Genomic DNA, 143,574 nt, shown 5'->3' on the forward strand with positions numbered 1-143,574 from the left:
AGGTGGCTCTGGGTAATAATGGCTCCCAAGGCTCTCATGATGAAGTCTAGCAATAAAGATGGGAATAAACCTGAGGATAAAAGTAGAGACCAGGGGATTGGAACCCCAGACGTGCCTACTGGAGCAAGTGCTAGTGGGGTCTGCAGTTCGTTTTTTCATTAGCAGTTGGTACTTGCAAAAATGTCAGTGAAATTGCTATTTCTGGCAGGCAGGTGATAAATGGATTTTTTTTTTTCTGTACTGTTTTACTTTGTTGTGTCTTCTTTTTTTAAACATTTATTAATGTATGTGAGTGCACACACACACACAGAGGTCAGAGGACAGCTTATGGGTTTTCTCCTTCTATCATTTGGGTTCCAGGGCTTGAATTCAGATCTTCAGGCTTAGTAGCAAGCACCTTTACCTCCTAAGCCCCACCTCCCTCTTTTGAGATAGTCTCACATTTTTTTTTTTTTTTTTTTTTTTTTTTGTTTTGTTTTGTTTTGTTTTGTTTTTTTGGTTTTTCGAGACAGGGTTTCTCTGTATAGCCTTGGCTGTCCTGGAACTCACTCGGTAGACCAGGCTGGCCTCGAACTCAGAAGATAGTCTCACATTGTAATTTAGGCTGGCCCTGAACTCGTGGCGATCTTCCTGCCTCTGTTTCTAGGGTATGAAGTCACCACATCTGGCTTCGAGTTTTTAGTCTCTTAAATCATCTGTGTTATTATCATTTATTTACTTAGCTTTCAAAAACAAGCCCTTCAGCTGCTTTTGTGGACAGAGTTCTGAGACTGGGAGTGCTCTAGACATCTCCGTCAATTTGAGTAGAGAGGGGCCTGTGTTGAGCCGACCTTATCATGGAACTGGACGGCTTTGATCCTGAAGACAAAGAGATACTGAGCTGGGACATCAACGACACGAAACTGCCTCAGGTATGTGCTTGCAGGACTGCCCCAGCAAGTGGCTGTGAAGCCTGACGCTTAAGGCCCCCGGGCTCTAAAAGAGAATCTGTCAGATCCTAGCTTAACAACTTCAGAGCTTCAACCGTACAGCTAACTGAGATATTTCAAGGGGAGACATAAGGCCTAGGGTTTGACATCCCAAGAACAGACAGAGCCAAAGAAAGCATTGCTTCCTCCCTTTCAAAGCTGGCCCACTCAGTTCACACACTCAGTACCTGCCAGCGGACTGACTCCTCATAAGGCATAAGACCCCATAGCGCCTTCTCGACCGTAGTACTTTTAACAGTTAACCCTGACACTGGACTCTCTGAATAGTGGGGCCCTTTGAGGTCACAGGCTGCTCTTTCTTGAGGGACTTACAGAACTACCATCTGTGGGCTCATTGTCTGGTCCCTACTCTACCCAGGAGTGTTTCACTTGTCACACTGTCTTTGGGCCCTATGCAAATAGCTGTGGTATATGCGCATGCGCAAGAAAGCGGGCGTGTGGGGAGAGGAAAAAGTCTTACTCAGCAGCCCAAGCTGGCCTTAAATCCCCAAAGGAACTCAACCTTGCTTTGAACTCACAATCCTCTTGTTTCTGCCTCCCAAGTGCTGGAATCACATGCCCAACTAGCAAATAACCTCTGAACTCTAATTTGATGGAAAGCATTAAGACCAAGTTTCTGTGTCTATCACTCCTGTCTCGTCCTCTCTTCCTGGGGTCTAAAGATACTTTTACTGGACATCCGACTATGACTAGTAAGCCTGGAGTCTACTAGTACCAGATACTGAGACAGTTGATCCTCCAGTCTGTCCTGGGCAGGGCAGAGGGGTTGAGGACTCTAGTATCAGCTCATTGGTAATGAGCTCACTGGTAACTTTCTGGGTTCTCATGGTAATGGACACTCTTTTCTGTTTCTCTCTGGTTTCCTTCAATTTCTCCTTGAGTTCTTTGGTGGGTGTGAGAAAGCTGGAAGACAGGAAAATCCACCCATTCGTCACCAAGCCAGGCAAACATCCACTTTCAGGACCTGTGTGGGAAGTTGCTGTTGACTTGTACTGCAATTGCTGCAGCTGTCTTAGGAAAGCCTTAGAGTAAACTTTAATCACTACTGGCTCAGTGGTCCATAGTTCTCCCTATTTTTAATTTCATGCTTGCACCGTCCCCCTCCAGAATGTGAGCTGGTGATAATATTGAGAGCTGAGGTCAGCAGATATGAAGGAGCTTGTAAATGGAGGGCGGGGGGCAGAGCTGCCATGTGTACTGACATACATTTTTCCAGGCGTGGTGGTGCATGCCTATAATACTCCCACTTAGGAAACAGAGAAAGGGAGTGACCACAAGGCTGGCCTTAAAAAGAAAATGAAAACACTCACACACACACACACACACACACACACACACACACACACGCACACATTTTCCTAGTCAAAGGATCATATCATCATATCCCTCATCAGCTCCCTGGAAGGAGGCTCAAGGCCCAAAAGCTCCCATTCCAACATGAGTTTCCAGACTCCAAGGCATTCCTGCATCCTTAGGCCACCACACAGAAAAATCCACCCCGTCAACATGTACACTTTTGCTCTCGAAATAGACCCTTTGCAATTAGGGAGCAGGTAAAGGGTTGTTTACAGAGAAGCTCTCCGGCTGGCAAGACTCAGGAAGATAAACTAAAAACAGAAATATCCTTTAGTACAGTCATTCCTCAAGTGGAAAGTAGCAGGGTTACTCTGGACAGCAATTTTTGATGCAAAGACATTTGTTGACTCCTGAAGATGGTTAGAATTTCGTCCACCTATAGGCAACCCAGAAGAGGCAAATTCACTCCAAAAAACGTTACCCCTAGGGTCAAAATGACAGTATATTTTGTTTGCTTTGTTGTTACTGGGTTTTACTATGTGACCTTGGCTGGCCTAGAACTTGCTATGTAGACAGGATGGCCTTGAACTCTTAAGAGATCTGCCTGCCTCTTCTTACTGAGTGATAGGATTAAAGGTGTGCGTCATCAAACCTGACTTACATTTTTGTTTTGTTTTTAGTAAGTAACATCTTATCTTTTACCAGATTTGCTTAAAATGTCTGAAAAGCTGGGTATAGTGTGGTATTCTTGTGATTCTAGCAGAAGGCCAGCCTTAGCTACACTGTGGTTCTATCACTCAGACTAGACGAGCCCTCGTTTGGTTTGTGAGTATGTTTGATGTCCTTGTTCTATTTGGAGATACTTCATGTAAAGTATTAATAAACTAGCTATGCTGGAAGGTAATTGCTCTATATAAGAGTAGACTATTCTAAGAATGAAAATTAATTTTAATGTAATAACATGATGTAAAATTTGTTTTTTTTTTCTTTTCTTCTTTTTCTTTTTGAGATGGTCTCACACAGTGTAGTCCAGGCTGGCATTGGTATAAAAGCCATCCTTATGGCTCAGCCACCCCGACACTAGAATTACAGACAAAACCCACACTTCCTAGCTCATTCTGTGAATGCTTTGATACCTAATTTGAGAATTCGATTTTATTAGTTTTGTATAACAGTAACATGTAATTTTATGATAGTCTATTAAAACTACAAATAACTAATTAAATTAAAATGAAGGTCATATAAAGAGTGCCCTGTATTTTCATATAGTTTAAAGGGTACTGATTGAATAAATTATAGGATTAAATTATGCAGAGAAGTCATAGAAATATCAATTACATTCCTAATGATGCTACCCAGGAGATATAAAAATACAAATTTGTTATATGTGACATGTTGGAAAACTTAAGGGTGTCCCCTTTCAATTATAAACTTCTTAACCAAGAGCCAAAACAAAGAGTTACTCATGAAAAGTTAGAAATTAAAGTAAACATAGTATCTAAAAAGAAGAAAGTGTTTTATGAAAAGTTAGAAATTAAATTATGGAAGGTTCTAAAAGGAAGGGACCATTTCCTGGGACTTGCTAGCAAGGTTTAGAAGCAGCGTTCTTGATTTTAAAACTACGTGTTCAGTGGCAAATTACCAGGGCTTTCAGAACTGCCTTCCTCTTGCTTCTTTGGTTCTTGGACATTTGAACATCTGGACCCACCACCCCGCCCACTTTAATGTAAAAAGTTGCCAAAGATTCCACTTAACGTCCAGGCAAACGACAGAGTAAATAAGCAACAACCAGGAGAAGAGTTTCATGTATTCACGGCTTCACATGTTCACGTCTCCCATTGGGAGATTCCTCGCACTACGTAACTAATGGAACTACAAAACTAGGGTTGCAGGGGAATAGCCTCAAAGATGTTGAGAAGCACTTCCTCTTATACATCCATGAAGGCTTTGCTTTAGTCAGAACATCAGAGGGACTCTCACCATACACTTCACCCCTCCTGGCTCATGGGATTTGTAGTTCTGACCAGCTAGGGTGGGAGTGGATGGTGGGACTCTCTTATAGAAATCTATGCTTTCCTCTAAATGTCTGCCCTTGTCTCTCCTATCTTGATACCTGTATGTCACATTAGAATAATACAAATCCACCAATCCTTTATAGTTCAAACAATTCAAGGTAAGCATACATTTTAGTGTTTTAATTGTATTTTAAGTATCTCGAAGATAGCCTACTTGCAGCTGGAGGGATAACTCTGAGGCTAGGAGTGCTTGCTGCTCTTGCAGAGGACTGGAGTTCCGTTTCCAGCACCCACACTGGCCACCTGCACTCACGGGCACATACATTCCTCCCTCCACACAAACACACAATCGTGAAATAAAATAAGTAAAGCAAAGCAAAAAATATTCTGCTATGCTCTCCTTTGAGAGAAAGCTGGAGACTAACGATTAGAATTTCAATGAACAGAAAGAAGAGAGAGAAGGTAGATGTTGAGGTTATACAGAGATTCTCACGTGGACACTGAACAATACGAGGCCACAGTGGCCAGGATGCCCAGTAGGAGTGGGAATGATGGAAGCACATTCTCCCTGGCTGCGCCTTCTGGTGGGGAAGGCCTGCTGGTTGACTGCTGGGCTGCAGGGGTGCCTCCAGCAACACGCTCCTTCTAGGTGGAAGTCTAACCGAGGGAATGCTCATCCATCCTGACACGGATGTTTGCCTTCACACATTCCTGGGCTTTGCTAACTAATGTCCTGTGTTGTGCATTCTTGTTGGGAAAGCAAAGGATTAGTACCTTAATTTTTTTTTTTCCTCCTGGTTTTTCCAGAATCTTCTACCATGACCTTTGAGAATCTTCTAAATGAAAACTGTTCATATTTCATATCAGGTCTCTGAGAGTCATGATGATGGTTCTAAGATGGTTCTCATCCTAAGAGCTAGGCATCAGGCCACCTGAAGCATTTGCCACCATTGTAGAGTCTAGGAATATGAACCACACCCAGTGACTTCATTTATTTACAGCCTATAGCTTGCTAGGTGCTATGTGGCAAGCATTTTACATTCATAATATTTAATCCTCAGAATTGAAGTAGAAAAGTCTCTTCACTCCTAGTTCACACGTGCACAAACAGAATAGGAAACAAAGTTAACATATGCCCTGAGGACCTCTTCATGGTACGATTTTTGGTGGTTCAAAACTTAACGTGAAATTTGTTTTCATAACTGCTTTGACAGTGCATGAGTAGCCACCAGGACACAGTACACTGTTAACCAGCCTCTAGAGCTGTCTCTTTTGCTGAATTGGATCTCCAGGCTGACTGAACCACTGCTCTGTTCTTGCACAACCCAGATGCACACATGCAGGGAATAGGGTAGTACCGGGCATCTAATTGCACAGACTCATCCTGAGTCCTCTGCACGCCTGAGCGGTAGAAAAAAACAAGGAAATGGTCCACAGAGGAAAAAGTGTGCTTCCAGACCTCTTTGAACCAGAGCTCTGCATTACCCATCTCTGGGGACTTTGTGCTACCTAATATTAAGCAGTGTGGTATGAGATATCACCTTGCTGTGCTTTTCGTAGTTATTATGTAAGCGCATGGTGAGATTACTTCACTCAACAATTCTTGCTGAGAAAAGGCCATTACTGTTATCACCACAGGCTGCAGGAACAGCAGACTTCCAAAGGGCTAAATTCTATCTCGTCTTAGTGTAGTGACCAGAGCTTGATAGACACAGCAGACACCTTGTCGCTAGTGTGCTGCTGGTGGCTCACACCTTTCACAGGGGTCATCAGAAAATGCAAGTATTTACATTATAATTCATAACAGAGGCAAAATTAATCCATGAAGTAGAAATGAAAATAGCTTTATGGTTGGGGGTGAGGGGGCATCACCGTAACGTGAGAACTGTTTTAAAGAGTTGCAGCATCATGACTTGAGAAGCATTTGCGCCCACAGATGCCACCACTGGGATTAAATTCAGTTAAGGCTTTACCAAAGGCCTTTTGCTCGGTCCCTGTGGCCGGGATATCTCTCACATCTATCAACTCTACAGAGGTAGAGCAGTAGGTACTCTGCGTGAAACTGTAACAAAAATCTTTGTGTTTCTGTCAGAATGTGAAAAGGACTGACTGGTTCCAGGAGTGGCCAGACTCCTACGTGAAACACATCTACAGCTCAGACGACAGGAACGCACAGCGCCACCTGAGCAGCTGGGCGATGCGTAATACCAACAACCACAATTCACGGATCCTCAAGAAATCGTGCCTGGGGGTAGTGGTGTGCAGCAGGGACTGCTCCACAGAGGAAGGCCGCAAGATTTACCTGAGACCCGCCATCTGTGACAAAGCCAGGCAGAAGCAGCAAAGTGAGTGGGGTTTGGGGGCAGCAGCCAGGGAGACTGAGAGTCTGCTTAGATGCTCCAGCCAGAACATGTACCAAGAGCCCAGTCAACCCTCCCACTGGAGTTCAGTGGCAGGCAAGGTATTCTGATAGAGAACTCTCTGAGGAGGAGTCGCCTATCCCCTCGCCCGCCCACCCCCATCTCTGTCTTCAAGACTTGTCATGTGCAGAGCGCCCTCATGAATGTCCCCATTGCTTCAGAAAGAGACTGACTCGTGGAAAGTTCAGGAGAAATTAGTTACGACTTGCTGCCTGGCCCTGAGTCGATCCCAGTGAGCCCATTCTTCAGGAGTAGCACAGCAGGACTTAATTTGTAAACTCAGCTTCGTCCATTCAGATTCACGCCCTAACTACCCATGGAAGCCTTTGCTCTTTTTTTTTTTTTTTTTTTTTTTTTTTTATTATACTCATTGGATTGTGAAATAGATGCTTCCAGCTCCCTGCACCTGACTCAGTTTACCCTCCAGTTACCTTTGTTCTTTCCTAGTCATGTGTCTTCAAAATTTCCTCTCTGTCATTTACGACTTGGTGAAATTTCAGGGGCAATGTTCTCTCTGCTTCAGCCTTGTTACTAATCATAAAACTAAATATGTCTCTATATAAAGAATACTTAATATTTGTAAATAAGTAGGGGAGACTTCTGCTCTACAGAATGCTTTGACCTGTAAAACAATCCCACTTGTCAGACAGCTGTTGACTGTATCCTTGTATGATCCAGCTGGCATTGGTAGACAGAATGCTATAGTCATGGGTAAAACCCAGCAGAAGAAAGTTCCTGCAACTGTGAAGGGTGTCTCTCCACTATCCTGGAATCATGGCTGAAAGCCAGCAGGGCACCCCAGACTCAGAATCAGCCCATGTGGCATAGTCAGTTACATTTCTTTCTTTCTTTCTTTCTGTCTGTCTGTCTGTCTGTCTTCCTTCCTTCCTTCTTTCCTTTTTTTCTTTCTCTCTCTTTCTTTCTCTCTCTTTCTTTCTTTACTACTAATTAATTAATTCTCTTACATTCTGATGGTGAGCCCCTCCCTCCTCTATTCCCAGTCTCACCCTTATAAATCCCTTCTCCCAATCCCCCCTCCCCTTCTCCTCAGAGAAGGGGAAGTCCCCCCCACAGACACCTTGTGTACCAGCCATGCCTAGGACATTCAGTCACAGTAGGTCTAAACTCATCCTCTTCTGTTGAGGCCCAAGAGTTGTTTTTCATTGCTTCTTCTGCAGAGAAAAGCTGTCCTAACTGCAATGGGCCCCTGAAGCTCATTCCTTGTCGAGGTCATGGCGGCTTCCCAGTCACCAACTTCTGGAGGCATGACGGACGCTTCATCTTTTTCCAGGTTGGATTTCAGTTATTTAGTCGGCTTCTCTTTCATGTGGCAGCTGTCTGTCATATTTAACATAAAGGAATTTTATCAGTGGTTTTGGGTACAGGGTACCCACGATACCCTGCCCACCCTCTGGGGGAGCAAATGCCCATATACTCTACTTTACCAGAGGTGAAACACGGGAAACCCAGGAAGGCTGAGTGCCTCCACTCCTGGGGAGGGGTGATGCCTGACTGAGCATGCCTAGACCAGGGCAGATAGCATTCAACCCATAGCCTTCCGCAAACCCCAGCTTGGGTCCCAGTGCTGATTCAGTACTTGCTCTGCACACAAAGACAATTTGATTTCCCCCTCAAAATCCCAGCTTTTGGCAAGATTTGTAAGAAACACTAATGGGGCCTGGATGTAAACAGATGAAGACTGGGCTCTGGTGTCAGACTGTCAGTGGAAGATTGGCAAACCAGCTTCTCAAAGACACGGCCCTGCTCTAAAACATTTGCCAAGCTGTGATGTAGCTGTTCCCACAGAGGCTGAACTCTAGCTACCAGCCACTTAAAAGGCCAGCTCACACAAGTACTAAATGTCTGTGGAAACCCCAGGACCCTACTTACTAAAGGAGATTATCCAAATGGCATCCTTTTTCTAAGCCTCAGGTCCTTATTCTGTAAGCAGGACTGAAAACTAACAGTATGTACGTAAGTGACAATGTAAGGCAGAGATGCAGTGAAAGGGGTGAGCATCACTGACGCACTGTGGGGACACGATAGGAGTCAGAGGCCACATAAGGAAGGGACCTCATAGGACAGGAGGCAGGCAGGAGCACGGGTGGGCTTGGGAAGAGTTTCTGTTGCAGCAGGCAACCTTGCTATAACCCCCAGGGTCACAAGAGAGGACAACCCAGAGAACAAAAGCTACACCTTCTCAAGGGCAATTCAGTTACTAACTTTTGTTTCCTTCTTGCTACTTTGTCTCTCCCAAGTCCAAAGGAGAGCATGATCATCCCAGGCCGGAGACAAAGCTAGAAGCAGAGGCAAGAAGAGCCATGAAGAAAGTGCACATGGCATCCGCCTCCAGCTCCTTACGGATGAGGGGGAGACCAGAAACAAAGGTCAGCTACCCCAGTTATGCTCAAGCTATGGAGCAAGGCTTCACCCTGCAATGGACACAGTAGATGGCCCCAGTCCTTTACTGACTAAGGAAAGCAATCGTTCTGTTCTAGCTGACCCATCTACAAGCAGACATCCAACGGGCAAGCTGAATCTGTGATGTTACTCTTAATTCTTATTCTAATTGAAGCAGGCTTGCAAATACTAGGTATAATCATAGGCTCACCATCCCTACTGCAGGCTTTAAAACAAAAAGCTTGAATTGGTATTTAACTTAGAGTTGCCAGCTCTACATTTTAGTTCAAATAGACTCAGAATTAATCAAAATAATCTTCACAAAATGTTATTGGCCTCATGAGTTTGAAGTTTTGTTTTTGTTTTCAAATTTCCATACATCCTTAGAACAGATTGTTTTCTTAGTGAGTCTAAATAATCAGTTGGTCTAGGGCCATTCTACATTTGTCCAATTTCATCTAAGTCTGTGCTTCTCAACCTTCCTAATGTTGCAACCCTTTAATACAGTTCCTCATGCCGTGGTGACCCCCAACAAGAAAATAATTTCATTGCTACTTCATAACTGTAATTTTGCTACTGTTATGAATTGTAATGTAGATGTCTGATATTCAGGAAATCAGGAATGTGACCCCTTCAAAAGGGTCATGGCCCACAGGTTGAGAACCACTGATCTAACTAATTAGACAGTTGTTAAGCTGGATGATATTTAATGTGGTACCAGCTCTTGGGACATTGAGCTATACCAACACATAGGATCCAGAGTTCGAAGCTAGCCTGGGCTATAGAGTGAAACTGGTTTTTGTTTGTTTGTTTTGCTTTTTGTAGTTTTTGAAAATAATGGCCACCCAGTGGTGGAAGGAACTTTGAGGAAACCCATTGCCTGGTGGCCTCATGATATCAGTTTGTCTGTTTGATGTAATGTTAATTCCCGTAAAGCTCTAAGTATACCTTGTCTAGAAGAAATTGTGATTTAGTCCATCGCAAGGAAGCTTGAGCTCCCAGATCTCCGGGACTGGTCCTCATCAATCATCTCAGCCACTCTCCTTGTGCAGAACCTTTCTCTCCTCCCCCCGCCCCCCAGACTATCCTCTCGTGAGGGGATAAGCTTACGTAAAGAGTAATATAACAGCTACCTAGTAGCTCTTTCTCCTATGACTAACTGTGGAATAACATAGTTACTCCATCTATATCAAGAAATTGAAGTTGACCAGTTTATGTTGTATTCTGTGCAGTTTCCATGAGCTCAAAGAAAAATCTCTAAAGGAGAAAAACAAACACAACAATACCCTGGTCTCTCACACTAAAAACTAGAATAGTCCAGGTCAGGGAGAAGGAAACGTGAGAGGCAGAAATGGGGTTGAGGCAGAAATGTGAGTTGTACCAGGATTAGTACAAATCTTTGAAGCTACAGGGTTTGTCTGTTTTTCTTAAATAGCTTCTTATAAATGCCTCAAAAAGACAGGTATTGATGTCTGAGCATGAGGTATATTAAACACCCAGTGTGTCCACAGAGTGCATCAAGCTCTTTACAGATTAGAAAGTTGTTCTATTCTGTACATTGGAATAGGAAGGAGCCAGGCTCTCCTCTCAGGAGAGGCTGAGCCTGTGCTTTAAGTATGCAAGGAATGAGGGCAGTCTTATTGAGGGATATTTGCGGAATAACTCAGGGGTGCCTGGGGTAGCCATGTGGATTTGCTTAACTTATTAACACGGGTGTTCATTTCCCTTTCTAGGCTCTTCCAGGTGAAATCCCAAGTCAGGGAAGTTTACCTTTAACTTGGTCATTCCAGGAAGGCGTCCAACTGCCCAGCAGTTACAGCGCACCTTTAATAGCTAACACCTCCCAGCAGAACTCCCTGAATGATTGCCTGTCCTTCCCCAAGAGTTACGATTTGGGGGAAACCACTGAGCCGGAAGATCCAACTTCCACCTTAGACTCCACAAAGCTCTCTGAGAGATACAAATTCTCCAGCAGTAGGATCTACAGCAGTGAAGACCAGTTTCAGCCTCCTGTCCCTGGGGTGTACGGAGATTATGATGACCTGCAAGCTTGGAATAAAAATGCTGCCTTAGGGAGAAGTCCTACCGATGACACCTACTATCCATCCTACCCTCTGCCTGTGACCAGCTGGCCCTATGACTACTTTCCCTCTCAGAATTCTTTGGAGCACCTTCCCCAACAGGTTCCATCAGAACCACCTGCAGCCCAACCCAACAGTCATCCCTCGTGGCCCAATCCCGGAGGTGAGCCTTACGAAGAGAAAGTGCCTGTGGATTTCAACAGCTATGTGCCTTCCCTCACGTACCACTCACCTCAGCAGGACCCCTTTCTGCTTACCTATGGCTCTCATTCTCAGCAGCAATATGCAGTGCCTGGCAAGAGCAACAAGTGGAATTTTGACGAAGAGATGGCATGCGTGGGCTTGGATCACTTCAACAACGAGATGCTCCTGAACCTCTGCTCTTTGAGATAACTCAAAGCTCCCCATCCCCTTCTCCCAGTTGTGATTTGTTAAAGGGCTTGGCAGGATTATTTTAGAAGATAGGTTTCAAGGCATAGCCTGAGAGGAATGTCAGGATCAACTGTAACAGACAGTAGACAAGGCCAGTGTGTTTATCCTTAGTAAGGAATAGAAAGTCACCATGCCAGGTGTAATGCACACGCTTCAAATCCCAGCACTCGGGAGACAGAGGCAGTTGGATCTTTGTGAGTTCAAGGCCAGTCTAGTCTACATAGTGAGTTTCAGGAGAGCTAGGACTGTGTAGAAAGACCCTGTCTCAACACCTACCCCCACCAAAATAAAAAAAGAAGAAGAAGAAGAAAAGAAAGAAGATAAAGAAAAAGGGAAAGGAAAAAAAGAAAAGAAATTTTTTTAAAAAGCACTTGGTTTAGGAGCAAAATGGTCTCTGATGCCTCTGTTCAAGTGCTAACTCAGCCCCTCAGCAGGGCTGTCTGGAGGGTCTTATTGTGGCTTATGCCTGTTGATTTAGTATTTCATCTATACCTTTTTGGGAGCTGAAAATGAAGGAACAGAAAGAAGACAGAAGGGTTGTGGACATGTGAAGTTGAATACTTTACCAAAGAAGTGTTTAATACTTTGTTTAGTTTTATTTTTTTTAAATGGGTTTCTAGATCTGTGACTTGTAAAAACAAGAGGCCCGACCTTTTCCTATTTATAAAGAACAGAAAACAAACAGACACAGGATGAGAGTGGGATCCACCGCTCCTTCTTCTCCTCCTGAGTGACTTCCCCTTCCACAAGGGCTAAGATGATGTTCTATTCATTTTTATCCCTTATGGTGTCTCCATGTCAGATTCGTCTGTGAGAACTTGTTTAAAAGTCTCTGTGAAGGGCTGGAGGTGTAGCTCAATGATTGACAGTGTGCTTAAGATGTTGAAGGCCCTGGATTCAATCCTCAGCAACAAAGTTCAACATCAAAGTTTTGTTGGGTACAGCAATGCACACCTGTAATCCCAGAACTCAGGAGGCTGAGGCAGACAGATTGTGAGTTCGAGGTCAGCCCAGGGGACGTAGTGCAACCCTTTCCCAAACAAACTTAGAATATTCTTTGTGGACACTAGGATGCATGGCTACAAGGTAGAACATAAACTCAGTGTGTGGTGCTGATCTGGGCCTCAATACCAAAACCCCAAACAGCTAAATAAGGAACTTCTGTTCCTTAGTTAGCTACTCAGTCCCTGTTTGAACTAGTTTGAACTAGTTTGCAGTAAAGTAGCCCAGCACAAAATCTGGAATGAACCTTGCCATAAGCAAGTGTTTTCAAAATAATCTTTGCCATTTGATTCGTAACTAATGTTTGATACAAGATTCAAAAATAAATGATGTCTCTTGTTGCTCTGCCCCTCTGCAGTACCCAAGTTTCCTTGTCTATTCCATAGATTAATGGCATTTTCTAGAGACATATATATTGTTATACATAAGCTATAAAATATATTGTTTTCTATATGTATTGTGTGTCTGTATGGTGTCATATCTGGTACTGTATCTACTCTGGCTTTTGCCATGTTAGGTTACAATCAAACACTATATACTTTCATATATAGGAGCATATAGGAGCAGCCGGGCGGTGGTGGCGCACGCCTTTAATCCCAGCCCTTGGGAGGCAGAGGCAGGCAGATTTCTGAGTTCGAGGCCAGCCTGGTCTACAGAGTGAGTTCCAGGACAGCCAGGGCTACAAAGAGAAACCCTGTCTCGAAAAAACAAAAACAAAACAAAACAAAACAAAAAAAAAAACATATGGGAGCTGAGTGGCCTCATTTTGCTGAGTGGCACATAGTGATTAATATTATAATCAGATAGTCTCCATTCATAGACATTCACATTGTTTGAATCTAGTAAATGCTTTGGTGTAAATGTAGAAAAACAAATGCTTAATTTACCAGACTTATGCTGCAAACACTTGTATATGCACAGGCAGGCCAGAAACTAGAACTTGTTCAGGAGCTCCCAAGACTGCAGGTCCAATCCCACTCCACCCCACGGCCCTTCCTTCTCAAAACTGATCTCTAGGCTGGCTGTTTGTATCTTTGCTAAGTTTATGTGTGCTTCCACACAACAGTTCAGTTTGTCTTTTGGAGGAAACTAACAAAACAAACCATTTGATGCATTTTAAAGGGTTGTTAAGGAAGCCGGTGAGATGGCTTAGCAGGTAAGGGTACTTGTCACCAGGCCTGATGACTTTAGTCCAATCCTTGGAACCCACATGGAAGAAAGAGAAAAATAACTCTAGCAAGTTATCCTCTGGCCTCTGCCCACTCAGGCTTGTGTGTGTGTGTGCGCATGTTAGGTTACAATCGAACACTAGATACTTACAACATATGTTACAACACACACACACATCGGATATGAAAAGAAATTGTTGAGGTCTAGTCGCCATAAAGAAGGACACAAAAAATCATAGTACATAGCTCAGAACATGAGACAGCCCAGTCAGTCTGCCATGTTGCGAGTGTACATACTTTTGGGGAAACAATACTTTTCAGATTTGACATGGTTTCTTTGACACCTACAGCTGCTTACAAACAATGTTCTTCCAGTGAGGCCTTATTGAAAATCACCTAGGCTGTGGGACGTAGCTATAGACTCGATGGAGTTTCCTACCTAGAAGGAATTCCAATTGCATTGAAAGAAAAGAAGAAGAAGAACCAATAGCTGCTGGTTACTTTCTATTAGTTTGAGATTCTTTTAGGATTTCAAACATTTTCCTCCACTAGACAGAAGCACCCCTTCATCTCAAACATTTTGCTTTAAAAAAAAAAAACCATTATCTTGATATTTATCAAAGCAAGAACATGATTGGCTACCATCTCTTCCACCAAGTCCGATTCCCAACCTTCCCAAAGGCATCTACTTCTAAACACAGATTCCTCACAATCAGTTCTAGACTTCCAAAACATAAGGTCCTACATCTGTGTTTTCATTTTATGTATCTGTGGTATTCTGACTATAGATTAGGGTCAAAGATTTACATAATGGTATCAGTCCTACCTTCATCATCTTAACTGTTTAATGGGTTTTTTTTTTTTTTTTTTAGCCATAGTGTTCTTGATCATTTTGTGTAATGAAACCCAACCAAAACCAAGATATAGAAAACTGCCATTTCCCTGAAAACTTCTGCTGGTGTGGGATTACGGAAGAGGTGGAGAGATAGGTTGGCAGTTAAGAGTATATACTGGCCGGGCAGTGGTGGGGCACGCCTTTAATCCCAGCACTTGGGAGGCAGAGGCAGGTGGATTTCTGAGTTTGAGGCCAGCCTGGTCTACAGAGTGAGCTCCAGGACATCCAGGGCTATACAGAGAAACCCTGTCTCGAAAAACCAAAAAAAAAAAAAAAAAAAAAAAAAAAAAAAAAAAAAAAAAAAAAAAAAAAAAAAGAGTATATACTGCTTTTACAGAAGACCCAAGTTCAAGTCCCAGCACCCATCTCAGATGATTCACAACCTATATAACTCTAGCTCCAGGGGATCTTGTACACACTTCTGGTCTCAGTGGACACCCTCACTTACATGCAGACATACACATAAGACATACACATAATTAAAAGTCCTCTTTTAAACTTGTTAGAATCTCTGTTCCTCCCTGTTCCAGAGACAGTTGCATCTTCTCATGCAGTGACAGCCTGGTCTCTTAGACATGATGGTGAAGGTTGGAGTGAATGGACATGAAGACCATCCCCATCTTCCAGGAGTGAGATTTGGCTAATGTCAGATGGGGTGATGCTGTTTCTGAGTATGCTGTGGAGTCTACTGGTGTCTTCACTGCCATGGAGAAGGCTGGGTGGGGCCAAAGGATCATCATCTCTGCCCCTTCTGCTGATGCCCCCATGTTTGTGATGGATGTGAACCACAGTTGTATGACAACTTGCCCAAGATTTTCAGCATTCCTTCCTGCACCATCAACTGCTTAGCCCCCATAGCCAAGGTCATCCATGACAACTTTGGCATTGTGGAAGGACTCATGACCATGGTCCATGCCATCACTGTCACTCAAAGATTGTGGATGGCCCCTCTGGAAAGCTGTGGTGTAATGGCCATGGGACTGCCCAGAACATCATTTCTGCATCCACTGGTGCTGCCAAGGCTGTGGGCAAGGTCATCCCAGAGCTGCACGGGAAGCTCACTGGAATGGCCTTCTGTGCTCTTACCCCACAAAATGTCAGTGTGGATCTGATATGGTTGGTGTCTTGAGAAAGCTGCCAAGTATGATATCAAGGTGGTGGTGAAGCAGGCATCTGAGGGACCACTAAAAGGCATCCTGGTCTACACACACACACACACAGAGAGAGAGAGAGAGAGAGAGAGAGAGAGAGAGAGAGAGAGAGAGAGAGATACATAGATGCATACAGAAACATGTACACAGATACACAGAGAGACACATATAGATGCATACAGAGATGCACACAAAGACATACAGACACATACACAGATATAAAGAGAAACACATAGATGCATACAGAGATATTTCCACAAAATATATAGACGGACACACACAGAAACACACATAGATGAATACAGACACACAGACATACACACACGCACATAAATAAACAGAGTCAGACACATACATATATGCTTACACACACACACTAAAGCCACATTCACAGAGGCAGCAAGGAAGAGATGAATCTGAAGCTTAACTCCATAAAGAAATGCTTGACATACAGAGCTCACTTGTGTTTTCAGAACATTTATAGTGTTAGTGGCAAATCCATGGTTAGAAAGAAAACTGGAAGTTAGTTGTCTTAGATCCTCTGGGGTTCTCCCTTCCTGTGTTCTACCTCAAAGTGCACACACACACATACACAGATTCACACACTCTCACACACACAAACACAGACACAGATGCACATCCAGACACATACACAGACAAACAGAAAAACACACACAGATACCTGGGCCTCTGCTTCATCTTTTACCCTGAATAGGATAATAACACTTCTGTGCTGACTAGTTTTATATCAAGCTAGAGTTGTCGGGAAGAAGACCCTCAATTGAGAAAATGTGATGGGTTGTAGGTGAGCCTGTAGAACATGTTCATAATTAGTGATTGATGTGGGAAGGCCAGCCCATTGTGGATAGCAGCCACCCTGGGTTCTATGAGAAAGCAGGCTGAGCAAGCCACAGTGAGCAAACCAGTAAACAACACTCCTCCATGGCCTCTGCATCAGCGCCTGCTCTGTTTGAATTCTTGCCTTGGCTTCCTTCAATGGACTGTGATTCAGGAACTGTAAGCCAAATAAATCCCCTCCTCCCCAAGTTGCTGTGGTCATGGTGCTTCATGACCAAATAGTGCCAGCTTCATGACAGCAATGGTGACTTTAACTAAGACAGCTTTCCCTGCATCCTGATCATTTGGGATGGTTCTAGCAGGACAATTTGAGTTACCAAAACCAGGTGCCACTTCTTCAAGGCATCTCATCCTGTTTAGAGGTGATCCTGGCCTCTCCTTACTTGTCTTAATCAGGGTTTGTGTTCCTTCACAAACATCATGACCAAGAAGCAAGTTGGGGAGGAAAGGGTTTATTCAGCTTACGCTTCCACATTGCTGTTCATCACCAAAGGAAGTCAGGACTGGAACTCAAGCAGGTCAGAAAGCAGGAGCTGATGCAGAGGCCATGGAGGGATGTTACTTACTGGCTTGCTTCCCCTGCCTTGCTCAGCTTGCTTTCTTATAGAGCCCAAGACTCCCAGCCTAGGGATGGCACCACCCACAAGGGGCCCTCCCTGCTTGATCACTAACTGAGAAAATGTCTTACAGCTGAATCTCATGGAGGCATTTCCTCAAAGGAGGCTCCTTTCCCTGTAATAACTTCATCTTGTGTCAAGTTGACACAAAAAAACAGCCAGTACAACTGACCCTTTGTCAACTTGATACACAAACACGTCACTATTAAGTCTCAACCCTTGCTTTCTTATTCATCCCCAAGATCTAAATAACTTTAAAAGTTCCACAGTCTTTACAAATTCTTACATATTAAAATTTTAATCCCTTTAAAATCTCCAATCCCTTGAAATTCAAAGTCTTTTTACAGTTCAAAGTCTCTTAACTGTGGGTTCCACTAAAATACTTTCTTCAAGAGGGAAAAATATCAGGGCACAGTCACAATCAAAATTAAACTCTAACCATCCAGTGTCTGGGATCCATTCACGATCTTCTGGGCTCCTCCAAGGGCTTGGGTCACCTCTCCAGCTCTGCCCTTCGTAGTACACAGCTTGTCTTCTAGGCTCCAGCTGCCTGTACTCCACTGCCACTGCTGTTCTTGGTGGTCATCACATGGTACTGGCATCTCCAAAACACTGCTGTCTTCTGCAACTGGACTGCGCTTTCACAAATAGCCTCTCATAGGCTCTTTTCATGGTGCTAAGCTTCAGCTTCTCTGCATGACCCCTTCAGTCCTGGGCCTTCAGCTGCCACTGAGTCTGCACCTTCACCAATGGCCTCTTCTGGTCTCTCACAGTGCCAAGCATCAGCTGCTACCCCTTTATGTTTCAAAACTAGTATCACCTGGGTGACTCATATTACCAAGTCTGGCTGCCTCTGGAACACAGCTTTTCTGTTCTCTCAGGAAACAATTCCCAGAAGATTTCACCTTAACAATGCTCGTCTTTCTTAATCACTGCTAATTTCTTAGCTCCAGTTAACCAGCCTTAATCATCCCAGTAATGCAAAAGAACTACTTTAGTAGTTCTGGTATCTTGTTAATCACAGCTGATTCTTCAACTCCAGCTAACGAAAACCACAGAATCTTCACAATCAAAATAGCAATGTCCCTGATAAGAGTCTTTAATCTTCCTTCTGAAATTTCATAAAAGCCAGGCCTCCATCATTTACACTGTTCTCAACATTATCTTCCAAGCTCCTACAGAACATCCCCCAGAACTCTTAACATTCAGTGGTTCTTCTAGCCCAGCATTCTAAAGTCATTCCACAGTTCTCCCCAAAACATGGTCAGGTTGTCACAGGAATACCCTACTATGCTGGTACCAATTTGTCTTAGTCAGGGTTTCTATTCCTGCACAAACATCATGATCAAGAAGCAAGTTAGGGAGGAAAGGGTTTATTCAGCTTATACTTCCACATTCATCACCAAAGGAAGTCAGGATTGGAACTCAAGCAGATCAGAAAGCAGGAGCTGATGCAGAGGCCATGGAGGGATGTTACTTACTGGCTTGCTTCCCCTGCCTTGCTCAGCTTGCTTTCTTATAGAACCCGGGACTACTAGTCCAGGGATGACACCACCCACCATGGGTTGCCCCCCCCCTTCATCATTAATTGAGAAAATGCCTTACAGCTGGATCTCATGGGGGCATTTCCTCAAGGGAGGCTCCTGTCTCTGAGATAATTCCAGCTTGTGTCAAGTTGACATACATAACCAGCCAGTACACTACTAGTCAGCAGGGCTAGTGTCCCAGCAGGGTGCATGAAGGGTGTGCCCAGACACAGCTCACAGAGTAGGAGCTACAGAGAGACAGCTCACAGAGGCTGGGGCTACAGAGAGACAAAGGGTTGTGTTTTGTTCACAGTGAGCCAAGGATTCCATTTCAGCCCATCTTTCCTCCTTAAAAGGCAAAGCTTTGAAAGAAAGAAAGAAAGAAAGAAAGAAAGAAAGAAAGAAAGAAAGAAAGAAAGAAAAACTGACTATGATACATGTATGGTGCCTAACTGCCATTAGCTTGGGATTTGGTGTTAGTGAGTGGTGAAGACAGGAGGGGCCTCTATGGATAACATATTTATAATTCAGTAGGAGAGAAATGAACTATGAGTTAGCATGTACAGCTTTTCTGTGAGGTTTCCAATATGTGTTTCCTTCCAGGTTACAGTAAAAAGTAAGCAGAGGCAAGCTGCTTCTAGAAGATATCATACACCTTTTCTCATACAGCAGGGATGCTACAACATAAGAGAACAGAGAATGGGCATGCCTGTGCCAACAGAACAAAGGTGAGGAATGGGCAGGTGCCCAGAGGAAACTGCAACTCCTGCCTAAGCAGAGGACCGGAGGGTAAGCTAGAGGTGAAAATGGACCGATAAGTCCATGTAAAACCAGCCCCGATCTAGAATGCAAATCTCACGATTCTGACTTGAGCCAATATATCAAAGGTTGGAGTGTGGCCAGTGCCAGTCAGACCCACTGGTGACCTTCTCCTTTCTTTTAACATGAAGCCAACTTAGGACCATTTTGGAAATGTTACACAACAGTCTACATCCCATCCCCCTTCTCTCCTTTTTATTAAGCTTTTAATCAATTATTTGAGAGTTTTAAATTTCATGCAATGTGTTCGATCCTGTCCAGCTACTCGATGCTTCTCAGTCCCACCCCCACTGACCTACATGCCCAACACTGTGTTCTTTTTCTCTCACACCCTCCAAGGCCAATTTGTGCTGCCCCAATACTCTTCCGTGTGTAGTCTTTCACTGTAGCACTGTCAACTTACAAGAGGCTGCTCGCAGAGAAAACTCCTATTTCCCCAGCACCTAATAACTGTCATTTGCTCCATGGCAAGGGGCAGGACTGTATGACCGAAGCCCCTCTCCATGATGGCATTCAGGGTGTCGTGAGCTTGCACAGGTTTTGTGCATGCTGTCGTAAGCACTGTGAGTTCATGTACAGCTGCCCTGCTGTGTCCACGAGATCTTTTCTCTTAGTCGTCTGCGGCTTCTGGCTATTACAGTCTTTCCACCCCTTCTTCCACAATGATGGCGAGGTTGGAGATATGTGTTCTCTTTAGGGCTTAGAATCCTGTAGTCTTTTGTTCTCTGAACCTTGGCCAGTTGTGGGTTTCTGGGTTAATCACTATCTACTTCAGATACAAGTTTCTCCAGTGATAGTTGGTTGCTGTACTGATTAGTGAGTATAAAGATAAGTCATTGTGATGAGTCAATTTAATAGTATACCCACTGAACAGTAAAATTATAGTAGATTTTCCCCTAGGGCTTATGGCCTGTCTATCCATAGGTTCTTGGTTCAATATTGGTGCCAGGTATGGGTTTCATATGGTGGAGTGAGACTTAAACCCAATTAGAAAGTGGTTGGGTACTCTCATTATGTCCCTGTCACTATTGCATTTCCTGCCAGGACGTTTGTTCTTGTAGCTAGCTTGCAGAGTTCTCAGCTGGGTCTAATTGATTTTTACTTTTCTTCTTTAGTAATACTCATCCGTTAGTTAAGGATCCCTTAGAATGAAGGCATGGAGTTTGAGAAGTGCTGATGTAGCATACGGGACGGTGGCTGTGGTAAATATACGAAAAGTGCCTCAAAGACATCCCTGTCATAATTTCTGCAATGCTGACGTTATCTCCTTTGGACACAGACCCACTAAGTGAACCTGTTTCAGTTTTATGAGTCTGCCAGTTAGCTTTGACTGTCAACTTCACATTACCTGAGAGATCTCACTTGAGGGTGTGTCTGTGAGGGCTTGTCTTGTCAATTGACATAGGACGTCTCAGCCCACTGTTAGCCAGACCATTCCCTAGGCAGGTCGTCCTGGGCTGCATAAGAAAGCTAGTTAAGCCGGGCAGTGGTGTCGCACGCCTTTAATCCCAGCACTTGGGAGGCAGAGGCAGGCGGATTTCTGAGTTCGAGGCCAGCCTGGTCTACAGAGTGAGTTCCAGGATAGCCAGGGCTACACAGAGAAACCCTGTCTTGAAAAAAACAAAAACAAAAACAAAAACAAAAAACAAAAAAAAAAAAAAAAAAAAAAAAAAAAAAAAAAAAAAAAGGAAGCTAGTTAAGCATGAGAGTGAGCCAGCAGGGATTATTCCTGCATAGTTTCTGGTGTACTACTTCCTTGGCTGTGAGTTCCCCCATTCAGAGGTAATGCTACCTAGAGTAGCTATCAGTCTTGCCATTATACTTGGGCTTTGATTTCTGGCCCTGATTTCTCCCGGAGATAGACTGTGACCTGAAAGTGACAGATGAGACAGACCCTTTTCTCCCTTTACTTACCCTTGGTTAGCGTTTTCTCCCAGTGACAGAGTGTAACCAGAACCGTAAAGAGCTTGCATTCTGCCCTTCCTTGTGCTGTACTAACTTACTAGTCCATCAGCTGCTCATCTTGAATTCCTTTCTCCCCACCTCCTCTTGCATTTGATGGTGGGGTTAATTGATTTTAAAAACATTGTCTCACTAGAGAGCCCAGGCTGGCCTTGAACTTGTGAACCTCCCATCTTAGCCTCCTAAATTGAGGATTACAGATAAATGACCCTGATTTATACAGATAAATGAGTCTGAAGACAGCCTTTCAAACTGATGAGATAGTATCTCACTGCATTTCTGCAATGAGTAGTCATAGTGAGAAAAATTTATATACTTTAGGCCATTTTTATTTCTTCTTTTGTTACAGGGTTTATTTGTTTGTTTGTTTTTAAGTGTGCATAGGTGTGTATGTCTGTGTGAGGGTGTCAGGTCTTCTGGAAATGGATGCAGTTACAGAGAGTTGTGAGCTTCCATGTGGGTTCTGGGAATTGAACTGGGCCCTCTGGAAGAGCAGACAGCTCTTAACCACTGAGCCATCTCTCCAGCCCCTTGATTTCCTCTTTTAAACATTGTGGATCAGTTGCTTATTTTCGACATTTTTTTTGAATGCTGTGCATTTTAAGTATATTAATGCCCTGTCAAGTGAATAGTCTGCAACCATTTTCTCCTGATGTGCAGATTACGCCATCACTCCTATTTTCTGGGCCATGGAGAGCTTTTTGGTTTCATTTAATATTGTCATTTTTATGCTTTTGTTTCCTGGGCTATTTCAGGCTCAGTACTAGAAGTCACTGTCTCTAAGAATATCTTGAAGAATCTCCCTAGCACTCCCTTCTAGTAATTCAGAGTTTGAATCCTTACTTCTGGGCTAAATTTTGCAAGGATAAGAGACAAGGGTTAGGTTTTTGTCTTCTGCAGGTGCGTGTCCAATTTTCTCAGCCCTGTTTGCAGAAGGGGCTTCTCCAGTGCAGGCATTGGTCATCTTTGCTGTGAATCAGCTGTGGAGGCTTGTTTCTAGAATCAACATGCTGTTCAACTCTTTGTATATCTGTCTTTACTCCAATATAAAGCTGGTTTTTGTGACTCTGGATCTGTGGTATGTTTCAAGATTGGAGTTGTGAGAGATCCATCTTTTCTCTGTCCAGATTGCTTTGGTGGTTTGGGATTTGAGGGTGGTAGTGGGGTTTCTGTATGATTTTCATATAGTTTTATATAGTTCTGTGAAGAATGGCATTGGGACTCTTGTGGGGATTGTGTGATCTACAGAGTGCTTTGGGAAATGTGGACATTTTGACAACATTAAATCTACTACGCCATGAATGCAGGAGGTTTCTCTATCTTTTTGTGTCTTTCAACTTCTATTTGCCGATTTGTTTTAGTTTTAATTATGTGCATTGTGTCTGTGGCTATGGATATCCACAGAGGACGAGGCTGCTGATCCCCTGGAGCTGGAGTTACAGGCAGTTTTGGGCCAGCTGACCTATGTGCCGGATGTTGGCCTCAGGTCCTCTGCAAGAGTAATAGGTGCTCTTAGCTGCTGAGCCAGCTCTCCAGATCATAGGCCATTTAAAAAATGATTTGGAGGCTTCCCTTTGTTGCTCCCTAAGAGGTTTGAGTACCCAACTCAGGCTTTATTCATCTGTTGATACAACGATTGCTGCACAGATAAAGACATTCTTTTCCTCAAGATCACAGTAGTTTGTGTTCTCTACAACCTGTCACCACCAACCCATCCTTGGATTTTTTAATTATTTTGTTTTATTTTTTTGGTCACACACACACACACACACACACACACACACACAAAAGAGAGAGAGAGAGAAAGAGAGAGAGAGAGAGAGAGAGAGAGAGAGAGAGAGAGAGAGAGAGAGAGAGAGAGGTGGAGTGTCTTCCTTGAGCACTGGCTGACCCTGCACTCACTAGTTCAGATTACCTAGCTACCCAGCTTGCTCTAGGGAGCCTCTGTCTCCTGAAAGCCAGGACTGCAGGCAGACTGCTATGCTTAGTTAACAACTAGGTTCAGGATCTGAACTCTGGTCCTTGTCCTTGTGGGGCAAGCCCTTTACCTGCTGAGCCATCTCCCCAGCCCAAGATACTTAATTTTGACACAATTTAAATCTCTGACCTCCAGGGAATCTTTGGTTTCAAAGAGGAGGTTGGGGGAAACCACTGTATACTATCAAAGGAAGTCTCTTTATGGTAAATCCATCAGTTTTTTTTTTTTTTTTTCCATGCCAACTCCAATCAGGCAATTTTGTTTTGTTCCAGGGTGGGAAGAGGGAAGCAGCTGCTGTTCCCAATGAAGACTTCATTTTAAGGCTAGTCATGTTATGGGGGGAACAGGAGATCAACATCACCAGGAAGAATGGAAATTCCACATAGACAACCACCTCCTTGAAGGCGGTTTCCCCAATTCTTAGTTATTACGTGGCAGAAAAACACTAAATCGAGTTTTAGCTGTTTTTTTTTTGGTTTTTCGAGACAGGGTTTCTCTGTGTAGTCCTGGCTGTCCTGGAACTCACTCTGTAGACCAGGCTGGCCTCGAACTCAGAAATCCACTGCCTCTGCCTCCCAAGTGCTGTCATTTTTTTTAAACCTTGTTTTATTCTAGTTAATTTTTCTGTTGTTGTGAGGAACATGACCAAAAGCATGATGAGTGAGAGTTGCTTTTATCAAGGGAAGCCTAGGCAGGAACTCAAGGCAGGAGCTTGAAGCAGAAACCAAGGAAGAAAGCTGCTGACTGCCTCAGGATGGCACTGCCCACAATGGGCTGGAGCGTCTACATCAGTCAGTAGTCAAGAAAATGTCTGAAAGTACAGTGGAGCCTTTTGTTCTGCCTAGCTGATGTCCACCCTGGCCAGTGCCTGGAGACGGGCTGTTAATGCTGTTGGTCATCTCCGAGGTAAGACTTACACTGCCTGGCTGCCTCCAAGCAGGCTGCCTGTGGGGAGTCTGTCCACTGTGTGGGGTGAGGGTCTGGCTGACAGGACCAGGCCCCTTCCCCAGGACTCACTACAACTGACCTTCACTTGATGATCTCCCCAGCCCAGGATTGCCAGGCTTTCCCATTAAAAAAAAAAAAAAATGGTTATATAAAGTCTTCCAATTCTAAATTGCTAGTTTAGATTTCAAAGAGAAAATCTTCCTAATTGAGCTAAGAAACCAGGGACATGTCTAGACTGTCCCTGGTCCTCCTTTGCAACTCTGCGGAACATGGCCATTGCAAGGGGAACTCTTGTGAACAGATGGTAGCAGCCATGGGAACTAGAGAGAAACATTTGAAGAACAAGACGTGGAGTTCAGTGCAAAGATAGAAGAGTGACGTTAATCGTGGTGAACACACGGGTCTTCGTGGTCTGTGTAGTTCCGGCAGTAGTAACCATGTCTTGTATTCAGTTCTCCAGGTCTGTAATTCTGCAGGCTTAGTTTAATCCAGGTAGCTCTTCTTAATTTGTGGTTTGAAAGACTAGACTACACGCTCATGACTTAAATGTTCCAAGAACTCTGTGTATAACTGTGGTTTTGAACCTTTAAGTGCACACACACACACACAGAGAGAGAGAGAGAGAGAGAGAGAGAGAGAGAGAGAGAGAGAGATAACAATAATAGTAAAAGAAAAAGAAACTACGGAATTGAGAGGTAAGGGGAAGCGGAGGGTAATGGGGAGGTGCTGAAGAAAGGAAACGGAAAGCGGTTTAATTCTTTTTCAATTAGAAACATAAGTTAAGAGGTAGACTTAATTAGGTCTTAATAAAGGTCTATGGATTAATTCTTCTTTAACGTTTTATTGATTCTTTGTGAATTTCACGTCATGCACCCCAATCCCGTCACATTCCTGTCATGTCTGCCCTCTGCCCTTGCAACCTCCCCCACAAAAGAAAAAAAAAAATCTTGTTGTGTCACACAGTAAACCCTTTTGTCCACACGTCTTTACTTGCAAATGTTCATTGCAATGAGTCACTGGTCTGTCTCCAGGCCCCTGGCTTCTCGTACATTGTCAACACTGGTCCTCACCTGGACTCTTATAGCCTGCTGTTGCCTGTGTCGTGGAGATGCTGCAGCTCTGCATCTTCGTGTTCTCTAACAGTTCATAGATGGAGTAGATGTTGGAGTATACCGACTCATAGCCTGGGTGGTAGCTAAGCTAGTCGGCCAGCAAGGTGTGGGCTGCTCTATGCAACCCTTGGATATCAACATGGTCCCAGGCAGCAGCCCAGACCAGGGACATCAGCATGGCCTTTGGTGGTTATATGGGCCATGGACCTCGATGCAGACCCCTTCAAGGCTCTCAGTGGCAACATGGGACTTCACCAAGGCCTCAGGTGGCATCGCAGTCTACTCGCATCAGGCTGTTCCTCTGCACCCTTGAGTCTCTAGTTCTGCCCCTCTTCACAATGCTCACACCACTCTGCTTCTCTTTCTCTCCCACTTCTCCACACCACACTTGTACATCATAGTGGCTCACACATGGGAAGAGCACTCCCAATTGGTTATTCAATACCAAACGGTCAACCCTGAGTGACATTTTACAGACGGAGCAGGTTGTGAGGAGAGGTATATAACAATAATTAACAAAGCAAGGGGCTCATAAATTTGAAAGAGAGCAAGGATGGGTATATGGGAGGTGCTGAGAGGGGAAAGGGAAGGGAAAACGATGTATTATAATCTCAAAAAAATAAAATAGGGCAAGCCATGGTGGTACATGTGTTTACTCTCAGCACTTGGGAGACAGAGGCAGGAGGTTCTCTGTGAGTTCAAGGACAGCCTAGTCTTGAGTTCCAAGACCTTGAGTGAGTTCCAAGAAAGCCAGAGTTACATGGTAAGACCTTGTCTCAATAACAATAATTATATATGTTATATATATTATTTTTTTAAAAATGCATTTCCTCACCACCTCCATGAGAATAGTTAACCAATTAACAATGTCTAAGGCAGTGCTCTCAATCTGTGGGTTGCAACCCCTTTGGGGGTAGCATATCAGATATCCTGCATATCAGATATTTACATTACAATTAATAATAGCAAAATTAGAGCTATGAAGTAGCAATGAAATACTTTTATGGTTGGGGGTCACTACAACATGTGAAGCTATATTAAAGCATTCCAGCATTGGGAAGGTTGAGAATCACTGGAGGTAACTTTTATCTTTGATATTTCATGTTCCTATCATCTGCTGTTACTGCTTCATGCATGCATCTTGCTCCCCCTCTGACTCTATCTGCCCCTTTATCTCCACAGCATGTGATTTATGTGATGCTCAAAGGTTCATTTGTGAAGGAAAACTCCAGAGTCAGCTGCTTGAGCTTGCTGAGCTCCGGCCTGACTCACTGTTTCCCACTTACATATCTGTAAGTTGCCTAGATGAGAATAGGGTTCCCAAGGTTCGGGGTCAGTGATGGCTGAGGCAGTGTTCCTTATGCCACTGCTGGCTATCCCAGGACTATTCATTAAATACTCTCACACTGTTAAAGGCCAGCCACATGTATTTCCTTGAAAGAAACATTTATTTATGATCTTTATTGAACAGTTTCAAACAAATCCAGAACAGGTTTCACATTTTGAGTCTGATGCAAAGACACTAAGTCATGCGGGAATAAATACTATCCAGTGTGCTCCTGACGTGTGTCTGAGGATGCTTAGGCACAAGGCAGTGTACGTGACAGAGCTGCTCAGAAACCTGCTTGAAAACATGATTTAAACTCTACATTATGATTTATTACAACAAAAGTGTTCTTAACAACTTCTAATTTCAAAACAAAGTACCCCAGAAATCACCTATCCTTTTAAATAAAAAAAATAATTTATACTCTTCTTAAAGGAATTCCAACAACTTAAAGTAAGTTCCAACTCCATGTATGTATATATGCATGTGTATATATATATATATATATATACACACACACACACGTATGTATATTTACATATAACTTAGGTATGCTGGCGCGCTATGCTTCTGCTCATGCAGTTGTGACATGCTGGTGAGGCTCTACAGAGGCCTTTCTGAGAACGCAGTGTAACTCCTCACTCTGGCGAAGAACAAGGGGGTGTACATCTTGTCAATCTCAAAAGCACTCACTGCAGTCTCACCAGTTGATCTAGAAACAAAGTGCAAAACACCAGAATGAGAAAGTTCCAATTTGTTTAAAATCTCAGCATGCTTGTACAGTGTGAGTTTAAAGTCTAAACAATGGAAGTACAGTGTATAACATCTAAGAACTTCCTTCAGAAACTATTTTTATTGGCTGCATAATATTATGACCCCTGCTTGTATCATAACTTAATAATTATTCTTTTGGAAATTTAGGTAGTTTCTGATACTCGACAACTAAAATGATGTGTTACTCTTCATTATGATCTTCAACATATTCCTGAGAGAATTCCCAAGTCAAAGACTACAATCTGTAGCCCTTGTTAAACTGTTTCAAAAGAAAGTCCTATCATTACAACAGAACTAATGATTTAGTACTGATCACTAGCAGATGTGTAAGTGTGTGCATGCTGAGGGGTCACCAATCATGCTATCACAGCTGCATTACACCCCCTGAGGAGACATTAACCAAAGCAGCCAAGTGCCCTTCGACTACTACAAAGACTGCAGTCACCAACAGCTGCAGTCAGCACCTGCTCTGAAGCACTGTCCTTCTGAAAAGTGGTTCTCACTTCCTTATGGGGCAAGCACAGACCTGGGCTTCCTTCTCCTGGGTTTTACTCTGGAAACTGTGCATCAGATCCCAGAGTAAATGGAGAAGGGAAGGCCTGGGCTGTGAGGACGCTGCTGTGCTTGGTAGGCAGAGCCTCCACTGAGTACTGAAGTCATCACAGGGTGGGAGTGTGATAGACGTTACCCTGCAGTCAAGACTGCAGAGCAGATTGAGCGCCTGCTTCAAAACTTCCCTCTCAGAACTCTGGATTCAACCTACATGGAGAGCCCAGAACACCAGTCTTCCTTCAAGCTTACCACCTGCTAACTGGCAGTCATGTGACCAGGTGTCTCCCTCCCCTGCTGTTTTCTAGACTCTTTCTTATGTCTGTACTGCTCCCTTTTGATGCCTTTCATTTTAATTACCTAACAAAGAATAGACCAAACAGAATCAGGACATGGGCATCACCTGCCTAACACACTTGGCTTTGATCTACACTGAGTACCATTGTAACAATGGATTACTTTTGTCAGTATAATTTTTAAAATCATTGTATAATTCCCGAGAATGAACCTCCAGCTACAGAGACTCAGCCCTAGGGTGGAGCGCCCCCTTCGCCTCTGAGTGGGTGCGAGCTGTCGGTCAGCCGCCTCACTCCTGTGCATTCTTCACTTTCCTTTCTGAGGTATGGCTGGGCAGGATCGCCAAGGCTCCGGCTCCTCACACAGGCTCCATCTTTGTATCCTTTTGGGGTGGGGGTGGGAGTGTGTGTGTGGGGGTGTTCTTTATAGTCTTACACTGTGGTTGTACTTTCTAAAAGACACTCAAGAATTCCAAACATATTGAGCTTCTCAACCTAGACAGAAAGTCTACTTTTATGCTAGTCTTGGCATTCTTTTTAAGTTTCTTTTAAAGCTGTACATGGTTAGTTTGCCTGCACATGTCTGTACACCACATGTGTGCCCTGTGCCTGTGCTGGGAGAAAGCGTCAGATCCTCGGGACTGGTTCTAGACAGTTGTAGCTAACAAATGGATGCTGGAAATTGAACCTGGGTCCTCTAGAAAATCGACAAGTGGCCTTAACTGTGTGGCGCATTCTTCACTGCATTCACCTACCTGTAAGTGATGTGACAAGAGTGGTGGATCCAGATGAGTTTGTTGAACCTCTGGTGGCCACTGGAGCACAGTTGCAGTCCCACATGGAAGCTGTGATCTGCCTCTTGGACAGGAACACGACGAAAATACCTATATTTATGGTCAAGTGGCTTCTGTGAAAGAAAAGGTTCGTGAGCTAGGATAACTGTTACAGGAAGCCGGGCGGTGGTGGCGCACACCTTTAATCCCAGCACTTGGGAGGCAGAGGCAGGAGGATTCCTGAGTTCGAGGCCACCCTGGTCTACAGAGTGAGTGCCAGGACAGCCAGGACTACACAGAGAAACCCTGTCTCGAAAAAAACAAATTAAAAAAAAAAAAAAAAACTGTTACAGGAAAATATAATGTAAGAGTCACACTGCAAATAACCTAATAGTTACACATTGGAGGTCACCCTGAGTACCACATGGAAATCTATGAGTGTTCAAAGAAGTGGTAGGTAAAAATCCAGGTTTGCTCCCCACCAGCATGGCTACTTCATGTATTAAACACATGGCTAAAGAAATGAAGACCTAGGGAGGTTACCAAGTTAGCTAAAGTTTCCTAGCAGTTTCAAAAATAAAACTTTTTTCTCCTTTGGTGAAGCCTGGAGTGAGGCCTGGCAGCTCACTGCATTTTAAATCCGAGTACTGCCAGAGACAGACAGATCTCTGAGAGTCTGGGGACTGCCAGGTCTACACAGCGAGTTCCAGGCCAGTCAGGTTATACAGTAAGACCTTATCTTCTTTTATATACATTTATATATAAAGTATAGCGTACAGTTCATGTTTGACAACAACAGCAATACAGTCACAGATGAACAGGTATGGTGGATTTCATTCTAACTGTACTTTTGCACTTCGTGAACGCTGTGACTGGTTTCATTATACAAGGATACTGACATGCCACATGGGAACTCCTCAGACAGCTGCTGTACAGCATTCCAGGAACCTATCAGAGGAGGCAGGGAAGCCAGTGCCATGGTGTCACATGACTCACAGATAAAACCCTACACTATCTCACTACATGGCAATAGGAAGAGAGAGGGAACCCATAAAACCCACTACTTATGTGAACAACAGACACATACTTGCTCTAACTACTGCTCAACTGATATGACAGGTATTACTATGTCTCTGAGCCAGAACTAGACAAAAGAATTTAGAGAAAGTTGCAAAAAATATTAGCCCTTCAGTCCACCAAGAATTTAGAGCACCATAGACTATGTTACATATTAGTAATTACATTAAATGGGCATTTACACTTCCTTCACAAAACAGGAGAGGGAATAAAATAAAATGCTTTTTTTCCCCCCAATAAAATGTTCTCTCTGCAAAAGTCTCCTGGCAGAAGAATGGCCTGTACAAGCAGCAGAGGCAGCAGCAGGTCCCCTGGTTAGCAGAGACAGAGGAGTTGGATGTAAGAGATCCAGTACCACATTCCTACATGTAAGGACCCTAGAACCTAGGACCCTGTCTTTTTGGAAAGACAGATACACTGATCTACACAAAAGTCCAGCTATCCTGGCAGAAACGCCAGAGTATGGTTTACTTTTCCCAGCTGAGAATGGGTGGATGAGCGGCTGTGGGGAGAAGGGCTCCAGCTCCACACTGCATACTCACTTCTTCTTTTTTCTTAGTTATCACAGCAAACACTTTGGTCTGATTGTCTGCATCTTGTGACAAGCGGTAATGACCCAGCAGAATTGCATCCGTTCTAAGAAATAATAAACACACTTTAAATCAACCAGTTATACTTATTTGAGCAATCTAGAAAACGGAGTAACAGCACCACTTACTCAACTTGCTTGTAACAGTACTGGGATGAGAATGAGCCTGCACAGGCTATGCAGGAGAGGCTTCCAGAGACTTCCCCCAGCCCGTTACTGGTTTTTATGACATACATTATTAAGCTATAGAAGCACTGTCTTAGGTTAAATATGAAAATGTAGACTAGCTAGAAGGCTGTATAGAAACACTACCTGGTGTTCCTGGTTCTTAAACGGGGGACAATGGATGGAGGTTCCTCAGGGGTCGTCAACATCATCACATGGCCATCAGGAAAGAATCTTATGTATCTATATAAGAAGAAACACCAAACACCATCACACACCATATAAAACAGATCCTTAGTTTGCAGTCTCCACACTTAGTTGTAGCTGTGAAATCCAGACTGAAACACCATCAGCAAAGCATGGATAAGACAGGAAAGCAACCAGGACCAAGCGGTAGTCTACAAAGGAGAGCTAAGGCCCAGAACTCCTTGGGGGTCTGTTGACCTTTCATTTACTCACCAAATGAACATTAAACTTGTCTCTGTTACTAAAGATCTGTGTTTTCCTGGGGCACTAATTAATGCCTGACAAAAGCAAGACCCAATAACTACACACAGTGACTAACACTACCCTACTTATTTCTCAGCCACAGACCCAAGTGTTGAACAAAGGCTGGGACAAGCCTTATATGCTACAACCAGGACAGAGAATAGGGGCTCAGGAGGGTTACTAGGGACTGGAGGGATTATAAAATATATAAAGAACCTTTAAGTTTTTGAGTGTAGTTCCTGTCATAATATTAGATAAAAATACTGAGGACCATTTTGTAGATAAGTCATAAGCAACAGAAAACAGATCAAATAACTAAGATACTTGAGAGAGAATTTTCCACTCACTCAGTTTACAACAGTTGTACCTGTAATATTCCACTTGGTGCCAAGCTCTATAGAAACCATCAAGAGACTGCTCTCCCTGGCGAATATATGTGGTTTTACTGATGTACACTCCTATTAAAAAAAAAAAAAAAAGTTGCTTTGAAGTACACGGACACAACTTAAGTTATAACCACGTACCATATCCTGCTGTTTTTAGTGTTGCTTCCTTCAGCTATGTTCATATGTACTTAAATCCATTACAAAAAATGAAAACTATATTTTATCAAAATTACCATTGTAGATCATGATTTCTCCTGAGTTCTGGAGTCCAACTTACCATCAAACCGAACACGGGGCCGCTCTAAAAACATCTCTCTCCAGGATGGGTATGCGACAAGTTTCATACAGCTTCTGCCCCACACCTTCAAGCAAGCCAGACGCCATATTTCAGGGTCTCTAGGTAAGAAAGCACAGCATCAATAAATATAAAAAGCTAAGTCCTTAGAAGCAAATGAAAATTTTGACTATCATGTATTTCTTATTAATTCAACAATTATTTGCTTGAAACAGCAAGCCACTGTTTCAAGGGGAAGGCAGAGACAAACAGACAAGGTGAAGACCTTCTGTTCACTGGTGAGAAGAGATTCAGGAAGAGTGCTCAGTGCAAAAATCAACCCCCACGGCAGTCAGATAGGAGCAATACTGTTCAAGAAACTGACCCTTTGGACAGGGTGACCACAGGGACAGGGAAGACTATCCTGGCAGCCCCTGGCAGTGTGAAGTTTGGGTTGAAGATGGGATCAGCACAGAGCCGGCATCCCATTGCTGGCCTCTAGCAGGACAGTGCCAGCTTACAAGTGATGCATGCTACTAGAAGCTTTGAGCATGGTTGTGCTTTCAAAAACTAACTGGGAGAGATGGACTAAAGAAAGTCGACAGAGTCTGAGACAAAGTCGATGCACCCAGACAACAGAGGGTGATAAGTGAACAGAAAGCCAACCTAAAGAACCACGGCAGAAAGTATTCTAAACCTGGAAAAAGATAAACATCTCAGAATCAGGAAAATCAAATACAATCAAATCTGACAAAGAGGTAACCCAATGTGCCTAGCTACAACTTCTAACCAGAACTTCTACTACAGGTCAGGGGCCTGGATGACCCATTCTAAACCCTGAAGGAAAAGTAACTGCTAAGCTGCAGAGAGGCCCCTGTCAACTGCCACAGAGAATCCAACAGTGAAAGGAGACCTGTATGCCAGTGCAGCTCAGGGAGAGCTCTCGAGGCTAGCTATGAGTGCCAAAACCACAGCATCATCCACCACTGTCTCTCAGAACCTGGCAAGAACCCTGATACACTTCAAACCTCAAATGTCCCCAAAGGCTATGTGTTTACAACTTGACCCTCAGTTCACAGTGCTGCTGGGAGGGGACAGAATGTTGGGAGGTAGAGGCTACTAGAGTAGTTGAGGCACTGTGGCGTGCCCTAGAAAAGATTAACAGGATGCTGGTTTCTTGTCCTTTCTTCCCAGCTACCCTCAAATCTGCAGTGGTGTGTGCCACACATTCCAAAGCATTACATTTTTACTATAGGCTCCAAACCACCAGAGCCAACTGACCTAAGGCCTTTGACACCATCCACCAAATAACTTTATGTCTATCTCACACATTTTGTTAGTGACAGAGCACGACCACAGGTCCCATCTATACCTGCAGCTCTAGAAACCCAGCTATCAGCACCCCAAATCTGCATAAAAACATACCCTCCCCCCCAAAGAAACTATGAAAGGTCTCTTCCCGGTCCACAACCTTAGTATTGCAGCTAAGGATACAGAAAGCTTTGGCAGTACCAAGCCCATCTTACTCACGCCCTGTAGTTCCAGACTCCACCAGTGCTTGCCCCACACAGCCTAGAACATTCTATCCACATCCTGCAGTTGCAGGACAGCAAATATCAAAAGCACAGTCCCTAGAACCACGAATACTCAGCCCATAGGCTCTAGTGTAGCTACCATATTTGGTATTCCCAAGAATATGAACACCAGCATCACAAACCCAACTCTTATCTACATGCGCCCCACAAAGCCCGTGTGCATGGGACCAAGTTGCTGGACTTGTCCCTTGAGATCTGGTTCCCACAACTCCAGAAAAGTGACCATCAGAGGTCCAAGTCTCAGAGCTACCCAAAATTGTCCCTGACAGAGAAGATGCCTTTTGCATCAAACAACATCTGGGGTTACTGATGCCACTGATGCCACCATCAACTTGGTTTTATCCCATGGGAGCTGGGCAAGACTAGATCCCATTACATAGCTCAAAAACTGGATGCTGACACCAAGGCCCAGGGATTTCCTAAATCTATCCTAAGAGTTGTGACAAGGACCTTTTCAAATCCTATGGTTCAGGGACCATAGCTACAGGCATCATAGCCCTTGGTATTACTTGTGCTTGTTATGAAGAACCTAAGGACAGTCCCCTCAACATCTCATACAATGAAGGCTATGGCAGATACTACCACAAGTCTCAGTGGAGCCTGAGAACACACACGAGCCATTGCAAAGTTGTATAACTGACTTTATCAATCATTGCAGTTTAGACCCTTCAGAGCCCACAACTGTCTGTAACTCCAGCTTCAGGGAATCTGTCATCCTCACACACATATACATGCAGGCAAAATACCAATTCACATGAAATTAAAAAAAAAAAATTTAAATGTTACTTAAAAAAAAAACCCATAATTGATAGATGTGATTTAGTGAAACTGAAAAGTTCTTTATAACAAAGGCAGCAGCGCTCAAGTAACGAGCAGCCGACTGAACAGAAAACGTCTTCAACGGCTACACGTCTGACAAGATCAAAAACTGGTGCAAGAAACTAAACAGCTCTCAAAAGAAACAGCTGCAAGTGTTCTTAACTAACACTGAACCATTTCCCCAGTCCCAAAGTTTCTTCTTTAATAATCATTCATTTTTTGATATATTAAGTTTCTCTCCTGAAATTTCACTTTTTTTGTTTGTTTGTTTGTTTTTTGTTTTTTGAGACAGGGTTTCTCTATGTAGCCCTGGCTGTCCTAGAACTCACTCTGTAGACCAGGCTGGCCTCCAACTCAGAAATCTGCCTGCCTCGACTCCCAAGTGCTGGGATTAAAGGCGTGCGCCACCACTGCCCGGCACACATTTCACCTTTTTAGAATCAAACTGTCACTTCTCCCACATATAATTAATGGAGTGATATTGAGATTTACCACATTTGAAGGGTTGGCAGCAATCCAGTAACTATTCGATGGTTTGTGCAGCAGACTAACACACAGAATTATTAAAAGCCTAAGCTTTAAATAATTCAAGTAGTTTACATAAAATTCTAGATTCTAAATGGTATTGGGCTATTTTGGAAATAATGCAACTGAATTTTAAGAACTACAGTTATAAAAAATTCTAGATGCTAAAGATTCACTGTTTTATATAAGAAACCTATGGAGGAACAGTTGCAAATGATTTCACACTGAACTGTAACATTTTTAAAGCATACAACAGTTTATTTAAGGAGTCAAAACAAAACTCCAGTAAATCTAAAGTTAAATCATTAACGCCTCATGGGTTCAGAGCTACTACACGAACACTGAGGATGTATTCGTTCTGCCATATCAACTGAACCCTCATGGGAGCTGTGGAGGCAGTCAGTGTGCCTGTATCTGCCTGGCCGTGTGCTATACCCTGGGAATCTAGCACATTCTAACCTTTAAGTGCTGTTATTTCAGAAAAATCACATTAAGTACAGCTTTGCAAATTTTCTATTTAAGCTTTTACTCAGAACATCAAGTTTTTGGGTTTGTTTGTTGTTTGTTTTTTGTCAAAGTTCACTTTTACTTCACTGTCTGAGTCATAACATCCAGTACCTGGCACAGATATAGAATCCTCTGCACACCAGTGATAGCTGCTCTAATGATCTGAGGTCCAAGTCACTTGACACCACCCACCGGAAGATGTACATCAGCACCTCCATAGGCAGAACTGCAACAGAAAATCATCTTCAGTGACTTCCCTTATTCTTAGTGCATGTGTGTATCCGAGAAATCTGTCACTATAGCCCCAGACAGCTCAGAGACACAGAGTGCATTAACTAGCCAGCAGCAACAACAACACTTTTCACATAGAGTTAATGCTAAAGAATAATTTTCCCCTGGATAATTATTTTATCACCAAGATATATTAAAATAAATATAAAAATAAATATAAATAAAAATAAATAAATATAAAAAATGATGTGACGCTTATATTTAACACTAAAGCTATTTTTATTTAAGAATATTTTAAACAGTCCCCCCCATAAGCAAGCAGTACTTAATATACAAACATGTTAACTCGTGAACACTTAGCCTCATCAGGACCACTGTGCACTCCGGCTGATGTGCACAATGGCACCAGTGTTCCTCCAGCTTCCAAAGGAATTCACTGAAAAAAGTATGGTGTCCCAAACATCTGCATGCCCAAATCTGTTGTTTCAAATTCTGAAAAGCATAGATTTATATCTATAGCTATTTCTATTATAATTAGAGCACCATCATCTAGGTCACTAATCACCTGACTTCACCCCGAGGTTCAAGGGTTTCTGAGTGACAACAGCCAAGGAGCCACACCTGATATGTGAGTCTGGCTGGTCTCAAGCTCAGGCTGACAGAGTTTGAGCACAGACTCCTGCAACGTGAGCTGCTGCTGGAAGTACGACAGGAGATCGGCCATCTTGCTGGCGTCCTCGTTATCTTCAATGCTGCAACCAAGAGGGAAGGAGAAAACTGAATGCATCAGGCCATTGGAGCAGACAGCACCTTCAAAACTGCTTTAGAAAGACAACCTAAAAAACCAACTTTCTTATTACTTTTAAAAGATGTGTTAATGTGTGCCCTGCCTTGTTGCAAAGTTCATACTAAGTTTTCCAAATGAAAACATTATGGTCATTATCCAAACAAAAAGTTAGGATTTTTAGGCTCAGGTGCTGAGATTTAATTAGTTTATTTGTGGTGAATTTATGAGTTATCAAAAAAAAAAAATAAGTAATTTGAAAATTTTGTCTAAGTTCTTTAGTGAACTTTTTTAGTGTAGGTGTTTGACTGTTAGTATGTGCACCAGAGGGCATCAGATTCCTCTGGAACTGAGGCTACAGTTTTGAGCTGCCATGTGGGTGTTGGGAATTGAACTCTGGTCTTCTGAAAGAACAGCCTATGCTCTTAACTACTTTGTATCTCTCCAGCCTGTATTTAGTGATCCAATCCCTTCTTACTGTATGAAAATAAAATATAAGATGCCATTTGAGTTGCTAAGTTTTCTAATAAAAACTCCCTTAATTTGTCATGCTACCATAAAGACTAAAATATCAAACTTGAATAAGCCTTAGAATCCACAAATCATCTACAGATATTTACAGTTGCAAGGTTCTTTCAGCTTTCCATTTTTGAGAAAGTTAACCTTAAAGTTGATCAGTTATGAAAAGACTTGCGTGAGGATTGAATTAGGAAAACAGGAAGGACATTTCACAATGCAGAAAGCAGATATGGTTGGGCTTAGATAAACACAATGGCCCATCTACCAAAACCTCAACACAGACAGGCAGTGGCGGCACACACCTTTAGTCCCAACACTCAAGAGACAGAGGCAGGCAGATCTCTGAGTTTGAGGCCAGCCTGTCTACAGAACAGCCAGGGCTACACAGGGAAACCCTGTGTCAAAAACAAAACAAAAAAGCCTTCCAAACCAACAAAAAAATCAAACAAACAAACACACACTTCAACAGGGGTGAAACTGTCACCAAAACAGAATCCTCAGGACTTCCCAGATCTGGTATACGGCAATACAAACTTGACAGATATGACAATACAAACCTAACTGATCTGGTAATACAAACTTAAAAGATTTGTTAACACAAACCTAACAGATCTGATAACACAAACTTGACAGATCTAGCAATACAAATTTGACTGAATCCTTAAGTACCCCCCATAACATCTGAGTTTCTATACATTTTTTTTTTCTTAAAAGCACCTAGCAAAAATGTATAAAACTGACTAAGATCCATGTCTAGGTAACTAAGCCCAAATGACTCATGAAGTATGAACTACTTCACACTGTTCAATCTAATTTGGTGAACATGGCGCTAAGACCAAACCCTGGGCTTTGAGCGTGCTGGGCAAGGAGTCTGCTAACAGAGCTACATTCTTAGCCCTGGGATGCTCACTGTAAACCCAACACTTCCTCCTGGGCACAAACAGCTTTCTTTTTCAGGCCATCAAGTTGGGCTTTGGAGAGAAATTAGGCCAAAACAATTTATAACTGTCTTTGAAATATACTCTTCATCTTATTTCAGTTGAAGCCATCGCTGCTCCGTCATGACTCGAAGGGAAGTGCTGTCGGTTACAGTGAAACACGGTTTCTCTCAGTGCTTGTTTATGCTTTGCACCCACACCTAGGCAGTGCTACCTTAGAGATTTGATAATGCTAGTTCTAGATACACGGGGAGAATGAAATCACCATAGCTTAGCCTTTTCCTAACAAGATGCCTTTCTGAAAGGTCAAACAGATTCAAACACAAAGACTAGTATAATGAAGTGCTGCAGACCCGCCACTCGACTTCGAACATTAGGAACATATTTGACAACTAGTGTAACGACATTTTAGTGCTTTCTACTTCAAATAGATTTCAAAACGCTGAAATGTATTCTTTAATTTACTCTTTTCAATAAGCATCAATTTAATTTTACAAACTTCCATCACCTTGTTTGTTATATGTATTTAAAATGCAAATCTTAGAACATCTCTAAGTAAGTAAGTCTACTTATAAATACGGACACATTAAACACGACAGAATAGCGCCACCATCTTAGCAGGGTAAGAGTTAGAACAGCAAAGTGCTTAACGTACAAACTTTACACATCACTGTCTGTCAAGTTAGATACGCACTAGCTGCTCCCGACGCCGTCGCCATCTGGAGACCGGGCATAAGTGATCTTGAACTCAATGTCAGGTACTAGCTGCATAGCCCTGCGGTAGAACTTGATGGCTACAAGAAGAGACAAAGCTAATTAGGTATGGCCACACATTTCTCTCACTTACTTTGACTGCACTTAACTGTGGCTGGTAGACTTTATGAACAGCTGAATACTTCAAACATGCAAACATGCATACTGAACAAAGGTATCTCCAAATCATGCTGCTCAGGTACCTGCCCTCTCAAAACTAATAGGTTACAGAGACGTAAGATGTGATTTGTTTGTTTGTGTTGTTGTTGTTTGGGGGATGGGGGGTGGTTTTTGTTTGGTTTGGCTTGCTTTTTACGGACAGGGTTTCTCTGTATAACAGACCTGGCTATCCTGGAACTCACTCTGTTGACCAGGCTAACTTTGAACTCACAGAAATCCACCTGCCTCTGCCTCCCGAGTGCTGGTATTAAAGGTGTGTGCTACTGCTGCCACCCAACCAATTTGCTACATTCTGTCATGTTTTCTGCATCCTCTGCATCCTGAGCAGACTACCATACACTGACTTCATGTGGCAACCTCACAAACTAATGCAGACTTACACAAGGGACTTGACCAGTTAAGACACTTAAAATATGGATAGAAACAGCAGTAGAAGCAACTTCCAAATAAATACAGTAACTTCAAATAATGTTATTTTCCATGTGTTTTCAAAGGACTCAATCTCAAACATTTTCTCATGCTTTTTCCAACATTTCAATGACTAAAATTAACTACCAAAACCAAACCAAAACAACAACAAGAAAACCTTACTATCGGTTTACGGAGTACCACCACTCTGTTCATGTGTATATTATCTACCGCACTCCTCGCTGGAGGCAGAACCTAGATCATGGACTGCACAGGACAGGAAAGGACTCCACCACAAATGCATTTCTATCAGGTTTACAGAACCAGAAGCTGAAGCATCTGCCTTTGTTAAAACTTAAAGTCAGGCTTAGAAAGGGGGCCTAGGTATTCTCTGATTTCATCTTTTGTCTTTCATTCATCTGAAATATTTTCACATGTGAAAAGAACACAACATGATATTTATTAACGAATCACTAATATAAAACTAAATACAGAGAATGTGTCTTACTCATCCTACAAATATGATAAAACTGCCCTGCAATGTATTTTGTAAACTAACTATATACAGCTTATTTATTTTAATTAATTATTTTTGTGAGAGCAGGTCTTTACTATGTAACCCTAGCTGGCCTTAGAAATCATTATGTCAAACAGGTTGGCCTCAAACCTGAAAGGATCTCCCAGTCTCAGGCATACACTACTTTAAAAATTATTTCAAGCAGGAGGAGAAAAATGTCCTATACCAAATAAATTCCAGTACAAAAAAAAAAAAAAGAAAGAAATATTGATCACTAACAAAGAGTTGCAGTTGAGAAGAGGAGCTTACCTTCATAGAGAGCTCCATTTTGTTCTTCCTCCACTGCCTTCAGGAAGAGTTCTCGAGCCTGTGAAATGAGACGGTGAAAGAAAAACCTTTGAAAATCTGTTCAGTAAGTGGACAAGCCACAATCCCAGCCCTGGAGAGGCAGAGGCAGCAGGATCAGGAATTCAAGGTCATCCTTACGGGAGGGCAGCATGGGTTTCATGAAACTGTATACGAAAGTAAGTAAATAAAAGTAAGTTATAGCAGAAAGGGCATTCTTAAATGGTGCTGTAGAAATTGTACATCCAAAGCAAAACATTGGAATTTGACCTAAGTCCCACAGCTTACATAAACATAACTCAAAAATAAGTTAAGAACTCAAAAGCAAAATGCAAAACTATAAAACTTCAGGAAAACTGAAAAAATCTTGGGGACCTAGATGGCTCTTAGGTGTGAGCCATGAAAGGGAAGGTTTTTACAACATTTGCTGGACATGATGGTGACAGCCCCCATGTAAGAGAAAGATCAGATGAAATGGCAGGCGTCAGGCAAGCAGCTAGATGTGGGGTACTTCCAGTGTGAACAGCTACAAACGCTCCTGATACGGTAATGGCCGACCGATATAACATGACATGCTATAGTTCAAAATGTGAAAACAAACAAACAAACAAACAAACCACCCAACTAAACCTCCCAAAGACAAGGAGCCCAGGCACAGAGTTAGATGGCAAAGGCCTAAGGAGGTGAGGCAGGGAGATCACTGTAAGGACGAGGGCATGCTGGCCAACGCGCTGAGCTCCAGGTCACCCGGACTACAGAATGAGAACCTGTCTCAAGAAAAATAGAATTCTCTAAAAAGGCAAGGACATCTTGCCCCTGCGTTTAGGGCTTCTGCTGTAATTTTTGGACATCCACATTTTTAAGACTAAGTGAAACTTAGGAGGCCACAAATTAATAAACCTTACAGGAAGAGAGTGGGTAATAGTAAAACAGGCTCGTAGTAGTGACTGTGATAAAATGCCAGGACCCAGAAAGTTCCTGTGGGTCATGGTTCCAGAGGTTTGGCATTTGCAGTAGCATGCTGACATAGCAGGAAGCTGCCGGAGATGTGAGCAGGAGGCTCACATCTTTAACAGCAAGCAGGAAGCAGAATGCAAACTTGAAATGGCATGAGTCTTTAAACTCTCAAGGTTCACCTCCAGTGACATAGTTCCTAAGTCTACCCAAACAGTGTCACCAACTAGGGGCCAAGCATTCAAACGCCGGAGACTATAGGGGACACTGCTCATTACATCACAACAAAGCCACAGCAATATTGTCTCCTGAAACACTCAGAAGTACAGGTAAGGTAAGAGCAGGTCAGCAGGAATACTGGTCAGCTGGAATTTCCCGTATCAGAAAAACATTACTTTACTTCCCAAACTACGTCTCCGTCATCAGAACACACTGGTGAGCTTACTATGTGTTAAAAACAGAGTTAAGTTAGTCTGTTAGAGCATTTCAGCACTTACCTTTTCTTCCTTTGCCAGTTCCTGTCTTCCTTTGGTGTCTGCAGCTGCTTTCAGTATAGAGCTTCTTCCTGCTCTGCAAGGCCGAGTTTCTACATTACTGGAACCTACACCTGGGGTAAGTTCAAACATCCACTGAGCTCTGAACATCTGGAGCTGCGCCTGTGATGGAGAATATTTGAGGACCCATCACTAGAAGGCAGTGAAACTCTGGATTGCTTCATCAATGTTTCTGATATCTACTTCACTGTATACTGTTGCAATTCAAAGACCAGAAAATAGTCTCAAGTCTCTCTCTCTGTCTCCCTCTCTTTGTCTTTCTGTCTGTCTGTCTGTCTGTCTCTCTCTCTCTCTCTCTCTCTCTCTCTCTCTCTGTGTGTGTGTGTGTGTGTATGTGTGTGTGCCTGTCTCTCTCTCCCCCTCCCCCTTCCCTTCTCCTTCTCCCTCTCCCTCTCAAACCAAATACGTTATGAACATACTTTTAAAACATCATCTTCTGAGGCAGGCAGATCTCTGAATTAGAGACCAATCTGCCCTACAGAGTGAGTTCCAGGACAGCCAGGGCTACACAGAGAAACCCTGTCTCAAAATCCAAACAAACAAATAAAAACAAGAACAACAGAAAAAAAGGTTTTTTTTTTTTTTCCTGCTTAAAAAGTTTTCTGCTTAAAACTTTAAAGAATGAATACTAGACAAAAGTAAGTCTGTCCATATAGTAAAAAGCCTAAAGATACTAGAAAACTAAAATTTAATTAGATTTGAGATTATAAGCCCTGATGTAGAGGCAGAATTTATATGTTAACATATGTACACATCTAGTAGATATTACAAAGCTATAAAAACTTCTATAGATCAGGCAAAGTCTTTCTTTTAATAAACATTCTCTACTCCAAAAGGGAAATCCTTTTAAACACAGATCATTTAAATATAAAACACAGAACAGGTCAAGCAGGGTAGACTACTTTTAAGGAAGAAATTGTTACCCCAACTTCTGAAAACAGTCAAACCATCACCCCATGTGGGTCCTGCCTCAGCAGGATCACACTGCCTCCCTGCTCCCCACCCCAAGGACCTGTCTTTTGAGGAGGGGAGTCCATCCTCAGAACCCCCATAGGACCAGCTCAGGCGGTCCATTAAGACAGCCGGCAGGGCAGCCAGCCAGGCTTCTTCCTTTGCTGTCTCTCCCATCCACCTCCCAAGGCCTTGACAAAGTGCCTTTCAAAAAGAGTCCCGAAGAGTCATCTCTGCTTCTCTGCCTTCTTCCCAAGGAACTCAAACCAGTGTACTTCTGAAATAGAGGGTCACTGCTAGCAGAATCTCAGATATTATTTCTCGGTAACTTTCTAGAAAGGTATCTTATAGATGTCTTAACAATATTCTGCACAGTGCTCTGCTTCCCAGTCTTCCAATGTGTTACATTCATGTCTGACCTGCAAAATCTTTAGCTGCATCCATTCTAATAAATGACATGCACCAAGGAAGCAAGCATTATATAGCTCATAAGTTCAATAATTAGCTTAATTGCAGTAATTTTTGAGTTTAATACATATAGACTTATCCTCTCACTTCCCTGTTATCTCCTTAGATTTAATTTTCTGGTTAACTGCTATATCAAAAGGGAGTGTACACTTTTAGTTTTGATCCACATTGCTCGTGTATCCTCCAGAAATATAATGGTTGTCTATAATCTCAAGTGTAACTCGTGTTTTCACAGTCCAGACAAAAATGGACATTATTCAATAAATTATTAATTCATTGAGTTATGGCTAAATTTTTAATGAGACTTATTACCTCTTCAAATATTTAACAACCATTCATATTTTTCCATTAACTGTCTGTTCACCTCTCTGCCTTGTATTCCTCTAATTTATGCACATAATTTATACACTGAGGATTCTAACCCTCTGGTCACAGTTGTTCTAGCTATTTCTCTCAACTTTATGGTGCCTTTTGTTATAAACAGGCTTTAAACTTTCAAATGATCAAATCTCCAACTTGTTCATTAATAGTTAGGTGTTCTAAGTCATGCTTACATATTACTTTTAATACTTTACACCTACATTCTGGGACCAAAACAACAGTTCAGGAGAGTAAAATCACCTGCTGCCAAGCCTAATTACCTGACCTGAGACCTATGTGCTAGGAGAGAAATGTCTCCCAGCAACTGTCCTCTGACCTCCCCACAGGCATTGTGGCACATGAGTATACAAACACACACAGGTAAACAAATGTAAAAATATTAAAATATATAGAGAATTTCATATTTTTACAGAAAAAATATGGTTTAAGCATGTTATAAGAAATATCATGGGCTGGAGAGATGGATCAGCAGTTAAGAACACTCACTGCTCTTCCAGAGGTCTGAGTTCAATTCCCAGCAACCACATGGTGGCTCACAACCATCTGTAATGGGATTTAATGCCCTCTTCTGGTGTGTCTGAAGGCAGCTACAGTGTACTTATATAAATAAAATAAATAAATAACTCTTTAAAAAAAGAATATCAAAGTCCAAACTAGGCCATAATGGTGCATGCCTTTAATTCCAGCACTCAGAGGCAAAAGGCAAGGTTTTACAGAGTGAGTTCCAAGACTGCCAAGGCCCTGCCTCAAAAGAACAAAAAACAATCAAAAAACATAAACCAAACAAAAACAGCAACAAAAAAACACAGACAAAAGAATATGTAAGCAGCTAAATTCCATGCAAATAAGAGCTGACAAAAGCTCCCAATTGTGACCACCTTCTACTTATGGGACAAGAATTCAATACAGAACTGAAGACACGTGCCTGCAGGTCTCTCTCAGCTGGACTCTCATTTCCTTCATCGCCTACTCTGACAGCATCAGAATGACAATCTTCTTCCGCTTCTGCCTGAGAAGAACAAACCAGAACAGCATCAGAAACTGGTAAACACTAGTTTCCCTCTGTGGTCTTCTCAGTCAGCTGTTAACTAATGCCACACCTTTGAGTTTGTGGAACCCACTTTGAATATCAAAGCCGCACAAAGTTCAAGTTATGAAGGCTGAGATGTCAATGAAATACAATTCCTTCTTTCTGGATATCTACTTTGGTTAAGTTTAAATAATACCAATAAAAAGAAAATTCGCGCCTTAACTTTTATAATACTGTAGAATCAATTCTGCACTTCTAGGTGACCCTGGCTCGGTTCCCAGCACCCTCATGGTGGCATACAATCAGCTGCCTCCAATTCCAGTGGATCCAACATCTATTTTTCTGGCCTCAGTGGTCATGATATCTCAGTCAGGCATGGTATTCCATGCTTTTAATTTCCACACTCTGGAGAGAGAGGCAGGCCACATCTGAGTTCAAGGCCAGCCAGGTCTACATAGTGAGTTCCAAGTGCAGAAATATAGTGAAACCTTGTCTTAAGGAAAGAAAGGAGAAAGGGGGGGAGGGGGAAGACAAAGAGAAAATCAGCCCTTCTCCTTTTCCCTATTTAAATGCTGAGGACTGGAGTCCAGAGCCTCGTACATGGTAAACCAGTGGCTCTAACAGAGCCACTGAGCTGCAGCCAAACTCACCTCTTCTATTTCTATTATAAACCCAACCCTTTACACTGGAGTGGCTTAAAGTGGAATAAAGGTGGACTGACTAGTATGCAGCTTTGGGCTTAATAAATGTCTCCATTTACTATTACCACTGTATCCCTTTAGTCTCAGTGAATTAAGTAACTAGAATGAGTCCGTAGGAAGATCAACTGTTGCCTAGCTCAGTCTGTTAGCTAATAACTTATCAGCAAGGGGAAGCTTGCTCAACACTCAGCATGATCAGTCCTACACAGAAGTGTGGCAACGAGGGAAATGATCCTGACGCTTAGCTAGGAATAATAACAAATGGATTTTATTGCCTCTGGTCTCTACACACATGTGCAGAAAGGTACATGTACAGTTTCATACACACATGTACCTGCGCACACACAGGGAAACACATATACATACCACTGTCATCCCCACCCCACCCCCAAAGCTAAAAAAACAATTCCAAAGACAGTAGACAGGACCTTTTATATTAGCAAATTTTGGCTGTAAGTTATTTCCAGGGAAGAGGTCTATTTCTAGGTCTTATCACCACAGATCTTTGAGCACGGCAACCACACAGTTGTACCACGTAAACAAGCTCTACTCAGACCTTATCTCTGGCAACCAGACTCAAGCAGGGGCCTGTAAAACTTGACTAGTCGGTACAGAGTAAAATCATTGGTGCTCTGTAAACTTACTCCAGTGAAGACACAAATGAAAGAAGCATTTGTTCTATGTCGGGAGTCTGGGTTTGGGCAAAGGGCAAGGGCTTGGACAGCTGTTCCCCAAAGGATCCCCGTGTAAAGAGATCCTCGGCTGGCACTCCTGGATGTTGAAAGAACCTGAAGGATCTGGCCTAACAGGAGGGTAACAGTTCCTACTATGATGTGCTGTTTCGTCAGAGGTTCAAAGTAAGGGGACCACTTGGACCAGCTGATCCTCCAGATCATGAGCCAAAATGAACTGTTTCTAAATGATCTCAGGTATTCTGTTGTAATAAGAAACTGATCTACCAGGAAATACGAGAGGGACCTTGAAATGCATGGATGTCACTGAGAAGTATACTTCTCTCGAGAGTCTAACTTATCACTACAAATCCTAAAGATAGCTAATGAGAGAGGACCCGAGTCCCACAGAGTATGTTTTTAGAAAGACAGGCTTCTTGCTGTTGTCGGGCAGTCAGACTAAGCGAACCTGATCTGAAGAGCTTCCCCTGCTCTGGTCAGTTGGCGATGCTTAATGCGCTGCTTGCTATTCTGGACCTAGATTGACATCTTCCTCACTTCGCTGCATCTACTTCAACATTCAGGTAAGGGATCAAGTCAGCAGCATTTTCCATTGTCTTTTGTGTTATCTTACAAATGCATTCGTATTGAAATTACTTGCCTCTCTCAGTAGAAAGAGTATATTGAAGGCAGAGAACACATCTTGGTCGCAGTTGGTACCTTTAATACCAAATACACCACGTGATTAAAATGCCAGCCTCACTAGTTTTTGTTGGTTGAAACAAGGTCTCATTCTATGTAGCCTAGGATGGACTGAAACTCACTACATAACCCAGGCTGGTCTTGAATTTGCAGTGATTTTCCTGCCTCAGACTCCTGAGTGCTAGGAGGAATGTGTGAACCACTACACTGTGATCTTCTTTTCTTTGGAGAGACATCTGTGAGCTGGAGAGATGGTTCAGCAGTTGAGGACTGGATAGTCTTCCAGGGGACCTCAGTTAGGTTCCCAGCATTCATGCACATAATAGCACCAAAGGATTGGAATTCTCATCTGGCCTCTGTGGAAACCTGCACATACATGGCATGGTGTCTTAGTTAGGGTCACCATTGCTGTGATGAAACACCATGACCCAAAGCAACTTGGGGAGGAAAGGGTTTATTCGGCTCACACTTCTACATCACTGTTCATCGCTGAAGGAAGTCAGGACAGGAACTCAAACAGGGCAGGATCCTGGAGGCAGGAGCTGATGCAGAGGCCAGGGAGGGATGCTGCTTACTGACTTGTTCCTGCATGGCTTGCTCAGCCAGCTTTCTCATAGAACCCAGGGCTGCCTGCCGAGGAATGGTACCACTCGCAATGGGCGGGGCCCTCCACCAATCAATCATTAAGAAAATGCATCACAGGCTTGACTACGGCATCTTTCGGAGGCACTTTCTCAGTTAGGTTCCTTCCTCTCAGGTGACTCTAGCCTGTATCAGGTTGACATAAGACTATCTAGCACACACACTTTAAAACATTAATTTAAGGAGAGAGAGAGAGAGAGAGAGAGAGAGAGAGAGAGAGAGAGAGAGAGATCCGTAAAGAGAATTGGTGATTTCTGGGTCATCTTTTCAGATGTGACATCTGTGATTAAAAGTTTATCACAGATCACAGTTCGGTGATACTGAAGATCTGGTACTGTATCAAAATCCACACCATGCCAGGCTAATAAGAGGCTCAAAAAATTCCTATCTCAGAACAGAATCCATTGTTAATCTTGATTTTGACAGTAGGAACTGGGATTTTACTACATTTGGTTGATTTCAGTGACACTTGAAATAAGCAGTACTTTCATTGTTGAAAATTACTCAAGCATCACCATATAGTTTAGTGGGTTGTTTCGTCACAGATGAGATTAAATAAACATAAAGGTCAAGGGCTTAATCCTGGTCAGAGGATTACTTCTGAAAGTTTAGAAGAATAATCAATTAGTGTGTTTTCTGTGCACCAGACTAGTTGCATAAAATAAACCGTTTCGGCCAATTCACGAAAAAACACGACAGCCACTTGAGTGTTCTGCCAGTCAGGGTATCTTTCATTCTTAAATCATTCAGCCCTAACTGGGGATGAGTTTCTTAAGTCATTGCAGAGCCTACACATTCCGTGCCACAGTCCCGTGAGACCCGAGCTGTCACACATGGAGCTTAAGCGCAGTCTTTCCGTCCGCACATCAGAGAAGCGGCCAGGGCCCTCACTATCACGAAACTAGACAGGAGTCCTTCCAAGCCCAGTTTGCCAGGACCGTCTGCCAATATCCTTCCGGAACCACTGACGCTTTCGGGTGTTCGTCCCAAACCCGGAGCTCCCGAAATCATCTATGGGCCGGGCTGCCAGAACAGGAGCAATCAACAAGTGTCTCCCGCTTGCCAGGGGCACCTCCCTCGTGCAGAAGCCAGGACAGTTCACCTGAGACCCGACTCCCAGCTCGGACAGTCCCGAGCGACCGAAGCGGGCCTTTCCTCGGTTGTCCGTCAAACCCTACCCTCACCTGGGGCCACCTCCCTCTCCGATTGCCCGGCCCTCGCTGCCCTCCCTCCCCAGTTACCATGCTGGCGGGCGGCCGGCCCAGTCTAGGGGCTCCCCGCGCCCGGCTCCCGGAGGGGTGGCGGCTGCCCGGTGTCTACTCCTGCCCGTCTGCTGCAGCGCGGCTTAGCAGAGTTCTCGGTCGGAGAAGCGCACCAGGCAGCGGCAGTAACTGCGGGCCCGGCGTACGGCAGCCATCTTCGCGGGACAGGGGGCTGGAGGCAGGCGCGCTGCGGCGGCCGGGGACTCGAGCTGCGGAGAGGTCGCCGGTCGCCAGCGGAGGCCGAGCACTGAGCGAGGACCGGAGCGTCGGCCCAGCAGGAGACGTCTGGACGCAGCGGCGGAGCTGCCTGCTCTACTGCGGAAACTGCGCCGCCGCGCCGCGCCGCGCATGCGCACTGCCGCCGCCTGCCTGGCTAGTAGCCACCGGTCGCGGGCTAGGGCGAAGGGCCTACTGTGTGCAGCCGTCGGTGTAGCTAAACTGACCCGCCTCACTCAACCCGCCTATTTGTTGCTGAGAACACCCAGACAGGAAGAAGCAGACGTTAGCTCAAAATGTTTGAACCTGAATTTGGAGTAAAGCCCCTGAGTCGATCCTAATTGAACACTAGGAAACAGTACTTTAGGCGCTCTGGGCACTGGGTGCCCTATCAGAATGACAAGAGAGAGCGAAAACTCAACAATCATTGCACCCAACAGACTCTGGACCGAAGAAAACATACGCTCATGTGTGCAGCCGGAGAGTGGTAACAGCCAACGCAAGTCACGTCGAACTACAGATCCCACAATACAACGGGGGAAGGACGTGCCTTTCCAAAGCCTGAAACTCGACTCCTGAAGGAGTGGACACTAAAATGGACGCTGGGATTTGTAGTCAAATGTTCCACGTTGAGCCGGAACTTACACCCACCCACCCCCAACCCGGTGCCACTTCTTACGGTCCAAACATCCGATTCCACGTCAATAGAAGGCACTTGGGTTGCACGTTTTAGAACTTTTTCACCTACGGGCATATGCTGGAAAAACTTGCAGGCTTCCTAGCCTCTGACAGACATTTAGACAACGTTTACTGAGTTTCTGTAGGTCTTAGAACCTAGCAGCCAGGACGCCACATTCACCCGACTTCACAGAATTTAAAATTTTATTGTGCTACTTTATTCTGGAGCTCAGAAGTGAAGTACGTCTTCGGCAAAGACATGGAGGTAAAAGGGAAGGGGTGCAACTTTATTACAGTAAGAAATTGCAAATCCTGTGTATGTTGTTTATTTATTTAGTTTGTATTCCACCGAGTCCAGTTTATGCTGGAATATTGCTTCATCTCTTGGACTTGATTTTGAAGAAATAATCATAATTGCAGTGGGTTGATGAATACACCTGTCGTGACATGTTCAGAAGACAGCATTTCAAAGCACTCTTTCCCATCCTTAGGACTCTTACATTTTCTCCACCCCATCTTCTTTAATGTTCCCGGAGCTGGGGTCTGGGGAGTGGATATAGAGGTTCCATTTAGGGTTGAGCACTCAGTCACCTATTCTCGGCAGGTTTTGTAAATAATGGAATCCACCTCTAGGTGGAGTCGGTCCTTGTCTCCTCCCTTATAGATGAATCTAGAGGAATAGTTAGGGACTTGGCTAAGGGAACATCCCTAGGAAGGTGGAGTCAGTTTAAGATAATGTAATTTTCCATCCCAGAATTTAGGATGGCATTCCCTAGAAGCTACCATGAGGTGTTTAGGCAGACACAGGTAATTTTGTTTTCTAGCCAGAGCCCCAAAATGCGTTTACACTCCCTAACTAATGCTTTGAGCTTCCTTGTTCTCCGAAGTTACCCTTCCGGTCGTGTTCCATACCTGCTCCTCTGCTCCATTCTCTTCCTCCTGGCAGTTTTAGGTTTTACAACTTGCCAGTCCTAGTTTTCCTAGTTCTTGAGGTTCCGCTTGTGTCCAAATTTAAATTATTTTATTAATGAGACTACGAACCCTGGGAGGAAGCTTCTATTTCTTCAGTATGGTAAGATGGCTCTTCGGGGACTCCCCGAGATCTCTTACCTACCTTTTAATTCCTTTCTTTAAGACTTATTTACTTTTATTTCTCTGTGTGTGTGCCTGTGTAAGTTTATGTGCCACCATGAAGTGTGAGGGTACCCCGAAAAGGCCAGAAGGCGTTGGATCACCTGCACCTGGAGTTACAGGTGATTTTGAGCCATTCACATAGATTCTGGGAACCTAAACTGGAGCCCCTGGAGCCCCTGCAAGAGCAATAAGTATTCTTGGCAGCCAAGCCATCTCTCCAGCTCCCTGTCTCTTAATTCCTTAATCAGCAAAGAACAGGAGCCTGTTCCTCCACCCCAGACAGCATCCCTTTGACCAGTTAACTCCGAATTAACCGCTGCCCACTGTAGAAGCTTCTCTGATGAAGGTTGAAAGCAGCACTAATCTCTGTGTATAAACAGATATTTAGAAAGCAGTTTAACAACATCCACTTAGTAAAACAACAGTCATGGGCTTCCTGCATGGGGACTATCACCTCCTATTTCTTCCATAGGGCCATAAACTTTTGACAAGGTTGGAGCAGGTCTTAGAGCCAATGAGAAAGCAGTTGATTTTCCCCATAACTTACATGCTGCTTGCATCCTTGGGCACATGTTGCCTACATCCTAAATGTATTAAAATGTATTAGAACAGCCCCCCTTCTGTGTATGTCTTTATTTGTACACTATTAACTACCTATAGTGTAAGTATTCAATGGATGACAATACGTCAGTAGTTTTCTTTGTTTTTAAAGGAGATTCTAGAATTCAGGTCTTTCAAGGAAAAAAACTTCTCCCAATGGTACCTTTAAAAATAGGTTTTAAATGGAAAAAAAAAGTGATTTGAATTCTACAGATTGGGGCTTGGAAAGATGGCTCAGTGGGTAAGAGCACTGACTGCTCTTCCAGAGAACCTGGGTTCAATTCCCAGCACCCACATGGTAGCTTTCAACTGTCTGTGACTCCAGTACCAGGGGATCTGATACCTTCATACAGCCATACATTGCCAGTGCACATAAAACAACAATGAGTTCTAAACATCAGTTTTCAGATGAAGAATAATTTTACACAGTTTTGGGACTAGTCAATTTCATTGAAAGGGTTGAATGTTTAAGGTAGACTGGCCAGTTAACACATGTTTTCTGTTATTCCAACAAGTTAACGAAGTAGTAAAAGTTAACAAAATAAATATTTATGAGGATAAATTCAATACCTACTTTATTGAAGCACTGTTTGCCTCATAGTGACAAGCCTGTTTTATTAAAGCACAGCGTCAACTCACCACTGCTTATATGTATTTTCGATGGACTCCATCATAACCAGTAGCCTTCATCGCTGGTTTTTATTATCAACATGTATTTACTGGGTCATAATTTCCCAAGGGCCAGAACTTCTAATCTATGCTACTTAGTAACCCAGTGGACCTCTGCCAAAAGCAGACAAAGACAGTTCCTCTGTTTGGAAGGCAGACTGGCTTGAACTGTTAAGTTTGACTAAAACTTAATCATTTTGGTTACTTTAAAAGCTGCCCTTTAATGAGCACTATATGACTTATTAGGCTTCTTATCTTGTGTTCCCTAATGATGGTTTCTGATTTCCATTTGTTATATGGGCTGCCTAGCATATAAGTAAACAAGGAGATAGCTCAAGGTTGGCGGAAGCCTAAGGGAATTTGACTGTCTTGTAGGTTTCTTTAACAGTGGAGCGAAAGGAAGGATCAGAGCTTTGGTAGATTCAGGGGCCAAGAAAACCGCCTTCAGTCCTCAGGATTCAGAAGCAGATGACAAAAGGAAAAGACACGCTGACGAGCGGGGATGACTTGATCTTATTTGTAAAGCCAGCTCTCATGTAGCTCCCCTTGGCTCTTCTGCTTCCACTTTCTCCATAGGGAGGGGCTGCAGGTGTGCATCACTATCTTTGTCAAGCATGACTGGGAAGAGTTAAGCTCAAAAAAAAAAGATACTTAGTATAAAGAGTTTGATATATTGGTCAACATAGTGTTATTTAGAAAGGCGTGGGTCTCCAGACCAGCAGCGTCTGCCCCAGGAACTTCTGGTGTGGGGCCTAACAATTTGTCTTTACTAGCTTTTTGGAGTACCACCCTGTAGAACGATAGAGTCCAGAGGCCAGGTGGTAATTTTTTTTTTTTTCAAAATGCTTCAGAGATGTGTTAAGATGTGTTAAGGTGAAGTCCACAATATTATTTATGTATTTACTTATTTACTTACTTACTTACTTACTTATTTTGGGGAGGTTTGAGACATGGTCTCATTACATAGTTCTGGCTGTCCTAGAAACTCACTATGTAGACCAGGCTGTCCCAGACCTCACATAGATCCACCTGCCTCTGCCACCCAAGTGCTGTGATTAAAGGTGCACACCACCACTCAGGTTTTACAATATAATTTATGATGTGTGTTTGTTCCAGTGCTTCTCTGCCTTCCTAATACAGTTCCTCATGTTGTGTAATTACCACCCTTAAAATTATTGTTGCTGCTACTCCATAACTGTAATTTTGCTACTATTATGAATCGTACTGTAAACATCTGTGTTTTCTGATGGTCTCAGGCCATGTTTGAATCCTCAAAGGGGTTAGCCACGGATTGAGAACCTCTGCAAACAGTGTTCCTACCACTGCATAGAAAGGAGTGTTACATTTTCTTGGTTTCCCACGTGGAAAGCTGTCCATTCAGTCTTTCAAACTTAAGTTGAATAATGCTGAAATTATTTTTCTCTGTGGTTAAATACAGACACCAAAATGTGTGGTTTTAAAACATTGTGTCTGCAGTTCAATCGCATTGATTTACATTCAAGCAGGAAACGTTTTTAAAGAGCTTCCCTTATTTGAGTATACTGGGGTCAACCAGCCTGGTAGTGGCATGTCTGCAACTCCTGAGTGGGCTCAGTGCAGCCCAGGAGCTCAGCGCTGCCCTCTACCGAGCATCCGGGAGATGGCCGTGGTGCAGGGCCGCGTGAGGCCAGCGAGGGGAGCTGCAGGGCAGCTTTTCCAGGGAAAGCGGCTGGTCGTCCCCACTAGAAGCCACTCCGCCTTTTGTTTGTTTTGCTGCCGGAGGCCGCGGAGCGGCGGGTTCCTGCTGGATGCCACGCGCTGCTGGGTGTGGATTTGCCGGGTTCGCCCGCTCGGATCTCACTGCCCTTGCCTGCCGGGCCCGCTCGGGTGCACGCGCCGCCGGGCTGCGATCGCCGCCAGTAAGTGGGGCTGGGGCTGGAGGGCTGCACCGCGACCTGTCGCTGGGTGCTGGGCGGTACCGGCTGACCCGAGCGAACTCACGGCCAAGAAGGCTAGGGACTGCGGCTTCTCGGTGGACCGGCGGCGGTCCTGTGGGTCTCCTTTACCAAGAAAACTCCCGAGCCCCGGGCTCTTGATGGGTGTGTTTACCCTTCAGTCTGAAGAAGCGGAGCACCCTGGCCGACTTGAAACCTCTTGCGGGTGGGTTTGCGGGTGGGTTTGCGAGTGAGGTGGGTGCTGACGACTCGGGATTATCATTCGCCTAACTAGGCCCTTGTCAGTCCCACCCAGGTCTGAGCAACACACTTGCTCGCAACCATTTTACTCCAGGTTTCCTTTTACTCCGATTTCTTTCTTTCCACGCCAACCAGATGTTTGGAGGAGGATGTTGAAAGATTTTGTTTTTCAGAACAACGTTTATGTTTTATTGTTAACCTTTTAAAAGTTTGACACTAGCATTTATGGCTTGTACAGGAAGTAAAATTAATGCATCTTTCTGCAGAGGAATGTATTCATTTTCACTAAGGAATAGCTTTTACTAAGTCTGAGGAGATTCCACCCTGGATTTTGCCCACCTGACTGATCTCTGAGCTATCAACACTATTTTTTGTTTGTTTGTTTTATAATTTTGAACCCAGCACTCTTTGTAATGAGAGGAGTTTGATGGTTAACAGTTTTCATTTCACCCATTTCCTGGTGAGTCAGGGGCTTTGGGGTGTGTCTCAATAATAATGACTGGTGCTTTTGCTTCATATGAAATTTTAAAGCGCTTTAAATCAGTGTAGTCGACATATAAATTATTTGCAAGATCTGTGCCTTGACTCTATGCATAACTGTTACAGTGGCTAATGTATGCTTAAATATGCACATCTGAAGTAGTTCCTGAACAATTTGGTAGATTCTTTAAGGCCCCCCTAAGAACCTAGACTTGGAGAACACTGTAAGTCAGAGTAGAACCCAGGACAGTGTTGGGAGTTTTTAATTTAAAGTGACATCCCGTGTAGCCCCTGCCTCCAAGGTTCCAGTGGCCCCCACAGTCTTCTGATCTTTCCTTTCTGCATTGCCTTAGCCCTTTCTTCAGTCACACTGGTAACTGAGTGGGAAGAGGGCGGCTTCAGTTCTTAATGAGACCAACCAGTTTCCCATAATGGAGGAGTGTGCTGTAGGGTCCATGAAGCCTGCCTTAGCAGGCATCCTTGCCAAGGGAGCTGAGCGTTTATACTAGTCACAAAGAAATCATTTCTCCTACTGAAATTTCCTCCCTATGTGCCATGCACAGTCGTTGACAGGATAAGGAGTTGGCCATCAGGAAAATGGAGCCTTCTTTGCTGACTGTTCACTCACTCTCTCAGAGCCCTTCTCATAGGCTCCCTGTTCTGTTCTCGTTTTCCCTCACAGCTTTCTAAGGTTCCCAATAAAGGTGGGGATTGTTTCAATTTTCAAGCATTTGGATTATCTATAGCCATTTCCCCTTCGTCCTTTGTATCAGTGAGTCACCAAGACCTTTGAAATGAGTTTCATATTGACTCTTCCTTCTGCATCTGATTTAGTTCTTGCCCTTCCCTTCCTGCAGCCTGGGATACTTAGAGCCACCTTGTCGCCAGCCTCCCAGTGAGCCCTTTTGGCATGTTTGCCCTCTCTGTCCTCTTCATCTGTTGCCTGGCTAAATTTTTCACACAGTCACTTTTTGTTCTATCTCCTGGCCTTGGGACCTTTAGTTCATCTATTATGTCAGTTCCACACTAATCCGTCTGACTCTTCAAGGCTATTTATAATGGATCTCATCCTTCACACCTAAATTCTTTGCACTCAGAGTCTTATTGTAGGGGTCAGATTCCTTCCCCCAGATGTCACGATCATCTCACTCTCTTTAGAACCTCTCTTCAGCCTCCACATTCCCCTGTGCTAACAGTACTCATCTCTGGGGGAGGAAATCCTTTTGTGCGTTTGTAAGTACATTCACACGTGTGTGCAGGTGCATGCGCTTGCGTGTGTACATGCGTATGGCTAGAGGTCCACACTGGCTGTCTTCCTCAGTTACTGTCATACATTCGGCTCTGTTAGATGACAAGTGAGACTGTGCCTCGCTCGCTCGCTCGCTCGCTTCAGCTTGTGTGTGGGTGCTGGGGATTTAACTCGGGTCCTGAGGCTTGCACAGCCGATGCTTTGTCAACTCCCAAGGCCCGTGAATCTTTCTGTCGTTACTCATTTCTCTTCTTTTTCCTAAAAGTCTTGAAATGTTTGTTCGCCAGCCTGTCCTTATACTGTTCTCTAATTGGCTTAGGCTATTTTAAGTCTCTTGAGGCCAAGAACTGTATTTTATGGATGGCAATATGTCTTTCTGGTTTCAGAGTGAGGCAGAACTGTGGTTGGCGTTACTCTTTAGTCACATGGCTGTGTCAACAGTGTTACTGTCCTCTTCGAGCCAGTTGTCATGTGAAGTTGGTCTACAGTGCCTGCTTAGTAATGGCCAACCAAGGTGTGCTACTGATTCATTTTGTGGGACCTTGTCAAGTTAAAGATATACCTACCCAATGCATTCATATGCTTATGAAAGATATATGACCATGTATTTTTATCTGTATTTATTTGGTTTGGTTTTTGAGACTGGTGGTTTGAATGAAAATGACCCCCATAGGCTCATAGGCAGTGGCACTATTAGGAGGTGTGGTCTTGTCGGAGTGAGTGTGGCCTTGATGGAGTGAGTGTGGCCTTGATGGAGGGAGTGTGTCCCTGAGAGCAGGCTTTGAGGTTTCAGAAGCTCAAGCCAGGCCAGTATCACTCTTTCTGCTGTAGAACTCTGAGTTACCAGTCCAGCACCATGTGCTTCCCACCATGATTATAATAGTCTAAACCTCTGAACTATAAGCAAGCCCCAGTTAAGTGTTTCCTTTATAAGAGTTGCTGTGATCATGGTGTCTCTTCACAGCAATGAAACCCTAACCAAGACAGAGGCTTGCTCTGCAGCCGGGGCTGGCTATGGACTTATGGTGATCTTCCTGCCTCAGCCTCCCAAGTGTTGGGATTGAAAGTGTGAACCGTTACTCCTAGCTTTGACTCTGTGCATCTATGCAAGACTACTTACCTGGTTTCTGGACAGAATTCTGGGTATAGTGACCATTGTAGTTTCATCTCTGTTGTTGTGACAGAACACATTGACCAAACGCAATTTAGGGAAGGAGGGGTTTATTCTATCTTACAGTTTATATTCCATCATGGAGGGGAGTCAGGCAGGAACTTGAAGCAAAAACCATGCAGGAATGCTGCTTGCTGGCTGGCTTATAACTTATACTTTAGCTTTCTTACGTATCACCTGCTCAGGATATGGTGCCACGTACAGTGGACTGTGTCTTCCTACATCAACAATTCAGACAATCCCCCACAGACCAATCTAGGCAATTCTTCAGTTGAAACTACCATCTAGGTGACTCTGGGCTGTGTCAGGGTGACTGTGAAAGCTAACTAGGGCAGTTTCTGTGCACGCTGATGTATAAATTGAGGACCAGTATCTCATTTGACTGTCCATTCTTCATTAGCATTCTTTGAAGGCCATAGCATTTTTTTTTTACAATTAAATGTAATTAGTTAGTTAATTTTTGAGGTGAGGTCTCATTGTGTAGCCCTGAAACTTGCTATGAGCCAGCCTGGCCTTGAATTCACAGAGATCTACCTGCCTCTGCCTGCCAAGTACTGAGATTAAATTCATGCACTCCCACACCTGGCTCTATGGTATTCTTTTTTTTTTTTTTTTTTTTTTAAAGTCAGGATCTTGGTAGTTCGGGCTGCTCTCATACTCAAGGTAGCATTGCCATAGCCTCCTGAGTGTTGGTATTTCAGGTGTAAGATACCACACCTAACCTGAGCATGACATCCAGAAAAAGGCCTGTCACTAGAGTGTCGACTCTGACCATGGACTTTAGTGTTTATAGACGGTGTGGTTGCCTAAGAAGTGCACAGTGGTATGTGCTGAATGAACTAGACACGTTATTCTGAGATAATAGTGAGACTATGTCCTAACTCATGCCAGTGCATACCTTTGGACTACAGCTCAACTTCCTTATCAAAATACACGCGTTCTGGCCGGGTGTGGTGGCTCACACCTATAATATCAACATTCAAGAAGCTGGGGCATGTGGATTAGTGTGTTTGCGATCAACCTAGAGTACATAATAAGTTCCAGGCCAGCCTGGGCTAGAGTGAGATATACCCCCAACAACCCCTTATCAACCCCCCCCCCCCAACTCATTTTATAAAAAGACTTTGGCAGAGCAAATTGCATTAAAATCTCAGGAAAATATTGTGGGAAGAGAAAAATGCTGCTACCTTTACTTGAAGCCCAGAAAGCAAAAGAAGCAGGTCAGACTGGTCAGAGATGGTAGGTAACTCTTTGTGCTTTGGTACTTTCTCTGCTTACCCCGAGCTGCCGGTCAGTGAGAGGAGCGTCGCCCTATTCGACAGTGCAGGGAAATATTCAGCCCAAGCTGAACCCTTGCAATCCTGTTTCCTTATGAAGTTACTGATGTGTCTCTCAGAATTTGAAAGGTGAACTCTTCATAGGAAGTGTAATTCATGGACTCACTGTACATTGTGTGTTGTTCTGTGAAATTAAGTGTGGGTTCAGGATTAGGAAAATATTCATGAGCCTTTTACCAAGGTTTGTGGGAGCATTTGATGCACCTTCGTAGATGAAAGGCTGTTTGCAGTTTCACATTTAAAAGTATGCCACTCTGGAGATGATAAAGATTTGATGCTGCAAAGGTATGGTGTTGGATGATCTTCAAGTTTACATACAGAAAGAAGACTTTCCGCTTTCCTTGTGTTACTCCCAAAGATGGGAAGAGAAAGACCACCAACCCAAATCACCATGGCCAAATTAATTTAATTGAAGCAAACTTTCTTTATTCATGAACTGCCTACCCCTGAGGTGGGATTTGAGAGGTTCGCATTGGACGTGACAAAATAAGGACTTTTATAGCTCAGGGAAGGGCCTTTTCCAAATGGAGGTTTTGACAAACAAACGGGTAGGGTTACAGAAGCAGCACCTAGCAAAGTGGTCATCATAACAGGTGGTCATAACCTCCTAAAACAAAGGTAGGGTGGCAAGGTGGGAATAATAACTTTTGAAATAAGGACATGGTAGATGATTCCTGGAACAGGCAGTACAGAACGATTTGTAATTAAGGTTGCAGGTGGGGCATAGCTCAATGATTGAGAAAAATATTTCATCATAAACAGGAATGGACCTAGTTGTCTTTTGTAAGATGACTTTCAAGCCCAAGATGGAGGCAGGCTGGTCCATCACTTGCTGTTATACTTGGAATTGAGATCCACCTGAGCATAGCATTTAAATCTATACTAGTTAGCATTCGGGTATATATTTTCATACTTTAAATATTTTCCTATATTTCTAGCTTGTCATTCTCAGTTTTTAAGATGGAATGGCCATGGTAGTGCTTCATATTTTGTTCAATTCTTTCCCTATGGTAGAGGACATAAGTTTATCAGAGAATGATTTCAGATGACACCGAAGGAAAAGAAAACAAGACCTATCGAGAGATGTGTGTTTTTCAAAATAATTGCAAACATTTTAGAAGGACCCATATTTTTGTGGCCAAGTCCTAACATGGTTGACCAGTTCTACCAGAAGGAGGCTGGGAAGAATGGTGATGGAAGTAGCTCATTGATACAGGGAAATCACCTACAATCAGAATGATACCTCAGAGATCTGTAAAGTGCTCATCAACACACCTTTTTGATGGCTATTCTGTGTCCCTCTGACTGCCAGATTCTTAACGCTAGGAACACAGTTATGAGTGTGTTAAGACCTCTAGAGATAGAGTGTGGCCTTGCAAGACAAGTTCTATGGAGAGTGTTTCCATTTACACAGGGATTTCCTGTCTGGGGTTAGGAAACTATACCTGAGGACCAGGTTCTGGCCTCTGCCTGGTTTTCTGAATGAAGTTGCAGTGGGCTGCCATTTGTTTATTTGTTGTCTGCACCCCTTTCCTGTGACACTGTGGAGGCGAGCAATTGTTATGGAGATGTGTAGCCCCTGGAGCCTCAAGTGTGTACTGTTCCTTCTGCAGAAAACTGATCCCTGCTCTGTTTTTATTTTCATACTAAGCCACTGTTTTATCCTTAGTGCATTTTAGTGAAGCATGGTAAATTAAGTTACAACCACTCCTAAGTTAAATGTGTTGTAATTCCAATTTGACAAAGATTTAGAATTACCATGGAAACATACCACCATGTCTATGTTTCCTGAAAAACTTACCAGGGAAGACCCAACCTGGATGTGGGTGGTACCATCCCAAGGCTGCGGTCCCAGACCAATACAAATGAGAAAAGGTGCTGATCACTGTCTGCAGATGCCTTGTGACCAGCCGCCTCCCTCCATCACGAGGTTCCTACTGTGATAGCTGCACCTTAAAACTGAGTCTAAAGGAACACTTCGTTCTTTATGTATTTCTTTAGTTGCTTTAGTGAGGTTTTATCTCAGCAATGAAAATAAAATCACTAATATCAGGGTTAAGATCATGAAACAGTTCCTGGGGTGGAGAAGAAGGCCCAGCAGATAATTGATTTCCTCCTTTCTTGTGCCTCCAGTGTAATGGCTGAAGGCATATTTAATGCACTCCTTTGTCATGGTACAGACAAACCAAGTTCTATCTAAAGAAGGTTCTTCGGGTCTCAGAACTGCTATTCCTAATTCAGGAAAATGTAGCCATCTAAGAGACAAAATGCTCGTAAGGTTTGCTTGCTAAAGCGTATACAGGGGAAGAATCCCCCAGAGAGGGAAATATAAACGACATTTGCTGTTTTTAGGCAGCTTATAAAGAAATCCACAGTATTAAGTTACTCTCGTAAGTTTGTTACACATTTGAACTAGGATACAGAAAGTAATTAGAAACCTGTAATTTTCAGAAGTGCTGTGAGAAGGGTGTCAGGAGCTTGCATATAAGCAAAAGCACATAAGCAGACTCACATGATAAGCAAAAGATCTTAGAAAACCACCGAGGCCAAGGTCAGACGCTCTCCCTGGGAGTCTGGAAAGTCTGAGCGGCTTTGGTCAACCACAGCAGAGAAATCCCTAGTTTGCACCTAAGTGTGTGTGTGTGCGCGTGCGCGCGTGTGCGCATATATCACACACACACACACACACACACACACACACACACACACACACACACGTATTTGTGACATTGATTCCTTAACCATCAAGGTTCTAAAATAAAGAATGGACTGCAGTTCCACTGTCACTGGCCTGTTTTCTAGGCTGTGAATGAACAGGGTGCCTGACGGCAGTCCCTGGTCATAAGCAAATGTCCTGTGAAGCTGAGGAGAAGGATCTGGGGCAGGGCACAGGAAGGTCCAGTGTCACCTCACTAGGAAAGCAGTAACATTCATTTCAAACATTTGCCGGAACTCTTTGAAAGAAAGCCTTTTTCTGTTTAGACAGAGCATTGCTCAAACACCAAAGGCTCCTCGAACAGCATGGAGGGCCTCTCTGAGACTGGAGGCCTAAGAGGCCTGCAGCTCCAACAGCTCTGTGCTGTTCACTCTTCTGCTTCTTCAGAACTTCAGACTGCTTCCGGAGAACTCAAACGAGCCCCTGATCTTTGTTTTGTCCTTGAAGAAAGATGCACTGAGAGGTTTCTGTACCCAAAGAGGTACAGAAAATAAATAGCGAGGTCTAAATTTCACATTTGGGCCAGCCTTTGAGCACCTGCTATGTGCAAAAAGGCACAAAGAACAGAGAGGTGTGGGCTGCATCCCTGCAGAGAACTGTCCCCTGGGTCACTCACCGTGTAGCAGAGGGGCTGCACAGGTGAGGACAGGCTGTGATGATGTCATGAGCAGGGATCCTTAGCTGTGTCTATCCATGGGACAGAACAGGAGGGCTAAAACACATTTGTGAGTTGACCTAGGAAAGACGGGGCAGTTCTCAACTGGGAGCCTTCCCCCAACAAATTACTGTAGTCAGATACCTTGTAACAAAGGCACAAGTAATGAATGCAATACCCATCTGTATTATGCAGCACAAGTGTACACTCACAAACATGGATAACCTCACAACTGTAGAAAAAGATAATAGTTGGCCTTTTGACCAAATTGTAAGGAAACCAACAATCCGAAGCTGCTCTCTGTTGTTAGACTGAAGCCCCAGGGAATCATGGGTAAATGTGATGATAGAGAGGAGCAAGAAACTTGAATTGGAACCTGAACTCCATAGGGTTAGATACTAAGTAGTTTTGTGGTTACTTTTGGTTGTTTTGAAACAGAGTCTCATGTATTTCAGGTTAGTACCCAACTCCTGTGGCCAAGGATGACCTGGAATGTCAGATCTTCCTGCGTCACATTAGTAGTAACAGGATTACAGGCAAGTGCCAGGGTGCTCCGTTTACGAGGTACTGGGGACTGAAGCCAAGCTTGGAAAGCACTCTACCGATGGAAACTCTACATTCCTAGCCCCCATACAGGGATCTTAAAGGCCCAAGGGAAAACTGCACATAAAAATACTCTGAGGCGAAGAGAAGCCTCTGTTTTGGCCAGCTAGTTCTCCAGACATCTCTGAGTCAAAATTTACCAGAGTACATTTTTAGTATATATTTTTTAATTTTTAGTATATTTTTTATGTATGTGAGTACTCTTTGCTGTCTTTAGACACACCAGAAGAGGGCATCAGATCCCATTACAGATGGTTGTGAGCCACCATGTGGTTGCTGGGAATTGGATTCAGGACCTTTGGAAGAACAGTCAGTTCACTTAACCACTGAGCCATCTCTCCAGCCCACTTTGAATATTTCTTATGGTGGCTTTATGTTGTATTTATAGCATGCGTTCTTTCAAAATGGAAACACATGGTGGAAGCAAGCACAGAGTGAACCTCAGGCAAGTACACAGTAACCTGTTCTACATGTCTGTGACTGTAGCCTGCTCAGTCTGTATGACTGTTTGGCTTAGAAATAAAGCGGCCCATGGCTGAAGGCTTGGTTCCCTGCTGGTGGATACAACCATTGGAGCTGGTGGGATCCTGAGGGCTTTGACCTAACCAGTGAATTTTTGATTTCACAACAGCATTGACAGCAGAGGTGATGGGAACCTCTGGGGTGTAGGACAGTGAAAGGACAGCATGGTTTCTGGTCAAGTACCAGTTAAAGATGGCCAGAGACCCAGCAGGTTGGAGACCCCACAGGTTTCCCTGCAAGGGACAGCATGCATTTTGCCATGCTCCCAGACTCCAGGCTCCTGACAGGAGGCCAAAGACCTCCATCAATGTCTTTCAGGCATGTAGGACATGCCCCTACACAGGTAGAGGTTGTGACTACAGGCCCTGAAGCCTCAAGACAGATCTCCATATTAATGAGATACCTAAAGGCCAGGGAGCATAGCTGATTAAGCATTCCTTCCTAGACCCCCCTCCTTGCAAAAGGTATTTAACCTCAGGCCTGTCCTGAGAATACTGGGGTATAGTTTCATCCATTTTCCGCCATGGCAATAAACATTTTAAGACCATGGACTATCTTTCTTCTTTGGGATCCACCGTGGGGAACTGTGGAGAAGGTTTTCAACTACCAAGCCGCCACCTAATCTTTCACCAACAATTTCTCTACATTACAGCCATGGAAACGCAGGGAGCCCCACACTGGGGGTTGGTCCTAGTTGGAGGACATAGATCACTGAGGGTGTGTCCTCTAGGATGTATCTTGTCCCAAGCCCATTGTGTCTCTGTCTACGTTCTGTCAGCCATGAGCACAGCTTTGCTCTCAATGAGCGTGTTCATCCTCTGGTTGAAGGATACAGGCAGAGGATAATTACAAATGTATCCCAACATAAATCATAAACTTAAAACATTAGGAGATATTTTAATGTTGTGTTTGTTTGTTTGTTTTTGTGACATGATTGTGTGCGTTTGTTGGGTGTGAGCTTCATAAACACTGTTGTTTCACAGCGTCAGAGGTTGGACAAGCCTGATAACGCATCTTTCTTTTTTTTTTTTTTTTTTGTCACAGTGTTCTGTTTTTCCACAGTCCAAAAACAACCAAGCCAGCCAACCATGGGTTGAAACATCTGAAACTATGAACTAAATAAAATATATCATTTCCCCTCTGAAGGTGTTTGTGCCAAACATTGTTCCCCAGTACATATGCTGATAATGAAAGACAGTGTATTACCTTCCTGTCAGTATGACCTTCACCTGCTGTATCTGGGTTGCTTTTAGCTTTTCTTGATAGAATAATATCGAGGACATTTATTAGATCATCCAGCAAAAAACCAAGGCAGATATATGGCAGACAGGGCTGAGCCTACATCTTTCAGTTTATCCTAACAGATGAGACTCTTATCTTTGTAAATGTCTCCCAGTTACAGAGGACTCCATGTGTTCTAACTAGTGCAGGCTTATACAGCCATGCTCAAGACAGAAACTCAGGCTGCTTCCCTGTCACCCGTCTTACTGCTCTGAACAGCCCTCCTCTGCCCTCACCCACTCACATCCCTTGCCGTATCGTCTGCTAGTGCCGTAGCTGTATCTCTAAATAGTTTTTAGTAGGAAGTACTATATCTTTGCTGGACTCTAATTTATGCCTAGGACTAGAGCAGGATGCATCAAGGGCTGAATCTGCTGGTTTGGAATTAAATCAGGGTCTGTAAGCTAATGCTGCCGTAGAGTGGGCTTGATGGCACCAGCAGAGCATCCTTTCTTCTTATCACTGTCCATCATCTGTCGTGTCCCAGAGCAACAGACCATCCATTCTCTGGCTTCAACTTAGGACATGAGTCTATCATATTTGGACCACAAAAAAAATAACTGAACAATACTGATCTCAGGCATATTTTACCTCTTCTTGCTTGAGTATGCATAGAGTTGATTTTTGGTTGACTTCCTGCCTGGTGCTAACTTGACTAACCCCACTTTCTTTTAAATAATGTATTTTTATTTTATGCACATTGACATGTTTCTGCCTGCATGTATGTCTGTGTGAGGTTGTCAGATCTTGGGAGTTGCAGACAGTTGTGAGTTGTGGTTGCTGGGAACTGAACCAGGGTCCTCTGGAAGAACAGTTAGGGCTCTTAACCACTGAGCCATCTCTCCAGCCCCCTCCCTACTTTATTTTTTTCAATGTGGAAAATAATTGTGGAGAAAGAAATGGCTCCCAGAGTTGAGTGGTCCTAATCTCAGGAGCTATTCATAGTGAAACTAATCTTTTCTCTAATATCACTTTGCATACTTAGAAGAGCTCCCCAGCCTCCTTCCTCTCCAGCATTCTGTGCTCTCATCAAAAGCCCTCACCATGTTCTTTAATGTCTCTTTAAAGTTTGGCATCTAGACATGAAGAGCGGCTCAGCTTGGTCTGAGCCTAGTATTGCCATGTTGCACAGCCCAGTGAACGCCATTCCTGTTGTGTTTTCTGTGAATGAAATGCCATGAAATCTGGAAGTACCTCCACTTGGTCTAAGCATTATGTTTCTAAGTAAGGCTCTGCTAACGTACGCCTTGAGGAAGGTGGAACTTGGAGAGCTATTTGTAATTGCCTAGTAAGTATGCTGGGGGTTCAGTAGTTGTTCTGTTTTAGGGATGGTTTTGCTGGGTTTGGTTGGTTGGTTGGTTGGTTGGTTAGTTGGTTAGTTGGTTGGCTTGCAATTCTGTAAAAATCAAACCCAGGCCTTGTGCAAGTAGGCACATGCTGTAGCACTGAGGTACATCATTAGGTGAGAGGTGTTCTGTATAGTTTTCATTCAGTACCCCAGGTAGTAAACTTGTAAAAAAAAAAAAAAAAAAAAATCTTTTTCCATTGCCCAAATGACATAATCACACATTCCATATCCCAACCTGTGTCTGCCCCTGTTTCTGATGAAGTCAGGTCAACTGCCTTTGTCTGGGCCTCCATCATAAGTCCCTCAGCTGTGACAGTAGCCCCTGCTAATTTCTCTGCCTTTGCTGTTTCTTCTCTAACAACTATTCAGTCTCCAGAGGATTCTTCCTCTTCTGTTTCTCTGCAAGACTCTGGAGGTTTCTCTCTGCAGGATAAAGATTAAAACTCTTATATGATATACAAATGGGCCCCACTCTGAGGTGCTGTTTGCCTCCACAGCCCTTCCCTCCCATGTACCCCAGTCCTCCCTGGAGAGCTTTCCATGATCCAAGCTGGTTCCCACTCAGCCTGCCTCGTAGGAGTGGCCATGTATCAGGATGTTAGAGGCTCCCCAGGTAATTCTGAAGTTTAGCCAGCAGGTCCATAGGCTTTCTTTCCTTCTAAACACAGCAAAGGATTATGCCTACCAAGCTTTTGTATGTGTGTAGTTTTCTCTACATGTAATCTCTTTCTCCCACTTCTGTGTAATAGTCTTGTTTATCCTTCAGCATCCTGGGACTGCCTCATCTCAGAAGCTTGTCACCTCTTCTCACTCCCAGAGTTGACTGCTCTCTGCCATGTTCTCTGTCTTAGCAGATACCGCATTTTCCTTATGTGTGTCAACTGCGAGTTATTTCAAGGGAAAATACTTTCCTTACACTTAATGAACCCCACAAGCTTACATGTTTAGCCTCTCGGCAAAGTGACTAGAATTATACCTGACATCAGCACGTGAAGAAGCAAGCACTAGTCTGACCTGCTGGAAATCACTGAGTAATCACTTGACATACAGCACACAAAGCTGCTGCCGTGACTCAGTGACAGTCAGATCTTGCCTAAATAGTTGATTTTCCTTTCCTGATAATAATGACAAATTGTAACAAGGGGGAATTGTTAGGAAAATTGTGTGTTAAGTGATTCAGTACATCTTAATTTCAGTAAAGTGCTTCATTCATAAGTAGTTTTCTTAATAATCCAGGAAAGCGTTGTTACAATTATCCAATTTAAGTGGAGAAGGAAAGAGTGGTGCATTAGCTGCGAAGCAAAGGCTTTTATTAACTAATTGCTAGGATAAGGCCATGGCAAGAAGGAAAGCGGGGCGCCCACACACCACTGTAATATAATCGTTATTAAGCTTTAGTCAACACAATTCATCAAGGAGGTGGAAGAGTGTGAGAGGATCCAGACGTGAGTGCCGGAGATAATGAGGATGGAAGCTGGGTCCTGTGAGGAGCTGTGCAGTTAGGCTGCAGTGAGCTGAGTGACAGTTGATTATTAACTTTATGTCTATCCACACTTTCATGACACTAAACATGTCGAGATTAGCTCAAATAGCAATATGCAAGGTTGGTTAGACAGGAAGAAAAATATCTAATGAACTAGAAAAAGAATGCAGCCTGGTCATAGCAGATCCCTAATTTTAAAAGCAACAGCTTATCACTATCTAAGGAGCAGAACTGATGTAACCAAAACAAACAAACAAACAAAACAAAACAAATAAATGTCTGCTTATGGGGCTGGTACGATGTCTCAACAGCTAAAGGCTTTTGCAACACAACCCTGGTGACCTGACTTTGATCCCTAGAGCCCACATAAAGATGGAAGAATAGAACTGACTCCACAAAGTTGTCCTCTGACCCCACACTCATGCCACGCCCCCACCCATGTCATGCCCTTTCAAGTACATAACACACACAAAGACACAAAATAATAATAAAATTTAAAAACAAATAATGTAGTTCATTAGGTGATTCTTGACAAATCATAGTTCCGGTCAGTTGTTTTGGTTAGTTGGTTGGTTTCTGGAAGATGACCTACTGTGGTGGCTTGGGAGTCTTAAGACACTACAAAAGAAATTGTACATGGAATGTACACACATTGTAAACTCGATCAGGGTGAATGTGGTGAAGAGGTCAGATTCAACACTGCTGCAGGCTCCTGGGCAGCGGCCAGATGCTCTTCATGTCAGGTTGAAGCAGGTCCTGGCTGCAAACAGTCCATGATCATGCATGGAAGAACCCTGTTGAGTGATGGAGTTCTGGGAAGGTCCCATTAAGTAAATGCACACTTGTATTTTTTAAATGAAGGTAAACTGTTCAGTGTGATTTATGTGCCTTTTAAAAAGACCCACTCCCTCTACTATTTTGAGTAGAAGCTTTTAAACTTTTAAGCTGTAGTGATGCCAGATTTGCAGACAGGCTGCAGGAATACTCTGTCCCTACCTCCACTTGCTCAGACCAACATAGCTTGCTGCAGAAGGTTGGCTGCCTTCAGATTGCTCACAGATGGCCTTCACATGGCGGGAGCCTACCCTTTGAATCTCACTTCTAACCCAGTCACCTCTTTCTAGGCTTGATTTCCAAATACAGTCATCTTGGTAGTTAAAATGTGTAGTTAGGAATGGGAGTGGGGTGAGGGACACAGCTCAGGACACAGCACACCCCCTGCCCTGATTTTCCCCATTAACACTTTTTCCTATTTGCCTCAGACCTGCATATGCATGCACACACACAGACTCCTGACGGTGCTCAACTTTACAGTGGCTCGATTACAGTGTTTCAACTTTAGGCTGGGCCCCAAAGTGACATGCATTCCATCCAAACTATACTTTGAATTCTCAGTTTGATCTTTCCCCAGCCTTGGGTTATGTGGTACCATCCTCTCTTGGTGTTGAGTAGTGACAGCAAGCCACAGCTCCTCAGGCCCGCCATCCCGTCAGGGGGTGAATAGCCGATCTTATAGAGGGCATTGCTAGCATTATACTGTGTTTTTGTTTACACCCATCGTGGCTACAAAAACCACACAGCTGTGTGGATAGATGCTGTTTAATCCTTGATAAAGTGATCCAGCTGTGTTTTGAATGTGGGAAGGTGGTCTAAGCTGAGGGGTGGCATCTGGAATACCAAATACATTTTCAACTCACATCTTCAACTTCTAGTGGCTTTATCAGGACATAACTCTATACACAGCTTAAATCATATTATCCTTGTCCTTTATCACTAGATCTTTCTGGGTGTATTTTTCCAGTAACACAAGTACTATTACTGAGCCACAACATAGGCATCAAATTCAATAAATTTAAGACATATACAATATTTGTTTAATTTGCTTCCATTTATCTGGTATCCATTGCCTGGATAATGACTTTTTTTAGGTGTTTGTTTGTTTGTTTGTTTGTTTGTTTGTTTTGAGACAGGGTTTCTCTGTGTAGCCCTGGCTGTCCTGGAACTCACTCTGTAGACCAGGCTGGCCTTGAACTCAGAAATCCGCCTGCCTCTGCCTCCCAAGTGCTGGGATTCAAGGCGTGCGCCACCACTGCCCGGCGGATAATGACTTTTTATATAGCATTTCTTTCTTTCTTCATTTTTTTTTACCTCATAGAATCCAGTCATAGCCTATACTTAGAAACATGGGATCTGGCAGCTGAGAGGATATCGGCTCAGTGTAGTAAAGTGTTGGCTGTGCAAGCGTGAAGACTTGCGTTTAGATCCATATAAAAGCCTGGGCATACATAAAGCTGAGTCCCAGTGCTATGGAGGGGAGAGCTGCAGAGACAAACGGATCCTGGGGGCTCACTGCTTAGTCAGTCTAGCCAAAACACTGGGCTCCGGGCTTAGTGAGAGACCCTGTCTCAAAGAAGGTAGAGAGCGATAGAAGATGAAAGCCCAAGTTGATCTCTGGTCTTCATATGTGCATGTGCAGGTCAGTACATCTGTGCTCATATGAACACACCACACACGCATCTGCACACACATGCACACAAATACAAGCACATACATGTACACACCACACAAACATACGTCTACATACCACACACAAACACACACATGCACACACATACACATACCACATAAATACAAATGAACACATCATACACACGTGCACACCACACACATCCACACCACATACATATGTACACACATACACACATACATACACCACACAAACACACATGCACACAATGCACACACATAGATACACACAAACACATGCACACACACACATGCACACACATGCACACACACATAGATACACACACAGACACACACGCACACGCGCGCACACACACACACACATGCACACACATGCACACACATGCACACACATGCACACCACACACATAGATACACACACAGACACACACGCACACGCGCGCACACACACACACACATGCACACACATGCACACACATGCACACCACACACATAGATACACACACACACACACACACACACACACACACACAAAGGTATCTGAGGTCCTCCAGAACAACGTTGCTCGATGCTTTAGGTTACTCACTCTCCCTCCTCAGTCCCAAATTAAACCCTATGCTTTCATCACTGCTCCTGTGTTGCAGGTATTCCTTTTTGTCATACAAGATACCCAGCTTTCCTTCATGACTCAGTTTCTTTTTTTTCTTTTTCTTTCTTTCTTCCTTCCTTCCTTTCTTTCTCTCTCTTTCTTTTTTTTTTGTTTTTTTTTTTTGTTTTTTTTGTTTTTTTGTTTTTTGTTTTTTTGTTTTTTTGTTTTTTTGTTTTTTTGTTTTTTTGTTTTTTTGTTTTTCGAGACAGAGTTTCTCTGTATAGCCCTGGCTGTCCTGAAACTCACTCTGTAGACCAGGCTGGCCTCGAACTCAGAAATCCGCCTGCCTCTGCCTCCCAAGTGCTGGGATTAAAGGCGTGCGCCACTACCACCCGGTGTGACTCAGTTTCTTTAAAGACCTTTCTTATTGCCTCCTGAGCACAATTGGAATTGACCCAACTGGAAGGCAAGCCAACTAACCCCACCCTCATTCCCTCCAAACACCTGGTACCCTGTGCCTACTTGAAATGCCACCTCCCTCATTCCTAACATGGCTAAGCCCTCCTTTGAAAGAAAGGCCTATATTTATAAATATGTATTAATATTTATGTGCTTTATGAATATTTATGATCGGCAGTAGAATACATCACTGTAGAGAGTAGCACAAAGAAGTTGTGGGTAATCTGATTCTGAAGGTCAAGAAGACACCACGTGCACTTCCAGGGGGAAGGAATGAGCTGAGCATGAGGAGGCTGAGCTTGGCCCTGTCACTCTCTCAGTTGTATGATAGAGAGTAGGGAAGCCAGGATTGCTGGCCTAGTTCTCTGGGGTACTCAAGTCATGCACAGCTTTCACAAGAACATGGCCTAGGCTTATTTGTTATTGTTGCCTTTCAGTTTAGAGCTTAGACACAGATGGTTTACAAGCAAGAGTGTAATGTTAGAAACGGCACCTAACAACTCCATCTAAATAACCATAGAGCCGTTGAATGTGACAATGTTACAACTGAACCACAGACTGTGGTTGCATTTAATCAAGTCTTCACCGCAGTCCTTTTCTAAGGCTCCCGTCTTGCATCTCTGGTCGAATTTAGTTGTGGTAGCTCCTTAGTTGCTGCTAACCTGACAGTTTCTCTGTCTGCTCGTCTTTTATGATGCTGGTGATACTTTTGAATAATACTGGCCAGTTGTTCATAGAAAATAGTGCACCCCTCCTTTGGGTTCTGTGTGCGGTTTCCTGGTGATTGGGCTTCCTCCAATTCTGTGTGTTTAAGAGAATACTGAATTCCCTGTGTATACCAGACTGGCTTCTAACTCACAGAGATCCACCTGGTTCTCACTCTTTACTGTGCCCTGTGCCGCTACCAGGGCATTTGGGTTTTTGTTGTTGTTGTTGTTGTTTCCTGGATTTCTTCCCTAGAAGTTAACCAATATACTTTAAGATTATGCAAATGTCCTGTTTCACCCATCCACTGCTTTTTCATGTCAGTGGGCCTTGCTTCCTGCAAGTCCTACTGTAGCATTTACATTAACAGTCCATTCCTTCTTTCCCTCTTTCATTTACATTTATTGACTGGAATTCATTTGGAAGGGGGAGCTGCGCAGTCAAAAGTTATGTGCAGAAAATCACATTGTTCAATCATTTTCTATCATTCGAATCTTTATTAGTTTAGCAGTCACACTGTAACGTTAGTCTTTTTATTCTTTTTATTATGTTATGAATGTTTGCCCGAGAACATTGCAGCCACATGGATTACAAAGCTTCTTTATTATAGGTAGACTGAATGACTCTTAATTATATAAATTTTAAAAGTATCAAGGACTTATTATTTTTAAAAACAAATCCTACAACAATGGATAGTAGCTACATATCATATGTGTAGGCCTTGAATGATTCATTCCTTGTCTGATCATCTAAAAGAAAAAAAACAAAACAAAACCAGAGCTGATGATACCTGGCTACAAATAGTCTATGATACGCATGTCAGTTTTCTTTCTGCAGTGTGATATGGCTTCCTCTGGCTTCTGTCTGTTTGTTTACACTGCTGATTGTAGCTGACGTGCAGAGAACACACTTAGCACGGCTGCTCTTAGTTCAGCAGCCCTCATACACCATATTACACAGCTTTTCCAGACAAGCCCTGAATTGGAGATCACTCATTGTATTGCTTTCCAAGCATGTTATCTCCAGCTTTATGAAGACACTGATTTGTATTTGAAAGAGAATATGTAGGCCAGGAGTTGACAGCTCCTTTTGTGAGGCCAGAGTATAAACACTCTATGCTATCCAGTACTCAGAAATACTCAGTCATGCTATTGTGGATAGAGATAACCAGCATGTGTAAACATGCTTTATCCCAATAAAACTTTATTTAAACGAGTAAATGGCAGTCTGGTGGTTTCAGTTCAGCGAGCATTGTTTTAGACTGCAAAAACACACAAATTCAAAATGATCGCTAGCATCTGTCCTAACCATCCATGCTTTCCCGCAGGCAGAAGACTGATCTTTGAAAATATGTATTTGGGCGACAATCACGTTCTGTTGAACACCTTGTGCTGGTGCTGCCATCGAAAAATCTGGTTACAGTCTGGGGAGGCCTGCTACCATTGCAGGACAGAACCACCTCGGCCCTGAGATGAGTGTCCCGACCGAGCAGGCGCACCATGAATAGATACACAACGATCAAGCAGCTTGGGGATGGGACCTACGGTTCTGTCCTGCTGGGGAGAAGCATTGAGTCTGGAGAATTGATTGCCATTAAAAAGTAAGTTTATACTTGACTCTTGCAAATTCACAGTCAGCTCTACCTATCAAGGTGATTCCAACTCTGTCCTGTCCGTTCCCTGTCTTTGAAATGTTTCTAAAGGGGAGTGAGTGGGAGGCATGAAGAAGAATCAGGCAATGATTCCAACATCATAAAGAAGCCATGAGACTTCTGATAAGGGAGGGATGAAGTTAATAAACTTCATTTTCCAGGAGAGGAAATGTGTGATTTTCTGGTGTCTGCTGTCTTGTGTTCCCTTGTACTTAGTTCTTGTAGCCACGGTTCAGACCATTGCATTACTTACCTGTGGCTACATAGCAGTTAACTCTAGGCTTGTGGTTTAGAACAGCATGCATACATTGTATCTAGTTCTTGTAGCCACGGTTCAGACCATTGCATTACTTACCTGTGGCTACATAGCAGTTAACTCTAGGCTTGTGGTTTAGAACAGCATGCATACATTGTATCTCAGTTTCTATGGGCCAGCAAAATTTAGCTGAGTTATCTGGTCCAGGAGCTCTTCTGAGGCTGCAGTCCAAGTGTCGCTCAAAACTATCGTATTATTGACAGCTGGACAGGGAAAGGGTCTACTTCTAAGCTCACTCATGTAACTTTAGGTGGCATTTAGACCCTTAACATTGTTGAACTGAGGGCTTCATTGTCTGCTGATTATTGCCCAGCAGTAAATATCTTCATTGAGATATAGGCAGTAGGAAAGCAGTAAGAAGCTGAGAGATGGCTCAGAGGTTAAGAATGCCCACTACTCTTATAGAGGACTGGAGCTCAGTCACAGCTCCCAACAACCTATAACTCCAATTCCAAGGTGTTACAACTCTCTTCTGGCTTCTGTGGTCACCTGTACACACATGGCATACGTAGCACGCTGTCATCCATATATACACTAAATAAACAAATTGGTCGGTCAGTTGGTTGGTTGGTTGGTTGGTTGGTTGGTTGGTTGGTTGGTTTTGTTTGTTTTCAAGACAGGGTTTCTCTGTGTGGCCCTCTGGCTGTTCTGGAACTCATGTGTAAAGTAGGCTAGCCTTGAATCCAGAGCCTGCCTCTATCTCCTGAGTGCTGGGATTAAAGGCATGTACCACCACCACCTGGCATAATTTTTTTTTTTAAAGAAGGAAGTCTATCTTCCATCTATTTACTCTTTTTATATATCTTTTTATTCTTATGAACCAATCACTGAGGTGACTTTCTCTCAGAATGATATACCGTTACTAGCTAGATGCTAGTTATTGAAGGACGAAGGGTATACATGATTATAAATAGTGGAAGATAGTGGTCTTTGGCAACCATGTTAGTGTCTGCCTACCTGCCTGCCGGGCCACCTATGCCCTTCTGCCTTATTACCATCTCCACTAAGTCCTGGAACCATTTAAAAATCATTCCTTGAACTGAACCTACATCCAGTATACCATTCCATTTTATTCCCAATGTGTTTATTCTTTCTCATCTTTGTTTTGTTTTGTTTCTGTGAGACAGTCTTGCTGTGTAGTCTAGGCTGGCTTTGAATCCCCAGCCCTCTGCCTTGCCTCCCACGAACTGGGCTATAGGTCTGCAGTACTCCTTCTAACTCCATTTTCCCTGCCTCCAGACACCTCAGAACCTGAGTTCTCTTGACTTTGCCCCCACCTGTGCCTTACCTTCATCCATCTAGTCCTGTCAATTGTGCTAACTATCTATCTGGTCTACCTACTTCACTCCCACTAGCTCCTCACTTTCAACCTGCTGCCATTTGCCATCTGACTACCAGATCCTCTATAAGGCTCTTGGCTTCTAGTCATTTCACTGTCCATACCAAACTGAAAAGACAGTGACAGACGTTCTGTCTTCCTGCCTCTTTGTAGCCTTGTGCTGGATAGTTTTATGTCAACCTGACACAAGCTAAAGAAGGACACATCTGGGAAGAGGGAGCCTCAATTAAGACTCTTCCACAAGGTCAGCTTGTAGGCAGGCCTATAAGGCATTTTCTTAATGAATGCTTCATGAGAGAGGGCTAAGCCCTTTGTGGGTGGTACCATCCCTGGGCTGGCTGCTGGTGGTGCTGGGTTCTATAAGAAAGCAGTCTGAGTTAGCCAATATCAGACTTCCATGGCCTCTGTATCAGCTCCTGCCTCCAGGTTCTCACCCTGTTTGAGTTCCTGCCCTGACTTCCTTCAGTGAATGACTATGGATATGGAAGTATAAGTCAATAAACCCAGCTTGGTTTTGGTCATGGTGTTTCATCACAGCAATAGTAACCCTAGCTGAGACAAGCTCCTTGTCTCATCTAACTTCTGTGTCCACAGCAGAGCTGAGACCTGGTCTCTTGTCTTGGTCTCAGCTCAGTCATGTGTCTTATACTTAATTTTTCACCTTTCCCCTGGTTTTGCTACCCTTTGCCCTGGCTTCCTAGAATCACCTTCTAAATGAACTTCTTGCACCAAAGCCTGGGAGAGTCCAGCATGACATCACTTTTGTGCAGTGTCATCCTCTTAGCAACAAGCATCAGTTCTTACCACTGCCCTCTTGCCTCTTGGTTGCAGTCTTCACCCTTTTGGTATCTTGAACTTACTTAATACCTTTCTACCCTGATCTTGTGATAGGCCCTAATGCATATACCTAGCTACACTGAACCAGTTCTTCACTTCCATGGTGGTAGGGCTGAGGTAGCAGGCTGCAGAGGAGTAGACCAGCAGCTGAGAGTGTATGTCTCCAACCACAAACAGAAAACAGAGCCCACTCACTTCAAATGGGGTGAGTCTTTGAAACCTTGAAGCCCCACCCCCACTGCCCATTGACATACTTTCTCTAGCAAGGCCACACTTCCTAAGACTTCCTAAATAGCCACCTATTTGACCCCTGGGCATAGGCATCTCCTTCAATTACCGAAAGTAGTGAGATTTCGTATCTGGCATCTGCATTGAAATTAAAATATAGTTCCTATGGTGTACTAGCCAAGTTTCAAATGCTTAGTTTTTGAGTTTTTTAAAAATATATTTTTAAATTAATTCTTTGAAAATTTCATACATATGTACAGTGTATCTTGGTCATACCCACCCCTAACTCTCTCAGGGACTTTCGCTTCCACCTTCATCATCTCCCTCTCTTCCTCTTCTTTTCCTCCTTCTCTTCCTTTTCTTTTTATAACCTAACTCCTGCCCCAAGTCTAGCGACTACTGTCTGCCTCAGCCTGTAACATCTTATCTATGGCTACCATACCATCACCAAAAAGCTCCAAGTTCTATTTCTCAGCACTGGCCTACATAGAATAAACTTGAGGGAGCTTTCTTCAGGCCAAATTAGTTAGTTAGTGGTAGAGTCAGACGCTAGTCCTGGCTCTTTGCACTGCACCAAGTTCCTGGTTAGGGTTTTTGTTGCTGTGATAAACACCATGACCAAAAGCAGCTTGGTGAAAAGATGCTTTATTTCTCCTTCCAGCTCTCTGGTCACACTCCATCGCTGAGGGAATTCGGGGCAGGAAGCTGATGCAGAGGCCATGGAGGAGTGCTGCTTACTGCTCGCTCCTTGTCGACTGCTAAGCTCAGCCTACGTTTTTGTACAATCCAGGACCAGCTGCTCAGGGATGGCACTGCCTACAGTTAGCTGGGCTCACCAGCCTCAATCACTAATCAAGACAGTATCCCACAGACTTACTGCAGGCTGGTCTGATGGGGACATTGTCTCAGTTGAGAATCCTCCCCAGATATGTCTAGATTTGTGTCAAGTTGACAAAAACCAAGCAGCATACCAGGTTCTCACTGCTGCTGGGAACTTATACTTGACTGACATACCAGGTTTTAAAATGAGGTTGTCTTTTTTTTTTTTTTTTTTTATAAAGATAGTATAATATTTTATAAAAATTGAAACCAACATTGGTTAGATTCAGAATAAAAAAAATATTTATTTTTATTTGTGTGTGTGTGTGTGTGTGTGTGTGTGTGTGTGTGTGTGCACCCACAGACGCCAGAAAAGAGCATTGGATCCCCTGGAGCTGGAGTTGCAGGCTGTTTGAGCTGTCAGATGTGGGTGCTGGCTATGTGGGTAGCCACATTGCTGAGTGGGGGTTCTCTGTAAGAGCAAGCAATACTCTTTAACACTAAGTCACCTCCCCAACCCTGAATAAAGACATTTTTAAGAAATGATGTGAAAATTTCATGGGCTGAAGCCTATGAATAAGCATGCTATTTCTTTTTTCTCTCTTTCAGAATGAAAAGAAAGTTTTACTCCTGGGAAGAATGCATGAACCTTCGGGAGGTTAAGGTATTTATTCATTTATCAAAATGATTCTGTTTGGCTGATTATAATAGCTGTTTGTGTGGCTAGATTTATAGTTGGCATAGTTACTCCATTTGCATTTTCTCACCAATGCTGTAAAAGCAGAGGAACAGCATCTGACAGCGGAAGACCGTCAGGTCACTCAGTGAACATATCGTTACTAGAATGCTTTTGTCATTAATGGCTTTCTTTACCCATCGTATTTCAGTGACTGTTGCCTTGCTGAAGCATGACCCCCACTGGTGTCATCCCTAATTACTGACGCTAAGGACAATCTGACTGTAGCATGTTTTTCCTAGATACAATAGCAGTGCCTCTTGCACTTTCTTGCACTAACGTGTACTCTGTTGGGTGTGATGGAATTCTTTGCCTAACAGTGAGCTTTGTCAGCTTTTGTCAGCATTGTATAGAGTGTGTCTTCACTGGGTTTTGTTGTTGTTGTTGGTTTTTTTTTTTTTTTTTTGCTTGTTTGGTTAGCTTTTTTTTTAACCCTTTTTTCTTCCTTCCTTCCTTTCTTTATTGTTTTTGTTTTGTTTTGTTTTTTTGTTTTGTTTTTCAGATAACGTCTGCCTATGTAGCACAGGTTGCCCTTGAACTAGAAATCCTCTTTAGTTCTGCAGCTTCTCACTTGATTGACAGCTGTGATTGACAGGCTCCCCCATACCTGATAAAAAGAACCTCCTGTTTTTGCCTCCTCCAGCCCCACCACCAAAGTGCAGCACTGACAAGCAGGCCCCGAGCCTCACACTTCCTCAGCCAGTGCTCAGTGCAACCCAGCCCCGACCTTCCCTTTTGTTCCCATTTCTTCCTTTTCACTTCTTCCTCTCTTCTCTCCATCTGCCCCCGTTGTCCTCTTACGTCTCCTCTGATAGACTGATCGCTGGGTTTTCCATATGTGATTACTTTCCTATGCACTGGAGAAGTGCTTTGTCCATCACTAGTCCTCTCAACCCTGTTTGAGGATCCCAGAAGGATGTGAGATCAGCCCATCTAGTACATGGAATAGGGTTTCAGGTCTAAAGCAGGGGCCTGTAAACTGTCCATAAAGGGCAAAGCAATAACTTGTTTAGACTCCATAAGCCTGAAGATACTGTTGAAGACATTGTCAGTGTATGTATGTAATGAGTGAAAAATGTTGTCAGGTGTGCTGGTGCATGACTGTAATTCCAGCACTCGGGAAGCTGAGACAGTAGATCTCTGAGCTTAGGGGCAACCTGTTCTATGTATCGAGCTCCGGGCTAGCCATAGTGACTTCCTATCTCAAAGAAAGAAAGGAAGGAAGAAAGGGAAAGACAGACAGACAGACAGAAAGAAAGAAAAGGGTTTGACCATGGTGCTATGCACTTTCAATCCCAGTACTGGAAAGGCAGAGGCAGGTGGATCTCTGTGAGTTCGAGGAAAGCCTGGTCTTCATAGCACATTCCAGGATGGCTAGGATTAGATAGAGAGATAGAGAGACCTTGTCTCAGAAGGAGGAGGAAGAAGAGGAGGAGGGGAGGAGAAGAAGGAGGAGGAGGAGGAGGAGGAGGAGGAGGAGGAGGAGGAGGAGGAGGAGGAGGAGGAGAAGGAGAAGAAGAAGAAGATTTTGATATAATTTTATTACAAGTCTTCCAATTTGAAGAATGGCATTTGTTTGCTGGGAGTCTGTGACATTAAGCTTAATTACCATTTAAGGTATTCAGGACTAGACAGATTGCTCAGAAGTTAAGAATACTCACTGCTTTTGTAGAGGACCCAGTTTGGTTCCCTTCCTAACATACACATGGATGGCTCAGAACTGCCATCAGTTCTGGGGATGCAACACCCTCTGGCCTTTTTAGGCACTTGCAAACATGTGGTGTACATACATACAAACATGCCCAACATACATACACATAACATAAAGTTAAATAAATAAATAAAAGTAGTATTCTCTGTTGTGAAAGTGATTGTAAATACTTATCTTAGTCTTACAGAGATTCATCTGCCTCTGTCAACCAAGTGTTGGGATTAAAGGCATGTAATGCTTACCACCAAGCCTAGCCACATTACATGCATTTCAAATTCGTATTCTATGCTTCCAGTTGGGCTGTTATCCTCCGAGAAGTAGACACTGTCTTATACCATATTTATTCTTAGGGTATAATACATTGTAGTTTTAATAGTGAGGAAAGCATTGGCCAGTCGCTGAGGGGTCAGAATTGTTACTGTCAATTCCTCCATGGAGTGTGCCCTGTGAGAACTCTTGGTTCGTTTTGAGGTACTACTGATGTTTATCTGCTCTTACAAAAAAGGCTTGTCTCTGCTCCTTCAGAAACTTTTCCATAATCACACACAATGCTTCTTTCTGGAAATATATCTGGATAATGTGACTACACAAAATTTAACTTGCTTGGTAATGTCACTGAAACAGGAGCTTCAAAACTGCTCTTAGAGATGGGTCTGTGACTCATGCTTCAGACAGACCACTTCCTCAGAGCCTCTGCCCTCCTTGTAGAAAAGCTCCAATCTGACTTCCTTTTTTTCTGAATGAATTTGCTATGAAGCTGCTCACGGAGGGATGCCTGTGCTGTGCTTCAAGCAAATGGGCAGGAAAGATGGCTGCAGTCAGAGCAGCCAGTGAAAACAGCCTGTGTTGTTCCTCATGGGAAAGCAGGGATCCAACCTAAACAAAAGAAGTAATCAAGCTTCCTGGGTCATCCTATAAGATGTAGCCAAAACAGCTGAGGATCCATGCCAACAAAATGACTTGACAAGAATTTGTCCTTTGGGGTCAAGGTTCCAGAAGAGTCTTCCTTGGTCTTTCTCTACTGTTTCCTGTCTGTTCCAAGCTCCATCATTCCAAGTTCTGATCATTTGGGTCTTTCTGGATTTGGATGTTCACTTTAACACTTTCTTTTGCATGCATTTTGTTTGGTTTATTGAGGTTTTTTTGGTTTGGGGGATTTTTTTTTTTTTTTTTTGGTTGGTTGGTTTTTATAGTTGTTATTGTTTCTAAAAGTTTTTTGAGACAGAGTTTTTCTGTGTGGCCCTGGCTGTCCTGGCACTTACTCTGTAGCCCAGGCTGACCTCAAATTCAGAGATCGACCTGCCTCTGCCTCCCAAGTGCTGAAATTAAAAGCCTGTGCCATCACCACCTAGCAAAAAGGGTGTTCTTATTAATGAAATTCAAAGACAGAGATGCTTCTATGATTTATCAGTATTGGTCTCATTGTCCTGTGGCGGGGAAAAGACTTTTTAAGGTAATAGGTTCAAACTCTGATCATCCAGATAGGACTCCCAGTAACTGAGTATCTTTGGATATTGTACTTGAATGCAGTTGCTACTCACTAATAGATCAGCGGTTTTGTTCACCTTTGACAGATGGTGTATATGGCAAGTCATATGTACAGGGCTACATTCAAATGAACTTTAAAAACTATGTATGCAGGATAAGTAAAACTCCTATGTCATCTTCTGAACCATGGCCATGTTCCTCGGCTACTGCCCGGCTTTCTCACCTTCATCACTCTTAGACCTTTCCCTCCGAATTTCATCAATAATGTGTCTTCATTCCTCCCTGGTAGTTAAAGCTCACATTGTAGGAAGGACCATTTTGTCTTAGGCACACAAGTCTGATGAAGGTCTAGAATTAGGCTGTGCGCCCCAGTCAAGCTGTGCGCCACAGTCCTTTTGACAATTTCCTGTTGAGCATGTCTGCAACCTACTGTCTGGTGATCTCAGCCTTAACCAGCTGCGCTCTCTAGTGCTAGAAGATTTAAAACCATGGCTTCCTTTATTGCCCTCTCAACACTTGCACAACCTTAATTCCATGGTCGGGAGAGTGTGAGCCTAAAATAGTCTGGGCCTATTGCCACAAAAAATAGTCCTGACCTATTGCTCTGGGCTGGGTGCAGCCAAGAATACTAACTTACCTTCAAGTGCTTGCCTTCTAGCCTTCTAGTCAGTTGATCAAAGTCATCTTTCTAGATAAAGTTATAGTGACTTCAGAGAAATACTGTTTATTAAATTACCAATAAAATGTAATTCATGACATCTTCTCAGTTCTAAGATGAGATTCTGCTTTCTGTGTGTGCTTAGGATTACTTTCCCTTTTAGACAGATTTATTTTTCTAACTTTGTTTTGTTTCTCACCATGTTTCAGTCTTTAAAGAAACTAAATCATGCCAATATAGTAAAGTTAAAAGAGGTTATCAGGGAAAACGACCACCTCTATTTTATCTTCGAGTACATGAAGGAAAACCTTTACCAACTCATTAAAGAAAGGTATGGTTTGGTCATAACCTTATCCCTTTTAACAAAGTGTCTTTGAGATTTATTTTATTATTTTAAATTATCCATGTAGGGAGTACATGTGTGTACAGGTGCTCACAAAGGTCAGAGGTGCCAGCTCTGCGCCATTGCTGGAGTTACAATGAGCCACCCCAATGTGGGTGCTGGGAAATGAATTTTCAAGGGCCCTCTACTGAGAGCAGTATGTGTTCTTAACCTCTGAGCCATCTCTCCAGCCTCATAACATTTTTTAAGTTAAAATTGCAAAGTAGATGTGCTTCTTGTTTTGTTTATTTCAGTTTTCTAGTTCTTTCTGTAGTCTTTTAATAGTCATGCCTCTGGACTCTAATGATGAAATCTGCTGGCTAGGTGAAGGACCCAACCATATTTCTGTGCCCGAGAGCCCTGGGATAGCTCCCAAGAAAAAGCTTGCTGGCTTCCGTTCATTTTGTAGTATTTTGAGAAGAGATTCATTGCTAGGCTGGCCTCAACCTTGCTGCATAGTTGAGACTGGCCTGGAACTCAAGATCCTTCTATGTCAGCAGTTCTTAATCTGTGGGTCATGACCTCTTTCATAGGGGTCACAAATTATATTCTGCATACCAAATATCTACATTATTGTTCATAACAGTAGGAAAGTTACAGTTATGAGGTAGCAGTGAAATAAGTTTATGGTTGGGGTAACTACAACAGGGGGAACTGGATTCAGGGTCGAAGCATTAGGAAGGTTGAGAACCAGTGTTCTATATGAATCTTCTGAGCCCTGAGATTACAGAGCGGCTACCGTGCCCAGATTATTTTTAAATAAAGGCTTATTATTATTATTATTAATAAAAAGTTTACTCTCTTCTTTGTAGTAGAACTGGATATACTTGGTGTTTATTACTTAGCTTCACTATACCATCAAGTGATTATTTTTCTCTGGTATTTATTATCAAAGGAACTGGTAAATTTTCCTGAATTTTGTACTGTATCATCAGAATGACACAAACACAGGAGATTCCCTTTAATACAGAAACTTGAGTTTTTAACTTTGTTTTCTTCTGATCCATACAGAAATAAGTTGTTTCCAGAGTCTGCTATAAGGAATATAATGTATCAGATATTGCAAGGACTGGCATTTATTCACAAACACGGTAGGTATTTTCCAATATTGTGCTTCTGAATATCGGTGAAATGCCATTAGGTAGGTGATATAGGAAGTAGTAATGTGCTCTGTAATGTGCTTCTAGAAGAGACCGTAGAACTGACAGGATGACAGTGGCCTTCAGAATATGTTACCTTTGGACTATGATTCCAGAATTTTCCTGTGTGTGTGTGTGTGTGTGTGTGTTTGTATGTGTCACAGTTTGGGTGCAGAGGTCAGAGGATAACTTGCAGGGGTCTTGCAATAAGTCCTCTTCCATCCTTACATAAGTTTTGAATTCATGTCATCAGGCATAGAAGCAAGAGTTTCACCTGCTGAGCCATCTTACTGGGCATAAAACTATTCTGGATACCATGAGCAGGAAGACACTTTCTTATGGGCCCTTTGGAGGGGGCAGTGTGCCACATAATTTTGTAGTAAACACAGCATCAGGCTGCATAGACTGGTTTTCTGTAATATCCTTTACTGTGTAGGCCAGTCACATCACCTGATCGGAGAAAGCAATTCTGCTGTGACTCACTTCAGGGATGGTGTGGGTCATCTGCTGAGAGCTTTAGAATGTCCAAAGGGAAGCATAGCTGTATGCCCTTCAGGAAACTCTCCATTTGTGTTTTCCCTCCTACCTGAGTTTGTGAAAGGTTGGGCATTATGTAACTCTGAGGCAGTCATCTTCATCAACTCTCTGGAAGGTTGCTGGTCCCAGCCATTGCAGAGGAGATGAGGTTGCATTGGTAACTTTCCCATGAATATGTAGCCAAACCTGGACATCTGTGTGGGAAAACCAGAGTCCTCTGAGAGGGTTTTTCGAGGTCGTTTTAGTAGGTATACAGTGGCTGATTTTGTACAGGCGGAAGTCCATGAACTCTCAGTCTCTGGATGTTGGTTGTCACTGTAAAAAAAAAAAATATATATATATATATATACACACACATATACATATACATATACATATACATATATATATATATATAAATTACTCAGTAAGGAGTCTGGATTGAAACCTTTTGGCAATTACCAGATTTGGTGTAAATCGTCGGTGGGTAGAGAAATGCTGTGTGACACATTATATCCAGGCTCAGTGCCAGCTTGCTCTTGGCCTAAGTAACTCTTCACAGTTACAGAGTAGCTAAAGCACAGGGACATAGGCTATCCCTCGCTGTCCTCCAGCACAGGCTTTGTAATCAATGAGTGATACATAGGGCTGAGCCGACTTGTTAATCCAGCTTGGTGAAGCAAGCACTGAGAACAGGTGAGCTCTGATCCCACTGAGCACAGAGCACTGGCTCTTTAGCCTTTATTCACAGAAATTCACAGCGGGTGGTGTGTAATGTCAAACACAGTATTTTAGGGACAACTAGGAGAGGGGACATGAGAGCTCAAAGGAGAAAAAATAGGGAACCAAAAGAGTTCTTTCTCTGCCAACTTATTTTCAAATAGGCTACAGTCACAGAGTTTTTAGTCGTTTGTTCCTTAACCCCAGAAGCTGAGCGAGAGGCTTCCTTTTACTCCTTGGCATGAGACTCAGATATTTATTCCTAGGAAGTACTGGCAGTCTCTCTCCTGAGGCTCTACCTAATGAAGTATTTACGTACTAGACACAGACCACCTGTGCACTTCCATACCTGTTCATCCACGTGTAGCTATTTCTGTACGTACACACGCCCACATGCTTATCACCTGAACAGGCCCTCTTGCCCCTCACAAGTAAACAGGGGCATGGGCATGTGTGCAGACACAAATCTCTTCAGCTAACAGTTTAGTACCCCTCAGCAGCCCCTTGGAACTCTGCACTGCCATTTCCTCTCAAGCCTTAGACACTGGGAGTGTGTGCGGTGTGAAGGAAGGTTCAGCAGCGGGGCTTCAGGCCTGGGCTTCCATGACCTCACCGCCCCGGCCCTCACCAGAGGTCGTTGCTGACATTTTTCCCAACAGCGATATGCGTGGTTCTGGCTGGAGCCAACGCCATCTGTTACCCTTTTCATTCCTTGCCAGCGTCACAGATAGAGAGAACAGAAAGTAGCCATGCCTTTCAAAGAAGAGGAAACCGGGGTCTGAGAGGCCCACAACTCTGCAGAGAGCACGCTGCAGTGATGCAGGGAAAGCTCAAGCCCTGACTCCTTTGTTGCCGTTGTTGTTGTTGTTGTTAATGATGATTGTTTGTTTTTAACTTAGAGGGTTGGCGTGGCAGGTGACTTGACTTTGGTTGAGTGCACATGCGCCTAGATGTTTCCTGTGATCGGAAAGCCATTGGAAGCACTTCATGGCTGTCTAGTGAGTTTCAGCCCTTCCCTGTAACTTGTTCTCACAGTAAGAAGGTGCAGCTTGCCCCTGGGAGTACTGTCCTCTGAGAGAACAGCACAGCGGGTGGTTGCTATGGCCACATCTCCTGTCACTGAGTATTTTAACCCCCAAGGGGAATGAACACATGGCTGTGCTTGGTACTGACTGAGCAATGTCAAAGCACATGTCTCTTGCAGGAATATAATCCAAATTGTATGTTTCCTGCTGGCCAACCCTTTCAGCTGTCTGGCGTACACATCCCCATCAGGTAGTGAAAATGTTCTTGGCTACGTTTTCCCCTAGAGGTGATACTGTGTCTTTAGGCCTCACCACTGCCTTAAGTGTGTGACCTTGAAGTGACACATGGTCTACTTTTTTTTTTCCTTGATATAAACACTGTAGTTTTAGATTCAGGGAAGGAAGGAAATTGGGGAGGAAGGAAGGGGAAAGAGGCTGAGAATCATCTGAAATTACTTTTACAGCAGGAAGATGTGCCACATAAATTCCCAATGTTTAAATATCTTTCAGTCATCTCCCGTTATTTAATATTCAGTCATGAATAACAGAATATGGACAGGCAAGAGAAAGCCTTCCTTGAGGCTGTGTTCTCCTTTCTTCCTTGAAGTTATTTATGAAAAATCTTTATCAGAATGGAAAGGGAAGCCCTTGTGTTATTCAGCAGGCAGGCAGGCAGTGCCCTGAACTTTAATTAGGGCTCTGTTTCTGTGTTCTGGAAGCCGTTTTGAACTGGGAGGTTCTTACTGTGGCAGCGCTCTGCTGTTCTGTGATATCTAAGTGGCACAAGTAGAAGGATTTCCATTGTCAAGTCGGGAGCCAGGAAGAAGGGGGCTCATTGTTACGGGCCACGCTGCACACTTCAGCAGAGCATAGACTCAGGCAGGAAGCTGACCAGAGCTCTACTGCCAGCTCCCCACAGATGGCATTTGTCACTAGCCTCACAAGCCTTGATTCTTATCTGAAAAAAGGACACCATATGTACAAGCCACATTGGCAGTTTGGGGGAGGTTACCAGAGAGAACTGTCTAGTAGTTGTCCTCATAGTGACCAGCTCTCGCAAGGCGCTAACATGCCGGCATTGCTGTCTAAAAGCTTTATAGATATAATGTGTTTTATCCTGCCAAGCAAACCTGTGAGGTAGACACTAGTCTCTGTTTCACTAATGACGAAACTCGGGCACTAAAGGCATCCTTGCTGGTCTACACATTCACATCCTAAGCTGACTCATTTCTTTAAATAGTAATGTTTTACTAAAACAGATGAAGTATGGAGAAAGAAGCTACTCAGAGTGGTAGTGAGGATTCTGAATCTTCCCCGTTTGATGACTGTGCATGCTCTCTGTGGGACTAGGATCGAGGGCGGGTGGGAAGAATGCAGCCTGACTGTTGGGGGAGGGGTGCTTGGTGCTTAGAAGAGCTTGGCTCACAGCGGAGGACTCCCAAGGGATGCTTGCGTGAGTACCAGTTGATGTGGTAAGATGGACTGAGTTGGAGAAGATGAGAGTTGTTGATGTGGGTGTTCTAGATGGTGCCAGAGGGAGTTGCTGTCGGGAGGAGGTTCAAAGACAGATGAATCACTATAAGAGAAATGCCATATAAGTTTCTAAATAATAATTACCCCAATTCGAGGTGGGGAGGGGACGTTTACTAGGAGAATCAGTGTTGGTGTGGACTTGAGAGACTCAAAGCACAAATCAAGGTGTAGGTGTCTGAGCCAAGAGGGAGAGAGTCGTACTTGGCACTCTCAGGCTCTGACAGGGTGGTTTTTTTTTTTTTTTTTTTTTTTTTTTTTTTTTTTTTTTGTGGGATTATGAGCAACTTGTTGCCCCTGCCCATAACTCAGTTTTCCCATCTGTTGGTAAAAAAACAGTGCCTGCCGTTTCTTCTTTCGCTGGGGAGTTTTTAGAGCACTTGAGTTTTTAGGTAGAGAACCCACTGTTTTATGGTTTTCAAGGGTCCTAGAAACCATCCTAGGTACACTGACAAAAGACAACTCTAATATTGCATAATTCTTCATTGGTTACACATAGTCATGCCTTCTGGGAACTGGCAGATGTTCACAAAAGTAAAGGTCCCAAACACAGTGACTCAGTTATACCAAGATTTAGAACAGGCATCACTCATCTGGTGGGTAGATAATATATTTTTATTGGGCTCATAATAGCCATCTGGATTTGTCTATATCAGATTTTTTCTTTTATTCGAAAGGCCATTCTTGAGTAATATTGAGTCACTCTTGAGTTTCTTCAGCCGACAGCCTGAAGTTTGGTTCTTATAATTATTTAAATTTGGTTAACTACAAATCTGGTTAGGATTCCTGAAGAAATCTGTCTATGGGAGGCCTTTAGGTCTCTATCAGGACAGTGGCAGAATAAAGATGAAACACTGAAATATACTGTATGTTCACAGTGTACACGTACACATGCATGGACTCACATCTGCAAATACACGTATGCTGTAAAGTAGCCAAGTTGCTGTGACTATCTTTTGTCTAACCCATACCTGACTGATCTCAGTTTCTTGGGCTGTGCAAAGCAGGTGACCCTGTGTTGTGAAGGAAGCACTTCTTCCTCTTACACATGCCCCCCTTGAATTCTGTGATCATTTCTGTGCCTTCGTCCCCGTGTAGGTGTGAGGTTCTAGACTCTGATGGTCCAGCTAAGCCACCCACTGGGTCTGCAGATCCATCAGTATGCTATACAACCCTGTGTTTAGAATCCGACCAGATGCTAAGCCCAGTTGTCTCCAGGATGGTAAACACAGAGGAACGTCCTTTTCTTAAAACATTGCTATTTCCCCATCTTGAACCACCATGTAGTGCCCTTTCACCTCACAGTCACTTTCTGCCAGAGCAGAGACAAAAGGAGCCTTGGCTCTTGCTTTCTGTAGTGCTACAGGAACACCTGCCTGCCGTGGTGAACTTCATTGTCACCCACTGTGATGTGCATATCCACCCAGGAACTCTCATCCTCGCCACCCTGCTTCTGAGCCTGTGCACCTGTCAAGCAGTTCTCAGTTTTTGTCTTTTAGGACAGTCCTCCCTACAGCTCTGGCCTACTCTTTGGATCCTGCGTATTTCTGTCTGTGTAGATTCATCACTGTGAACGTCCTTCCTTCTCCCTACACACCTATGTAGTTCCTTCAGGTCAATCAGCAATCACATCCTATGAGACTACCTGAATCTCTCTTGCATGCAAGACATTCAGAAATTTATAAGACCTTAACTGTTAACGTGCTTCTGTTGGCTCCTTGCTGGCAGGTCTAGGCAAAAGGAGAGCGGTCCTGCCGGGTCTCTCTGAGGCTGAGCAGGTGGCCCAAAAGAAACACACCAGGCTGGGAGTCTTGTCGAGGCAGGAACTCAACTTTAATGTAACAACCTCTTGTTTATATAAACTTGGAGCATAGGGAGGAGGGGTTTTGGAGGGGTGAGATGACGAAGGGGGTGGGGAAGGGTGATGGAGAATATGGGGTGACTGACAGGGCCAATGGCAAAGCTCTACAGCAGCAACAGCAGGATAGAGGCAGGGTCTTGTTGAGTCACCCCAGTATGGAAGTGACTGAGATAGGTCTCATAACCTGAGCCAGGCTCCAGTTTGTCCACAAGTCCCAAACCAGGGCCAAAATGGGGCCCAGCAGCTTCCGTCTACATAGTGAAAATGGCTGGCCATATCTGTACATGATAGAACTCTACACATGATCAGGAAAAAGAGCCTTTTCTTCCTGTGAAGGCCAAGACCAAGAACCATGGCCGTGTAGGTTGATCAGAATCCACTGAGCCCAGCCCGCCGGTTGGCAGAGCTTCTGAGTAATTTCTTGGCAGAGCGGAAGAATGGCATCATGTGAAATGGTTTCGTAGACAGAAGGCAACTTAGTAAGCCTTGGAGAGTGGTCAAGATTGGGATCGATACAGATGAAAAGGAACAGGGAACATTATCGATGGCAATAAATACAGTGAACTTAAAGGGAATAAAGAACCTCACCTGAGTAAAACGCACGGGTGGTCGGTGTTGGGAATTACGTTTTGCAGGGTGGGTGATTGACCCTAGGGCAGCACGCATGCTAGCCAGCTTCTTTACCACAAGAGTCCGCGCCTCAGTTGAAAAGTACATTTATCTCCTTAGGTAGAAAAAAAGAGGTTGGCTTTATTAAACAATTTAAAGAGGCTATGGGAAGTGTGTGTGTGTGTGTGTGTGTGTGTGTGTGTGTGTGTGTGTGTAACATTGTTTAAAGTTATTAGAATGTGTGAGAATCCAGAGAAGCTGGTGGAAGGGAATGGTGCAGCCTCAGGCAACAAGAGCTGCCTAGAAGACAGAGTGAAAGGGAGGAAAGCCAGGAGGCATTCTGAGGGAAATGCAGGACTGTTCATCATTATAAAAAGAACAGATTCAGGCTGGAGAGGTGGCTCAGTGGTTAAGAGCACTGACTGTTCTTCCAGAGGTCCTGAGTTCAATTCCCAGCAACCACATGGTGGATCACAACCATCTGTGATCTGATGCCCTCCTCTGATGTGTATAAAGACAGAACACTCATATACATAAAAGTAGGTGACTAAATACATCTTTTAAAAATCCAAACAAACAAACCAGATTCAACAGAAGTACCGGGTCCTCAGCAATACTGTTAAAAGTTTGAGGAAGACATATTATTTATAAGGTAGTTTTGGACAAGCTGATTCAGAGACAAAAGTGACATCCAGTCAGGAGCCTATTAAGAATGTAGCTTTAAGGATGGCTCAGGATATAATATTAGAGATGATAAACATACCTAATAACACTGTCAGTGGCATCAACTAAGTTGTCTTTCCCATCCAAGTGCCAGTGACATTTAGGAGCACCCCGAGTGATGTCTGTATGGGAGAACCTTAGGGCGGAGGTGGTTTGAGGTTTGGAGAGCTATGAACATTGCCAGTCCTTGGATCTCTGCATGCACCTTGAAGACTCTCATATTAAACACCTCCTGACCACATTTTGGTAGCACCACTGTAGCTGAGACTTCTTGTTCAGTGCACCATCTTTGTTCCTCACAGTGTGAGTTTCGCAGCACTTACCAGAGTCACAAGGCTGAATAGACAAGACCCGTCAATCTCTGCAGTATAAATTTAATACCAATAAAAGTTGTTGTCTTTTGACATGGTGTTAGTCTCAACCTGCTTCTGCTGGCTTGAACAGGGTAAGGATGGCTCCTCACCCCCAAGACAGTTTGTTTGGTTTGCAGTTATCTCAGCCCACAGACCTCTGTGTGTGTAAAAGTATGGAGATCAACTTTGGAAGGACTTTGTGTCAGGAAATGACTAAAGCCCCGAGAGAGCTCCCAAAGGATGATGGTTAGTTACGGATATTGTCAAGAGCATTAGAGCAGCAGAGTGCAGTGCAGAAGGGAGCATGCAATGGGACCCCTTCACTCTCCCCGCAGGGTTCTTCCACCGGGACCTAAAACCTGAGAACCTCCTCTGCATGGGACCAGAACTTGTGAAAATTGCGGACTTCGGATTGGCTCGAGAAATTCGATCAAGACCGCCATACACAGACTATGTGTCTACTAGATGGTAAATGCTTTTTTTTTTTTTTTTTTTTTTTAATCAAATTGTGCTTTTTTTTTTCCCAAAAGATACAGTTATAAGGTATCTTATTTATAATGGCATCAGGTGTAATGACACACACCTCTAATCCCAGCACCCAAGAGGCAGGAAGAGTTTTATGAGTTCATTGCCAGCCTGGTCTACATAGTGAGTTCCAGGCTGGCCAGGGCTATATAGTAAGACCCTGTCTCAAAAAAAAAAAAAAAAAAAAAAAAAAGCAAAACAACAGAAACAAACACTATTCTGATGACAGTATTAATCATAAGGATTAATTTCTCACTAAAAGGAAAAAGTAGTTCAAACCCTGCAGCTATTTTGTTACTAAGTGAAGTATAAGCTTGTTTATAACAATTTTAAAAGGAAAACCATTGTGTTCTCTGTAGTCTAAGTAATTTTTTAAGTTTTTAGATTTATTTTATGTGTATAGGTGGTGTGTGTGTGTGTGTGTGTGTGTGTGTGTGTGTGTGTATACCATATGCATGCCTGTTGCCTATAGTGGTCCGATCCTCTGGGACTGGATTTGCAGATGGTTGTGCACTCTCATGTAAGTGCTGGGAATTGAACCTGGATCCTCTGCAAGAGCAGCATGTGCTCTTAATGGCTGAGCCATCTCTCCAGTCCCCATATAAATAGTTTTTGTGTGACAGCTTTTCTGAGGATAGTGTCCCCATGTCCTCCTTCCCTGCTCCTTCTCTTTTTCCTACCCAATTCCTCCCTGTGTTTCTGAAGATACTACAGAGGAGATTCCTGTGTGGCAGGAGATGACTGAGCCTTAAGCATATGTCTTCTTCTCAGGGAGAACCCAAGTTGGGTTCCTCATCCTTTTCAGGCGGCTTATCACCAACCGTTTATCACTCCAGCGCCAGAGGTATGCAGCGCCTCTAGACTGCTGTGCACATACCCACACATAGAATTCTTTAAAGGCTTTGGAGCGCGGGCAGTGTTGGCGCACACCTTTAATCCCAGCTCTTGGGAGGCAGAGACAGGCGGATTTTTGAGTTCGAGGCCAGCCTGGTCTACAGAGTGAGTTCCAGGACAGCCAGGGCTACACAGAGAAACCCTGTCTCGCAAAACCAAAATAAAATAAAATAAAGGAGGAGGTAAAAGTGGAGGAGGAGAAGGGGGTGGAGATTCCTGTGTGGCAGGAGATGACTGAAGGAGGGGAGAGACTTTAGTAGACTGAGGAATAGAGGCTGGAGTTTAAAACTGTGGGCCACAGTCCCACATGGGGGTAAATGAATGTGGGGTTGTGAAATATTGGGCAAAGGTGAAATGTTTCTGAATGTACAACTAAAACCTAATTCAAAATCAGCTATGTAATAGATTGGAGTATGTCCGCCTGTGATCCCATGGTACATGTAGGACTTTGCCTCAGCTTTGGCGCTGAACACATGGCATGTGTGCTTTTCAGTGTGTATGCCGTTCCCACACACAGTGCCAGTGATCCTGCCCCGGCCACTGCAGATTCCATTCAAGACTGCTGAGTGTTGTAACTGCAGCGTTTTCACCATCTGGGAGAATTTTTTTGCTCTTGTAGAAAACAAAGACTTTAAATATTTTCCTACTATCATTCCTCAGCAAATTAGTATCAAATTAGGATCTCTTTGGATTGTATTGTGTTAGAATGTTTGATTTTTTTTAAATTGGTGTTTGATTTGCTGGTTGAGCTTTGTTTAAAGAAGATCATTAGGTGGCAGAAACTATGGCTCGGTGAGTAGCGTACCCAACCACCGTGCACAGAGCCCTGGGCTCAACCCCCAGCACCTTATCTAACTTCCGTTTACCCTGTGATCCCTGCACTAGACACAGGAGAATCAGAAGTCCAAGGTCATTTTTGGCTACATCGTGAGATTGAAGCTAGCATGGACTACATAAGACTCTTCTCACATAAGTCATAAGACTCTCAGGTTTGATGGTGCATGCCTTTAGTCCCAGCACTTGGAGGCAGAAGCAGGCAGATCTCTAAGTTCAAAGCCAGCCTAGTCTATATAGCAAGTTCCAGGCCAACCAGGGCTACACAGAGAAACCCTGTCTCAGGGGGAAAAAATCATTAGGTGAATCTTTTTAGAAAATATTTTATTTATTTTATGCATGTGAGTACACTGTCACTGTCTTCAGACACACTAGAAGAGGGCATTGGGTCCCATTACAGATGATTGTGAGCCACCATCTGTAACCATGTGGTTTCTGGGAATTGTACTCAGGACCTCTGGAAGAGCAGTCAGTGCTTTTAGCCACTGAGCCATCTTTCCAGTCCCATAGGTAAATTTTTGCTTTCATCTTTAATAAATGGTAAGATTATATATACACTAAAGAATGGATTAAAATCAATGTGTGGTTTATTACTAGTAATCTTTAAATTTTTATACCTATTTTACATATACCGGAGGAAATATAAAAATTTCTGAGGTAAAACAGAGTTATAAGTGGAAAAGTTTGAATAAGCCTTGAGTGTATCCCTGTTTCTTTTCTTTCTCTTTCTGCCTTCCTCCCCTCTCTTTTTCTTTCATGTGTGTAGAGTGTATATGTGTGAGGTATATGTGTGTATATAGTTTATGCACATGAGTATATGGTGCTCACACAGGGGGTGAGGGTCAGAGAAGGACACTGGGTGTCTTCCTTTATCAGTGTCAGCTCACCTTTTTAGCTGGGCTCGGTAGCCAGCAAGTTCATGAAATCCACTTGTCTCTGCTCCCCAATGCTGGAGTTACAGGTACAAGAAGCCATGCCTGGTTTTTTACTTGGGTGCTGGGGATTTGAACTCAGTGTCTCCTGCTTGCATAGCAAGCGCTCTTACATAGTGAGCAATCTCTGCAACCCTAAGACTGCGAGGTATTATTATTGGCCATGACAGTTGCCGAGTCCTCATAAGCCTCTGTACCACACTGCATTTAAAGAAACTGCATACTTTTACTGAGAGGTACTTATTATTGAATTTAATTTCTGAGCAGTAGAAGCAACAGCTAGCTGTTAACTTTGTCTTTTCAGGTATAGGGCTCCAGAAGTACTTCTAAGATCGACCAACTACAGCTCCCCCATTGATGTCTGGGCCGTGGGCTGCATCATGGCAGAGGTGTACACCCTCCGGCCTCTTTTCCCTGGGGCCAGTGAAATTGACACGATTTTCAAAATTTGCCAAGTGTTGGGAACGCCGAAGAAGGTAATGAATAGAACAAAGGCTCATGGGCCAAAGCCAGCAGCTCCCTGCTCTGCCCCTCCCCAGTACTGTACATCAGACACACTGGAGATTGTTTTAGACCTTGACCATTTTCTGCTCAGGTTCTCTAGCAAGGCCATCTTCTCCCTTTCATTATGTTTACAGCTATGGAGTTTGTCCTGGCTCCCTCTACTTTCTCTCTATACACCCTTTACAGATTCCTCCATTTGTATGAGCACAAATGTCTACTGAGGCTTCCAAGGCACTCTCTAGCCCCGCTTCTCTCCTTTGTAGCTGTCCGAATCCTTACAGCTGTTTGGGGCCTTCCCTCCTCACTCAGTCACCCCTGGATGACTCACCTGAAGCACAGAGCTTACCATCTCACACGCCTCCTTCCTCCATCCCCTAAGGCTGTCTGTGGTCTCATCATAGTCCCTAGAGGGCCAGTCTTGAGGCCGAGTGACTTATGGCTCTTAGGTTTTTTTGTTTGGTTTGGATTTGAGTTTCGGCTTTGAGACAGGGTCTCATCATGTAGCGCAGGCTGGCCTGGAATTCATAAATATCCACCTGCCTCTTCCTCCTTTGGATTGCTGGGAGTAAAGATGTGTAGCCACCATACTCAGCTGAGGCTTCCTCCTCCTCCTCTTCTTCCTCCTCCTCTTCCTCCTCCTTCCTCCTCTTCTTCCTCCAGCTCTTCCTCCTCTTTCCGCTTCCTCCTCCTCTTCCTCCTCTTTCCTCTTCTTCCTCCTCCTCTTCCTCCTCCTCCTCTTCTTCTTCATCCTCTTCCTCCTCTTCCTCATCTTCTTCCTCCTCCTTCTTCCTCTTCCTCCTCCTTCCTCCTCTTCCTCCTCCTTCTTCTTCTGATTTATTTATTTATATGAGTACACTGTAGCTGTCTTCAGACACACCAGAAGAGGGCATCAGATCTCATGACAGATGGTTGTGAGCCACCATGTGGTTGCTGGAAATTGAACTCAGGATCTCTGGAAACGCAGTCAGTGCTCTTAACCACTGAGCCATCTCTCCAATCTGAGGCTGTTTCTTCTTGCAGATTCACTTTGGAGTTGGAGCTGGGACCATGGATATTTTTGCTTGTTTCCCACCCTCCACCCGACCCTTGTCTCTCCCCCCCCGCCCCCCCCCCCCCCCCCCAGCTTCCTGCCTTCCAGGCTTTCTCACTAGCATCTTTCAGTCTGTGACTAGTCTCACCTTCCTAAAAAAACAGTTCTGCCAACAATCTGATCTTCGCTTAAAACCACTGATGCATCTTCAGCCCCTCAGCTCATTGCTTTATTCCTGCAGACAGGCTGGCTCTGTACCCTGGAATATCCCCATTGCTATGTATAGCTTGAATGAGTGTCTCTGTAGTGACCATCAGTTTCCCTTTCTTCTTCCACAAAGTTTCTCCCACTGCAGTGGAGAAACTTAGATACTGCAGTCTCTGCTGTATCTAAGTTCTATGCTGTTCACAGATTTGTCTTGTGTCTGTTTTCCCAGTTCCCAGTACCATTGCTGTTATGAATTCTGTCTTTATATTCTCTCCTCCTCCTTCTCTTTTCTTCCTCCTTCTCCTCTCCCCACCTTTTTCTTTGTGTGTCTGTGTGTCAGTGTGTGGAAATAGGTATCAAAGTAAGGGCCTTATACATAGTAGACAAAGTTCCTTTTGTTTTGTTTGTTTGTTTGTTTTAAAGAATTATTTATTCATTTCATGTATGTGAGTACACTGTTGCTGTCTTCAGACACAGAAGAAGGCATCAGAACCCATTATAGACAGTTGTGAGCCACCATGTGGTTGCTGGGAATTGAATTCAGGACTTCTATAAGAGTAGTCAGTGCTCTTAACCACTGAGCCATCATTCCAGCCCTTGTTTTTTGTTTGTGGGGTTTTTTTTTTGTTTTTTTTGTTTTTTTTTTTTTTTTTTTTGGTTTTTTCCAGATAGGGTTTCTCTGTGTATCCCTGGCTGTCCTGGAACTCACTTTGTAGACCAGGCTGGCCTCTCGAACTCAGAAATCTGCCTGCCTCTGCCTCCCAAGTGCTGGGATTAAAGGTGTGTGCCACCACCGCCCGGCTGTTTGTGTTTTTAAATTGTTTGAATGAATCATTACTCCCACCATGTCAATGCTAATGTTGTCAGAGTCCTCCTCTGGCCTTCCTCCTTCATGTACCCCTCTGGTGGCCTTTGTCATTTTTTTATTATTATATTTTAAATGTCCTATTTTGTCTTTTAAAGATGGTGATATTTTTAAGGGAAGGATTTATATGGAATTATTTTTGGATACTCACCAACACTAAGCATTCTCCCAGGAACTGTCTGATTGGATGGTATTCATAGTAACTGTTAAGCTCCAGGAAGAGGTCAAGATTCTATTGCAGTATGCCTTGCAGAACAGTAGTGTTGAAACTGGAGAGAACATGCCTAGCTGCTGAGATTTCCCGTGGTTCTCTCCAGCCTTCAGTGCCCAGAGATGAGATGTGTGAAAATGTGGTGAGTGGAGCAGACAGCGTTGTCTCTTTCTTCTCCGTGTAAATATTTAGCATCGTCAGGCTGGTGATGTAATAACACACGGAGCTTCACGAACTTATTGGACTAGGAACCAGTATTTTTGCTTTATCTCATTTTATTTTGTTTTCCTCTCAAAAATATACCAACGGTTTCCAAAAACCCAAGTGTCAGGGAACACAGCAGAGAAAACACCATGGGCTTCAACCCTCAGTCCTACAGAGATGGACGGTCTTCCATAAAGGTTGTAAAATAAGCGACGCTGATGGGAAGTCAAGGTCTTGTCTGCCTTTCTCAGATTGCAGGCAGGGTCGTCTGTGTTAGGGTAGCCCTGGGCCTCAGCATATACACCTGCCTTGTGAAGTCAGTGGAGGCACAGTACAGTTGCCTTCCCGTTATGGACGCACCTGGAAGACCCCTGACTCCAGTCACAGCGACAGTCTGAGCACCATTTCCTGTCTTTTCCTGCAGACTGACTGGCCTGAAGGCTACCAGCTGTCAAGTGCTATGAATTTCCAATGGCCCCAGTGCATACCCAATAACTTAAAGACTCTAATTCCAAATGCTAGCACTGAAGCAATTCAGCTCCTGAGAGATTTGCTTCAGTGGGATCCCAAGAAACGACCAACTGCTAGTCAGGTTTGCCTGTTTGTTTTTTGTTTGTTTGTTCGTTTTGTTTTGTTTGTTTAAAGCATTTCTTAGGAAATCTATACCTAACTCTGAGTATTTCTATAAATTACATTATAAGTTTTTCCTTTGGTAACATGCTTGAAAATAGTATTGGCTCCTCTGAACTGGAGGAATTTAAGGTAATTTGAACCTTGTTGTGCATAATTAAACTAGTTAAGATTAAACTGTGTTTGCCGTGAATATTAGCATATAGTTACCATGATATGTCACAATATGTGATAGATATGTGATCTGCAGTGAAAAATGAACATAAAATTGTCAAGGAATAAAGAGTCATTCAGAAAAGAAAAGAACTGTGTACCTGTCAGTCTTTGGAGATCTGTACGAGTTAGCATCATTCAGTAATTGAGAGATAAACCTACATGGATTGCTGAAAAGTAACCATACCTTATAAACAGATAGCCCTTGTGTACAGATAGCGAGACAGAGCGGCAGATGAATAGAGCCAGGCAGGTAACCGCAGTTAGCATTTTCACGACCTTGTACATGCCATGGTTTGTTTTATGTGATTTCAGCCTAATGAGGACTCCACGTGATAAATATTTTTGTCTTCTTTTCTGTAGGTAAGAAAACTATATCTTAGATAGTTTGAGTGGTTTTCCCTAGTCACTTCTTCAGTCATTGGTATAAATAGAACAGCTGCCTATAATCCAGATGGCAGGGCTTCTGAATGGGGCTGCTCCTCCTGTCTGTCTGCCTACCCTCCCCTGGGCTACACTGATAAATTATGAAATGTACCCCCAAAGAGCTAAAGTAGCTCTCGTCACTCACCTGCCTCCTACAAGCCTGCATTAGTTGTGTTTGAGCCTTTGTCAGCTTGGCTCATGAACAATTCATCACACTGCTCGGAGCATCAAATAAATGACCAGTTCTAACCAGAGAGGATGATCTGTGATCTTTTATCACAAAAGCAGTAGAGCTATATGAAGAAAGTCCCAGCTTAATGTTAGATTTGTGGTAACTGGAGAAATGACAATTGGGGAAGGTTAAGGGACAGAAAAGTCCTTTCTCAAAACCCTAAAGAGTTACAAAGTTTATGCACTTCAAATGTATAAACAAATGGTTTTAGGGCAGAAAGGAATATTGCTCATGAAGCACTTTTTATAGGATGCCCCTAAAATATTAAGTTAAGTTCTTTATTTTTGGTTTTATAGAACCAAGAACCAAAGGAGGACTAGTATCAGAAAAGCTAAAAATGCCCCCAAATCAAATCAGACTTGCAAAAATGCTGAGAGTTACAAAGATTTCTTTTCAGGTTGGTTATTACACCAGAGTCCAGGACTCTGGCAAGGTACCCATATTGTTTGACTCTGAGGCTGCACTTACATGTAATAATTGTAGATGTCTATAACTTATGTTCCAGACTCATTAAGAAAATGCTGCTATTTTCAGTGATGTCCATTAACAATTTCCGGGGAATACATACAGAATTACATATAATTGTAAGCTTCTGCACATTAAGGTTTATTCCTTGATTAACCAGAAACTCAATTATCCATAGCAACTTGCTTCTAATGCTTGTCTTAGTGGGAAGGCTTGAGTGTATTGTGTTGTATTCTTGATTTGGCCTGAGTATTGGCAGAGATACCCACTGTCTGCTTTATTATTGATGTTTGGTTTGTTGGTTGGTTTTGAAACCAGATCTTTTATAGTCTGGCCTCACCTGAACTTCCTGTTTAACCAAGTCTGGCCTTTGACTTCCGGTCCTCCTACCTCCAAATTCCTGAGTGCTAGGATTGAAGACATGTCTCATTATTCCCAGATTCATACCATTTGCTTTACCCAAATAATTTTAAGTATTTCAACTAATATGTAAATGTTATGTTAGCTCAGACATGGAAAAACAGAAGGGGATTACCAATGCAGGCTGTTAGTTTATACAGCAGGTTTGGCTAAGAGCCCGTAGTGGTCACATGACCTATCGTCCATTGATCATAATGGTGCTTACTGTCCCTTCTTTGCTTTTCCCCTAATATCTCATTTGTCATTCCAGGCGCTTCGATATCCTTACTTCCAGATTGGACACCCACTGGGCATCATCACACAGGACTCAGGAAAACCACAGAAAGACGTCCAAGACAAGACAGGCCCACCTCCTTACATCAAACCAGCCCCTCCTGCCCAGGCCCCAACCAAGACACATACACTGATTTCTTCACGACCAAACCAAGCCAGTCAAGCCCCTCAGCATTTTGTGTACCCCTACAAAGGCGACGCCTCTAGGACAGAGCAGCTGAGCCATGTTCAGGAGGGCAAGCCAAGCCCACCATTCTTCCCATCCCTCCACAATAAGAATCTTCAGCCAGTAAGTGTCGAGTGTCTACACAGACACTTGTTTCTTCATCTCAGTTATTTTCTTCTGGCTACAGATAGTGTGTGAAATATTTTCCTTTTCAGTGCGTAAGGTCATGTGCATTTATCCTCACAATACCATGGTCGTGGGACGCTCATGATCCGAGGTCTCACTTCAGTTTCTGCCTCTTCCATGACAGCACCATTCTGTATTAGCCCTCCGCTGTTGCTCTGATAAAACGCCGTGACTAAGGCAACTTAGAGAAGAAGGAGTTTATTTGGGTTTATGGTTCCAGCAGGTTAGAGCCTGCAAAGGTATGGCGGCAGGAACGGAGGCTAAGGGCTCACATCTTGACTGCAGACACCGAGCAGAGAGTGCACACAGAGAATGGGGCCTGGGTTTGGCAGAGCCCAGCTCCAGCGACATACTCTGTCCAGCCAGGCCACACCTCCTAACTCTATCCAAACATCGATACCATCTGGAGAGCAAGTACTGAAACATCCCTGTGGTGGACATTCTCATTCAAACCACCACCAGCTCCTGCTAGCGAGCAGGGTAGCATTGACAAGTGGACTCTATAGCCAGAGGTCCGCTCTGCAGCAGCTTGGTAACCAAAAGCAAGTTATCTGGCTTCTCTCTCCCGTATTATCTCACCTGTTAAATAAAAACAATTATGTCTACCTAATATAATTGTTTTGAGGACTGACTTAGTTAATACTTGAGAAGTATAGTACCTAGTATATCATATCATCAAAACATGAATAGTGCTAGTGTATTTATGTCAACTTGGCACAAGCTAGAGTTGTTTGAGAAGAGGGGAAACACCCCCATTAGATTGGCCTGTGGCGAGCCTGTTGTGTATTTCTTAATTAGTGACTGATGTGGGAGTGTCCAGCTGACTGTAGGTGGTACAACCCCAGGGCAGGTGATCCTGGGGTGTGTAAGAAAACAAGCTGAGTGAGACTTGGGGAGCAAGACAGTAGCCATGGCTTCTGCTTCAGTTCCTGCCTCTGGGTTCCTGCCCCGACTTCCCTCAGAGATGGACTGGAAGAGTAAGATAAAATAAGCCCCTTCCTCTTTATTTGCTTTTGGTCATGGTGTTTTCTCACATCAATAGAAACCCTGACAAATACTTCATAAAACCCAGGAATTGCTGGCCATTATTATTGTTCATTCCTACAGAGTCAGTTTCTTTATCTATAGATGGATATCTCAATTTATCTCTCCCTCCCCTCTCAGACCAGTTTGTTCCTGATCATGGGAGATCCTAATGCCTAGGATGATGTGTTGAAAATCCTAAAGCACAGGAAGTCATTCTTCTGTCTGCAGACTGTTACTCATATTATTATGATGAATTGATGTCAATGCTGGGCTGTTAATCGAACGCAAATCCTTTTTCAGCTAGGTTTTAAATAAACAGTGTATGATGCCAGAAGTATTAAATTCTCTGGAGAATTACAAACACTGAGCTGTCTTTGTAGTTCTTTGTAGACCAGGCTGGCCTTGAACTCAGAGATCCACCTGCTTCTGCCTCCCAGGTGCTAGGATTAAAGGTACGTGCCACCACTGCCCGGCCTGTGTGTTCTATCACAAAAGCAAGAAAATAATAAGTCAGGATACTTTCTTGGATCTCCCTTTTTTACATTCTTGTTTCATGTAACTTTGTAAAGTTTTGTTTACAAAAAAAAAATGTAGTTGGTACAGGTTAGAGACAGAGGTTATGGGCTTGCATTTTCACACAAATGGAGCCTGTGGGATAGCACCATACTTCAGTCCTTCTTACTGTAACAATGGAAACAATAATGGGAATAATTTCAGACTAGAAATTATTTACTGGTGGCTATACAAGGCTGTGGATTCTATTCCCCAGTATGCATGCACGTATACACACACACACACACACACACACACACACCTACATACACACAGACACACACAGACACATGCACAGATTATTGGTAGATAAACCCTGTTAATGTTGGCTTTTTCTTTTCCTTCTTCACCATTTGTATACACAGAAAATCCTAGCTGGCCTGGAACAGAAAAATGGTGAAGTCAAGCCAAAGAGCAGGAGAAGATGGGGTCTTATTTCCAGGTCAACAAAGGGTTCTGATGATTGGGCCGACTTGGATGACTTAGATTTCAGTCCCTCTCTTACCAGGATAGATGTGAAAAACAAGAAGAGACAGAGTGACGACACCCTCTGCAGGCAAGTGTGCCGTCTGTCCCCGTGAGCAGGCCGACTTGGATCTGTAGCTCCTCTTCCCTCCTGACTTAAACCACATTCTCTTGATGCAGGTTTGAAAGTGTTTTGGACCTGAAGCCATCTGACCCTGTGGGTACAGGAACCAGTGTCTCCACCCAGGCTTCCTCCCAGAGGAGAGACACGCCGACCCTGCAGTCCGCAGCAAAGCAGCACTACTTGAAACACTCTCGCTATTTGCCTGGTAACAGAAAGGGCACGCTGGCCTCAGTGACCAATAACCAATCCTGCCTCTGGGATCACATGTAAACGTGACCTGTAAATACGTTCTGTTCTGGAGGACGAGTGCTTCCATGTTGGCTCTTGTGCCCTCCTTAGCCCACAGTATAGACCACGTCATATAACTCGTGCAGAGCTGAAACCCTGTCAGAGCCATCAGCCGTTGCTCATGAGAGGAAATCCAAATTTCTTTCTTTTTTTTTTTTTTTTTTTTTTTTTTTTGGTTTTTCGAGACAGGGTTTCTCTGTGTAGCCTTGGCTGTCCTGGAGCTCACTCTGTAGACCAGGCTGGCCTTGAACTCAGAAATCCACCTGCCTCTGCCTCCCAAGTGCTGGGATTAAAGGTGTGCGCCACCACCGCCCGGCCCAAATTTCTTAGAAGCCCCAGACACGCCTTACACTGTGTGCTGTATTGCCTCTGTGGTTAGTGTGGGCACACACTGGCCTCTGAGTTGGTGAGGACATAATAGAATATTTGAGCCTTACGTTTTTATTTTACATAGGCATCCTGAGATGAGAGACTTAATGTAGGAAACATGAGCTGAGCTTCTGAAGATGGATGGCTTGGCAAGAACTAGACAGCATGCCTGAAGCATGTCTTTCTCTCTGCCACTCCAGGGAGAGGAGTTGAGTTGTACATCCTAGGCAGTACTATAGATACTAAACTTTGTATTTTGTAAGTACCATAGACATTAAATTTTGTATTTTGGTAAGTGCCCAAGCCTCTCTCCAGGCTTCAGATCCCAACCTCACACCATTATCCGATCGTCCACTCATAGATTAACTCAACAGTCTATGTATCAAGCAGCCACTATAAGCCAAGCACCGAGCACTTTATGATAAAGCACAGACACGCGCACTTACGCACTCATGCACGGGCACACTCACCCTGCCTTCTAGAATTGCACAACTCCACATAGCTCCCTCGCAATCGCAACCTCACAGAGGCATTATGGAACTACCCTGCAGGTGAAGGTGAGTGGAGCTCACCGGCTCATGGTGAGACTTCGGCACACAGTCTTCGTCACAGATTCACAGATGGTGACACAGTGGTCAGGAAAGGTTCCTCTGAGCAATTGACTGGGCACCAAAAAGTAAGAAAGAACCAAATGCAGAAACCAAGAGGAGAGCACACCAGGCCACAGAGAGAGAGAGAGAGGGAGAGGGAGAGGGAGAGGGAGAGGGAGAGGGAGAGGGAGAGGGAGAGGGAGAGGGAGGGAGAGGGAGAGGGAGAGGGAGAGGGAGAGGGAGAGGGAGAGAGAGAGAGAGAGAGAGAGAGAGAGAGAGAGAGAGAGAGAGAGAGAAAACCAGGACCTAGAGGCAGGAAAGGCTTCGCCGTGAGAGGAACAGTGGCCAGCCAGTGTGTGCAGAGCTTAGCAGAGGGAGGAAGGCCTGGGTATGTGGCATGAGCTATCTGTGGAGACCTTATCTGGATTCCATTTTTTTGTTGTTGGTTTTTGTTTTGCCGTGCGTTTTGTTGTTGTTTTATGGACTGAGCCTCACCTTGTAATCTTGGCTGTACTGGAACTCACCATGTAGACCAGGCTGGCCTTGAACTTAACAGAGATCCTTACGGAGAGCTTCCTGAGTATTGAGATTAAAGCTGTGTACCACTTCACTATGCTGGATTCCATTTTTTTTTAAGATAGGGAAAAATCCTTGTAGGTTCTTAATTGAAGTTGATGAGTCTACAGTTAGGGCCCAGCACGCTATGGGTGTCATCTGGGTAAGAAAAGGGGAAGCTAGTCTAGAAGTACATTCTGGAGTAAAGCCTCCAGATGCATTAAATGCTTCACTTGAGGTTGGGAGTGTGATGGATCCAGGCAAGCTACCAGGGTTTTGACATCGTCTTAGAAATCTGTAGTGATGGCTCACATGGTGACAAACGTGGAGGGATCCAGGTCTGAGGAAACTACAGCATCCTTTCCATCACAGCTGCGTGGGGAGGAGGATGAACAGACTGTGTCAGCTTAGTAAACGTTTCTCTTGACTGCTTCATGGCTTCGCTCTTCTGTCCTGGGTGCGTGGTCTTGCATGTGAAGGCGCAGCATTAATGAGGCTTGTCTGCTCAATGATGTCATCAGCAGCTAATGGTGAGGTGATCCAGGTCATGTGAGAAGGTGGAACCTCAGAAAACAGATACAAAAAGAAGCCAGGGGCTGCAGAGCTGGAGCATGGGGTATCTGTGAGGAATGGAGAGAACCTAAGAGTCCTGTTAAGTGTTGCTGAGAAGAGGGAGGATTAGAATGTTTAGGAGTCCTGAGGGAGGGTACCAGAAAGGCAAGACATGGACAGATCTGTTAGCTGAAGCATAAGAAAATCTCCCAGACTGCCCACAAATGAGACAATTTATTCCACTCAAAGGTGGCCTCTTTCTTTTATATCTGTCAGGTGATGTCACCAGTTTCTGTATTTTTGGGTTTGCTGACTTTTTTTTTTTTAACCACAGAAATTTTTTTGTGTTGTATGTTACTTTCATTTTTGAACTTTGGTATAGATTTATTTTACATTTCAAATAAACTTTACTATGTCTGATTAAGGTATCTATAATGCCACAGGCTATGTATAAATAGTAAGAAATGTACTAGGGTGACTGTAAGCATGTGTCTTAGTCACTGTTCTATTGCTATGAAGAGATATCATGACCACGGCAATGCTTATAAAGGAAACATTTCATTGGAGCTGGCTTACAGTTTCAGAGGTTCAGTCCACTATCAACATGGAGGAAGCATGGTGGTGCACAGGCAGACATGGTGCTGGAGAAGGACCTGGAAGTTCTACATCCAAATCCACAAACAGCAGGAAGAGAGAGACACTGGGCCTGGCTTTAGTGTATGAAACCTCAAAGTCCACTCCCAATACCGCACTTCCTCCAACAAGGCCACACCTACTCCAACAAGGCCACACCTCCTAATCCCTCTCAAGTAGTGCCACTCCCTAATGACCAAACATTCAAATACATGAGTCTCTGGGGGCCATTACTGTCCAAACCAGCACAGCAAGGGTGCAGTGAGACCACTAAACTGGACCACTCCATGGGTGAAAGGAATGGTTTATTTGGAGAAATTCAAAGTTGCTATCTCTTGAAAGTGGCTATCTCTTGAAAGTCAGAGAGAATAACAAAAGGTGTAAAAGTTTTACCACTTTTAAAGGAAGAGGGTAGCTGCAGGGTTGGGGGCGAGGGGTGGTGCAAGCCAAACAGCATGGGAGCCAGTGTGGGAGGTTTAGAATGTTTTGCAGGTATGTGTTAATAGATGCTGCATTGCAGAAGGCCGTTGTCTGCTGCAGTGGGGCTAAGAGAAGTTGTGCTCTTCCTAACCTACAGAAACCCACATCACAAGTTCCTCAGGAATGCTCGTTTAGAGCTCTTGTTTATCTGCCCACAACCCTTCTGTTTACCCTGTCAGAGTCCAGCCAGAGCCGAACCCAGAATGTCATTCACAGCCTTGTCAGTGGCACTGCTGCTGGGGCGGGGAAGGGGTGGATATGCTTTGGACCTAACAATGACAAAGTAAAGTGTCCACTATGTCATGGAGTTATCATTAATTGCTCTTATGGCAAGAACAGCAAAAACCTACTAATTTAGAAAGGATGTCATATGTAGTACAGTCGTGTTGCCTGTGGTTCTTAGGTGATAAGACTATGAGAGTCTCTGTGCAGACTCACAGATTGCTCTCCGTTCTCTGACCCACCCTCATGTCTTCTCCATTTTGTCCCTGCACACTTGGTAACAATTGTTGCCTTGGGTTTTGGGGGGTTTGATGTTTTGTTTTGAATTATCTCTCTGTATTTGTTTTATAATCTCTGTATATCTGAATTTTTTTTTTAAAAAAAATCCATGTATAGGGTTGGAGAGATTGCTCAGTCATTAAGGCTAGACTCAAAACCAAAGATAGACTCTACATATAAGTGAAATTGTATACTCAGTTTCTTGGTGTGTTACTACATTCCCCTTGTCTAAAGTCCATATCAGGCAAATGCTGAGACCCTGTTCTCTGTATGACTGGTTAACCTTCCTTTGTGTAGATGTGTCATTGCTTCTGTCTGTCTGGTTGATTGCGTATTTTAAGCTCATTTCTTCTCCTCTAGGAATAAATATAAGAAATGGCATGCTCCCAAACCCAGGCAAGGACTTTCTTCCATCAAACTCATGGTCCAGTTCTGGTTTGTCTGGAAAGTCTTCAGGAACAGTATCGGTAGTGAGCAAAATAACTTCAGGCAAGTAACAGTTATTAACTCCTGAGTGACCAGAGGCAAATCCTGATGTTGTGGGGTTGGAGGAAGTTCCCTGGAGAACTATGGGATGAGGCCCTTCAGTCTGAGACACTGGCATCTCTTCAGTTTCCCTTCTAGCAGCAGCCCTAGTTCAGGCAGCTCCTGCAAAGGGTCTGTCCTCAGGGGAGGTGGCGAGTGGAGCAGTCCTCCCTGACCCAGGAGGAAGCCAAAAACAAGTTCACAGACTTCCCGAATCTAACCTCTGATGCCCTGGTGTGCTTTGGACACCTGGCTCCTGAAGTCAGCGTTAGTCTGGTCTTCTGTGCTCCAGCTGGACTTTCTGACTGGTGAACCTACCCTGCCCATAGCATCAGAGTCCCTTCTGGTTGGAAAGTGAACAGATTGTCAGGCCCTCCCTGCTGTTCTTTAAATAAAGTCCTCCAAAATGGTTAGCCAGGTAGACAGTTTCCCTGGCCAAGTGCTCTGCCACAGCACCCAGAACACACCTAACCCTCGCTGCCCCTCATCTCCTTCTTCCATTAGGGTTCATGTAGGAATACCATGCCCAGGTACCCCATCATGCCACCTAAGAACACACTTAAGCCTCAAAGTCTAGCTAAGCCCCCTGACCTCACCCTACACACACCAGGCCTGATTGGATGTTAAGTTTTCCTGTGAAATTCAGTGAGTTTTGCATATTTTAAAGAATGAAGTGTGTAGCAAGTATATGTATGGCTATATGGTGCCACGACTGGTTACTATACTAGATCACTGTACTGGGTTATCCGTTACTATATTGGACCACTATTCATTCCTTGCCTTCTGACCACGTGAATGGCTGTTTGTAGTTTGTTCATCAGAAGGAGCCAAGGTGAACACTACTATATCTATATTCCCCTGCACACAGGCACCAGGTCCTCTGTTAGAATCAGCATTTTTCGTTAAAGGGTGTGCCCATCTTGGGCTTTATAGATGTTGTCACATTGCTTCAGCTGGATGTAGTTAGTGCCTCATCATTGTGACACTTGGTACCCAAGGCTAAAGTGAATCTTGATCTGTCATAAAATGCTGTCCTGTGTCTAAACTTGTATGTCTTAAGAATGAAGTTTGTTCCTTGTGGTTATTGATAATATTTTTTTCTGAGGGTGGTAGAGCGCTTGTTCAAATTCCCCTCTCATTTTTCTTCCTGTCTCCTTGTTAACCAGTACTGGACAGTGCATTCTGGGACACTTTCCCACTATTCCCTAAGCAGTTACCAAATGCCTTTTTTTTGCTGTCAAAACAGTGCAGCTGTACACTAATGCTTCCTCACAGCTGGAACTTTGTTTAGTGGTCAGTAATACCATTCCCCATTGTCCTTGTGTGCCTTTGAGCTTAGGTTCGTCCATGTGTCTGTGTTAACTATAACATAGTTATGTTATACACAAGCTATACCATTAACCCAGAATACAAAGGCAAAAGGGCAGAATGCATTCTGCCCTTAGTGCACTTTCAAATGGAAGTGATTTAAACAAGCTTTGCCTGATGGCACATACCTATAATCCCAGCATTTAGGAGGCTAGCACACTGCCCATTTGAGGCCAGCCTGGGCTCTGTAGTGAAACTGCCTTAGAAAAAAAAGAAAAAGAAAAAGAAAGCAGGGGAAAGAAAAAAAGGGAAAATGACAGTTAGACATAAACAGTGACCTTTTAGGACATTTTTGTTGGGGCCAGTGAGATGCCTCATCAAGTAAAGGTCCTTACTGAGCAAGTCTGGAGACTCAAGTTCAGTTCCTGGAACCATGTAAAGGTGGTGGGAAAGAACTGACCCACAGGTGTCTGCTAACACCACATGTGTGTCATGACATTCCCACACATCATACAAACACAATAATAATAAATTTTAGAGTAACTTTATTAATAGTTGGTTTTTCTAGTTATCAACAGGATATTTGCCGGGCGTGGTGGCACACGCCTTTAATCCTAGCACTTGGGAGGCAGAGACAGGCGGATTTCTGAGTTTGAGGCCAGCCTGGTCTACAGAGTGAGTTCCAGGACAGCCAGGACTACACAGAGAAACCCTGTCTCAAAAACCAAAAAAAAAAAAAAAAAACCAGGATATTTAGTGTTTATAACATGTAAATAAATCATTAGGATTACCCCTACAGAAGATCTGTAAGAGAATCTGCTAAGTGAATTACATTCAGCTGTATTTCAGAATTTGTGTACACTGACATGGAAGGATATTCTATAAGATGGAGTAGAAAAAAAAAGTTTCAGAAGAGCTAAACCAATTCTTGGGGGAAAGCACAGGAACTATCAAATATGTCGCTTGCTTAGTTTAACAGCCGTCTGCTTAGTTGCTGCCATGGAAAGGCATTTCCTTTGCCGGTGGTGACCTTTCTGACTGAGGTATGGTAGCATGGCTTCTCCAAGCTCTACTCAGTCTCCTTTTTCCCTCAGAAGTAAAACCACACTTTTCTGAACTCTTGGTGTCTTGGGCATGTCTTTGTAGTAATGAGCTTTTCTTTCCACCCCTCAGTTGGCTCAGGCTCTACGAGCTCCAGTGGACTGACTGGAAGCTACATCCCTTCCTTTCTGAAAAAAGAAATCGGTTCTGTTATGCAGAGGGTACAGCTGGCGCCCCTCGCAGCTCCTTCCCCCGGTGAGTTGCAGTCCATATCATCTGTAAGTTAGTGCCATAGTCCCTGAGCTGCTCTGTGGCGGGAGCAGCATCGGCAGACAGAGTCAGGCAGCACTCTGTAGAAGATGTGAGTGACTAGCGTATAAACATATGCTAAGTCTGATATACATAAATGCTAAGGAGAAAAAAAAAAGCAGGCAAAAAGTTGGGACTTGGGCACTGAAGCCCAAGGAACCAAAGAAAGTTCACTACAAAGGAGACAGTAAGAGTGGGGCGGAAGTTAGTGGGCAAGCTACTGTGAATGGCGGGGCTTTGTAGCAGATAAGGCCTAGGAAATTCAGGAAGCAGTGAAGAGGCCAAAATACAGGGTGCATAGGGGCAAGAAGGAGACTTGGGGTGCTACAGATGATAGAGTCTTCCCATAGATTTCTCCCTGCCTGCAGGAGGAGAGACAGGGAAGGAGGCAGTCGGCACACACACACACACACACACACACACACACACACACACACACACACACACACCATGTCCCTGTGCTGGCCTTCCTGCACGTGGTATGGGTCCCACTGAGCAGTTCTCTTCCATTGCAGGCTACTCTTCCCTCAAGGCCGTGAGACCTCACCCGGGGAGGCCTTTCTTTCACACCCAGCCCAGGAGCACGCCTGGCTTGATCCCACGACCTCCAGCTGTGCAGCCTGTGCACGGCAGGATAGACTGGTCTTCCAAGTACCCATCTCGGAGGTGACTGTCCCGGCCACGGGCCCTGCTCCTCAGCTGACTGACTCCGTTGTACCCGCACAACCACAAGGCTGTGTAAAAGCACCCACATTTACAGCTGTTCTGAACTAATGCATTTTAATATTTCTTTTAAATGTTTTTTTTAAATATTGATTTGAATGCAATACCCTCTTTTTGTATAAAATTATTTTATTCTAAAACCGGGTCTCATTATTTTCTTAAACAACAGCATTTTGTATATATGGATTATGTTTTAGCATTTTATACAGTCAACTTTGTAATGAACTTTTTAAGGATTTAAGTGATTTTTTTTTTGGTTCATTGTTCCATGTAATATTTTATACAGATTTTGAAATATATGTAATTATATTGATGCAGTATTGTGACAGGGTGCAGTTTAAGGCAGTGGGATACGGGATTATTTACTTGATATATTTGAATTTTATGGAGTGGCTACACTTAAATGTGGCCCATCTGGTCCTTTAGGCTTTCTTAGACTGGTCTTAGAACGGTGGCCCACTCACTGCTATTCTTAATTAACAGCTTGAATTGGTTGTCCTGGAGGCAGAAGTTGTCTTGTTGTTTGAGACAGAGTCTTGTGTAGCCCAGACGGGCCTCCCACGTACTAAGTATCTGAGGACAGCTTTGAATTCCAGATCTTCCCGTGTCTACCTTCCTGAGTGCTGGTGTCGCAGGTGTGTACACCATGCTTGGTTTTCCCCCTGGGCTTTGTACAAGCCTCCCAGCCCTGATCCTGTCTTTCATACGATTGTCTTTCATACAACTGTTCTGTCCCAAACTGTCACTTTATTTAAATACATTTCACTTTATTTTTGCCCCCAAAACAAAGAACTCTTCATAACTAATTTGTGAAATGTTATTATACTCATAGATACAGTCGCAAATATCCAGATAAACCCAAGCATAATCATATGAGATTTCTACTTTTTTGTTGCTTTGTATTGGTTGAAATACCTGCTGGCGTCCAGCTTCACCAGCCCTCACCTGTGGGTGGGGATGAAGGGACTGAGCAGGGACAGCCAGCTCAGAGATGGCCGGAGCTGTGCTCACCTGTTGCTCAGGTGAGCTTTTTTGGTTCCCTGGGGTCTACCAGCCAGGACCTGCCTACCCAGAGCACCGCCAGCTAGCCTCCCTCAGGCCCAGCTTACTCACAAGTACTTAGCTAAAATCAGCTGAGCCACAGAGGCAGGGTGGGAGCTTGCAGCCCACTGCAGGTGTCTATACCTACACCTCTATAGCCAGAGAGAGGCCTCCCTCCCACCCCTGTGGTCCATACTTTTTCCATTTTTTAAAAATCCAGGCTGAAGAGATGACTTAGCCACCCCAGTTCCAAGGGATCCGACGCCCTCTTCTGGCCTCTGGGTACCTGCACTCCTGTGCACATAACTGCCCACTGACACGAACACACACGTAAAATTTTTATAAAAAATCTAATTGTTTTTGTTTGTTTGGTTGGTTTGTTTTGTTTTTTTTGAGACAGGGTTTCTCTATGTAGTCCTGGCGGTTCTGGAACTCACTCTGTAGACCAGGCTGGCCTCGAACTCAGAAATCCACCTGCCTCTGCCTCCCAAGTGCTGGGATTAAAGGCGTGTGCCACCACTGCCTGGCCAAAAAATCTAATTGTTAAAAGTCCCTTAAAAAGGAAGTTTTCTTATGTCAAAAGTAACTTTTTTGTTATTTTTGTTATGATTTTTCATTGTTTTAATGTAAAATTTTCTTAACATATGTTAATACAGTTAATCTTATGTCCCTGCCAAGAAGAATGACCAAAAGAGCCAAGTATCATTCTGTGTAGCCCAGGCTGTCCTGGAACTCACTCTGTAGACCAGGCTGGCCTCGAACTCAGAGATCTGTCTGCCTCTGCCTCCCAAGTGCTGGGATTAAAGCTGTGTGTCACACCAGTGACTTTTTTCTTTTTTTTAAACTGAGAGTGACGATTGCATTCAGCTGAGTTTCCACACCTGACTAGGACGAGCAGCTAGTAAACTATCCAGGCCAACGTCTCATGACGATTTTAGTAGTGGGAAAGGTTTAGGGGAGGGGAGGGGACTTAAACTTACCTAAGAAGTCACAATTACCAGGATGTTATGTCCAGACTGTGCCACATCTCAACCCCCACCTCGAGTGGTATCTTTTGAGGTTGAGACCTCTGTTGGTCAGAGGCTGTTCCATTGAGAGGAATGTTTACAGCAATCTGCAAATAACAAAGCTAGTAGTTTGGAGACGGAAGCATGCAGAGGGTCCACTTCTTCAATCTCTGTGTTACACATCCGCCTCCACTCCTGGCTACCTTACAGGAGAAAGGAAAGGTCACCGCCTCGAGCGCAGTAGCAAACCTCAACGGTAGATCCTCTCACATACTCCCAAGGCCCAAAGGACGTTTTTGTCACAGTTTCCAAATCCAGCAAAGCAAACCATATGAAACGTTCATTTTTATAGATAAAAATGGTAAGGTAAGGTGAATTCCTAATAAGTTAGTAAATGATTGCTTTGTTGTATCAACAATGACTTCCAAAGGGCTCGGCCCTAAAATCAGAGAGCAATTTATGCTTCGGAGAATCTGAATCAAAAAGGACACTTGATGGAGCCCTTTGATTCTGAGGGGCATGGAGAAAGCACATCACAGGCATGGGCTTGAGAGGGAATGTTTCCCTGTTAAGCTAGCAGCAAAACCTTAGAAAATGTATATGCAAGCACAACTTGAAAGTGTTCGTCTCTGTATTATATTCTAAACCAACAAAATGAGTGTTCGGAGTTTGTTACTGTGAGGTTAATATTTATTTTTTTGTGTGTGTGTGTTATGTATAAAAAGTAAATCCCACTTGGCTAGCTGGAAAGCTGCCTGTAGTTGTAGATACCATTAAGATATAGAAATAAATCTTTAACACCTGTGGATTCTTTGTAATCTAGCCAGTGTTAACTAGGCCATTATGTTCTTTTTTAAATTGACAAAATCCCAGCTACCCTGCTGTGAAATTATTACCCTATGAAATTATTACCCTATGAAATTATTTTCCTTCATGTTCTGTGGACCCTACCTTCACTTCTCTTTCTTGACAAAAAAAACAGCTTCCCTTGGCAAGTAACCATAAAAGTTTACATGAAAGAAGCAGCTAGGCAGCCGAGCAAACCAGATCACTAAAAAAACAAATTCTAAAGAATTGGCAAACTTTGACTCTGGACATCTCGAGGAATGTCATATTATTGTGTTTCTGTCACAAAGTGGAATTAAAATTGGATATAATGAATTGAAAAAAAAAGAATTGGCAAAAGCCTCAGAAGTACTTTTCTGTCATCAAAATGGGTAAAGGGGCAATTGTTTGCAAGCTATGTACTATAGACAGAAATAGCCCTTTGTAAACAGTGATAGTCGAATTTCCCTGTTGCATATGTTTTAGCTACTGTGGAATTATGAACTGAAAAACAAAATGCTGACAGGAGTGACTGGTTAGAAGGCACCTAGCCATGACTGTACCTCATTTACAAGCATGAAGCTTTGGAGGCCTGGAGAGTGGTTCAGAGGTTAAGAGTACCAGAGGAATGAGGTTCAATTCCCAGCACCAAGGAGGCAGATCACAACCCTTAATAACTCCAGTTCCAAGGAATCTGCCCTCTTCTGAGGGCATCAGGCATGCGTGTGGTACACAGATATGAATGGAGACAAAACACTCATAAAGATAAAACTTAAATTATATTGCATCACATTAAATAAAGGAGATTTATTTTAAAAATATATATATATATATCCCAAAAAAGCTTTCTGGCAAGTCAGGAAATGGTGTGGAGCAGCTCATCTGGGCCTGTTTTGCTGGCACGGATATGCTGAGGTGCCAGGGGTTGCCTCACAGAGACAAGGGAAACTATGTTGCATAAACGCTGCTGCTAATAGGATTGTTTTCTTTACAATAAGTCCTATTAGTTACCGAGTGTAGAAAACTGATCCTGAAACAAATGTTTCAGTCACAGTGCTTGCCTAAGGACCACATACAACTAAAACAGAGACGCTGTCATGTTCCAGAATTATTAAGACCTGAATATACAAAGGCAAAATGTGTCAAACACTCATTTCCCTTTCAGTTTCAAGTATAAATACGGTTGGAGCTAATGGGCACCATATTTTCCTACGAAGTCACATTTCCATAACATCAAGCTATTGTCTTGTGCCATTGTGTTGGGAATGGTGGGGCAGGCGACACAGGTGCTTTCAACTCACTGTAAGACCAGAAGCAATATGTTTCTAAGAAAACATTTGACAAACTCACTACTTAATGTTGTTCTAAGCAAAGGTTTGTTTAATAAACTGGGTAGGTATTTTTTACAATTGTTTTTACAATTTTCAAACTAATGTACTGTATGTTTGTATAATTTATTTGTGATGACCTGCTCTTGTAAATTATCAAGACAAAATAGGGGCTCGTATCATCTTAACTGGTGTTGGGTTTTCCTTAAACACTGATAAATGTGACTTGAACACCACCTGGACAAAGCCTTTGGAGCTCCCACAACTCAGTACAGAATGCAGTTCGGTTACACTGACTTGATTCCAAAGCAAACTTCCCATCATTGGAAGGCAAAGCACAGAGGGTAAAGAGGGACTCTTCTGAAATACAATCTTACTTTTTGAATGATTTATCCTGAGATGTTTGAGGATGTTAATACTATAAATGGAAACTTCTACTCCAAATAAAATTACAATTCAAGAAATACTGACTAGAATTTTTTTCTTTTGTACCTTAACAAGTTATTTTTTTTTTTCCAGAATTAAGCGAACTACATGGTCAGAGATATTTTAAAAAGAGGGGCTTTCTTTTAAACTATTTTAACTATTTCTTGTTCCTGTTTTCAATGTGCTTAATTAGTTTTTTTTTTTTTCAAACCACATTCATCTTCAGTTTGTCTTTAAAGAAACTCATAGTTCACAGAGTACTGGCAGTATATTCCAGGATATTCATGTTCTGAGTACTCTTTAACTCACTGAGTAGATTTTATAGGACTCAGATCTGCCAGTTCTAGTTCTATTAACTCAACAAAGTTAGAGACTGTCTTTTAGGCAGCTCAACTTCTGAGAATGTCTCTTACCAGGCTTTACTGCTCATATATGTTTGGCAAGGGAGGGGTTTAATGTATCTGATTGGTTTCAGGGACTTCCTAAAACCTTTGAGTTGCTTACTTCCTGAATCAATGGGCTTCTTTATAGGATAGAATTTTTCCCTTTAACATCCTGTCTTAAGGAGTTGGAAGATGTAAGGTTCTATCTCAGAGGAAGTTACTACAAAACAAAAGTATAAGCAAAGACTAAAACAATGTTTCTTTCATAGTCCAAGAGATGACACTCCCAAGAGATGACACTCCCAAGACCCTAGGCTTAAGTCTATATGAGATGTTATTTACACAATTATTTTTCACTAAGGACTTTTTTCTTGCTTAAAAAAAAAAATGCTACCCAAATTTAGGATGTTATGACTTGAGCTCAGTTCACCACACAATCCCTACCTACAGTCAAAAGATAGACAGGTCCACTATTGTTTAACTTAAAAATTAAATGATGGGTAGCTTTCTTCTCTCTCTCTCTCCCTCCCTCCCTTCCTTCCTTCCTCCCTCCCTCCCTCTCTCCCTCCCTCCCTCCGTCCCTCCCTCTCTGGAAGGGGCCTCACAGTGATTCTGGTCACCCCAACAGCTAACCCAGGGCCTGAAAACATCCTGAGTTCCAGTGGAAAACTTTTGACTTGGACACTTTAAAAACATCTTCTGTTTGGGCTTCTCCTGATGCCTTTCTTAGAACTCATAACGCAGACAACACACTCTAACTTACTTCTCCCTCATGTCTTTTCCCAGACACCCATTCTTCCCTATACTTCACAAGTATACAAGCAAAAGACACTGATGTACTTTGGGGGTCTTTTAGATAGGCCCACAAGAGGGGTACCCCAACTGCCAAACTCAATGCTCCCAATCACTTGGAAGAAACAAAGTCAGTCGTCATCATCATCCCAATTCCTGATGGCATTTAAGGTAACCTCTGACAAGAACAGGAGGTAGAAATTAACTAGGCAGTTTAGGATAATAAGACCTCAAAGAAAAATAACCAGTTTCTTTCTTGGCTGAGAGCCAGAAATGAAAGACTGGTAAGACAGCTGAGTGTTTTAGAGCATTTGTTACTATTACAGAGGACCAGGGTTCCGTTCTTGGCAACCCTATGATGGTTTACAACCATCAGGAACTCCAGTTTCAGGAGATCCAACACACTCTTCTAAGCTCCTCAGGTATCAGGTACACATGTGGTGCACATACATAAAAATAAAACATTTTAAATGCAATAAAAAATAAAAGCCAAAAACGACATTGGAGCCTCTTGACAGCCTTGCCCTTGCCAGAGACCAGATATGCCAGAAGCATTAATGAGGGCGCTGATGCCTGATCTGGCTCCTAAATGATTTTTAGTTAGGTTTACCTTTTGAGAGGGATGGATATTAGTGTGGAGTAATAAACGTGTATTAAGATAAAATTCCTTCTGATGAAGAAAATAGAACCTAACATTCTAGTTGGGTAGGTCAATCACTCAGAAAAAGAACTGTCCTAGGGAGTTTTCTGTAAGCCATGCTAATGAGGCAGAACAATTAATTAGCCTTACAAAGGCAAATCAAAATGTCACTCTACAGGGCCACCAATCTACCTGCTTTTCTAAATTATACAGAAAAGTGTGAGTTCTTCTGTCTTTTCTCTCTTTTTTTTTTTCTAATATAAGCATGCTTCCCATAATGCTTTGGGCTTCCCCAGCATTTTGGGTCTTCTTACTTTTTCTCTAAAGCTTTTTCTCCCACCCTTGAAGCCGCTTGTCTATGCTAGACTAAATGGGATGGCTTTCCTCACTACCTCCTCCATTTTCCTCCTCCCACAGCTTAGAGTTACAGCTTAGCTGTCCTGGGTGTTTGCCTTTTCAAGTACAATAGCATTGTCCTAATAACATTTTAAAAATTAATAAACTTGGGGACTAGAGAGGTGACGCAGAGGTTAAAAAGCATTGGCTGCTCTTCCAGAGGTCCTGAGTTCAATTCCCAGCAACCACATGGTGGCTCACAACCATCTGTAATGGGATCTGATGCCCTCTTCTGGTGTGTCTGAAGACAGTGGCAGTGTATTCATATACATATAATGAATCTTTTTTAAAAATTAATAAATTTAAGCAGGGATTGGTCATGGCTCATGCCCTTATTTCCATGCCATTTGGGAGGCAGAGGCAGGCAGATCTTTTAAGTTGAAGGCTATCCTGGTCTACAGAGAAAGTCCCAGAAGAGCCAGGACCACACAGAGAAACCCTATCTCAACAAACAAACAAGTAACTAAATAAATTTTTAAAAAAAGAAATGAAAAATGGGGTTACAAAACTGTACCCAGACAACCTGCGCTCATATTTTTAACATATATTTTGACATAATATTTAAATGTCTATATTTATTCTATTTTATATATTAATAACATTTTATATATAGAATATATATTGTATCACATTATACATTAACATATTTTATTTTGGGTTTTTTTTCACATATTTTAATTTTTAAATTTAATGTTTAAATGAAATGTTTAAGAAAATGTTTAAGAAAAGACAAATGTTTAAGAAAAAGATGTTTAAGAAAAAGACAATGTTTAAGAATAAATAAATAAATGAAACAAGTACAAAAGAAACTACAAAAGAAAGGCAGACTGCCACATGCAGCGCCTCATTTGGATGTGTCTGGAGTCTTGGAAGCTTGACTACCCTACGTTCTCCTACAATGGACCTTGAGAGCTTGTTTGGAGGTTCTAGCAGGGGAGCGCAGCTACTCGTATACCCTTGACCGAAGACCGGTCCTCCTCTATTCGGGGAAGGTCGTCCTCTTCGACCGAGCGCGCAGCTTCGGGAGGGACGCACATGGAGCGGTGAGGGAGGAAGGGGACACCCGCCTAGCCAGCCAGATCAGCCGAATCAACCCTGGCGATCAATGGGGTGACAGATGTCGCAGCCAGATCGCCCTCACATCCGAGAGATGTGGTGTGCCTAGTCGGTATATAAAGCCCTATAATTGTATAATTTAACGTATGTGGTGATTTTCCTACTGCCTTGTTCTTTATGATATTATAATCAAACTAAATTTTTTTTTCTAGGATTAGATCACCCACTTTATGCTTCCTTCGTACTGTTTCAGTTAAAATACTTAAAATTAGAATGTTTTTCCTGTTAACCAGAATGCTTTGTGCCTATGCAAAATACAACAGTCTCTATTGGTTAAACCTTCTGGAGCCCCGCCCCCGATGGTTACGTCCATTCTACGGCCTGGCTGTGCTTCTGGACTCCGCTACTATGTTCGGTGCGGCCCTGGTCGAGGTTGGTTCGTCTGCACCTCTGCCCAGGCGGACCGGACGGCGGAAGGTAGACCCAGAGCATTCCCGGCCTCACAAGACTCACGTGGCCCTCCGTGGGCCGTCGTCGTCTGTGTCACGTCTCCGTCCCGTGACCGAAGTGACACACTGAAGCGAGTGAAAAAAAGCTAAGACTTAGACCAGTGTGATGCACCCGGCCCCGCGGCCCTCCGTTGGCTTCCCGTGCCCTTTCTAGCTAAATTTAGAAAAATCCTGAGTTTCTCAAAGCCCAAGAACAATACAATGTGCACTGCTAGGATAATACCTTTACAATGAATGGCCCCAGCTTCCCTGGACCCGGAATAGAAAACAGACACTCCGAAAACCAAGGCTAAGGGTTTTGTCCTTTCTCTCACGTGTTAAAATGGTAGCATCTTTTTATTGCGCGAGGGAAAACGTAACAATAAAAGAAAACACTCCTCCCAAATCCTAAAATTCCATTATGTCCAGAAAACTGGGATGAGGGTAGGGCCTAGCCTCGCCGCTCTGTACTGCATTCGTGGGTTTTGTTTGTTTGTTTTAGTTTGGGGGAGGTTTGTTTTTGTTTTTGATTTTTGGTTTAGTTTGGTTTGTTTGTTTTCCAGAAAGGCCGAAAGCCATCATGACGTCGAGGCACAAGCTCCACTAACGGTAGAGGGCGCATGGAGTTCGTGAGATAGGCATTAGCTGCCAGTGGGGGACATGTCCCAACAATACCTACAAGGCTGAGGTGCTTCTCATCCAAACCTAATAGATTAATAGTAGGGAAGGAAGGCCAGCAGCCAGAACAGTCATCAGGGCGTGACTGCCATCTTCAGAAACAACATCCTTCTTACGTTGAATATTTCCAGGTCCAGGGTCTGGAGAGATGGTTCAACCATTAAGAGCACTGGCTGCATTTCCAGAGGTCCTGAATTCAATTCTCAGCATCCACATGGCAGCTCACAACCATCTGTAATTGTAGTACTATGGGGTCTGATGCCTTCTTCTGGTGTGCAGAAACAAAACACCCATATACATAAATGAATAAAAGAAAGAACATTTCCAGGCCCAAGTTCTGATGACAGGTAAGGAGTACCCTACATATTGTTCCATCTCCTTTCAAGAAAAATTTATGGAAAATTTTGTGTAGTTTGGTAATTTCTGGAAAGACTGACCATAGAATTTTATTTTATATTACTACTGCTACTACTATTGCTGATTGCTTTGTTTGTTGAGACAGGGTCTCACTATGTTTAGTTCTGTCTGGTTATCCTGGAACTCAGTGTTTAAACTGGCTGGTTTGAACTCACAGAAATGTGTTTCTGCCTTCTGAGTGCTAGGACTAAAGTTACATACCACGCTGGGCAGTGGTGGCGCACGCCTTTAATCCCAGCACTTGGGAGACAGAGGCAGGCGGATTTCTGAGTTCGAGGCCAGCCTGGTCTACAGAGTGAGTTCCCGGACAGCCAGGGCTACACAGAGAAACCCTGTCTCAAAAAACAAACCAAAACAAAACAAGAAGCCACTCTCAACCTTGTGGTATATGTTTTAATCCCAGAACTTGGAGGGCGGAGATAGGTTTGAGACTAGTGAGGGCTACATAGTAAGACTCTGCCTCAAAAACCAGAAACAAACAAAAACCCCACTCTCATCTCATGTCTTTAGTATACACATGAAAAAGAAGAAACCTAGAATAGAAAGGTCAGTGCAAAGATGGTGAACTAGTTGTCTGAAATGCTAATGCCTTTTTTCTCCAGGTCTGATGGCCTTTCAGACAGACCAGTATCAATCTGCTAACTTGGCCTCCATACAAGCCTAGCTGGCCACCTGTTTATATGTAGCTCATGACCTTAGAACAGGCTTTATTTTTAAAATTTTTTTTAAAAAGGTTTTATGTGCATTAGTGTTTTGCCTGCATGTGTGTCTGTGTGAGGATGTCCAATCTTGGAGTTATAGAGAGTTGTGAGCTGCCATGTGTATGCTGGGATTTGAACCCAGTTCCTCTGGAAGTGGAAAATAGCTGTTCTTGCTTGTCCATTAACCATAGTCTCATCACTTGCCCTTTGGCTGCAGAATCCCACCACCACCCTCACTTTGCCATCAGTCACCAGATGTTGATAATAGAGTGGAAGGGTTAGAGACCATTCATCTTAAGAAAATAGCACGTTAGAGGGGCTAGTGAGTCGATTCAGTGGTTAAGAACATGAGCTGCTCTTCTAGAGGACCAGGGATTCATTCCCAACATCCACACAGTAGCCAACAACCAGCTGGCACTCTACTCACAGGAGACCTGACATCCTCCTCTAGCTTCTGTGGGTACTGCACCTACATAGTGTTTAGACGTACATGCAGGCAAAACACTTATATTTTTCTTTTTTTTTTTTCTTTTTCTAAATTTTTATTTATTTATTTATTTATTTATTTACTCATCGCTCGGTTTTTCAACAAACTCCTAGGTTTTGTGTCCCCCCCCCCCCCACTCGGGCGGAGATGCACGGGACAAGAGCAAGCGGGATTCGAACACGCGGAGGCAAAGAGAGAGCAGAGGGCCCCGCGCCGGCAAAACACTTATAAAACAAAATTTCTTTTTAGATTATAAAATGTAGAGATTAGAAATAGCACACTAGAGTGTTCGGGATTGGTCTTAAATACGGCAATGCCTCTTGCATGAGACAGTGAATGAAAAAGAGTGGGGAGCAGGTATGGTTGTGCACTGCTTTAATCTCTGCATTCGGGAGGCAGAGCCAGGCAGATCTCTGAGTTCAAGGCCAGCCTGGACTAAATAGTGAGACCCTGGAGGGGTGAAGGGAGGAGAGAGAGAGAGAGAGAGAGAGAGAGAGAGAGAGAGAGAGAGAGAGAGAGAGAGAGAGAGAGAGAGATAATATAATTAAATGAGGAAAGGATTAGCCTCACTGATTAAAAAACTACAACAGGCAGACATGGTGTGTGTGTGTGTGTGTGTGTGTGTGTGTGTGTGTGTGTGTGTGTGTATGTATAAAATGCACAGCCATAGTTTCACTATAGTTTCATCACATCTGCTTTGAATACAGAATAAAATAGTGTGGTTACAGAAGCTCCAGCCTATAGACAAAGGAAAGATGAATTATCCAGGGCACTGGCATCTGGAAAGAGGCGATACACCTAATGGGCCAGATAATAGCATGTCCTGGCTTTTTTATGTCAACTTGACACAAGCTAGAATCATCTGAAAACGGAGAACCTCAATTGATCTCAGGTAGGCACCTAAGATCCAGCTTGTTGTGGTGTGTATATGCTCAGCCCAGGGAGTGGCACTATGAGAAAGTGTGGCCTTGTTGGAGTTGGTGTGTCACTGTGGGCGTAGGCTTTAAGACTCTCGTCCTAGCTGCCTGGAAGCCAGTATTCTGCTAGCAGCCTTCAGATGAAAATGTAGAACTCTTAGTTCCTCCTGCACCATGTCTGCCTGGATGCTGCCATATTCATGCCTTGATGATAATGGGCTGAACCTCTGAACCTGTAAGCCAACTACAATTAAATGTTGTCCTTATAAGAGTTGCTTTGGTCATGGTGTCTCTTCACAGCAGTAAAAGTCTAAGACACAGCCATAGGGTATTTTTTAAATTAGTGATTGATGGTGGATGGCCCAGCCCACTGTGAGTGGTGTACTCCCTGGGCTAGTGGTCCTTGGTTCTATAAAAAAGCAGGTTGAGCAGCCATGAAAACAAGCCAGTAACCAGTATACCTCCGTGGTCTCCGCATCAGCTCCTGCTGCTAGCTTCCTGTCCGATTTGAGTTCCTATTCTGACTTCCTTCAACGATGGATGATAGTGCAGAAGTATACATCAAATAAACCCTTCCCTCCCCATAGAAACCCGAAGACATCACATAAAGCTGTGCTCCCTAAAAGGCTTTGGCACAGGTGCCCAGAGAAACATCAGACTCCAGACTGTTTCTGGTTGGGTGTTTCTGGATGGGACAGTCATTAGGGAGGGGTCAGGCTTCTGGGGACATTTCCATTGAGTAGAAAGTGGATTCCAGGGACAGAATCTAAATGGATAACACCCAGGATAGTCTTTTGCATTTCTTGGTGTTCTCTCAATATAAAGTATTAGCTCATCTAAATAAGTAAATCAATATTAACTGCACATATGAAGCAGTCCTCTGACCATGAGATCTGCAGCACACCTTGCATAACCCTTCATCTTTCTCCCTCTCCTGGATTGATTTTCCTCTTTATTTTCAATTAAACTACGTTTCATAGGCTGGAGAAATAACTCGGTGGTTAAGAACATGCATTACTCTTCAGAGGACCCAAGTTCAATTCCCTTTATCCCAGCACTCAGGAGGCAGAGGCAGGGCGGAGGCAGAGGCAGGGCGGAGGCAGAGGCAGGGCTACCCAGTGAGCACATCAGGCAAAACTCAACCTGCCTGTCACTCCAGCTCCAGGGGAAGTAACACCTCTGTCTTCTGTGAGCACCACACGGACACATACATACATAGAGTTCAAAATTTTTTAAATTTGAAATAAAGTAGGTTTCATATGACAACATACTTAAATCTTATTTTTTTCAAGTCATAACAGTTTCTGTCTTTTAATTGATACATTTAAAACCATTCACGTTTTAAAGTAATTCTTAGCGTATTTGGGTTTATTGCTACCATGCCTGTACCTGCCTTCTGTTTGGTGTCTTTGCTCTTTTGGTTTGGTTTTGGGTTTTTGGATTGTTGCTTAGAGGTTTCTTACAGAAGCATAGGAGACTCAGGATCACTGAAAACACCACTCCAGCATGAGAGATGACTCCACAAAAGCTACCTGACTTCAGTGCATGTTTGAAGGCAGCTCAGTGTAAGTCTCCTCTCCCCCAGCAACTGTTTTCTGCTTGTATGACTTCAGCCAGCGGCCTCATGTGACTTACAAATTTCATGACTTCCCTGAGTCTAATAGTAAGGCTCCTCTGGGAGGAATTTCTGCATGATGCCCCACGCCTTTCTCAAGTGTCCTTTCTGCCTTCTCTTCTGCAATGTTTCCCGAACCTTAGAGGGGATGGAACTTATTTTGTTCCATTTCCGGCTGGCATTTGACCCCCATGCCGCAAGAGAATCACGTATTCTCAACAATTTGGCCTGTTATGAGTCTCCACACCTCACCTCCCTCCAGAAGTATGTTTCCCCCTCTACAATAGGCTGGAAGCAGCAGTCATCTGTGGTCAAGACCAAATGTTTAGGGGCAGTTCAACAGGTAAAGAAAAGCAGTAGCCTCCCTGCTGGAACTGCAGGTCTGTGTCCTGGATTACATTGCCAGACATGGCTTCCTTCCCACGACGCTGACCTTAAATCCAACTGGAAACTAGTTGTTGAACCCATGGTGGCCATAGCATTATTGCACCAGCCATCTTGCCTGTCATGGTGGTTGTATAGTATGCAAGATCCACAGCTGAGCAGCAATGTCAGCAGCGTCCTCCCTCAAAAGCCTGGGTATTGCCTTCTTGACTCCAAAAGTCTGCCATCAAGGAAGAAACCTCCAGCTTAGGGCTAGCTTGATTTCTCCAAGTCCTGCAACAAGAGAACACAGTTTCTTCAGCCGTAGGTATGCTTCAGTTCTGGTGTGCGACCAACAGCATTGTCGATAGTCTATGGTTTGTGGGGCCTCAGGCGCCTACCTGGTCATCATCCGGAGGTAGCCCAGCCCAGCGCAGCGCTGGAATTCTTACCTAGCAGCTTTACGGCTGCCTCTGGGATTTCCTTTTCCACCTACATAAGGATGCCTTCATCCAAACTCTGGAGTTGCTAGGGTGTTTGTTTGTTTGTTTGTTTGTTTTCTGTTCTAAATATGTTTCCAAATCTGTAAAACTCTCAAAGGTTAGCAATATATAATGAAACCTTTTCATCTATTACAGTCAAATGTCAATTGGTATCGCATAATTATGGGGATAGTAAAAAGGAAATATTACTAAAGTCTAGTATAGAATGAAAAGACTCTCTCTCTCTCTCTCTCTCTCTCTCTCTCTCTCTCTCTCTCTCTCTCTCTCTCGGAGGCTGGACAGATGCATCAGAATTCAAAGCCCTTTCTACGCTTGCAGAGGACCTGGGTTTACTTCCCTGCACTAACATGGCAGCTCACAACTGTCTTGAATTTCGGTTCCAGTACATATGATGTCCTCTTTTTGGATCTGTGGGCATGGCACACACGTGGTAGACATTACATGCAAGCAAAACCACTCACACACCCAAAATAAAAATGCATCTTTTTTAAAGAAAGAAAAGGTCTCTTCATTTCTGTCATCATTTGTCAAAAGAGCAATGTCATTAGGTATAGCAGTGAGGTAGAGGGCTCACCCTCGTTCCCATACGCTGCCGTCATGAGACCGTTCTACGTCCTCCCATACTTGACAGTTTTAACAAGACCGGCTCATAGTGCTTGGCTTAGGCCAGGATCGTAATGGAGAAGAGCTATGCTCTCCCTGCTATGTCTGTTACTGGAGCCAGCTCTCTGGCTCCGATAGGCCATAGCCCAGGACCATGGGTACTGCCTCTCTTGTCAGCCACCCCCGGCTGCTAAAATGGCCTAGATCAGAGTGTACAGTTTCTACCCCCAGTACACTTTCTTACAGGAAAGAAATATACACCGCATACTTACCCTACGGGTTAAGTTCTAATCCTTTTCACCTGTATTATTGTATTCTCTACTTCTTTAACTCCTGATTACATTTCCATTCAGGCTTTAAAGCATTCCAGAGGCAAATAAGGTCAGAGCCTTTGTCAATGCTTTCCCTAGGAATTCTGCCTTGACACAAATCGTGCCACATGTCTGTTCTTTTGAGTGACCCAGACAGGCCCCTGTATCTGCTTTCCCTTGTCTTCATTCACTCCTAAATGTTTTACTCCCCCATGACAAACCCAATTTGTATGCTGATCTGAATCACATAGACCCCCTGCTGTCTCTCCTATGACATAAAGATCACACTAAGAGGCTCAGCCAAACCACTAAAACCCCATACCAATCCCGAGATGCCTGCGAAAGGAACTTCATTCTCAGCTCTCCTGGGAACACAGTCCTATCATTCTAGATCATAGGATTCTCCAGTCTCCATATTAACATTGGACCTGAAGAGGCCTTGCCTATCGCTTCAACCTTCTTTTCTCTACACTGATCCTTCGCATTGCTGGATCAGAGGAAGGCCTCTTCAGTATGGATTCTACTACATACTTTCTTTCCCTATATACCAACATCTGTAAGACATGGAGAGGCGACACTCTTCCACTCTTCCTAATCTCATCCACTCTTGCGTTTTTCCTACTAAATCAAACTGGATTGTATAATGCTATTCACACTTTTTTTTTTTTTTTTTTTTTTTTGTAAGTCCTTCTTTGTATTCTAGGCAGACAGCTCAGCTATAGTTGCATATCCTGTCACCGATGGCCACGGCCACACAGTACCTACCGTAGTGAGAATCATAGCCCATACAGGCTATTTTCAGGGATGGACATATGTTCTCTAGTCTATCAGCCGTTTGAACTCACATGGTTGACCCTATTCATTAAGTAGGCCTGTCCGGTCACCCCACAACACCTAGAGGAAGACAGCCACCCTGTGAGTCCCCCCAAGGATGTTCCACCCTTAGACATCCCTGCCCTTGTGAGATTTGTTTGTTTGTTTGTTTGTTTGTTTTTGAGATGGGGGTGTGTGTCTGTGTAGCCCTTGCTGTTCTGGAACTTGCTGCCTGAGAAGTCCGCCTCAGCCTGGGTAACGAGAGCTGCCATAGCTCTTGGACAGCTGGAAGTCAGTTGCACCTACCTAGGCAGCTCCTTTCCCATAATGGCTTTACTAATTTCCCTCAAGGAGGAGCTTCAGGAGTCTTGCAGGTTTCTGAAGTTCCCTGACACTTGCAAGCCTCATCATCCTACCAGGATTCTTTGCCACAAACCAAATCAAAACCTGCTCTTACCATAAAGAGTTAAGATGACTGTTCTACAACCAAATTTGAATGATATGGTCCCGGAACACAGATTTAGTTTACCCCAAATTCCATGTTCCGATGCGGAAGTGAGAGCCTAGGAGAGTGTAGGCTCTAGGCAGACTCCCTGGTAGGCAGACAGACAGGGAGAGGGGCCATGTATGGATAGGTAATGAAGGTGGCAGATTTCCAAGTGAAGAGCTCCAAACTCTGGAGACCCTTCCTCAAGCCTCAGGACATTGCGGCCACCCAAAGATCACAAGAAACCATACCTGGATGCAATCAGCAGAGGTTTATTAGAGAAAGAGCTGGCAGCCAGCGGTCTGACCAGGTACTCTCGCTGGAGTCAAGGTCCGACCTCCTTGGCCAGTCCTTGGAGGGTTTTAAAGGGAAAAACCACAAACCAGGGGAGTGGGAAGGGGGGTGAGGGGTTGTCAAAGATACAAAACATGAAAACAGTGGAACAATTCAGAGGTACTCACTCTAAATGATTAGTGTCATGTGGAAATCGCCCTGCATTCTTCTCAAAAATGGGGTTTTTACCATGCCATTGTGCCCTATCCGGCCATTTCAGATTACTATCTTTACTTTTTCCGGCTATAGGGCTATAGCCCCCCACCTAGGTGGTAGCATCTTTATCTGTAATCAGGAATGTCTTCCTGCCTTGGGCGAGGCTTGAGGAATGTAATCCAGCAAGTGTCCTTCACCTGGAATGTGAAGGCTTGAAATCTTATTTTCAGTTCCGCGTTCTGTAAGGCGAAAAATCTACACATATTTCATAAAATGGCCTTTATAATTTTTCACTCTACACAAGTCGACCATCTTCCTCAGCCAGGTGTGGCCACACATCCTCAACAAACATATTAAAGGAGCTCAATTAAAAGTGGAAAGCAGATTGGGGGCTGTGGAGGTGCACACCTTTAATCCCAGCAAAGGCAGGCAGCCATCTACTGAGCAAGTTCCAGGACAGCCAGGGCTACATCACCAGAGAAATCCTGTCTCAGGGAGGGAGGGAGGGAAGGAGGGAGGGTGGGAGGGAGGAAGGGAGGGAGGGAGGGAGGGAGGGAGACAGAGAGAGAGAGAGAGAGAGAGACAGAGAGAGAGAGACAGAGAGAGACAGAGACAGAGAGAGAGACAGAGACAGAGAGAGACAGAGAGACAGACAGACATAGAGAGACAGAGAGACAGAGAGAGAGAGCACGTAGATAAAGGAAATTTAGTCAACATGGCCATATTGGAAAGAAGGATCCAGGGACCCAGGCACCCATCTTCCCATCTTCCCCACTTCAAGCTTATCTTCCAGGTACTTAAATGAGTTCCAAGTTTAAACACAGAGCCCCCAGCATGCACGTGTAGGTGGCCTTGTCTAGGCAGTGGTCATGTGTACAATGACTCATCGCTTTTCTGTGCTTCAGCCCCATCTTGTAAGGCTCTAACTGTGAGAAACTGTGCCAAAGAAATGTTCCCCAGGAGACAAGATCCCCCTTTCTCTTCTTTCTCTCATCATGAGATTCCTGGGGAGAGTCCCTTTTCTGTGAGGTCCATTGTTTCGATAGTCTGATAGTCGGACTGAGAGACACAAAGTGTCCCTTTAAAAAATACTTTTGCCAGCCTGTTACAGAAACTTAATCCATTCTGCATTAGGGCAGCTGTTGTTTTGAGAGGAGAGGAGGCGGGTGAGGGCTCTGCTGTCTTGAGTGAGTTACTGTCACAAAGGAGCAGGTTAGGTATTGGAGAATCAGCCTGCCTCTGGTTTAGGCTTAAAAGCCATCTTACAGTAAAGACAAACTAGGTTTATTCCTGCTTATGATCAAACCTCTGTTTCTCAGAGATAGAGCTAAGCCCCACCTGTAACCTTAACTACAAATGGTTCTTTCAGTGCTGCCTGTGACTGTTTCAGGAATGGCAGTCGTTATCTTTTATAACCATCTGCCACATTTTACAATACAGGGTAAAATGAAAGGGGAAAAAAGTCGTCTTTAATGAGAAAGAGAGGGAGGGGGCAAAGTCTTGAGCTCATCAGGAGTCCACCCCTAAGATGAATGCACGAGCTTGACCCTTCCTCTCTCATTAAAGGGAAGACGCCTTTTTTTCTTTCATTTTACCCTGGGCAGTAAAATTTCCATCCTCACCAAGTGAAAGCCCCTAAATTTTGGCTCAACTTCCAGAACCCTATGCCTCTAATTGTTTACTTTTTTAATTTTTATTTTACTTTTTTAAAAAATTGGATATTTTCTTTATTTCCATTTTAAATGTCCTCCCCTATCCTATCCCATCCCTCCTCCCCCTGCTTCTATGCGGGTTCTAATTTGTTTTCCAAAATAAATTCTTGAGTCTTGAGCATCTGTTTTAGCAGCGCAAGAATGTACCACAGCATAGCGCTCCCACTCTCCCGCTCTTCTCTATCTGTACCTCATGATTTTGTTGACATACGATGAATTCGCAAACGACAAGCTCTAACGACTTAATATGTTGCTGCTACAGTTATTTTGAAAACAGTGCATTTATTTATATGTTTATATTACTGGGTTCCCTCAGAGAGAGTGCAAACACTGCCAGCACAGGGATTAGAATCCTGCACCCCCTGTAGCATCAGCACCCCAAAGAGTGTACTCAGTAATGGTGGTCGAATGAGTCGGTGAAAACTTCCAGAGCCAACCAGTTCTTCTCCCCGGGGAACAAAGTGTTAACCAACGCACCTTGGGGGCGTGTTCATTTCCTAAAGGCTCAATGGCTGGTGGGTGGAGCTTTCAAACAAACCTGAAGGATTGCGAACTCTTGTGTAACAGCAGCTTTCCGGAGTGCCAAGAGACAAGATCCTACAAGAATAAGGTGAGTGTGTACGTGTGTGTGTGTGTACACAATTTTGCTAAATCTACTGCTTATAATCAGCACTTGTTTTAACTTTGTGGTTTATTATCTCAAAGTTTGTTTAGGCCAAACAAAAGGCACAAATATTTCTGCATAGTAGATAGGTGATTGGTACAGTCTAGAAGTCTTGATAGACTGTCGTCTATCTGATAGACTGATAGAATGTCTAGGTCGTTTTCTCCGACAAGCAAATAATTAAAAGGCAGGAAAATTTTCAACTGTAACAGGTAGCAGTGAAGAAATCTCAAACCCTGCAGACAGGGGCAGAGAATCAGCAGCTGAAGAAAGGGGCTCAGAGGAAAAGATCTGCAACGCAGACACCGCAGAATCTAAAAACCCTTGGTCTCTTCTCGAGGGCTGGATTTGTTTGTTTGTTTGTTTGGTCTCTGAAGAACTTTTCTCCCCTAATTTAGGGTTGGTCAGTTAGAAGAAAAGTTGTTTCTTTCACCTGTAACTCTTGTGTAAACCAGCCCTGATCCCGAAGCCTAGAACTTGTTGAGTTAGTCCCTCAGCAGTGGGCCTGCTGGTGGGAGACAAAAGCCAGCAAGGCCGTTTTAAGGGGCCAGGCTTTTGTCTCAGCCAGGAGGGTGTAGAAGAAGCCAGCCATTTTGGAAGTTCATTGTGTTTATTACATATCCATGGCCCCTCCCCCTATCTGTCTGCTTACTGAGGAGTCTAACTCCTAGTCTTTCATGTTTCTGAAGAAAATAGCAGATGGACATCTATCCAATGGACAGGCTTGCATTGTCTGTGCACACTAAAACACCCTCACATATTATAACTTCATATATTATTCGCATATATATAATAACTTCAAAAGGAAATACATAAGACTTTTTTTTAAATCATTTTGTTTACATTTCAAATGATATCCCCCTTCCCGGTTACCCCTCCACACCCGCCCCATGCCATCCCCCCCTCCCCTTTGCCTCTATGAGGGTGCTCCTCTACCAACTCACATACTCCACCCCTCACCACTCTAGCATCCCCCTATGCTGGGGCATCAAGCCTCCACAGGACAAAGGGCCTCCCTTTGATGTCAGATAAGGCCATCCTCTGCTACATATGTATCTGGAGCCATGGATCTCTCTTTGGTTGGTGGTTTAGTCTCTGGGAGCTCTGGGTGGTCCGGTTAATTGATATTGTTCTTCCTATGGGGTTGCAGTCCTCCTTCAGCTCCTTCAGACCTTCCCCTAGCTCTTCCATTGGGGTCCCCGGGCTCAGTCCAATGGTTGGCTGTGAGCATCCACATCTGAATTGGTCAGGCCCTGGCAGAACCTCTCAGAGGACAGCCATACCAGGCTCCTGTCAGCAAGCCTTCTTGGCATCAGCAATAGTGTTGGGGTTTGGTATCTGAAGATGGGATGGATCTCTAGGTGGGGCAGTCTCTGGATGGCCTTTCCTTCAGTATCTGTTCCGTTTTTTGTCCCTGTCTTTCCTTTGGACAGGAATGTTTCTGGGTTAAAAATTTTGAAATGGGTGGGTGGCCCCATCCCTCAACTGGGGCCATGCCTATCTACTGGGGGTGGTCTCCACAGGTTCTGTCTCCCCTTTGTTGAATATTTCAGGTAAACAGGGCTGGTGAGATGGCTCAGTGGTTATGAGCCCTGGCTGCTCTTTTGAGAGGTCCCGAGTTCAATTCCCAGTAACCACATGATAGCTTATAACCATCTATAAGGAACTGATGCCCCCTTCAGGCAGGTGGTTGTGTATGCAGCAGAGCACTCATACAATAAATAAATTTTCCAGGACCCAGTGGGGATGACATTAGCCGAAATACATAAGACTTAAAGTGGGGTTTTAACTGAATTTGAATTTTTTTTAAAGATTTATTTTATTTATTTTATGTATGTGAGTACACTGTTGATGTCTTCAGACAGCAGGAGACGGAATCAAATCTTGTTACAGATGGTTGTGAGCCACTATATGGTTGCTGGGAATTGAACTCAGGACCTTTGGAAGGCAGGCAGTACTCTTTTTTTGTTGTTGTTGTTTTGTTGTTTTTGTTTTTTCGAGACAGAATTTCTCTGTGTAGCCCTGGCTGTCCTGGAACTCACTCTGTAGACCAGGGTGGCCTCGAACTGTGCTACAGAGATGGCTCAACTGTTAAGAGCACAGAGGACTGAGATTCATCCCAAAACCCACATGGCGGCTCACCACACTCAGTAACTGCAGGCCCAGAGGGTCTGACATCCTTGGGCACTGCACACGTGGTGAACAGACATACACGCAGACAAAACACCTATGCACAATAAAATTTAAGAAAGAAATGAGAAGACCTGCCCAGATGGAGTTTGGGAAACTGAATGTAGAGTGAGAATTCAATCACCTGCCCTGGGGGTCAGCAGTCAGCATGTAACCCTTGTCTGTTCTTCCCATGAACTGGGTCAACATGGATCACCAGATCTTGGGTCAGCTAGCATAGGCACATGCATGAAACCAACCCCTCCAAAAAGCTCTCTGCAGCCACACCACACTCCTGGGGGACACAGCTTCTATGGGATAGAGGCTCTCACCCAGGTGCTCGTATTAAGTATCTCTTCCCCATCTTTCATACTCAAAAACTAAACTTCTTATTAATTGTTACGTTCACAAAACACCAACAGTTTATGGTTTATACACTTGCTTAGATGAAAAGGTGAAGCCAAGAAAAAGGCTCTAATCTACCTAGGTCCTTGTAGCTATACATGAATAAACAAAGCCAGCTGCCATATGGTATTTAAAGGCTGGGGCAAGTCTGAGAAACAAACCAATAAACACCTTACCAGAGGCTGCTTCTTCAAGAATCCCTGCACTTCATCTTAGCACAGCTCCCTGCAGGAGCAGGGCCAGAGGGAAAACTCCAGTGTTTGGATCATTTGGGTTAAGTCTTCTGAAAACATGGAGTAGACACATTGACAAACAATGGCACTCTTTGGCTGGCACATGCTTCCTTTTTATGTAGGTAAAAAAATAATTGAGATTTTCCTAGGGAGAGTGTGTGTGTGTGTTAGAGAGAGAGAGAGAGAGAATGGTGTGCATGCATGAGCACATGTGAATGCCCAAATACTAATAAGTATTTGGAACTAAGCCCTGCTAAGAGCTGAACTCTGAATGGGTCCCTGTGGCCTAACTCATGTAGCAGTGCGCTTCCGTTTTCTAGAAGATTTTGTGCTTCTTTTTCATCTAAACTGTCACCCCTGATGGCTGCTTTCTGCTCAATCCCGCTGAGCTGTGTGTTGGGCTCTGCGTTGAGGAGGTGCATACAGATAGACATTCTGAATCCTTATGGATGGGGCGCAACTCCCAGGGTCGCCATACAAAGAGTGATGAACTAGCTCTATGGAACTGAGTACACACTTGAACAACTCTTGAGAAGAAGAAACCAGAGTTGAGAAGATGAGTGTGGGTCAGAATGCTCGAATTTGAATGAAATCCAGGACAAACTGTCTTTTGTTCTCACCAGATTCTGGGGACAAAATCAGTATTTTTACTACACTTATTTTTGTTCACTCTGACAATGTACTTTAAACAAGGAGATAACTAGGTTTACTTTTTGAAGGATAAACGGACTTGGTTTTCTATATTACCAATCTTTAGATTATGCTAAAAATTGTTGAATCAAGAAGAAAGGATTAGAAGACCTGCTTTAGGCACTATCCTGTTATGTTGGGCAAATTTACATGTGTATACAATCTCTGTGGGCTAGCTACGTTTCCTCCCACCTCCACAACTTGACACAAACCAGGATCATCTGGGAATATGAAACACTGAATTAAGAAAATACCTCCATCAGATTGTCTGGCCTGTAAGGAAGTCTGTGGGATGCTCTGTCTGTCTGTCTCTCGTTCTCTTTTCTTTCTCTCTCTCTTTCTTTCTTTCTCTTTCTTTCTTTCTTTCTTTCTTTCTTTCTTTCTTTCTTTCTTTCTTTCTTTCTTTCTTTCTTTCTTTCTTTTGAAACAGGGTCCTTCTGTGTAGTCCCTGCTATGTAGACCAGGGTAGCCTCAAACTCACAAGAGATCCTCCTGCCTCTGTCTCCCAAGTGCTAGGAGTAAAGTCAAGTTCTAGCAAATTCAGCTGGGTCATTTTTATTTTCTTGATTTAGGGTTGATGGGGGTGGGGCAGCCCACTGTGGGTGATGCCACCCCTCTCCACATGGTCCTGGAGCCTTACCAAAACAAAAAAAAAAATTTTTTTTTTATTTGTTGGTTCTCAAGTCCATTCTCTGCTTCAGTCTTGACTTGGCTTCCCTCACCTGACTGTGATCTGGAATAACGTAAAGCAAAGAAACTGTTTGCAGTCAGTGTTTTTATCATAGCGACAAAACACGAACAGCAACAGAAAGCAAACTAAGACATTCTGTCAGGCTCTGTTCAGTTCCTGTAATGCTGTATTATATGTACCCACACCACATATGTGCTTGTGCATGTGTGTGCGCATGTGTGCATGTGTGTGTATAACCCAGCACTTCATGCTTGTGAGGCCAATAATGGGATATTTTGTCTGTTTGTTTGTTTTTGCTCTAGTGACACTATTTCTTTTAGTATACTTAACAACAAAAGAACAATAATTTTTTTCTTTTGGCAGAAACCTTAATCTCTATGTGTGAAGTTGATCTGATTGGTCATAATGTATTTTATCAAAACATATTTAGGAACAGCATGACTAATAAAGCTTTCTACAGACATAGCAAAGGCTAAATAATTCCGCTAAATGGCACTTGGAAGTGTGTGCTCATGCCCCCTCGCCTCTGCCTGGGATGTGTACCACTGTGCCCAGGTATCACTTTATGTTTCGTGTACGAAGATGTGATTAGTGAAAAAGATAGCGCTTTACATGTTTAAAAATAATTTAATTCAGAATTTTGTATTTTACAGATTTACTTTGCACAATTAAAGTTTTGCCTGCATGTATGTAAGTGCACCACATACATACAGTGCTCCAAGAGGCCAGAAGAGGGCATCTGATTGCCTTGGAATTGTGAGTTACAGACAGTGTGAGGTGCCACACGGTCCTGGGAACCGAACCAGGGTCCTCGATAGAGCAGCAAGTGCTCATAACTGTGAACCATTTCTCCAGTCCTCTTCCTAATTTCCAGAACATAAATTTCCCCCTTAGGACAGGTTTTAATGTGTCCCAGATGTTTTGTTGTGTGTATTTTAATTTTCATTTGATTTTAGGTATTTTTGTAAATTTCCTTATTGATTATTTCTTTGACCCAGTGGTTAGTAATGTGGTTTTTAATCTCCACGAGTTTGTACAATTACTAGGAATTCGTTGATTTTAGGCTTTATTACACTGTAGTCTGGTAGACGGCATGGAGTTATTTCAATTTTTTTTAACTTTGTTAACATTCCTTTTGTGCCACAGTCCATGGACTATTTTAAAGAAGATCCATGAACTGCTGAGTAGAATATGAATTTTTTGATGTTTGGGTGGAATATTCTGTAGATATCTGATAGGTCCATCTGATGTGTGGTGTCATTTAATTCAGAAATTTCTGTTTCACTTTTCTCAAGATGACCCACCTATTGGAGAAAGCGGGTAATGAAGTGAGCTCCATGGTATTTTCTTTCTCTTTTTGTTTTGTTTTATTTATTTGTGTGTGTGTGTGTGTGTGTTTTATTTTGTTTTGTATTTTGAGACGGAGTTTCTTTGTGTAGCCCTGGCTGTCCTACACTCTGTAGATCAGGCTGGCCTCAAACTCACAGAGCTCCACCTGTGTCTGCCTCCTGAGTACTGGGATTAAAGATGTGCGCCACCTACCACTGCTTTAATTTTGCATTTTCTAACTTGTCTTTATGATTAATATATTTTATGCTATTTCATAGAGGTCTTCTTACCTGGAAAAAAAAAATAAAGTCTTATGGCAGCAAGTGAACATTCCCCAGTTCCCACTGAATAATCCAGTTCAAGTAGGCCTGCCTCTTTGCTGGTGTTAGAAAAGACTTTTTTTTTTCAAAGATATTTATGAAGTCATTATCTCAATTCCTGGTTCCTTTCTCCAAATCTGAGACAGTCTCAATAATTTGATGCCTTGGGTGTGGCTGGTTCTTTAGTCTCAAGTTGTGAGTGACGACGTTTACACAGCATAAATAAACCAAATCATTTATGCACATTTAAATGGCTACTTCTTTGGTTTGTTTGTTTGGTGGTTTTTGGTTTTGTTTTTCAAGATAGGGTTTCTCTTTGTAGTCCTGGCTGTTGTGAACTTGCTCTATAGACCAGGCTGGCCTTGAACTCACAGAGATTCCCCTGCCTCTGCCTCCTGAGTACTGGGATTAAAGGGGTGGACCATCACTGCCCAATCCCTAATGCCGTGTCCCAGCTGTAGCCACCTGCTCACAAGGCCAACTCCTTATCCCACGCTTCTGTGCATCTCATGGCTTTTCCTCTGTTCTACGCATCCATGCAGGAGCTTTGCTCACCATCTTTCATCTTGGCTGTAAATGGAGGTGAAACATACGGCGTGTACGAGGTTGTTTTCCAAACATATTTTTTACTGCTGTCCTTTAGGAAACGCTGAACCAGGAATCATGGAAGCCAAACCCAAGCTCTACTACTTTAAAGGCAGGGGAAGGATGGAGTCGATCCGCTGGCTGTTGGCTGCGGCTGGAGTGGAGGTCGGTTCCTGGTTGGGGATGTAGCTTAGGTCCCATCTCCTCCTCATTCCCTTCCTTTCCACCTGTTTTTTTAGCTAAGAAAAAGGGGAGAGATTACAGTCATGAGGTGCAGGGCCAGAGGGGAGTTGAGCGCCTGGGATAGTCTGAGGCTCCTAGAGAGGAAGTGACCTCAGGGGAGGATTAGCTCACTTCCTCCACTGAGAGTGCTTGTTTTTCCTGAGGCCATTTAACCCCTGCCTCAGTACCTCACTCATGGAATTCATGGCTGCCTGCAGGAGCCCTGGCCCAGGTGTAAGATCTGCTGACTGCCTCTTACCTTGACCCCAAACTCTCCTCATGGAGGGAAAAATCACTGGAGAAGTCTGGGGCAAAGACAAATGTTTGAAGTGAGAGAAGATCTAGTTGAGGCGAAGCAAAAATGGAGATCAGTGCGTTTGGGGATCCTAGTTGAACTGCCCAGATGTCTTCTTGTCCCTTTCTATCCCTTTAGACTCATCCAGATACTTATTAGTATTTGGGCATTCACCCACCCCCTCAGCCACACCCACCCACTCCCCAGCCACATGTATCCCAGGATAGTTATGCCTGCATCCCAGGATAGCTAATGCCTGCATCCCAGGATAACTGTGTCCGCATCCCAGGGTTATGCATGTAGCCAACACATCAGTAGACGACAATATGTCACAATGTCAAAAGGTTGGACATCCCTGAAAGCTAATTTCTAAATACACACCCCATCACACTCATAGTGGGGAACTGGCAGCTTTGTGGTTCCTTTTAGATTTTATTCTGAAGGCCGTAAGACATTTCTGGACAGTATCAGAATCTTTCTCCCTGCTTCCTATCTTAAAGTTATAACAATGTCTGTCTGTCCTCAATCTAGTTTGAAGAAGAATTTCTTGAGACAAGAGAACAATATGAGAAGTTGCAAAAGGGTGAGTCTTGGTTTATCCAACACTGTCTTATTGGAAAAAGTAAAAACTTGTTTCTGGAAATATTCATCATACAGAACACAGGTCTCAGGAATGGCAGCTACTATCAGAAAAAGATAGCCATTCCTACAAACTCCGACTGATTAATCCCTGTGTTCCTGATGCAAACGTATGATCTCTGTATGAGCTCTGTAGCCTTCGGACATATCAAGTATCTGAGCACACTGGCCTCAATCAGCATAGTATATGTTCCCTAGTTCTGAGTGGCTCAGCACCCAACTCTCTTAAACAATTCTTAATATTGTCTTGGCGTCTGGGAGCAGGGTAAGGAGACTAAGTACCCTTTGTGCTTCATATCTATTTTTCTTGGTGTTTTTAATAGATTTATCAAATTTTGGCACAAAGGATAGAATTCAGCCTAAACCATATGTAGTTGTTACTTTTAAATCTTATTCTCTGACAGTTCTATTCATATATATAAATTATTTTGATCATGTTTCTCCCTCCTCATTACACTCTCTTCTCCTCTCTTCTTCCCACTGACTGTTTTCTTCTTCTGCAAATTTCCTTCCTATTTTTGTCTTTTTTTTTTTTTTTTAAAATCACTGAATTTAGTTAGAATTGTTGGTTGGGAGGTTATTTACTGGGCAATTTTCAAGTTGTTACACCACTGAAAAATATGATTCCTTTTCTTCCTGTATCTATTAACTATCAATAGTTCCTCAAGGAATTATGGGGCCTTAAAGCCCTTCCTCTATCCATTGAATCAAGTGAGCATCATTAGAAGTCAGAGAAACAGGGTGTGGTAGAGCGCATCTTTAATCCCAGTGCTTGGGAAGCAGAGGCAAGTATCTCTGAGTGTGAGGCCAGCCTGATTAATGTAACAAGTTCCAGAACAGCCAGGGCTACAGAAAAGCCCTGCCTCAGAGAGAGAGAGAGAGAGAGAGAGAGAGAGAGAGAGACAGACAGACAGACAGACAGACAGACAGACAGACAGACTATGGCTATCAAAATGCACTAGCGAAGTGGTTCCAAGCTTAAGCACTGTCATGAGGCCAATGTGCTGGTATTAATGGAAATATAATGAGAATATATTCCCTTCTGCACCGTGATTATCTACAAAGACATTCTAATCCCAGATTACAATGGTCACCAATGGACTACATACACAAATGGTGTTCTCATAAGATTATTCTAGTGACTCTGTAGGCATCTTAGTTTGTGTCTGTTCACTCTACTGTGTCCATATAAGGACAAAATTACCTAACACATAAACTTCAGAATGTTTTCCTTCTGTTAAGCAATGATAAACTAGAGTTATTATAAGTAGTCAAAAACTTGCTTTTGACTCACTTTGATTACTGGTATTGGTTTATAGCTACTATGTCCTTTCATGCTTTCAAATCCAGCTAAATAGATATTGTTGTTAGCAATAAGACACTGAAGCTCAGATGAGAAGTTTGTTCAAACATGCATCACTATAGTGGACTGAAAATGATATTGAACCCAGGACTGTGTGTGATGTGTTCTTGTTGCTATGTCTGTCCTTCCTGCTGTCATGTTTTCCTATAAATTATGTGCTTTTAAAAGAATGCATACTCTCAGACTTTAATCCCAACCCAGAATACCAAGGGCAAGGGATTCTTAGCGATCTTTCATGCCAAATGCCCAAAGACTTTTACACAACTTAAGCTTTGAGAACCAGAAATGCTAGCTCTGTGTGTGTGTGTGTTGTGTATAGATAGACAGATAGATAGATAGATAGATAGATAGATAGATAGATAGATAGATACTTATATATGTATGTGCATGTATATATCTATATGTATATTAGAGTAAACATAGGAAAAATCTTTTTAAAATTGCTATTCTCCAATACACAAAAGTGCATGAAGTAATCAAAGCTCAGATTTGACACAAAACAAATGGTTGTTATTTCTTTATCTACTGGGGTTTGTCATTCGTCCTTATAACTGAAAACTAAAAACCATCCAGTGGACTTAGTTGGGTCATCCTGCAGATGGACCACAACCACTGAAGCCACTGAAGATGAGTGTCTTACCCTCTCTTTCACATCCCAGATGGACGCCTGCTTTTTGGCCAAGTACCTTTGGTTGAAATGGACGGGATGCTGCTGACACAGACCAGAGCCATCCTCAGCTACCTCGCTGCCAAGCACAACTTATATGGGAAGGACCTGAAGGAGAGAGTCAGGTATTTTACGCGAAGGTGCACATGACTGATTCAGCAAACAAGCCTTAAACATTATACTGCTGATCAATTTTACTATCAACTTGGAACAGATTTCACTTAGCAAGCACTTGTCTATCAGGTTCTGGGTAGCATCTATCTGGTCTAGGCTGGAGTTATCCCAGCCAGACTCAACCATATGTCTACCAACCTGTAATTAGCCAGGTAGCTCTGGATTTGAGTATTGGCCGATTGTTAGTTCGGGAGGAATAGGTCACATATCCACATCCAGGCGTTCTAACCTCCTCATGATATGTAGACAGTTCTAAGAGTGGAAGAATGTAAGTACTGTAAGCTTTGAACCCAGAACAAGTCCCTCGTGTTTCCACCTTACTCCTTAGTCAGTCACAAGGACAGTCTGGGAAAAAGACCCGTAAATGAAAGGACCTGACAGGACTCATCATAAATACAGGAGGATGAAAAGCTGGAAGTTTGATGGGTTTTTCTTTCGCTGTGCTGGATCTGGCTAAGGACAGTTGGATTATTAAACCAAATAGTTTAGTTTCATGTAGATAAGTAGACTTAAGGCCGAAAGAAAAGGTAAAAGAAAAAAAAGAAAGAAAACTTAATCTATATTTGGGGCTAAGTAAAGGGTCCCTAAGATCTCATCATAGCAAACATTGAAGTGACAGAGTGGCCAGTGCAAATAGAAGTTACAGTAGTAGAAAATCCTAAGTTCCATTATTCAGAAAACAGAAAAAAGTCGCATAGGAATGAACAAAGCTCAGAAGCCCAGCAGCCGACCTCTCCATCCCCACACCTTTCTCCTTAAAGCAGATGGCAGGAGGAGTAATTCCACAGCCTATAAGTACCATGCATTTTCATTGTTATGATATATAGCCCCCTAAGACAGGGTATTTCTGTGTAGCCCTGGCTGTCCTAGAACTCACTCTGTAGATCAGGGTGGCATCGAACTTGAAATTACACAGATCACCTTCCTCTGCCTCCTGTGTGCTGGGATTAAAGGCATGTGCCTCCATCTCCTGTCTTGATGTAAATTTTTTATTAAGTGGGTAGGGGCTTTTTGTTGTTGTTGTTTTATTTTATTTATTTTTATAATCATCATAATCCCACTCTCCATGTGGCAGATTTCAACATATAGGAACCTATTACGTTTCATATATCCTTTCATTCATTACATGTTTTTAGAGCCTCTACTTTCTCATCTTGTTAGATCTGGCTTGCAGTCCAAAGGTTCCTTTCCAATGAGACTCTCTGGTGTGTTTTCAGGATTGACATGTATGCTGATGGCATCCAGGACCTGATGATGATGATTGCTGGGGCTCCATTTAAAGCCCCTCAGGAAAAAGAGGAAAGCTATGCTTTGATAGTGACGAAAGCTAAAACCCGTTACTTCCCAGCATTTGAAAAGGCAAGCTTGGGGTTGGAGAGGTGGCTCAGTGGTTAAGAGCACTGACTGTTCTTCCAGAGGTCCTGAGTTCAATTCCCAGCAACCACATGGTGGCTCACAACCATCTGTAATAGGATCTGATGCCCTCTTCTAGTGTGTCTGAAGAGAGCAGTGGTGTACTCATATACATAAAATAAATAAATCTTAAAAAAAAAGGTAAGCTTCTATACCTCCTGATATACAGAATATTTAAGAATCAGATCTTTCAAAAATCTAACCAATAGACCAGTAGATAAAGACACCTGCTCTCAAGTATGAGAACTTGATTTCAAATTTGAGGACTCTGATGGTAGAAGAAAAAAACAACTCCTGCAAGTTGTCCTCTGGCCTCTTCATGCATGCCATGGTACATTCATCCCTCCCTACATAGTCATACAACATAAAATAAATGAAAATATAAAAACAGGCTGTATCAAAGCTTTCCTGCTATAGGGTATAGGGTCTGTGGTATTTTGAATGAGAATGGCCACCATAGGTGCATATATTTAAATATTCTTTTCTTAAGTTTTGAACCTGTTTTAGTTACTTTTTTTTTGTTTTTTTTTGTTTTTTTTTTTTTTTTGAGACAGGGTTTCTCTGTATAGCCCTGGCTGTCCTGGAACTCACTCTGTAGACCAGGCTGGCCTCGAACTCAGAAATCCGCCTGCCTCTGCCTCCCAAGTGCTGGAATCAAAGGCGTGCGCAACTGCCTGGCTAGTCATGATGTCTTATTATAGCAATAGAAAAGTAACTAAAACTAAATGGTTGCGCACGCCTTTAATTCCAGCACTTGGGAGGCAGAGGCAGGCGGATTTCTGAGTTCGAGGCCAGCCTGGTCTACAGAGTGAGTTCCAGGACAGCCAGGGCTATACAGAGAAACCCTGTCTCGGAAAACAAACAAACAAAAAACAAAACAAAACAAAACAAAACAAAAAACCATCATGACTAAAGCAACTTATAGGAGGAAGAGTTTATTTGGGGCTTACAGTTTCAGGGGATTAGAGTCTATGTATGACCATCAGGACAGGGAGCATAGCAACAGGCAGGCAGGCGTGGTGCTGGAGCAGTAGATAAGACCTTACATATTAAGATACAAGCTTGAGATACAGAGAGCTTACTAGGAATGGTGTGGGATTTTGAAACCTCAAAGCCTGCCCCAGTGACACATCTCCCCCAACAAGGCCACACCTTTTAATCCTTTCAAATAGTGGCACTCTCTGGTGACCAAGTATTCAAATCTATGAGCCTAGGGGGCCATTCTCGCTCAAACAACTACAATGTTTATTGTGTTTAATTTGTTTGAAGATATTATTCAAAAATGTAGACTGCGGACAGAAACTACATTCATCGTCACAAAGAGGTGTAAGAATTGGTTTCATGACTTTCCACCCAGTTTCTCAATATAAATAAAGCTATTTTCTTTTTATTTATAGATAATTGTGGTTATATTGAAGATATTTATACCACCATTTTATCACTTAGAAGATGTTCCAAAGCAGAATTTCTATGTAACTACTATTTGGCATTAGCAAATGTCAGTCCTACTATTTTCTTGCTTCAGACTTTTTTCTAATCATTACGTTTTTTTGATTTCAAGTTTTTAAAATAATTGTTTTATATGTATATTTTGCCTGCCTGAATGAATGTCTGTGCATCATGTGTGTACACAGTAACCATGGAAACCAAAAGAACTGTCAGATCCCCCGGATTCTGGAGTTACAGAAGGTGTATGGGCTGTGAATCACTGAGACTTTTATCTAGAAGTTTCCCAAGTTCTCATATATATTATCCCCTCTTGGTGGCGTGAACCATCGTTTATGTATTTGCTACTCGAAGCTGACTCTGGTGTCTTTTTAAATTTGCTTTCCACTTGGTATGGAAAAATTAACTTTTTTCAAGTTTGGCCTTCAATTCCACTGGTGACTTATTTTGTGTCCCAGCAGCCAGGCTCTTGATACTTGTAGCTCCCACGTCTCTGTCCTGGTAGGAAGAGTTTTCCTTCACTTCCCCCGTGCTTTTCAAAGATGTCAGTCAGTACTTCGCCACACAAGGGCCTTGATAATCGCTGACCCTTTCCCAAAGAGTGCATCCATTCATGGTTCGTGCTTGAGGGGTGGCTTCATCCTTTCATGCCAGGACTGGAGATCAATTAAACAAACAAACAAACAAACTTCAGCGAACCTCTCAGTACAAGCATACAGATAGGCAAATCATCCTTACTTCCATGTAAGTATATATATATTTTTTTCGCCTCTGTAGATTTTAAAAGACCACGGAGAGCCTTTTCTTGTTGGCAACCAACTCAGTTGGGCAGACATACAGCTGCTAGAAGCCATTTTGATGATTGAAGAACTCAGTGCTCCTGTGCTGTCCGACTTCCCTCTGCTGCAGGTAGGATGCTGGCCAGTGTGGACACATAGCCCAGAGAGATGCAGCTCGAGCAAAGCCTGCAACAATACACGCCTCGAAGCTGGACTTAAAACTTAAGAGAGACCATCTCATAACGCATTGTTACCTTCACTCCGGTCCTTTGTTCTCGCTTACACTATAGGGTCTGTCAGGGAATGAAAGTCTGTATGATGGGGAAATGGGGATTTGAGGTTCCAATATGAACACTTAAACTGCTGGGGCATGCAGCTCACAGGTGAAGCACGCTGCCAGCATGCACGAGGTCTTACTTCAGTCCCTGATAATTGCAAAACTATCAGGACTTTTTTTTTAGTACTCTGAAAAAAAAAAAAACATTTTTACTCACTGAAGCAAGAATATCAGTCTTTTGTTCATCCCTCCTGGCTCCTGTGAAATGGTGCTGCTTGCTTTTAGTTGTCCTGATGTTGGTTACATCGCCTCAGCTTGTGGGGAAGAATCCCACGATTGCCACACTTACTTGGCCCGTGCTCCAGCTCCTCACATTTCTCTTAGAGAAAACCACTAGGCTTTGTCTATTGAGAACAGTGTTTCTAATTAGTTTCCTCTAATTAGTTGCACTGGAAATATGAATCACATTTAACAGCAGACTCCATGCCCAGCAATCGATGGCCAACACAAAAACCTAATGGTATTTTTGGAGGTTTTTTTTTGTCTTGTTTTGGTCTCATATTGCTTTATCTGGGCCTCATTACTGGTCTTTTGCCTATACATTATGTTTCAATTTTGAAGTTTTATGAGTTTTTGTTTGTGTGTGGGGGTCTGTCTGCATGTGTATGCGTTTCTCTTGCTATTTCTTAGTTTTTTTCTTTTATTTGTTTGTTCTTTTTGCTTTATCCCTGTTCGTTTGTCTTTTATTTGCCTTTTGTTTTCTTGAGAGAGAGAGAGAGAGAGAGAGAGAGAGAGAAAGGAGATGTGGTGTTGAATAGGGTGAGGATGTGGGAGGGTCTGAGAGGAGAAAGCTAGGGATGGAAAAGCATAGTCAGAATATCTTGTAGGAAAATCACCTCCTCTTAGGACAAAATCCTGATTTCCTATGGTTGTGACAGCTACTGGGCCCCTCACTTCACTACTTCTTGTTTCAGGCATTTAAGACAAGAATCAGCAACATTCCTACAATTAAGAAGTTCCTGCAACCCGGAAGTCAGAGGAAGCCACCTCCAGATGGCCACTATGTTGAGGTGGTCAGGACCGTCCTGAGGTTCTAGTGGCAACATGCTTTAAGGTGGCTACTGCAAGGATCCAATCACAGCGTCACTATAGGCCAGCTGCATAGGCCAGCTGCAGAACATTCCAGAAGAAAGGTGTAGATCCCAGGAGTAAAGGTCCTAGAACAACAAAATCCACAGTGACCCACAATGACAAATGCCAATTAAATACAGTGTACAACTGTTCTTGTTGGTGAGGTGTTTGCTTTGTTTTAAGCTTGTCAGCTATGGATGACAGTCTACAAATGTCATGAAACCAGAGTTCCTTGTGAAGAAGTGGTAGACAGACAGACAGAGAGATGTATTCAGGACATTGAGCTAAAGGGTGTCTGTATAAAGGTCAGGACTGTATAAAGGTCGGGTCAGTGGCGACTTAA

At 43.4% G+C, this 143,574-nt stretch overlaps 5 protein-coding genes across 8 annotated transcripts in view; 4 read left to right on the top strand and 1 right to left on the bottom strand.

The window, feature by feature from the left end:
• Gcm1 (glial cells missing transcription factor 1) overlaps positions 1-11,861 on the top strand; it is a 12,955-nt gene extending 1,094 nt beyond the window's left edge. Inside the window, exons 2-6 of the mRNA XM_034508144.2 lie at positions 723-911; positions 6,393-6,645; positions 7,899-8,011; positions 8,979-9,107; positions 10,854-11,861. Coding sequence (XP_034364035.1) covers positions 837-911; positions 6,393-6,645; positions 7,899-8,011; positions 8,979-9,107; positions 10,854-11,594 — 1,311 coding nt within the window. The 5' untranslated portion in view covers positions 723-836 and the 3' untranslated portion in view covers positions 11,595-11,861. The remainder of the gene's footprint in view (positions 1-722; positions 912-6,392; positions 6,646-7,898; positions 8,012-8,978; positions 9,108-10,853) is intronic.
• A 15,238-nt stretch (positions 11,862-27,099) lies between these two features.
• On the bottom strand, positions 27,100-49,509 carry Fbxo9 (F-box protein 9). Of its 2 annotated transcripts, none has more exons than XM_076937926.1 (13): positions 49,486-49,509; positions 44,724-44,807; positions 41,942-42,100; positions 40,455-40,512; positions 38,982-39,081; positions 36,668-36,798; positions 35,927-36,041; positions 32,373-32,491; positions 32,077-32,167; positions 31,368-31,463; positions 31,009-31,102; positions 29,372-29,523; positions 27,100-27,709 (listed from the first exon to the last, which is right to left on the bottom strand). In XM_076937926.1, the coding sequence occupies exons 1-13, from the start codon at positions 49,489-49,491 to the stop codon at positions 27,601-27,603; spliced, it is 1,314 nt and encodes a 437-aa protein (XP_076794041.1). In that variant the 5' UTR covers positions 49,492-49,509; the 3' UTR covers positions 27,100-27,600. The 2 variants fall into 2 exon arrangements, with proteins under 2 accessions (XP_076794041.1, XP_034365280.1); XM_034509389.2 differs by lacking the exon at positions 49,486-49,509 and adding an exon at positions 48,786-49,413.
• Positions 49,510-49,514: 5 nt separating this feature from the next.
• Positions 49,515-72,832, top strand: LOC143443019 (uncharacterized). 2 transcript variants are annotated; one of them, XM_076937928.1, is made up of 2 exons: positions 49,515-49,965; positions 72,690-72,832. In XM_076937928.1, the coding sequence occupies exon 2, from the start codon at positions 72,713-72,715 to the stop codon at positions 72,830-72,832; it is 120 nt and encodes a 39-aa protein (XP_076794043.1). In that variant the 5' UTR covers positions 49,515-49,965; positions 72,690-72,712. The 2 variants fall into 2 exon arrangements, with proteins under 2 accessions (XP_076794043.1, XP_076794042.1); XM_076937927.1 differs by lacking the exon at positions 49,515-49,965 and adding an exon at positions 53,827-54,001.
• Positions 72,821-113,926, top strand: Cilk1 (ciliogenesis associated kinase 1). Its single transcript, XM_034509310.2, has 13 exons — positions 72,821-72,962; positions 77,162-77,216; positions 81,355-81,476; positions 82,539-82,618; positions 90,339-90,471; positions 93,493-93,664; positions 96,634-96,801; positions 98,846-99,157; positions 101,164-101,354; positions 101,444-101,592; positions 105,716-105,844; positions 108,362-108,484; positions 109,054-113,926. Exons 1-13 carry the CDS (start codon positions 72,862-72,864, stop codon positions 109,206-109,208), a joined length of 1,890 nt encoding a protein of 629 aa, XP_034365201.1. The 5' UTR covers positions 72,821-72,861; the 3' UTR covers positions 109,209-113,926.
• Positions 113,927-128,227: 14,301 nt separating this feature from the next.
• On the top strand, positions 128,228-143,383 carry LOC117712654 (glutathione S-transferase alpha-4). Of its 2 annotated transcripts, XM_076937930.1 has the most exons (8): positions 128,301-128,349; positions 133,245-133,347; positions 134,884-134,990; positions 135,874-135,925; positions 138,004-138,136; positions 139,403-139,544; positions 141,822-141,953; positions 143,075-143,383. In XM_076937930.1, the coding sequence occupies exons 3-8, from the start codon at positions 134,904-134,906 to the stop codon at positions 143,195-143,197; spliced, it is 669 nt and encodes a 222-aa protein (XP_076794045.1). In that variant the 5' UTR covers positions 128,301-128,349; positions 133,245-133,347; positions 134,884-134,903; the 3' UTR covers positions 143,198-143,383. The 2 variants fall into 2 exon arrangements, with proteins under 2 accessions (XP_034364605.1, XP_076794045.1); XM_034508714.2 differs by lacking the exon at positions 133,245-133,347 and having other exon boundaries at positions 128,228-128,349.
• Positions 143,384-143,574: the final 191 nt, after the last annotated feature.

The sequence above is a fragment of the Arvicanthis niloticus genome, chromosome 7 (genome assembly GCF_011762505.2).
Source record: "Arvicanthis niloticus isolate mArvNil1 chromosome 7, mArvNil1.pat.X, whole genome shotgun sequence".
In the NCBI taxonomy this organism is placed as follows: domain Eukaryota; kingdom Metazoa; phylum Chordata; class Mammalia; order Rodentia; family Muridae; genus Arvicanthis; species Arvicanthis niloticus.

Coding starts and splice junctions, on each gene's coding strand:
- Fbxo9 (XM_076937926.1), bottom strand. Junction 39,082..40,454: donor AAATGGAGCTCTCTATGAAG/GTAAGCTCCTCT, acceptor CTCTTCTTGTAG/CCATCAAGTTCTACCGCAGG. Junction 27,710..29,371: donor TCTTGTCACATCACTTACAG/GTAGGTGAATGC, acceptor CTTTGTTTCTAG/ATCAACTGGTGAGACTGCAG.
- LOC143443019 (XM_076937928.1), top strand. CDS start 72,713: ATGTATTTGGGCGACAATCACGTTCTGTTGAACACCTTGTGCTGGTGC.
- Cilk1 (XM_034509310.2), top strand. CDS start 72,862: ATGAATAGATACACAACGATCAAGCAGCTTGGGGATGGGACCTACGGT. Junction 72,963..77,161: donor GAATTGATTGCCATTAAAAA/GTAAGTTTATAC, acceptor TCTCTCTTTCAG/AATGAAAAGAAAGTTTTACT. Junction 96,802..98,845: donor AACGACCAACTGCTAGTCAG/GTTTGCCTGTTT, acceptor TTGTCATTCCAG/GCGCTTCGATATCCTTACTT.
- LOC117712654 (XM_034508714.2), top strand. CDS start 134,904: ATGGAAGCCAAACCCAAGCTCTACTACTTTAAAGGCAGGGGAAGGATG. Junction 134,991..135,873: donor TGGCTGCGGCTGGAGTGGAG/GTCGGTTCCTGG, acceptor TCCTCAATCTAG/TTTGAAGAAGAATTTCTTGA. Junction 141,954..143,074: donor CCGACTTCCCTCTGCTGCAG/GTAGGATGCTGG, acceptor TTCTTGTTTCAG/GCATTTAAGACAAGAATCAG.